The sequence below is a fragment of the Saccopteryx leptura genome, chromosome 10 (genome assembly GCF_036850995.1).
Source record: "Saccopteryx leptura isolate mSacLep1 chromosome 10, mSacLep1_pri_phased_curated, whole genome shotgun sequence".
NCBI lineage: Eukaryota > Metazoa > Chordata > Mammalia > Chiroptera > Emballonuridae > Saccopteryx > Saccopteryx leptura.
In genome coordinates, this window is record NC_089512.1 from 57,649,921 (window position 1) to 57,794,099 (window position 144,179).

Genomic DNA, 144,179 nt, shown 5'->3' on the forward strand with positions numbered 1-144,179 from the left:
AAATCAATAACTAAAATCTTTAAAAACTATATGATAGATGGGATTAACAGCAGATTAGACATTGCAGATAAAAAGATTACTAAACTGGAAGACATAGCAAGAGATAGTATCCAAAATGAAACCCAGCCCTGGCCTGGTAGCTTGCCTGGTGCAAGCATTGTCCTGAAAAGCCGTCGTGGGTTTAATCGCCAATCAGGGCACATATAAGAATCAACCAATGAATACATAAATAAGTGGAAAGACAAACTGATGTTTCTCCCCCTCTCTCCCTGTCTCCCTCTCTCCCTCCCTTTCTCTCTGTCTCGAAAATCAAGAAATAAATAAAATTTAAAAGAAACCTAGAGGGGAAAAAAGATTAAAAGAAAGAAAGAACAGAGCACCAATGAGTTGTAGTACAATTTTAAGTATTCTAATACCTGAGTAGGTGGAATTGATGGTACAGAAATAATACTGGAAGAAATATGGCCGGCAAATTGGCAGATTTGATGAAAACTATAAAATCTATAGTATAGCTCCAAGAAGCTCAATGAATCCTCAACACAATAGACACAAGGAAAACTACACCAAAGTACATCATAATCAAATTGCTAAGAAAAAACAGTTATAAAGAGAAAGTCTTAAAAGAACCAAAGAAAAACATGCTATTGATAGAGGAACAAAAATAAGGATGACAACAGATTTTTTTCTTTCAAAACAATACAAGTGACACAATGAGGGACAATCTTTAAACTACTGAAAGAAAAAACATGCAGAGTAAATTCAGAATTCTACAGCCAGCACGGGCCCCACAGGATTTTTCAGATATCTAAAACTGAGATCATTCATCTCCAGCATCTATAGAAAATGTTAAAGGAAGTCCCTCGGGCAGAAGAAAAATTATTCTAGACATAAATACAGATCTACCCTAAGGAACAACAAAAACCACCAGAAGGTGTAATGACATGGGTGAACTGTAACCTGGAATTGCACAGGCAAGCGGGTAACTTGCAGAGGTCAGGTGACTTGACAGTCCTTTATAAAAGTAAATGTCATGACTGCTGCAGGGGTGACCACAGGCAGGAAAACTGTTTCTGTGTAGATAACGAAATGCAGGAAATCTTCAGCAATGCTTCTGTGCAAGGAACTTTCTCAACCACCAAAATGAAGTGTTCTTGGGTTAACCTGCTATGGCGCTACTCGGTTCTCCACTGCCCACTCTGCATCTGCCCCACACGAAACGCTGCACCTGGCTGTGTGGAGGAAATAAAGACAAACCAGAACATCACTCAGGTTTGAAGGATTTTACAATCTACTTCAGAATGAATCTCCATGAGAGAAGATAATGAATACGGTTGTCTTACACAGGGAAGAAAGACACAGGAGGGAGAGTTCTCTGACTAGAGATCTAAGGAGGGCCGTTTCTTTGATAAGCCTCCCAAACATGAGAATTTGGAAATATTTAGTAAAGAAAGGCTGCATCATATTTGTCATTTGCTGGCAACTTCTGATTAGAATATTAAATTTCTGGCTATAATATTAAAAATTCTGCTCCCCACCCTCAAACCTTCTGTTACTCAACTGTGTTACAAACCAGAGAGAGCCTGACCAGGCAGTGGCGCAGTGGATAGAGCATTGGACTGGGACGCTGTGGACCCAAGTTTGAAACCCCAAGGTTGCCAGCTTGAGCATGGGCTCATCTGGCTTGAATGCGGGTTCACCAGCTTGAGCGCGGGGTCGCTGGCTTGAGCATGGGATCATAAACATGACCCCATGGTTGCTGGCTTGAGCCCAAAGGTTGCTGGCTTGAAGCCCAAGGTCACTGGCTTGAGCAAGGTGTCACTCGCTCTGCTTAGCCCCCCAGTTTCTTTCAGTAGATCTAAGGAGGGCCGTTTCTTTGATAAGCCTCCCAAATTGAGAATTTGGAAATATTTAGTAAAGAAAGGCTGCATCATATTTGTCATTTGCTGGGTTTTTCAGATATCTAAAACTGAGATCATTTTCTATAGATCATTTTCTATAGATCATTTTCTATAGATGCTGGAGATGAATGATCTCAGTTTTAGATATCTGAAAAACCCTGTGGGGCCCGTGCTGGCTGTAGAATTCTGAATTTACTCTGCATGTTTTTTCTTTCAGTAGTTTAAAGGAGGGCCATATGAGTAGTTTCTTTCAGTAGTTTAAAGGCACATATGAGAAAGCAATCAATGAACAACTAAGGAGACCAAGGAGCCACAATGAAGAATTTATGCTTCTCATCTCTCTCCCTTCCTGCTTGTCTGTCCCTAACTGTCCTCTCACTGTCTCTGTCACACACACACAAAAAGAAACTAGAGAGAGAAAGAGAGGGGCACACAGAGCACAGATAGCGGATGTGAAGGGCAGAGTAGAGGAAGATTGTTTTTGGCACCAAAATGTCTAGATGAACTGTCTCCAGAGGTGGCTGGTGAGAGGGTGGCTGGGAAATTCTGACTGCATATTGGGCGCACGTGTGGATTTCTCGGTTGAGAACAGAAAGACGACATTTTTATCTGGGAGGTTTAGGAACCTGTGCAAAGTCTGATTAATATTTTTAAGGCTTAATTTATTGATTTTAGAGAGAGAAGAGAGAATAAAGGGAGAGGGGAGCAACAGGAAGCGTCAAACCCATAGTACCTGTTTCTCGTATGTGCCTTAACTGGGCAAGCCTGGGGTTTTGAACCAGCGACCTCAGCATTCCAGGTCAATGCTCCATCCACTGTGCCACCACAGGTCAGGCAAAGTCTGATTAGTTTTATACGTCAAGTACTCTAGGAGTTTATTTCCTTTGTTTGCCCTTAGCTTTGTAAACCCTTTTTTTTGGAGAATTTTAGCTAGTCTAGACTCTGGCTAAAAGAAAGCCACAGAAAGGTGGTGTTTAGGGCCAGGGACCTGTGAAACTCTCCCACTCTGTTCCTCATCAGGTCTGGGAAAGCTCTGGCTTCCATGACATGAAAAGAGAAGTTCCTTTTCCTGCGAAAGTAAAAATGGAAGTCTTTTTAGGCAGAATGAAGTTAGCATTCGAGGCCGCATCATCCTGAGACAGCCAGTAAGCCAGGACAAGCACAATAGGGAAACTGAGACAGACAGCCAAGCAGTTTACAGCCATCTAGTAAATTGCAAAATCCTGGCTTCCCTAACCGAGGACACTTGAGGGTAAATGGTTTACACTTCTCCCCAACCAGGATCACCCTACTCCGGAGATAGATAATAGAAATCCAATTAGTGTCATCTGTGCCAACCACACTGAAGGACAGACGAAGTCAGGAGAATTAATCTCACTTTGGCCCACCAGCATAAAGCTGATGAATATTCTATTGAGATCCTCCCCTAAACTTCCTGCCTTTAGAAAACATAAGAATTCTCAAGACAGAAGGTCCAGCATGGGCTCTCTCTGGAGCATACGCTTTTCTTCCCTCTCAGGCGTGCACCTTTACTTTTCTCTCCTAAACTCTAAGGGTCCCCATGAGACTTGCATCCAGGGGAGCCACAGGCAGTGGCAGCTCGTCCGGGGCTAACCCCGATCCTGTCTCCAAGGCCCCCTTCTCTCCGACTTTTCAGAAAGCCAAAGCAGCCCCATCGCGGCTCACTTGTTTCCTGTAACCTTCCTAGAGGGCCAGAGCAGAGCCCCGCCAGGCTCTCTCCTGTTGCTTCTCTACCTGAGCCAGTGCTTCTCAACCTTTTTACACGTGGGGGCTGGTGAAAATAGAATTATTTCGGGGACCGCTAAGGCAGAAATCACCCTGAGCATAAGTGAATTTGATTCAGATCACTGGGTCTATAATCTTCATATGACATCAGATGGTTAACTCTTCTTGCACAGACTGGCATGAAATCTGTAGCCAATTGTGATTGAAAAACACCGGCCTAAGCCCTTCCTTTGTTTCATTGTCCCCAGCTTTTTTTTTTAAACAGTATTTTTTGTTCTTTTTTTTAATTCTGTTTTTTTTTTTTTAATTGATTTGAGAGAGAGAGAGAGAACGGAGAGAGAATAAAAAGCATCAACTCATTTCACTTAGTTGTTCCACTTAGTTGTGCACTCATTGATTGCTTCTTGTACGTTCTTTGACCGGGGGTCTAACCCACAACTTCCGTCATGCCTGGTCGACACCTGATCCACTGAGCCACCTGGTCAGAGCTCACTGTTCTCAGCTTTAATAAACGTACCCTCAAAATCACTTGACTTGTGTTGTGAAACCATTCCTGCTCAAAGTCAGGAACCTACACTCTACAGGATGGCCTTAGGCAGAGCTGCTCCGGGCCTGGTCCCTTCCCTGTGACAATGCCACCCACCCCACCGACAGGTGCACTCTAGTCAAACTAGATGTATACTGTTGTCTGAGTAGGCTGTACCCTGCTCCCAGGGCCCCTAGCCCACTGTCCATGCACGTGCAGCTTACCTTCAGGGTACACCTGAAAGCCTGGCCTCGAGACCATGTCCTCCCAGAGTATTTTCTGATCCCCCCTTCCTCCACCAAGCTTTCTCTTCCTTCGTGTTGGTTCCCATTTTCTTCCTATTGCCAAACTGACCTGTGTTTTCCTCTGCCCTAAGCATTCAAGCACTAACCCCTCCTGGGGAGCACTAGGAGGCAGAAGAGGAAGTGGAACAGACCCTAGAGGAACTGAGAAAAGCTGGCCAGGGGACTTGAGTACAAGAGGGAGACAGTCTGAGGCAAGGATGGAGGGACAGGAGGAGGCCATTCAGGGCCTCACCGGAGGCTGGGTTTAATCCAAGAGTCAGGGGAGAGGAAATGTGTTTGAACTGGAGAGTGCTGTGTCAAGTTCTCGAAGGTTCTCTAGGGCGGCTGTGTAGAGAATGAGCTGGGGAAAGGGGCAGAGGTCAAGAGGCAGCTGGAGACCATTAGCAGTTCTTCTGTGCAGAGAGATGATGGGGTCCAGCCCAGGGTGAGGGCAGAAGGTGGCACATTTGGGATCGTTTAGAAAGTAAAATCTACAGGACTGGGGTTATTGGGAGAAAACCCTGTCTGGTTTCTCAGGCATAGTTGCCATTTGTCTCAGTGTTCACCTTGGAATTCCAGTGCTGTGTGACTCTGCAGCCCAGGGTCTCTGGTCCATGAGTCTACCTGTCCCTAGCCCTACAGGTAGGGGTGCAGGTTCCTCCTCCACATGGGCCACTGCCTTCTTCAAAGTGATGCAACTTGGGCCTCTGAGGATGATGGAAAGACTGGCTAATTATTGACGTCTATGTTCCTGAGTTCAGCTGAAATGAAATTATAGGTGGGGTCTAAACTGAAACTGTATACTTATAATTGGTGAAGTATACACTGCTCACAAAAATTAGGAGATATTTCAAAATGAATATGAAGCAATAAAAAAAGAAAAGAAATGATTTTTTTATTAAACAAGAACATCAGAAAAGCAAATGACAAGTCAAAGAAAGTTGTTTGATTATGCAAATGAGATGCAAAACCAATTTTTATTTCACTGGTGAAAATGCACTATACAAAAGGCTGAGGGACCGGAGTATCTGCATGTGCCCTGATCCCCTAATTTTTGTGAGCCGTATATTTATCTCAATAAAGCTGTTATAAAACAGTAGCTGTTACGGGTTCGATTCCCGGCCAGGGCACACAGAAGCGCCCATTTGCTTCTCCACCCCTCCGCCGTGCTTTCCTCTCTGTCTCTCTCTTCCCCTCCCGCAGCCAAGGCTCCATTGGAGCAAAGATGATGGCCCGGGCGCTGGGGATGGCTCTGTGGCCTCTGCCCCAGGCGCTAGAGTGGCTCTGGTCGCAACATGGCGACGCCCAGGATGGGCAGAGCATCGCCCCCTGGTGGGCGTGCCAGGTGGATCCCGGTCAGGCGCATGCGGGAGTCTGTCTGACTGTCTCTTCCCGTTTCCAGCTTCAGAAAAATGAAAAAACAAACAAACAAACAAACAAACAAAAAAACAGTAGCTGTTAAACAGCATCCTGAGCTGCTGTAAGTATTGTAGTCACACAGACCCCGTGATGAATGCCGCCAGCCCTGCCAGGAGTCCTTGCCTGTAACTTGTTAGGCATTGCCACTGTCTTCCGAGCCCTCATCTCCCTGGCACTGGGGTAACATTACTATGTCCCTTATTTTATACTAACAGAAGCATTACAAGGCCCCTGGCATTATTCCCACTTAGCAAGTGAGGAAACTGAGGTGTGGGGAGATGACTCCTCCGATGGCACAGTGGAGAACAGCGAAGCCACAATCAGAACCCAGATCTGTTACTCCATAGCGCTTTGTCTCTGGAGCTTTGTGAGGTGCTTCCAGCCCTGCCTGTTTCCCTTCCTGCCCCTTGTCCGGCTCAGCTGGCTGCAGCCTCACTTGAGAGGCTTGGGGACTGTGAGGAGTGGCCAGGGCACCCGTACGCTCCCACACCTGCGATTGCCATGTCACATGGACGGCTATGAGATGGTGTGAAGAAAAGTGGTCTCTGGCCTCCCCTCGCTGGTGCCAGGAAAGTGTGTCCTGAGGCTGCTTGTTGTGGGGTCCAGCTGACCTCCCTCCCACTCAGCTGCTTCAGGCATGAGGCCGGGCCAGGCCTTTCTGGCTGCAAGGTCAGACCAGGGAGAGCCCTGGGCACTCTGTCCTGGCTTCTCATCCCCCCTGGCCAGAGGCTAAAGAAGTGACAGGTTCCTTGAACTCCCAGGAGGGTCCAGCTGCCTTCTAGCACATTCTGCACCAAGTGTATTCTGTACCGTCTCAACAAAAGAGGCAGTTTTAGGGGCTCATCATAGCCGCTGGATCCCTAAATATCCCCGTTTCCTGTGTACTTGCTGTCCCAGGACTGAGGTGACTGGGTAGGGGCCTTCGGATTATTACCACTCCTGCCTAGCCTGCCTGCCCAGGCTTTATCTTCTCCTTCACAGCTGTGGGCCCATGAGAGGCCAGCAGGCTGGAGTGAGGACAGCTACCTCTCCTGCCCAGGTCCTGTGGGCCCTGGCTGCCCAGTGTACACAGACCCAGCAGGCCCTCCTTAGCCTCCCTGCAGGCCTGGGCCTGTTCAGGGGCCCCTGTCCCACCATTTGCTTCTAGAGACTTTTCTGTGAGGGCCTGTAGGCTCTGGGGACCATAGGCGACTTTGCTGACAAGAGACCTACAGGGTCTGAGCTTCCTCCATACTCGCCCTGGCCATTGTCCTGCAGGACCCAAGGCCCTTCTCCAGGGGCCCCCAGGGCAATAAAGTGAAGAGGCTGGGGTCTCTGGAGTAATAGAGACCCGAGTTTCAGTCCCAGCTCTGTCCCTTACTGTGCTGTGGTAAATGATGGGTCCTCTAAGCCTTAGTTCTAGCTTATATGTGAAATGGGAATAAACCTGTGGTGAGGACTAAATAAGATATGTACACATAAAGCACTGGCTTGCAGGAGGTGTTCAGTCCTGTCACCTTCACCTCCCACTCCAGCTGCTCACCTTGTGTGTGTGTGTGGGGGGGGGGGGGGGGGGAGCTGTTCCAGGCACTGCAGTACCAGAGAAGACCACCAGGTGGCATACATCCTGGTTTCCCCTTCCCAGGACTGCTGCCTACAGACCTTTGTTCATTTCCTTACTCTTCTATGGTTTACTTTTCTTTTCTTTCTTTTTTCATTTTTCTGAAGCTGGAAACGGGGAGGCAGTCAGACTCCTGCATGCACCTGACCGGGATCCACCCAGCATGCCCACCAGGGGGCGATGCTTTGCCCCTCTGGGGCATCGCTCTGTTGCGTCCAGAGCCATTCTAGCGCCTGAGGCAGAGGCCACAGAGCCATCCCCAGCGCCCGGGCCATCTTTGCTCCAATGGAGCCTCGCTGCTGCGGGAGGGGAAGAGAGAGACAAAGAGGAAGGAGAGGGGGAGGGGCGGAGAAGCAAATGGGCGCTTCTCCTGTGTGCCCTGGCCGGGAATCGAACCTGGGACTCCTGCACGCCAGGCCGACGCTCTACCGCTGAGCCAACCGGCCAGGGCCTGGTTTACTTTTCTTATTACAGATTATGGTCATGTGCCCCTTAACCAAGGGATGCCTTCTGAGAAATGCATCCCAAGGTGATTTCATCATGCAAACATCACAGAATGTACGTACAAAACCTAAATGGTGCCCTGGTGGCTCAATGGATATAGCATCATCCCTAAGTTCTGACATCACGGGTTTGATCCCTGGTCAGGACATATAGGAGACCAATCAATGAGTGCACAACTAAATGGAACTACTAAGTGGAACAAGTTAATGCTTCTCTCTCCCTTCCCTTCTCTCAAAATCAACAGGGGAAAAAACCTAAATGGGATGACTACTACTGTAATATATGTGCTAGTTCTATACAACAGGCACTTCTGTAGGTTTGTTTACACCAATGTCACCATAAACATAATTTGTTGTACTATGACCATCACTAGGTGATAGTAATTTTTCAGCTCCATCAATCTTACCAGACCACTGTCACTCATGCATTCCACTGCCAACATGTCATCTACAGCACATGACTGCATCATAACTATGTCAGGGCCCAGAGCTCTGGCTGAGAACTGTCTCCCTCCCTACCTCTGTTGGCGCATGCAGAAAAGAGGGCTTGCCTACTTCCCTCTTCCTCAGACCCCCAAGCCTAGTGCTGAAGTCACTTCCAGTTCGTGTTTGCAGGCCAAGAAGCCCGGGCTCCGAGGTGGAGAATGGCCTCGCCAGCCCAGGCCTCCTCTCCAGCACTGCTTTATCCCCTGCCTCTGGCATTGGTGAGTGGAATGGACACAGCTCCTGGCATAGCCAAACCTGAACCAATCAATAGCTGAGTGGGAGGCAGTTTGCTCTGGGGGTGGGACTGGCTCATCCTGTCCCAACTGTCAGATGAACAAGTGAGCATGTCTGAAATGTGCCTCGTCCTCCCTGAGGGCTCTGAGGGTTTCCGGGGGACCCACCAGGGGCCAGGGGCCTCCAGTCCTGTGTCCCTGGCACTAGTTTGTCCTAGGCTAGTACAAAGGTCTCCACATTGACCACAAGCAGAGCTGACTTCAGCTGAACCCAGGTAGCAGGGGGATAAATAAACTGGTCACAAGAGCGAGGGCAGCAGCAGCCGACGGGCTGAAGCTGAGGCCTACACAACTCTTTAAGTGTGACATCAGTAGCTCCTGGGCCAGCGGTCAGATGCAGAGTCCCAGGCTCTGGAAGTCAGGCCCACGGATCTGCGTTGTAACAAGTTGAGGGGAGTACTTCACACTCGGGATTGAGGATTTCTGGTCTGTGGTCCAGGGTGGGAGCTGAAACTTCTTGTTAACTCACCACCTGCAGCTGATGTTAACTTGAGGGTCACCTTCTTCCTCAGGCTGGGGCTGCCCTCTGCTTTTCTGAGACAACTTGTTAAGAGAATATGGCAAGAAGCAGGGACAATAAGCAAACGTGCCTCCCCCTCCCCAGAGCTCTGGTTGCAGGGTTCCGGGTGCTTGGGGGAGGTGAGGCAGCCCTAAGGCACCCTGGACAGCTCTGGGCCTGAGGTGGCTCCCAGCCTCCCTGCAGCTGCTGGCTGAGGTGAGGAGGGATTGGGGTTGCAGCTTCTAGGCCGGAAGGCAGACTGAAGTCCAGGGTCACCCGTCAGTGCCTGGGAGGCAGCAGCAGTGCTGGCGGCTGCAGAAGGCCCTGGGACACCCAGGCCCTGGCCCAGAGCCAAGGGTGCCAACCTCCCTCCCACTCCCTCCACCCTTCTTCCCCAGAACCAGCACCGGCTGCATCCACTGAGAAAAAACATTTCAGGGGCTGACTGATTTTTCTCAAAACATATATTTACTACTGTTCTCAGTACATCTTTGAGCACCTTTGCCATAATCTCTCAGGAATGTGTTGAGCCCCCTACCCCCTAAGACTTGGTGACAAGGCCCCTCACAGCTTGTGCAATGGCGTCTTTGTCAATGCCAAACATCTTCAGCAGTTCGGCTGGCTTCCCGCTTCTTGGTACTTGGCCAACAGCCAGGCGGGTGACAGTGACTCCAGGCTCGCCCACTACTGCAGAGGACACTGCCTCACCTATGCCACCTGCACAAAGGAAAGGAGATGATTCAGGTGATTTGGTCACAGAGTAAGCAGTGGGTGGGTCCCCTGGCCCACTGTCAGTCTAAGTTTATTCCCTAACCAGTGGTGGGATTCAAATAATTTAATAACTAGTTCTCTGCCCTAATGACCGTTTTAAGTATAAAAAAATGATATACCGAAAGGTAATTTATTATTTCATGCATTTAATACTTAAATAAGAACAATAAAAGAAGTACACAAAAGTAGATTATGTTAAAAGTTTTAAAATATTGCCTGACCAGGCGGTGGCGCAGTGGATAGAGTGTCAGACTGGGATGCGGAAGGACCCAAATTCAAGACCCCAGGGTTGCCAGCTTGAGCACGGGCTCATCTGGCTTGAGCAAAAAGCTCACTAGCATGGACCCAAGGTCACTGGCTCGAGCAAGGGGTTCCTCAGACTGCTGAACCTGAGGTCATGGCACATATGAGAAAGCAATCAATGAACAACTACGATGTCGCAACAAAAAACTGATGATTGACGCTTCTCATCTCTCTCCGTTCCTGTCTGTCTGTCCCTATCTATCCCTCTCTCTGACTCTCTCTCTGTCCCTGTAAAAAAAAAAAGTTTTAAAATATTAACGAAAAAACATTAAATAATACCTGACAAAAAATAATACAAGTTTTCACCACTGGTTGGTTGGCACTTTTTCTCTTTACGTTATTTATTTACTGAAGTAACAAATGCCAGGGAATTAAAATGTAGTATTTCATCAAAGGTATAATGAGTTTTATTAAATGAATAAATACTACAAGCAGAGTTCTGTCAAATTTTTTTCACCTATAGATGGAATGAACATATGGGCACTTAGAATACACTGTTGTGCAGATGAATGTTAAAAAAGAGTAAGGAATGTAAATTTGTGATTTCCACATTGGGCGGCTGCCCAGGCACCCAGAACTCTGATTACAAGTGCCATTTTAACAACCAGTTCACTGAACTCAACAGAAAATCAGGTATTGGTTCTGCCAAACTGGTGCGTGCTGGCTGAATCCCAGCACTGTCCCTAACCCAATGATGACAGAGGGGGCACACACACTACCCTACCCACAACGGTAGCTGGAACAGACATCACTAGTCAATCACCATACTTTTTTTTTTCATAAGCCCAAACAAATGTGGCTTCTGAATCATTTTAACAACATGCTCTAGGCAGCTGTCATCAATGGCCTAGCATCTGCACTTGATCCTAGAGTCTAGGCCCATCTCCTCTCCCTCTAGGGACAAGGTGTTGTGTGGTAATGGAGGACTGCTTTGTGAAGGATTCATGAAACAATTCTGTGTGGCTTTCTAAGTTTGATTCTGTACAACAACTACTTCTGGGGCATAGGCCACCTTTTTTCTATTCTTAGGGGTGAGGTTGGAATCCCCACTGGCTTCCTGGGTGGTGGGGGCTTCATGGAGCAATTCTAGCAGCTGAGAGTTCACTGGGTTCCCAGGCCCAGCCTGAGTGAGGCCTAAGAGGCAAGTGCCAGCTGCTCTGAGGACAGCTCTGGGTTTCTTGGGCCATAGCTGCCCTCCTAGGGCTGGGAAAAGGAGGGATGTCGAGCCCTGTGCCCCCGGGGCCCTCTCCTGACCCATCGGCCCTGGCTCTCTGGCCCAGGCCCCTTTACCTTCATAGTAGTGGTCCTCCACCGTGAGGATCCTCCCCTTTGTAGCACGGGCACTGTCAAGAATGAGTTTCCGGTCCAGGGGCTTGATGGTGAAAGGGTCCAACACGCGAATGTTGATCTTCTCTGTGAGGGAGAAGATTCAGGGGCACAGCTGAGGGGAATGGGCTGGATTCTGTGAGTCTGCCCTTCAATGAGCCCCCAGGAGGGGGGCTGGCTGGGTGTCCTGAAAGCTGTCACACTGCTAAAGCCCAGCCTGTGGCCTGCCCGTCCTGGGGAGGACCAGTTGTCCCCTTGCTCTCACCGCTGAGCTTGTCCTTGTCAAGCCCCAGTGGCCTGCCCTGTTCCTCTGACAAGTGGTGCCCATGAACTCTGGCATTCTGCACCCACTCACCTCTTCCCGGGAGCCTCCCTAGCCTGTGTCAAGAGTATCTGGTCTCTCTTCCCTCACACCCTGGGCCAGGGGGTCTTGGCCGTTGGACAAAGAACTCCAAGTGGCCTGTGTGGGGTCTGCATAGCTCTCCTTCATCCAGCCCAATGCTTTTGAAAATGGAGGGGAAGCCAGAGAGGCAGCTCCAAGAGTCTGATCTAAGGCAGCTCCTGGGATGGGGGGAGGGAAGCTGTGGCCGTGGGCAGGCGCAAGGGTGTAGGTCAGATAATGACCCAGCAGAATGACCTCAGAAGGACAAGTCCAACTCTTCCATGCCTCCCCACGGACTTCCAGCCCTGCTGGGTCAGGCTTCCCCTGGCTTCTCCAGCCCATCTTCCTCCAGCTCCTCAGAGCTCTGTGCACACCATTCCTCCTGCCTCGGCCTCACTGCTCAGCAGGCGCCCTACACTCATCTGAGGTCACTGCCCTAAGGACACCCACATCTGCCCTCTCCTTCATGCTCAGCACAGCTGAGACGTGACGTCTACTGTTTTTCTATTGTAGGGGAGGCTAACAGCTGTCCCCATACTTTACCAGTGGCTAACATTTTCAAACTTGCAACAGAAACAACATCAGGTTATTATTCACTGAATCACTAGGATAGCCCCATGGGAAAGTGACAACATCTCCATTTTGTGGATGAGGAAACTGAGGGATAGTGACGCTAAATAACTTACTTAAGTAGTACCCAGCTGAGTGGTGAGTCAACCCCATTGACAGGCACCAGGGTCTGATATCACCACCGTGCTGGGCACCTCAACTCTAAAACCACAGGGCAAGGACTGTGGCTACTACTGCCCTAGAATTCAGCATCATGCTGGGCACATACTAAGTGCTCAGAGAGGCTATTATCAGCATTTAATTAGATAAAATTACTTCCCACCCTCAAGACCTAATACGCAGTCAGTGCCCAATCTGACTACCTGGGACTCTCCCTCCTCACCTTTCTTCAGCAGGTCAGCAGCAGCCAAGGCCTCATGCAGGGTCACCCCAGCTCCAATCACAGTCACCTGGTCATCCTTGCTCTTCAGGACCACCTGGGGGTGACACGAGGCCAGAGAGGCTCAGGGACTCTTGGCCTGAGGGGGGCCATTCTGTGAGGTCTCACAAGGCAGGAACCACACTGACCTTGGCTTGTCCGATCTGGAAATCCTCGTTGTAGTTGTAGATGATGGCGTTTTCTGGGCGGCTGGTCCGGATGAAGCAGATACCCTGGAGTGACACAGAACAACTGAGGATCACAGGACGCAGCACATCCAACCTGGAATAGCCAAGTCTTTCCAGAAATGCCCTCCACATGGTGTTCCCCAAGAAGGTGTCTGTTAGTCACCTCTTGATGGCTGGAAGAAGGACTTTCCTCTAGCAGGAAAAAGGACTTTCTCACCCTCTGAGGCACACACCTCTCCAAACATTCCCCCTAAGCAACAGGGTCCCAACGGTTTCTCCAGCCCCAAGTCCCAGACGGAAAATGAGTTTTCCATCAGGCAGAGTGGCCTCCAAGTGGGCCTGTTTCCCCAGATAGCACCAGCATGGCCCAGGCCCTCAGAGCACCCTGGTCTATGGCAGCACAGCTCTTGGTCAGGGCCATGTTGCTCATTATGTCTTAGCGAATCCAACTAAGGAGGCCAGATAGGAATCAACTGCCACACTGACAGGAGCTGCCTGGATTCTCAGCGGAGAAAAAGCATGATGATCGATTAGCAATGCCTGCCACATGGCAGGAAGGGTGGTATGCATTTCGTTTTTCCTAGCCTAACTTGTACAAGCTACAAATGCCAGGGGCAAGGTCAGGAGACATCACTCTGGGGCAGTGAATGACCCGCTCTGACCTGCATGCTGACCTCCCCTCCTATCCTTCAAGGAAAAGCCAGCTGCCAGCAGGACCAACCTTTGTATTGGCTGCTAATTCCACCGCCTTCTCTGTAGACACCCCGTCACTTGGGTAAAAGACAGTTGACATGGGGACTGCTCGAAACATGGCCAGGTCTTCTAGGGCCATCTGAGAGGGCCCGTCTTCCCCTAGGATGTGGGAAAGGACATGCTGGAGTGAAACCCCACCCACAGACCCACCTCCCTGCTTACTGCCTGGTCCAAGAGTCCAGGGGAGTTACAGGTTCAACTCACCGATGGACACGCCACAGTGGGAGCCACAGAGGTTGATGTTGCTCTCGGAGATGGCCGCCATGCGGATCTGGTCGAAGGCTCGTGTGAAGAAGGCTGCGAAAGTGCTGCAGAAGGGCACGGTCCTGTTGCGTGTGGCACAGCCCACAGCGATGCTCACCTGGGGGCCGAGGAGGGAGAGGTGGCCGGGGTGCTGTCATACTAGTGCCTGTGAATTCTCCTCCTCCCCCCACGTAAGTGACTCCTGCACATCCATGCACTCCACAGTCTGCTTCCAAATACTGAACTCCATCAACTCGAAATCACTATTTTATGAGTTCTTTCAAAATTAGCGTCCGGGGGGAAATTCCCCCCACCCCCAGCAACAACCAACGCCTTTCACAGAGCAGGCTAGTCAAGTCTGAGCACAGGTGGTCTATCCTTCCCACCCGGTGCAAACCCTCCTCCACCCCATCTCCTTGCCAACCCCAAGGCCTCTGCAGAGACCCATCCTCCCTCACCCTGGATGCCCGTGGAGGCACCAGCCCAGCAGCACTGAGTACGGGTATTGGCTCCAGACTGACTCCACCCCCACAGCTCTGAAACCCACTGCTGACAGGAGCGCTCCTTCCCCAGATCCTGGGGCCTCCCCAGCCTCCACGCCCTGCCAGTATAGTCTGGACCCTCCAGCTGCCAAGGCTGGAAGCCACGAGAGAGAACTTCAGGTTCGGCAGGAAGAACTTTGGACATGTTAGGGCCAGCAGCCTCCAGAGGGAGGAAGCTCTCGGTCCCTAAAAGCCTGCAGGCCAGGCAGGGCTCCTCAGCAAAAAGAAGCAATTATTTCAAAAAACAGAAGAAAATACCCTTGCTTATTTCTCTACCTCAGTTCCTGACAAAGGGCTGCTAACAGTGTGTGTGATGGTGGTGGGGGGCAGGAGACTTGTGCTTAAAAGAGCTCAGCAACCTTCACTGGTGAGCCCATCATGTTCCAGCCTCACTTTCTACCTAGAAGGCCCTTTGCTCCAGACAGTCCATTCACCACAATGCCTCACTTATGTGCAACCCCTCCTGTGTGCACCTGCAGCCCCATTCAGCTCTTCTGTCTGCACACCTGCCCATTGTATTTATTTACGCTGGCATGACACTCCCTCCTAATTGTGGCTACCTGAGATCAAGGGTCAATGCTGGGTCCTAGCTGTTCTGGGGTCTCCCTGGGCACCTGGGAGGTACCTGGCACAGCCAACGTACCTTCCCAAAGGAGCAAGAGGGCTCTAGCCCTGCCCCTGCACCCCTCAAACCTCTCCCTCGAGACGGTGGCTGGCCCTGTGCCCACCTGCCCACTCCAGCACCCACCATATTCTGCTCAGCAATGTAGCACTCGATGAAGCGATCTGGGTGCTCCTTTTTGAAGAGATCGGAGAAGGTGGAATTCTTGGTGTCCCCATCCAGAGCAATGACACGGTCGCTGGCGTGGCCCAGCTTGGCCAAGGCCTGCCCGTAGGCCTTGCGGGTAGCTATCTGTGGAGAGGAGAGTGGGAAGGCTGAGCACTGCTGTGAGGGGGTGTGAGGTGTGGCCTCAAGTCCTGTACAGCCTGTGGAGGACTACACCTTTTAGGGAGCAAAAGAATGAAAACTGCAAAGCCCAACAACACACGACCCTGTACAAAGTTAACTCCTGTAAGGTTGTCAACGAGAACTTCTACAATGAACTTGAGTCCCTGCGGTCCCTTGCCCCAGAGATATCCTAACACCCCCAACTTCCACCCTGTGAGTGAGGTCTGCAAACATACCCCGCTCTATGCAGGAATACACTGCAAGTCTTTGAGTCAGAAAGCCTGATGCCAGTTGCAAAGACATATGTACCCAGAGGAGGGCCCCGGAGCTGGCCAGGCCTCCCTAGCCTTTGCCAGGCCAGATAAAGGCCGGTCCTGAGCTCAAGCCAAGGCCCTGATGGACCAGGGATGGGAAATTCAGGAGCTGTGTTGCTTTGATCAGAGTGCTGCCAGTAGCTTGCTGTGTGACTGTGGGCAAGTCCCTTGCCCTCTGATCCTCTGCAGGTAAATGATTCCAGAGCTGGCTGTTTCCATGAAGGAACTAGCTCAATGACCCCTCCCTTTCCCAGTCCTCCAGAGAACCATGGCCACCCCACCCAGCTGGTCCAGAAAAGCAAGGACCGACTCTACCTTGTCTCCAGCTTTGTAGCTGGGTGGACTGGGCATGCGGATGTTGATGATGTCCACAGATGGGGCGTCCTCCTGAGGGGGAGTTGGCAGGATCTTCTTTTTGCTCTGGATCTGGCTGTGGATTTCCTGGATGACCTGATCAGCCATGTTTTTGGGGAGGGGCTTCCCATGCCAAGACTCCTTATCTTCTACCCCTGCAGGTCCAACACAGGAGGGTAGAGGGCCAGGTGAGGTGGAGGCTCCCAGAGGGCCGGGAAGCTCCTCTGCAGGGCCTGGCCCTCCACTCATAGAGGAAAGGTCAGAGAAAAGGGGGGAATGGTGTCACCGGAGTCAAACAGAGCCCTTTGCTGGGCACCACGGGGGTCAGAAAAGGAGAGTCACGGTGACCAGAACTTCATGTGCCCAGTCCCCACAGACTGGACATCTAGTCCTCTGGCAGCTCACAGCCAGAATGGGGAGGGAGCAGGCACGGGTGGGTCACCCTGTCCCATTCTCTTCTATGTCACCTTCCTAGCCCAAGCCCACAGGCAGGGGCCTGCCATAGAAATCATACTCAGTTTCTTGCCTGGGCTGGGCTCTTGGCCATCAGGAGGGAAAGCTGAGGCCTCGAACTGCCAAGATCACCTGCATATCAGTGGGCTCTAGAGCAGGCCCACCACTACCACCATGGTGCCTTGCTCTGTGGGGACCTCCAAGGCCACCTTGGCTTGAGCAGAGCCAAGCACTGACCCTCCTAGGTAGCCCCAAGGACCCCCAAGAAGCCCCCCCCCCAGAAGCTGCGAGGCTTCCATGTCCCACCCAGTGGTGACAGCTGAGGAATGGGGGTCAGGCCACAGCACTGAGGCTGGGAAATCTCAGAGGCCTCTCCTCAACGTCCACCACCTTCCACACAGGCCCCTGTTCCTAGATAGCAGCGAATGCCCTCAATTACTGAGTCCACAAAGGCAGAGGCAGCTGTGAGCCCCAAGCAGACAGGGACAGCCAGGGCACCTGCCACAGCGGAGCCAGCCCAGAGCCTACAGTTAGGCCCTCTATTGGCACAGACTCCCTGTGTCCTTGGATCACTTCCAGTCCCATTTCCCATCTGACATTACCCACATGCCTGGCATAGCAACCATCTTTCAGATCCTCCCAGGCTCTCCACCCACACAGGCCTCTGCTAAGCCCTTTTCTCCTGCTTGAGGGCTGTCGCGCTCACGCCCCTCCAGGGGAGAAGTCAGTTCTTTCCAGGTTCTCCCAGGGCTCTCTGCCGGACTGTCAGCTCAGGGCAGAGAGCTGGAGCTGTCAAGGATGCTCTGTAAGAGCCAGCCAGGGAGGGGGTATTGGGGTGGTCTCCCCCCAGTGTCTTCTGTCCTTACCCACCAGCCCTCCCCACGTCCCTCCTCTCCTCCTGCCTACACAGGCCGCTTAGCCAAGGCCAGCCTGACTTGGGTTTCAATTCTAGCTCAGCCATGCTGACCAGAGTCACCAGCCACAGTGCACTCACTACATGCTCCCTTCATTGAAATCCTCACCCCTGTTAGCCACAGAACCCAGGGGTGGGGAGGGAGGCTGTGCATACAGACCTGCGATCCCCCGGCCCTTGAAGGTCTTGGCGATGATGGCTGTCGGCTGGTGCTTGGCCTGGCCAAAGGCCTTGCAGAGCTCCTCCACACTGTGTCCGTCCACAATGATGCTGTGCCAGCTGGAGACAGGGTGGGGGAGTGAGGGGCACGGCCAAGTGCCTGAGGACCCTGAGGGGGGACCCCAGGGGAAGGCCCGCCCTTGCCCATGGCACAGCTGCGATCTGGGAAAGGGCTGGAGGAGTCGAGGAGTCTGAACCGCTTGTTTCCAATCTGGATTTTATTTTCTCTTTTCTACTCATTTACTAACAAAAGCTGCTTTGGGGACGATGCACTGGGTTTGGAATCTGCCTATTTGGATTCTTGAATTTTTTGGCCCAATTTTTATTTATCTGATCAGTCCACAGATGCTGGATGTGGTGTTGGATACTTTCAAATGAGCCATGTTGTCAAATATCTAGAGGAGCCTGACCTGTGGTGGCGCAGTGGATAGAGCATTGACTTGGAATGCTGAGGTCGCTGGTTCGAAACCTTGGGCTTGCCCGGTCAAGGCACATACAACAAGCAATCAATGAACAACTACAGTGAAGCAACTATGACTTGATACTTCTTATTCTCTCCCCTCCTCTCTCTGTAAAAATCAATAAATAAAATTTAAAATAATTTAAAAAAAAAAAAAAATATCTAGAGGAAAGCCACAGGGCAACCTTTCTCTTTAGAGCATATTATTAACAATGAAAACAGTAGCTAGTAAGTGCACTCTGTGCAGGTACTGGCCAAGCACTACACACAGGAGCCCACTCAAGTTTCATCACAACCTGGGGGGTGGGGTGTGCCCCTGCCACCCCCATTTTACACACAAGTAAACTGAGACGCTGAAGGTGGGGGTCACAGAGCAAGTTAGTGATGGAACCAGGACTTAAGGAATCTGCCTTCAATCACAGAGTTAGACACAGACCCAGCTGCTGGGTTATACTCTAACACTTGCTGCTTTCACCTTCTCCCTCTAAAAGGTCAGTCATTAGAGGTGACAAACTGTCTCTCCTGTGCAATCCAGTACTGTAACTCCACCTCGACCTTCCTTGGTCACTGACACATCCACAAAGGGTCCTCAGCCCTCAGAGCCCAGGCCGGAGTCCTATACAGTCTGTCTCCTTCTTTTCCCTCAGCCAGACCTGAGCCTGGGGCCCTCAGAGTCCTACTTGCTGAGTAGCTTGTATTTGAGGTGAGAGCCCTGCTGGCTAACACCCACCCAGAATGACGCCCCATCCCTGCTTTGTAACACATGACTCTGAATTCACAACTTTTCAAGGCCCATGGGGGAGTCTGAGAACCCTTTTTCCCATTTCACTAGGAGAGGAGGTTGGTTCTCGTCACTGGCTAGCTGGAGCCAGGCACAGGGGGCAGCCAGCTGACCAGTGTTCAAACCCCTACATGTCCCTTAGCCTACACAAGCAAGCCTGGTTCACACCGTGCACCCCCACAGACCTCAGAACAAAGAGAGGATGCATGAGAGAACACTGTGTGGAATCTCTGAGAACTATCGTGCCACACAACCACTGATAGGGCCTTCCCCCAAATCCATGAGGTGGCCTGGGCTGCAACTTTGAAAAAGGGAGACTCATTAGCCTCTGGCTTCAGCCCCTGCACTTGCAAAGCTTCTACCACTATGGCGCCCATGCTGTGCGGGCACTCCGGCCAGAGCCTCGTACCTACCCGAAGGCCTCGCAGCGCTTCTGGTAGACATCCAACTGGTGCTGCAGGGGGGCGGGGTCACTCTGGCCCAGCCGGTTGATGTCAAGAATGGCAACGAGGTTGTCCAGCTTGTAGATGCCAGCGAAGGCCATGGCCTCCCACACGGAGCCCTCCGACAGCTCCCCATCTCCCAGCAGGCAATAGACACGGTAGCTGCAGACAGGGAGTAGGTCTGAGGCTGGCACGTCGCACCTAGGCCGCCGTGCTTCTGGGCTGTCCCTCCCATGGAGCCTGTACTCTGGGTAAAGGAGCTGCCACCCATGATGTGCAACAGTGCCATCAGCTCCCTGATGCCCACCCCAGGAGGAAATGGCTGTGAGGAAGCTGTCAGGAGCCCCAGAAAGTACAGCAGCAGTAAGAGTTGGAATCAGGGGTTGTTAGGGCACGAGAAAAAAGGAATGTCCTCTGGGGCAAAGGACTTGCACTGAGCAGGAGGGGCTTGAAGTACCTGCTGCAGGAGTGCGCCCACTTCTCTCCGCCCTCCCACAAACGGGAGTGAGGGGGGAGCCCTGGGACTCTCTGGGCGGGCCAGAGGGAAAGAGGACCTTTCTGCTGGAAGGAGCTGGCTGGGGAGGCGGGAAGGTGCACCAAGCAGCACCCTAGAGGGAGAGGCCCTCGGGCGAGGAATGAGCACCCGCTAATGAGGGAACTCAGATGTGACAGGTGCCTCACAGGATGGACTCTCCCTACAGTCCGAGGCTGGTTCCTGCCAAAGATAAGAGGAGCTAGGCCTGGGTTTTCTCCATCCCAGAGGCCCTCTGCCCTCAACACAAGCAACCATGATCTTATTAGGGGCAGCGTGACGTGATAAAAAGAGCACTGAACTTGGGATGTTACCCAGTGAATAGAACCTTCCCTAGACCAGGGAAAGTGTGGAGCCAAGGCGGTGAGGCTAGAGGCAGGGAGACCAGTTCAGGCACTCTGCCTCTACATATTCCCATTCCCAACATCAACCAGATGTGAGGGCATGGCCGAGGGGCAGTGGCCACAGGCATTGAAACAAAAACCTCATGCACAGCTGGCATGTGGCATCTAGGGTCCCTAGGGGCTCCAACAAAGTGCTGGGCCCTATGTTGAGTAACCCTTTAGGGAAGGTTAATTAATGCAGTTGTTATTCCCAAAACACAGACAAGGAAACAGGCTCAAAGGTCAAGAGACTTGTCTGAAGGTCACACCTGAGTGAGCATTCAGTCAAACGCTGGTCTGACGGCCCAGCCCAGACTGTCCATTCCTAGGGAGGCCTAGGAAGGCATGCAGAGGGAGGAGCAGCAGGACTTGGGAGAGCCCGTCCCCCCTATCCAGTGTCCAGCTGCATGGCCCAGGGAGAGGCTGGTGCCTGGATGGACTCAGAGGGGACACAGCTGCCCTGCTGCTGCAGCAGGAAGCGGTTATGGAGCTGGGGCCCTGGAGCTGGCTGCGGCTGAGTGTTTGGGATCCCCAGGCCCCCTTGTGGTAGGGCTGAGCCAAGGGGAGCTAGAGAAAGGGGCGGGGACAGCCTTGGCACTGTCAGCATGACTCAGCACCTCCGCAGGTCAGGTCAAGGAGGAGTCCCCCCTTCTTCCCTTCTGTGGCCTCCAACAGACCATGGCACTAGTTTCCTAGCCAGGAGCAGAAGGCCCCCAGCCCCACACTCCCAGAGGCTTATCTGAAGCTGCGTCCTACAGGGGGTCAGGTCTGGCACAGAAGCCCGATGGGGCTGAGTCAGAGGCCGGTACGGAACTTGAACTCCCCAGAAAGAGACCCAAGGAAGTCAGACTGGTCCTTTGGGGCCTACAGGCTCAGGTCAGCAGGGCACCTTGGAGTCCCGGGGTAGACACTGGAGCCCCACAGAAGCCAGGGCTCACCCCGAAGCTCCGCGTTACCATAAAGAGAAGAAACCCTAAATGAAGGGCCAACATTTGTTGCAGAGGAGTTTAAAAGCTCTGAAATGTCCAACCACGGAGCACTGCCTACACAGGTTACAGCAGACCCATAAAACAGCACACATCAGTAAAAGTAGCCCTTGACAGTTACAATGTGAGAAAACGTTAACAATGTTTAGGTGTTTCTAAAAAGCAGAATGTAAAATTATATAAATACTAAGATTACAAACTTGTAAGTTTCTTCTCAACAATAATATGGAGGAAATATGATACATTAAGTTAGATTTAAAGGGGGAGTAGTTAAGAATAAAGAAAATGTTCATTTCTTTTTAATACCTGTCTGTATTTTTCAAACCAAAAAAACTGAGTTAAAAAAGAAGTAGAAGAATCAATTTGATGCATGCTCACTGTTGGTGGCTGGGTGACCCAGAGGCCAGATCGGCCCTATCAGGGCACACCCAACGGAGCTGGGCCTGGCCTGATGACTCCCTCGACACCCTTGCCACCCTCACTGTCCCAGTGCAGTCTAGGCCCTGAGCCTTAGCCAACCTGCTGCTGGGAACCCAGTTAAAGCTTCTCCCTACACTGGTTCATTGCATTATGTCAGGGTCAGGAAATGACACTTCACAGGGAATTATTTCAAGCAACTATAGGGACTAATTAACTTACATCTCTGGTTCTGTGCCAAATACAGTACTCTTAAACACACATGCCACTGGGGACTGAAGGCAAGTGCTATGCTGCCAGGTGACACTCCCAGCCACTCCCAGGAGCCCTTCCCCTACACCCAGTAGGTGCTCACTGCGGTGTGGCACACAGGTAGGCTCCTCGCAGCCACCTGTCTTTGGTGGGCCTGCAGTCACCACCACGCTTCCACGACCAGCCTGGCTGTACCCCTTCTACCAGGGGTGGACTGTAGGGCACTAGGGAAGCCACCACTGCACAGCGGGGCCCTTCTTGCAGGCCACCTGCAGGCCAGGTTCCATCAGACCCTCTTCTAGGACGCTTCCTACCTACAGGGCTCCCTGAAACTCCTGTGCTTCCCTTGGGCCCCTCAAACAGTGTGGGGACGCTGGATATGGACTCGCAATGCACGTCCTGGGCTCAATTCCTGCCTCTACGACACCTTACCTCAGGTTCCCCATTGGTGAGACGCGTAATTGTATTCATGTCACCGCTTGGCCCATAGGGGGCTTATCAAGGTGAACACCTACAACACTGATCACTATGGCCTGAGAAACCACTGACAAGTGATTTCCTTAAAGCCTAAGCCAACACTCCTCCCCTTCCCCCAACAGAGATCAGTCTGCAGGTCAAACGGGGCCACAGTGAACAGCACTGAGGCAGAAATCCGCCTCTAAACCAAACTACCTGGCGCTGGGGCAGCAAATCTCTATGATCAGGTCACTCTCTCTGATGTCTTTCTACCCTGGCTGATAGGTGAGGATCAGGGATGCCCAGAACCCTCCCAAATACAAAATCTTCTCATTTCCCATGATAAAGGCAAATGGTTCAGCCTGGGCTTGTGGCACTTAGACATACAAAGCACTCGGGACAAAGAGCACGTGGTCAGGAGCATGAACTCTGGGCTCAACCTGGCCCCACCAGTCTCTGACAAGGGACTGTGGGCAGGCCCCTTCACTCCCTTGAGCCTATTTCCTCATCTGAAAAGGGACCTGGTCACAGTACCAGCCTCAGGCCACACATGCACTGTTACTCAGCTCCTACTCGGGCAAAAGGAGGTGCCTAGTGGCAGTGGGTGAGGCAGAACCCCTCCCAAAACTACTGAGGGTGGGTGTGGGGAACGGGAGTTTTACCTGGCTTTGTCGAAGTATTTGCCTGTGTAGGCCATCCCGCAAGCGGCCCCAAGGCCTTGGCCCAGGGAGCCAGTGGCCACATCGGTGAAAGCTTGTTTCTGTCATAACAGAGGGCCACAGTTACTCACAGGGCAGAGTAGGAAGCAGCTCACCTCCCAGGATCCTGGCCTCAGAGCCATGTCCCCACCCAGACTTAGCCACATAGCCTAGGTCTGCAAAGGCTCGGCACAAGGCAGCCTGGTCTTGGCTGCCCTACATTGGGCACCTAGAGTGTTGACTTCCCATTCCCGTACAGCAGTAACTGTGGGTGTGGTCCAAATACCAGCTCTGCCCACCAGGGAGGTGTGTGACCTCAGGCCAGTAACTGTAAAAGGGAGCCTACATCATCTACCTCACACAGTGGCCAGAATTCGTGACAAAACTGACAGAACACTTGGCCCTAGTGGGTGCCCAGATTAGGGGCGGGGGTTCCACGGTAACCCGTGAACTCTAAACACCTGAGGGATTAGACCCTGAGGAGCAAACTAGGTCCCTCCCCTGGGGCATCACCAGTATCCTGCAACCCCCTTACTGACACCGTGAACTTCTTCTCTCTTCTCCCCAGCTGTGTCTACATGGCCAGGGAGGCCCAGCAGGGAAGGGAAGCTGGGTGTTTGGTGCTTGGGGAGAGGGTGTCTCTGCAGCTGACCCAAAGCACCCTGGGCTGGCGCCTCGAAAGGCCTCGCCCTTTGGCATCAGCTTGGGGTCCTCACGTCAATGCCGTTTCCGCCTTGCAACACCTTCAGCTCCTCAGCGGGTGCCCCTGCCCGTCTTCTGACATGTGTTGGGAAACAGGAAGTAGAGACAGAGGCCTGTGTAGCTCCTGGTGGGGTGCACTTACCGGGACAGGGTGCCCGTCCAAATCAGAGCTGATCTTCCTCAGGTTCAGCAGCTCTGCCTCAGGTAGGAAGCCGGCTTCAGCCCAGACGGCGTACAGGATGGGAGCTGCGTGACCCTGCCAGGGACAGTGGAGGGAAGGGTCAGAACACTGGGGGGCTGTTTCTATCACACACTCAAACCCAGGGCCTGGCCCAACCTGGCCCAGCCTGCCAGCCAGGGTATCCATTTTAAGGAAGGAACCAAGTGAAGGCCACATCTCCTCCTTTTCTCCTCTCCAGCCTGAAGTTCCCACAGCCACGGCTGAGCAAGCCCTAGGACAGGACAGGTGCAGGGGGAGCACAGCTGTGAGGCCGGCCGGCTGAAGCCAAAACCCCAGCAGGCAGCCGGCCGCCCTAATCCCTGGTTGCTGGCATAGGAGCAGACTTGGACAGACTTCTAAGCTCTGGTGCCCCGAGAAACAAGAGGCCACAGAGCCAGGCCTGGGTACAAATGAATTTCAGGGGTTTGTGGCATGTCTGCGATTCTTAGGCAGGAGGGGTGGGGCAGGACAGGGTGCCCCATCCCAAACCCTGCTGCAATGCACCTCCTGAGGGAGCACGCTGTGGCCCAGGGGTGCTGGCACAGCACAGAAAAATGTGGGCTGCCCTGGCCAGATAACTCAGTTGGTTAGAGTGTCGTCCCAGTATACAAAGGTTGCTGGTTTGATACCCAGGTCAGGGCACATAAAGAACCAGATCAATGTTTTTGTCTCTCTCTATTGCTTCTTTTCTCTCTAAAAATAAATACATTAATAAAAAGAAAGAATGAACAAATGAAAGAAAGAGGCTGAGCTCCTACCTTGGAGAGCACAAAGCGGTCGTTGTGAGGGTTCCGGGGGTCCTGGGACTTGTAGCGCATGGTATGGAAAAAGAGGACAGCCATGATCTCTGCGGCGCTGCAGCATGACGTGGGGTGGCTGTGGCCCGGGAGAGAGATGGACATGTGCATTATAGTCCTGGACACCTGACAATGCACAAGGGTCTAGGGGTGTATATCCCAAGGAGCCAGAGAGAGTCGTGTGCTCCTAGTTCCTGGGGGGTTACAAAGGGTCTCCAGGAGGGCACTGCTGGCAGCATGGGGGCGCACTTTCCCAGGGCCAACACTTCACACCTCAGACACTACTACAAAATTCTGGGGCTGAACTAGGGTGAGGAAAGAGGGCCCAGGACACTGTGCAGGCCAGCACAGACCCAGTACAAGGCAGCAGCACGGCTGGGGTGTGGCTGGTGCCGGGTGGAGCCCAGTTCGGGCCCTGTCGCTCCTACCAGGAGATAGGACTCAGCAACTGAGGAGTTGTGGCCCCTCTGTGACTAACCAGTAAGCTATATCCCAGTGGGACTGCCCATGACTCTGCCTACTTATAAGGGGTACCCTGCCCTCCCAGGCCCCAGGGGTGCTGGTCCTGAGACCATGAGCAAGGGTTAAGGAACTGAGGCTCATGGAATTACCACAAACCTCCCAGCAGCCTCACGAAGCTGGTAGTCTGAAAACTTGGCTTTAGGCTTTCCAAAAGCATCACTGGGCTACTTGGCAGCTTTTTTAATGGGCATTTTGAGGGCTGGTATAGCCATTAGGAATCATGCTTTTGTGCAGAATTTATAAGGCAAAGCCCAAGATCTCATCTTCAAAGGCTACAATCACAGAAAGATAAAAATCCCTCTGCCTGTGACAAGAGCTGAGGTGAGGCTGACAGAAGCCAGAGCCTGCCCGTGCAGCCCTGCAGCGGTGGCGTCCAGGGGGGCCCCCTTGTCTAGCCTCTTGCATCCTATTAATTGCAGTTATTTGAATGGCTACTGGGCAAAGGAATGAACAATACACAGTGCAAGAATGACATCCTATAGATGAGACTTGTTCAAGTTCAGGTCTCTCAGGACCCACTTCATTAATCCAGCCCTTGGCCCCAGGCATAATGAGGCTAGAGGTTGGGGTTCCTGCTGGAACATGCTAATTGCTCACTAACCCTGCCTGAAGCCCTCTGGCCCAGTTCCGCTGAGGGAATGTGCCTCCACACCACCCCGCCATGCAGCTCAATGCAGTCCTAACAATGCTCTTTGAGGTCCTTCACGCTAAAACACGCCCAATGCCAAACCCAAGGGCACATGCAACATCTGGAGTTCACATACGCCACCCTCCCAGTTGCCCCTCCCCCCACCGGGTTAGGGGTGAGTCACTCCCAGCACAGACACATTAGTAGAGAAATCCAGACTGTCCATGCTGGTTTAGTATCCACATCCCCAGCACACGGTTGGTCATCTCATACTTAACCATGTCTACAGGCTCCTTGGTCGTGAGAAAAGACACTAGACCTGAAAGAGGGAGGTGAGGACATGTAAACGAGATACTTTTCTCTGCCTGGCAAGGATCCAAATTCCCTGTCTCCTGTGCCAAGCGTCAGGGGCAAGAGAGCAGGATGTTGTCCCAGTCAACACCAGTCAGGCTGACCTCTTGCCCTTCCGCCTCCCAGAGCAGCCCCGTCCCTGAGGAATCCCATTTCAAAAGTCCTGACTTTATTGTGAGGAGTAGGGGGAGGATTGGCTGGAGAATGGGCCAAGCAGCTCCCTGGTCCGCGGGGAAAGAAGACAGGCAGGCAAGGGGGCTCCGCTGTCCTGTCCACACTGCGACCGCAGAGTGATGCTTCCCCCCACACTGCGAGGCACTCCCTACACACGGCAGGAGCGTGCCCAACCTGGGCAGGGTGGCCGCAGAGGAAGAAAGAAGGTCAGCCACAAAGAGATGTCAGAAGTTGAAAATCAGCTGACTTTAAAGACCTCTCAGAGCCTCCACCTCCTCATCTGTGGGCTGGGTCTGGGACTCGGCCACACCCCCAACCACTGACCAAGGGGCAGGCAGGAGCAAAGAAATGAGCCAAGGGTTGAGACATGGATCTGTAACACTATAATATAAAGTGCTGAGCACACAGGAGACACCGTTGCCTTTAAACAACCTATCAGAGGGCTTGCAGGGCTGAAAAAACGTATTGAGTCTGTGGCCTCGGGCTGAACTTTTCCTGTAACCCTGTCCTCCCTGGTGGGGCCAACTACAGGTAGAGGCCCCATTCCATGATGCCATGTATGTCACATCCATGGACACATTTACTGGATACAAGGGGGGTAGGTTTGGGGAGGGGGAGGACTGTACAGTATAATACTCAAGATACATAGGAATTATAGATTTGTTCAAAATCTCTGCCTTGGCCTGAACAGTCCGCTTACAGTGCCAGGTAGTTCATTCTATGAAGACGACACTGAGAGCTTAGAGCTAGGCCTAAATAAATTAAAACTTCTCAAAGATGTTCCCCACCTGGAGGAGGACACACATTCTTCCAGATGTTCCCTGGCCAGGAGGGTCTCTCTCATCTCTTTAGCATTCATTCTGCCTACGCACAGGTTTCCTTGCAGCAACTCGACACACAGAAACATGCCCACAGTGAGACGTCTACACGTGCATCACGCAGCTGTAGGAGACACACATGGGAGGGTCCTACACTGTGTGTGATGGTCAGACCTGGAAACCACCCATGCATCCATCAACAGAATTGACAATCACAATATATTCATATAATAAATCCTATGCAGCAGTGAGAATAGTGAACTACGTAGACCCAACTTCAACACTAGCTCACAAATATTTGTGAACAAAGCACACCCCAGAAGGAACTGTACAGCAGAGAAGACACTATTTATGAATATTCACAAATGTTAGAAAACTATAAGGAAAACCATGGAATGATAATGCAAAACTCAGGATGTAGTTCTTTCTGGGGGAGGAGGGTGTCCACAAAGGAGTTCTTCAAGTACTATAACATCCTAGTTTATCAGCCTGTTGATAGATACATATGGATTTATTATTTATAACATATATACAGTATTTATATTACATTCTTTTTTTCCTTTTTTTTTTTTTTTTTTGTATTTTTCTGAAGCTAGAAACCGGGAGAGACAGTCAGACAGCCTCCCGCATGCGCCCGACCGGGATCCACCCGGCATGCCCACCAGGGGGCGACGCTCTGCCCACCAGGGGGCGATGCTCTGCCCCTGCAGGGGGGGGGTCGCTCTGCCGCTACCAAAGCCACTCTAGTGCCTGGGGCAGAGGCCAAGGAGCCATCCCCAGCACCCGGGTCATCTTTGCTCCAATGGAGCCTCGGCTGCGGGAGGGGAAGAGAGAAACAGAGAGGAAGGAGAGGGGGAGGGGTGGAGAAGCAGATGGGTGCTTCTCCTATGTGCCCTGGCCGGGAATCAAACCTGGGACTTCTACATGCCAGGCCGACGCTCTACCACTGAGCCAACTGGCCAGGGCCTATTACATTCTTTTTTAAAAAGAAATTTTTATTGATTTTAGAAAGAGAAAGGGGGGAAAAGAAAGAGAAACATCAATTTCTCATTCCACTTATTCTTGTATTCATTGGTTGATTCTTATATGTGCCCTCATCAGGGATCGAACCCACAACCTTGGTGTATTAGAAGATGTTCTAACCAACTGAGCTACCTGGCCAGGACTATTACATTCTTTTTAATACATATATATATATATTTTTTTTTAATTACTCAGCCTGCCTGACCAGGTGGTGGCGCAGTGGATAGAGCATTGGCCTGAAATGCTGAGGACCCAGGTTCAAAACCCCGAGGCCACCGGCTTGAGCATGGGAACATAGACATGACCCCAAGGTTGCTGGCTTGAGCCCAAAGGTCACTGGCTTGAAGCCCAAGGTTGCTGGCTTGAGTCCAAGGTCGCTGGCTTGAGCCCAAAGGTCACTGGCTTGAAGCCCAAGGTCGCTGGCTTGAGCCCAAGGTCGCTGGCTTGAGCCCAAGGTCACTGGCTTGAGCAAGGGATCACTCGGTCTGCTGTAACCCCGCTTCCCCGTCAAGGCACATATGAGAAAGCAATCAATGAACAACTAAGGTGCCGCATGAAGAATTGATGCTTTTCATCTCTCTCCCTTCCTGTCTGTCTGTTCCTATCTGTCCCTCTCTCTGTCTCTGTCACCAAAAAAAAACCAAAAAACCCACTCAGCCTGACCTGTAGTGGCGCATGGATAAAGCAGTGACCTGTAATGCTAAGGTTGCCAGTTCAAAACCCTGGGCTTGCCTAGAGAAGGCACATAGAACAAGCAATCAATGAACAACTAATGTGAAGTAACTATGAGTTGATACCTCTCCTTCAGACCCCCTCTCTTCTCTCTGTAAAATCAATAAATAAAATCTTTCTTTTTTTTTTTTGAAGTGAGAGGAGGGGAGATAAACTCCTTCATGTGCCCCAACTGGGATTCACCATGCAATCCGTCTGGGGTCAATGCTTAAATCAACTGAACTATCCTCAGCGCTCGGGGCCAATGCTCGAACCAACTGAGGCACTAGCTGTGAGAGAGGAAGAGAGAGAGAAGAGGAGAGGGAGGGGAAGAGAAGCAGATAGCTACTTTTCATGTGAGCCCTGACCAGTGATCGAACCCAGGACTTCGCATGCCAGACCAACGCTCTAGCCACTGAGCCAACCGGCCAGGGCAATAAAATCTTTTTTTTTTTTTAATTTATTCATTTTAGAGAGGAGAGGGAGAGACAGAGAGAGAGAAGGGGGGGAGGAGCTGGAAGCATCAACTCCCATATGTGCCTTGACCAGGCAAGCCCAGGGTTTCAAACCAGCAACCTCAGCATTTCCAGGTCGACGCCCTATCCACTGCGCCACCACAGGTCAGGCCAAACTTATTTTGTTTTTGTTTTTTTTTAGTTTAATATATATTTTTTATTTATTCATTTGGGGGAGGGGGCAGAGCAGAAGGCATCAACTCCCATATGTGCCTTGACCAGGCAAGCCCAGGGTTTTGAACCGGCAACCTCAGCATTTCCAGGTCAATGCTTTATCCACTGCACCACCACAGGTCAGGCAATAAAATCTTAAAAAGAAACTCAGGTGAGAGTCTCAGGATGCCAGGGAGGAAGTGAACCTCAGAGGCAGCCCTTGTTCTTCGAAATGCCCAGCTGACTCCTGCCTGGAAAGACTCTGCCTCTACTCTTCAGGTTTCTTCAGAGTTCTGCCCCATGCCATCTCCTCCAATAAGCCCTCCTTGACCATACTACCTAAAATCCCTTCTTCCTTTCACTCATGCTTGCCACCACCTGACATTATGTGGCTATCTATCCTACTGCAACTCTAGCTCCAAGAAGGCAGGGACATTGCTCAAATGAATAAATGATGTATCCTAGCTCCAAGATCCGAGGAATGTGACCTCTCTGAGCCTTAGTTTCCTCACTGTAAAGTGAAAATATTAATAGAATCTGACTAAATGAGGTCGAGTTTGGCACAATGTATAGGCATATAGCAATTGCTCAGTAAATATTAACTCTTAACATACCAGAGATGAAGTTTAATCTCTTCCTCATTTTGAGGATGAGACCTCTAAGGCCAACAGAAGGGAACTGACTTGCCCAAGGTCACACAGTCTGCCAAAAAGAGCTAGGACAAAAGCAAAATGCTGTAAGAAACTGAGGAATAGATAAGAAGTACTGATTCATTCTATGACATGAATGATCGTTCAAATATTATGCTATTGAAGAAGCCAGACTCCAAAGACCGCAATCTGCCTTATTTCATTTACATGAAATGTCCTGAAGAGTTCATGTATGGATAGAAAGAAGGTAAGGGCGGCCTGGGAACCGGGACTGGAGGTGAGAATGAGGAGTGACAGCAAATGAGCATGAAGGATCTTTCAGGGATGATGCACTGTCTTAAAATTAGATACAGTAAATTCATTAAAACTTACTGTAAATCACTGTTAATTTACTAAAGCCACTGGACCATAAACTTAAAATGTTATGATTTTCAAATTAGACCTTAATAGGGTTGTTAAAGACTTCTTTTTAAAAAGAAGAAAAAAAGGTGCTGAAAAACCAGCAGAGGAAGTTCTTGAGTGTCCACATCCCTCGGTCCAGTTGTGCAGCCTTCAGAGGTTACACCCAGCCCATGAGTGCAGCTGCCTTCTGAGCAGGAAGCCCAAACAGTGCAGGTCAGGTCAGCCAGACCTGCCAGGTCACCCCAGCTCCCACAAGTCCACCCCTCTCAGTGGACTCCACCTCACTACTCACGACAAGAGCACAGAGTCTGCCTGAGGACCTGGTCCTGAGCAGGTCTTACTCAGAGAGCACTCTAGCATCCAGGACAAAGAGCTCTGGTCTGTGGCAATAAGGGAGTTCCTGATTTTGTGGGACTCAGGTCTAGTGACAACAGACTTGCCTAAAGAAGCAAAGTCCAAGGGGTCAGAGCTGCAACAGAGCGACAGTGTGATCAGCTCATGAGGATGTCTCAGCCAGACCCTAACCTGGCTGAGACATCCTTAGCACCTGGTTTCCAGCTTCGAGAAACACTGGTTACCACCCCTGCTGGGTTAGAGTCACTGGAGCAGAGGACCTAGTCATTCCAGGGCCCAAGTGTCTTCATGCCACTGGTTGGGAAATGCTGCTGCTGGGGCAATCTCAACGGGCTTCACTCTTGCCTCAGTCAGGGCCAGGCTTGGGGGCAAGGCAGCCAGAATGGAGAAGCACCCTGAGAGGCCAGAGACCCTAGGGCGCCTGGGCCATGAAGGGGCTATCTGGGCACTCAGCCAAGGTATCCCTGAATGCCAGAGCTGGGTTCAGGGATGCACTTCAAAGTCACATGGCCACCGGGATGTGAAACCTACAACAGCAGAGGATAGGTTCCTGTCTCACTCCCACCGGATCGTTTGCAAACCACCTTTCTATGAACTTCTTTAAAGATGGGGAAATCAAGGCCCTGGATGGGAAGAGCTTTCCTGACAAGGACACAGCCACTCTGAACGGAGCTGGAGCCAGGGTTAGATTACTGTCTCCCTGTGCCCACTAGACAGGCTGAGCCAGACATTAACTCCCAAGTTTCCTCCCCAATGTTATGGGTCAGAACCCTGGGGACATGTTAAAAGCACAGCCTGCACATCCTGGATTCAGGACTGCTTCTGTCCTCAGATGACAGGGAGCACTCTGTGGACAATGCCATACAGTCTAGCCCTGGTCAGTAAGAACTATGAAATCATTACCACTGGTCTCATCAGCCAGGCACCTTCTGATAAAGCCAGTGGGTTTCATTTTTTTAAAGGCTGGATGAGCTGGACCCTTGCCACAGTTCCCTCAGCACGTGGAGGGAGATGACCCCAGAGAAGCACTGGCCACTGTGGGTGCTGCCTCCACAAAGAGTCCTCTGTACCTCAGTTCCCTTGACACAGAAGCCAGTGTCCTCACTCCCTGGGGCCTAGGGAGGTCCACTGACAAGAGGCCAGCGATGGCACAGGAATGGGAAAGCTACCGAGAAATCAGGACCTCACTGAATTCTGAACCCTAGAGCCTGGGTCGTCACTGACAGAATGAGTACAGCCTGTACAAAAAGACTTGATGAGGTGCTGCTTCACCAGGGTTGTAAGCTCCCCCAGAAAGGAGGCATCCTGACAGGATGGTGCCCACACTGGGCGGCCTCAGGACTGAGCCTTCACTGATGGAACCTACTGCAGTAAGGAAAAAGGGGCCTCAAAAAGGACATCTGGTGACCAGAACACTCCTCTAATCTCAAATCTTCCAAAACTAATTTTTATGTTTATGTATAGTTCTTGTTCAACACCTTTCAAAATCTCTCTGTGACAGGAGTTGTACAACAAAGTAACTTCCTTCTAAAAAATAAATTTTCTCTAAGTATTGCCTGCATCTTTTACCACACTTGCAAACATGAAGAAATCACTCTTCTACACACACACACCTTTTTTGCATATGGACACTGAATTCAGTGAGTTCCTCCCTAAGACTGCAATGTAAACCTGGGTGGAAGTCTCAGTTGCCACAGAGTATCTTTTCTCCCCATAGAAATCAGAGTTTAACTAACAAAGACTGAAGAAACACCCATTCTATACTCCCTTCCCTCTGGGAGCCCCCAACAGTTGTAAATGTTTCATTTCTCTCAAAGTGCCTTCAAACTATCAATATTTAGTTGGGTAACTACTATGTTTCTCCAGCTAGACAGCCAAGACCCTGGCTAGATAGTTCCTAGCACACAGTAGGGCTCAACAAGGCCCTGCAGGATGAATCACCCCCTGAAATGGTCAAGGGAAGGGACCCATAGTACCTGGCAAGTAGTAGAGTATGCAGACCTACTGTGTTATAGGCTAGGGAAGGGGTCATGGAGAGTAAGCTGGTCCTGCCTGGGCAGGAGCTCCCACACAATGGGTAGAACTAAGATAAACCCAATGGAGATAATAGGTCCAAAGTGTGCATGGGAGTGGGGTGGAAGGGAAAGGGCCTGCCAACAGAAGTCTAATCCCTTCTGAGGACTGAGTGTCTTAAAGGCACAAAGGGGTGGGGCATAGCCACCCTTAAGATCAAAAAAGGTAGGAAAAAAAAGATCAAAAAGGTATACATAGTAATAATATAGCCTTTATAAAATTAGCCAGAAGCTAGAATCTTGTCCTTGTTCTAAGCACACAGCTTGGTTGAAAAGGTTCTTGGAAATCAACCAGCCTCCAAATTCATTTCATGAACCCAGCATGCCAGGCCCCAAGGGAGGGGCTTGAATCCTTGAAACCACCCAGTGTTTAAGAGGTACTATTGTTCCCATTTCAGAGTAGGAGACAGACTTGATCTTAACCCCACTGCTACTAGCCACCTTCAGTGGAGGTTTCTTGGGATCAGTAACAACCTTTCTCCACCTCCAGAAGGCCTGACCTGGAAAAAAAACTAGGAGATGCCCCAGCCTCTGCCCTGGGGAAAGTGCACTTGGTTTCTGGCCCTGGGACTAGGTCCTCCGTTCTCATAGCCTTAGAAGTCTCTCCTCAAACCCTACCCACGCCTCCAGATCTAAGACCTCCCCTTCACACCGGGTGCCAGGGTTCTGCATCCACGTGGCCGCCTTCCTACCCACTTCCCCCATCCTACTCCCCAGCCCGAGGTCTCAGGAATGTGAGGGGGCATCGGGGAGGGACAGTGTGAGGTGGAGAGAAGGTTAGGCCAGAGTGTCCCTGCAAGATGAGGATTTAAAACGCGCTCTCGAGTTGGGCAGCTTGGGTTCAAGTTCCAGCTCTCGTCATGGGTGACCTTGGGCAACTGACTTAAACTCAGAGCCTCCGTTTCCCCACACAAGGTGTGTAAAGGGTCCAGAGAGCTGTGCGTGGGAGCACGGCACAGGGCCTGGCTCTCCGCGAGAGTGCAAAAATGGTGGCCTTGCTGGCAGGGCGCACAGAGCCGCACGGTTCACGAGTGCGGCCCCCGAGCCACAGCGCAGCTGGTAGCCGGCGTCTTGCGAGGGCAGAGCCAGCCAGAGGCGCGCATGGGGCCGAAGCCCACAGGCGGAAGCCGGGACCTGAGTGGCGGCACAGTGGAAGGGGCCTCCGGCTCCGGCCTGGCGAGGCCTGTGTCTCCGCCACCTGACCTGGCCGCCTCCCTCGTGCGGGCTTCGTGCAGAGAAGTCAGCGTGCCCACGGCTCCCTTACCCCGGCCTGAGCCCCGCCGGGCCCGGCGCCCCCGAGCTGGGCCCGCGCTCACCCGGAGCCGGCCGCCGTGGTGGCCTGGATGGAACTGATGCGCAGGCGGTTGGCCGTGTCCTTCAGGGCCTGCAGCTTCTGCTGGTCAGGCTTATGGTAGCCCTCCATGGCGCGGCCGGTGAGCAGGAGACTGGAGCACGCGGAGACGGGGTCGCGGAGGCAGCGCAGCGAGTCGCGCAGAGACAGGCAGCGGCCGAGGCTGGGCGCCGCGCGGGGGCGCGTTAAGACTCCTAGGCCCGCCCGCGGGGGCGGGGCGCCGGCATCACCCCAGGCCGCCGCGCCGGCCGCAGTCCCGCCCCGCCGGCCCCGCCCCTGGGAGCGGCTGGTGCCCAAGCCCTGCGGCGCTGATCAGGAAATGAAGCCGTCGCTAACTCGGGCAACTGGAGACGCAGCCGGATGCTGTCCACCCGCCTCACTTCTCTTCCCTCGACATTTGATGGGCACCTATGGGCTGCCAGACTGCTGTGAGTCGGATGGCATTGCTTTGCGGTATTGACCAAACACGCAAATAGAAGTAACTCCAGGTTCTAGGTCATTGACTTGCATCTTCGCTGCAGACCACTCTGTGAAGGGAGTAGAGGCTTCCTTGGAATCCCATTTTACAGATGAGCAAATTGAGACTGGCAAAGTCAACAAGGTCACAAGGCTGGTGGGTGTAGGGCTCTGCCCTAGCAGACCAGCCCCATCCTCAAGCACTGGCCCCAAGAGAGAGAGCACATGGTTTTAGGGGCCTGTAAAGGGAATGGGGACTACAAAAATGTGAGTAGTAGTCATAGTAATGATGATACCAGCTAATGTTAACTGAGAAAGTACTAGAGGTAGGCTCTTCACAAGTTATTATTGGATGGGATCTCAAGTCTGTTGGGACAGGAGCACCCACCTCTGCTATTATCAGACTTCCTGGCCACTAGGGGGATAGAAGTCCTCAGAGTGGGGAAAGGAAAGGGACCGTCATCATGGACACTGTCTATGGAATCCACCCACCCCACATGCCCCATGAGGTCAATACTGTTTACCATGTCTTACACAGGAGGAAGCTCCATTTTACAGAAGAGAGATACAGGCAGGCTCCTCAACCCTAGCCAGGTAACTCGGTTGGAGTATTGTCCCAATGCACCAAGGTTGTGGGTTCAATCTCTGAGGGCAAATGCAGGAGTTAACCAATGGAGGCATAAATAAGAGGAACAGCAAATCAATGTTTCTAAAACACACACACAAAAAGGTAGTCTCCTCAAACTGGTGGCTGTGCAGGGGCCTGTACCAGAACTGTTTCATGTTAAGCCCCTGAGAGAGCCATGAGAGGCAACAGTGTCCAGGCCCTGCCTGTGTCCCCTCTGTGTGTCCTTTGCATAGCCCACACTCAGAGCTCTGCATCATGTGGGACAACAGACTGAATGTGAGTGAGCCCCTCTCCCTACCTAGGTGCTCCTCTGCTTCTCCTCTGCTGGCCTGGCTCCCAGAATCCCAGCCAGATCCCCTAGCACTCACTTCCTGATGGCCCAGCCAATCAGCCTGGCCCCCATCCTGGCCAGTGCTGCAGGCTGCATCAGAGTAAGGTGGCCCTGGGGTATGCCACCTCTGCCCTCAAACCACTCACAGATTCATAAGAGGACACACCTTTGAAACCACTTGGAAGCTCTATGCCTTCCAACTCTATAGCCTCAGAGCAATGATTTCCTATTCCAAACCTCAATTTCCACATCTGCCCAATGGGACTAATCCTTGCCACTCTGCACCCACCCTAGTCTCTGAAGGTGGCACAGGATTCATTGTGGCTCTGGGGACCCATTGTGATAGAAAGAAAATGCCTCTCCATTTGCCATACCATGGGGCTCTAGGGACGCTGGGATAGCTTCTTCCCATCTCAGGATTCCAGATGAATGAGACTCAGTTAATCCTGGGCTTTAGCTGTATTTCAGGAGCTCTTGGCTTCCCCAAAGTCAGCTTCAGAACCAGAATGCAAGGCTGGCTGGAAGTGTTGCTAACACCCCGTTTCTCCAAAGTGGTACTCCTGTCCCCAAGTCCTGGGTTTTTATTCAGCCACATGCACCTCATAAATCCTGTGGCACTTTGGAGGGAGACCTTGGGATCTGCTGGTCACAGCTTTCTGCCTATGTTCAAGCTGCCATCTTGCTTCTCTGTCCCCCTCCCCCACCCTTTCAGCCTCCCATTCATACTCCCCATGGCTGCCAGAGAGAGCCCCTGTTCCTTCCCAACTAAACCCACATTGATCTCCCTCCACCTTTAGAATACTAGTGCCCTCATGGTAGTATGCTTTGTCCACCCAGCCCCAACTTCTCTTCCATTTCCTTCCACTCATGTCCCCTTCCCTCACCCTATTCCAGCCACCCTGACTTTCTTGCTTTCCTTAAAAAACACTAAGCATGCTCCACCTAGAGGCTTTTGCACGGGCTGTTTCCTGCTCCGATGACCCTCCTTGAACTCTTCATGTTGCCTGGATCTTGTAGACGAAAAGGGTGTGCTGTAATAAATCATAAATTCCTCACTGGGCATGTCATGGTGGGTAGTCACCCCACAGGCCTATAACTTCTTTTTTTTTTAAACATTTTTTATTGATTGATTTTGAGAGAGAGAAACGTTGATTTGTTGTTCCACTTGTTTATGCATTCATTGGTTGATTCTTGTTTGTGCCCTGACCAGGGGATGGAACCCACAACCCAGGTGTATCTGGACGATGTTCTAACTCACTGAGCAACCTGGCCAGGTGTCCTATAACTTCTTTAGTGAAAGGTTTTAAGCGGGCTCTGTCCATTGTTCTTGTGCCCCTAGGTTAACACACCTTTGAAGTGCCAGAAGTAATATCCCTTGAAGATATTACCACCCCAAGAACACATAATCTTAACTAGGGGTCCCCAAACTATGGCCCGCGGCCGCATGCGGCCCCCTGAGGCCGTTTATCCGGCCCCGCCGCACTTCCGGAAGGGGCACCTCTTTCATTGGTGATCAGTGAGAGGAGCATAGTTCCCATTGAAATACTGGTCAGTTTGTTGATTTAAATTTACTTGTTCTTTATTTTAAATATTGTATTTGTTTCTGTTTTGTTTTTTTACTTTAAAATAAGATATTTGCAGTGCGCATAGGAACTTGTTAGTAGTTTTTTTTATAGTCCGGTCCTCCAACGGTCTGAGGGACAGTGAACTGGCCCCCTGTCTAAAAAGTTTGGGGACCCCTGATCTTAACTATCCTGTAATCCAATCCCAACCTTGCTTTCTCCCATCTTAATGCAATATTCCCTAAATTCCCTCCTTAATTTCAAACACATAAAAGAAATTGCAAACTGTTATTCTCTGAAGCATCTGAGATCTTTGCTTCCCAGCAATTGTCATCAGTTTGGCTCAAATAAAGTCTTATAAAAATTCTCCACAGGTTTGGACATTTCTTTTTTTTTTTTTTTACAGAGACAGAGAGAGAGTCAGAGAGAGGGATAGAAAGGGACAGACAGACAGGAATGGAGAGATGAGAAGCATCAATCATTAGTTTTTCGTTGCGCATTGCAACACCTTAGTTATTCATTGATTGCTTTTTCATATGTGCCTTGACCACGGGCCTATCAGCAGACTGAGTAACCCCTTGCTCGAGCCAGCGACCTTGGGTCCAAGCTGGTGAGCTTTTTGTTCAAACCAGATGAGCCCACGCTCAAGCTGGCCACCTCAGGGTCTCGAGCCTGGGTCCTCGGCACCCCAGTCCGATGCTCTATCCACTGCGCCACCACCTGGTCAGGCAAGTTTGGACATTTCTTAAATTGACAGTGTAGAGCAGTGCCTCCTTCTCCTCACACCACCTCTCTGAGTTTCTACAGTGTGCTCCTCCAATCTGCATTACCCGTCAGCTTCGGAAGAAAGGGTTATGTTCTCTTGTCCCTGGTGGCTTTACCCTGAGGAACTACAACTGTGTCTGATATACAGTCGGCACTCAGTAAATGACTGTGGAATGATATTATGTGATTTGCCCAAGGTCACATAGCTAGCAACTGCCAGAGCTGCACTTAAGGAGAGACAGCATCAGGGAACCTCAGAGGAGGGCATCTGGCAGCTTCAGCCCATGCCCTTCACTCCAGCTGTGGATGAAAAAAATAGAGGGGTTCTATGGAAAGTAACCTGGTTCTGGTCATAAATTTCTAACTGGGTAGGTCACTGTGGGTAGTCATGCTTCTTCTTCTTCTTCTTCTTCTTCTTCTTCTTCTTCTTTTTAAGATTTTATTTATTGCCTGACCTGTGGTGGCGCAGTGGATAAAGCGTCAACCTGGAAACACTGAGGTTGCCGGTTCAAAACCCTGGGCTTGCCTGGTCAAGGCACATATGGGAGTTGATGCTTCCTGCTCCTCCCCCCTTCTCTCTCTCTCTCTCTCCTCTCTATAATGAATAAATAAAATCTAAAAACAAAAACAAAAAAAAAAGATTTTATTTATTGAGTTTTCAGAAAGATGAGAGGAACTGGAAGTGAGAAATATCAACTCATAACTGCTTCACTTTAGTTGTTCATTGATTGATTGATTGTTGTATGTGCCTTGACCAGGCAAGCTCAGGGTTTTAAACCGGTGACCTCAGCATCCTAGATACATGTTCTATTCACTGCACCACCACAGGCCGGGCTATAACTTCTTCTTCTTGTTTTTTTAATTTCAGAGAGAGAGAAAGGGAGAGAGAGAGACATTGATTTGTGTTTCAACCTATTTATGCATTCATTGGTTGCTCCTTATGTGCCCTGAGCAGGAATCAAATCCATTACCTTGGCATGTTGGGATAATACTCTAACCAACTGAGCTACTCAGCCAGGACCTATAGACCTATAACTTCTTTAGTGAAAAGTTTTAAGCAAGCCCAGTTCATTGTTCTTGTGCATCTAGGTTAACACACTTTTTCTTTCTTTCTTTCTTTCTTTCTTTCTTTCTTTCTTTCTTTCTTTCTTTCTTTCTTTCTTTCTTTCTTTCTTTCTTTTAGTGAGAGAGAGACAGAGACAGACAGATAGACAGACAAGAAGGGAGAGAGATGAGAGGCATCAGGTCATAGTTGTGTCACTTTAGTTGTTCATTGTTTGCTTCTCATACATACCTTGGCCAGGGGGCTCCAGCCAAGCCAGTGACCCCTTGCTCAAGCCAGTGACCTTGGGCTCAAGCTGGCAACCTTGGGCTTCAAGCTAGTAACCATGGGGTCATGATTATGATCCCACGCTCAAGCCAGATGAGCCCACGCTCAAGCCAGCAGCCTTGGGGTTTCGAACCTGGATCCTCAGCCTCCCAGATTAATGTTCTATCCACTGTGTCACCACCAGTCAGGCAGGTTAACACACTTTTGAAATACCAGAAGTAATACTTCATCAAAGGGGGATATTAACCCTCAAGAGAGCTCATAATCTTGTTAACTACCCTATAATCCAACCCCTGCCTTGCTTTCTCTAAATGCAGCCCTCTCTGGATCCCCGAGGCGGAGGTGGGAGATGCTTGGACCATGCTGCCAGTCTCCCATACCATTTACCCCGGCCAGCACTGCTGACTGGTCCTGGCATTTCCTTCGAAAATGCAACTAAGAATTCTGCTGCTCCATATTCTGCACTTGGACCAGGCGTGCGGAAGCTTAGATTGCTGGAAACGCACCCACCCACAGGCACACTTTCACATATAGCTGCTTTGTGCAGTTTCCCAAGCGCCTTGCTGTGCCCTGGAGAGTGCAGGCTAGCATCACCGTCACCGCAGTACCTTTTTGGCCTCCAGCAAAGCCTGTGTGACTTAGCCTTAGCACAGGGCAGAGCCAAAGTCTAGCTTCTCCTGTTTCTCAGCTCTCAGCACCCAACCAGACCCTCAGACACGAGGCCCCCACAATGACGTGCCCGGGAGCTGATCCCAAGGGAAGCCCACCTGCAAACATGCCTGTGATGTCAGAGGGCGGGGATGGCGAGGTCCTGAGCAGTCATTTTACCTGATCAGCATGAAGACCTTAACTCCTGAGAAATGGACTTATTCTTGGAGACAGCAATTGGACTGGCCTGTGAGGAAATGTAGATTTTTTTTTTTTTTTGTATTTTTCTGAAGCTGGAAACGGGGATAGACAGCCAGACAGACTCCCGCATGCGCCCGACCGGGATCCACCCGGCACGCCCACCAGCAGCGACACTCTGCCCACCAGGGGGCGATGCTCTGCCCCTCCAGGGCATCGCTCTTTTGCGACCAGAGCCACTCTAGCGCCTGGGGCAGAGGTCAAGGAGCCATCCCCAGCGCCCGGGCCATCTTTGCTCCAATGGAGCCTTGGCTGCGGGAGGGGAAGAGAGAGACAGAGAGGAAGGAGGGGGGGTGGAGAAGCAAATGGGCACTTCTCCTGTGTGCCCTGGCCAGGAATCGAACCCGGGTCCCCCGCACGCCAGGCCGACGCTCTACCGCTGAGCCAACCGGCCAGGGCCTAGATTTTTTTTAAGACTTAGAAACTTTGTTTTTATTTTTAAAATTTTAAAACTGATTTTTAGAGAGAAGAAGAGGGGGCAGTCATTTGTTGTTTCGTTTAGTTGTGAATTCATTGATTGATTCTTGTATTTGCCCTGAGGGGGGACGGACTCCGCACCTTGGTGTTCTGGAACCACGTTCTAACCAGCTGAGCACTCCAGGACAGCACTCTGCATTTCGCAGAAGAAATTCTGTGGCAGGTTTAGAGAACTCTCCAGAGGAAAACACTGAGTAAACGGTTAGGACCTGAGTTCAAAGACTTGCTGGGTACTCAGGGCTGAGTGTGGTATGGTAGGTGCGTGGTGGGAAGGTGTGAAATGTTGTTAATGGAGTAAAAGCAAGGTATGAAACAGCAAGGAACGTGATCCTATTTCTGTCAAAATGTATGTGCCTGTTTCCAAGTTTGTATGGGCAGAGAGGCTGCAAGGACAGGCTCCAAGCTCTGGGGTACTTTGGATGCTGAGACTGAGGGTAACTTTTGGTCTATTTTACACATTTCTCTTTTGTTGGAATTTAGTACCAGCAAACATGACTTTTGCCAGTGAACTTAATCTGAAAAAAGCAAAGCTAAATTTTCATCTTGAAAATAATACTGCCAGGATTGGGGAGGAGGGTGCAGTTTATGAATGCACGCTCTCTCTTGATGTCTCATGGTTATGTAAAGCTACCCTGTGTTTCATAAGCACGCTGCTGCCCTGCATGTTTTTGGGTTGGGAGCAAACCCCCAGGCAGTGGGTGCTCACGGGTGGGGGCTCCTCCTGCCCTTGTTTTGCTATCTGCATGAAACTCAGGGCAGAGCTATCCTGATGTGCTCCTGCACGTCCACAGAGTGGGCACTGATGAGGCATGAACGGGCCCCGAGCAGCTGCGTTCCTGAGTGACAGTGCTGGGCATCGCTTTGGCAGGCCAGTCTATGTGTGTGCTCCTGGGGCACGCTTGGGCTGGGCACTGGGGGTTGCAAGCCAGCACAGGGCTTGCTTTGGAGCCAATATTCCTGTCTGGCTTCTCAGGGCACTTCCCTGGACTCACATCCAGGGCCGCGGCCTGCAGGGCCTGGGACGATTGCTGTGCGAGTGTGTGTCCAGCCTTATGCCCACCAGTGCCTAGTAGATGGCCCACTTGTGATCATTCTATATGGGCTTACAGGTTGACAACTTGAGCTGTAATAAATCCATCTTTCCCTTCAGTGCCCACATTTTCCTTTAGAAGGCTTTTCTGGGAAGTACTTCTTTTGATAATATTGCTCTCAGGAAGATGAGGTCACACACAATTCAACTCATTCCCAGAAACTGATTTTTCTTGAGTTGATTATTATTGCTTAAAAATAAATAAATAAATGCCCCCCCCCCAATATAAAAGTAAAACATGCTCATTATAAACATTTGGAAGGTATATAAAATTTAAAAGTAAACTAAACTCATGCAATATTCCACCCAAAGAGGATCACTATTGAAATCATTTGTGCCTTTGGCAAACATTAATTCATTATAATTGTTATGAAGAAAACAAAACAGGGTCAAGAGTCAGGGACTGGAGAGTGGGAATGGGGCTATAGCTGGATGTCAGGTGATCAGGTGAGGCTGAAGAAAGATAGTCATTGTTCCATATATGTATGGGTTCTTTTCCTTTTTCTACACCTTGTCAGGGTCACGTAAAATTTGCCATCTTTCACTGACATTTTCACATTAGCATTTCAAAATTCTTCAAAGACATTTTTAGTAGGTGTGCATTGTCCCATTATAGAGCACACCTATAATAAATGAGGACATCATTTATTACCCATCCCTTAGTGATGGTTATTTGGACTGTTTCCAGTTTTTCACCATTATATAATTCCCTACAGTTGACACTTTGGCTCCTCAATCCTTGTCCTCCTGGCAAGACCTCTCAAACCTGAGTTCTCAATGGGAAGCTACTGGGTTGGAAGGTGGCAGCCCTTCTAACGCTCTTGAAACATATTTGGCAAAGAGCTCTCCAGAAAGTCTGGTTCTGCAGCTCAGTCACCTTTGCCTCTAACTGGAGAGGCCCCCATTTGTCTCAGAGGAGAGTGGAAAAAGGGAATCTGAGATCCCTGCCCTTTTCTGGGCCTCAGTTTCCTCACCTCTGTCAAATGGACTCATTCTCACAGCACAGAGATTACGTTATCCTGCTGTGTCAGGCCCTGTGTCAGGTCAGAGCCCTGTGAGGTCACTCTGGGGGAAGCAAATCCAACTGAGTTTATTTTTATTTATTTATTGTTTTGAATTTTTGTAAGAGTTTATTTGAGCCAAACTGACAACACATGCTGTAAAGCAAAATCTCAAATGCTCCACCAAATCCAACTGAATTTAGGAGGCTGCTGTCATTGTTACAGGATGGTAAGCTCCTGGCAGTGCTGTGCAGCCTGTGTGAGGTCCTGGGCCTTCACGGTCAGTAAGCAAAGGGGAGATCACTGCGAAGAGAATTCTGAGATGAGTTCTGCAGATGGCTTTCTGTAGATATCTTCAGACTCTGGGTGCTGGGCACTGTGTGACAGCCCCAGGAGAGGGAGGCAAGGGTGGGGACAGGGAACCAGGAGACAGGACATACTCTTCAGCTCCTCAACTTTGCTGGGAGGCAGCTCTCCAGGTACACATGGCTCTCTCTCCTCTTTCCTTTTTCATTTATTGCTTTTTAAAAAATTACAACTTTTTAAAGATATAAGTGTATATTCATTGATTTTTAGTATAGTCATAGAATTGTGCATTCATTACCATGATCTAATTTCAGTCGTTCCCTTATTTTCCCTTCTCTAGGCCTAGGCCACCTCTAATCTCCTTTCTGTCTCTGTGGATTTGCCCATTCTGGAAATGAAATCATATAATATGTAGTCTTTGTAACTGGTTTCCTCCCTCCCTCCCTCCCTCCGTCCCTCCCTCCCTCCCTCCCTCCCTCTCTCCCTCCCTTCTTTCTTCTTTTTTCTTTTTTGGCTTCTTTACTTAGCATATTTTCAAGGGTCATCCATGTTGTATCATGTATCAGTACTGTTGACCTTTAACAGATAGACAGCCAGATATTCCTCCAGCAAAATGGATTTATTTGGGAAAAACATAAAAAATAACAATTCAGGACATGTGGTCCAATGGCAGACCATGTGCAAGTCCAGAGAAACAAAGACGAGAGAACTGCTTTTTTACGGACTTGGGAGGGCTGTTGTAAAGAAAGAGTCCATTGGAGGAAACAGTTTGAAGTACAGTGACTGACTTTTCATTAGCTGAGCTATTGCGACCTCCCATTGGCGAGGAGGAATCGCACTTCCTGTTGGAAATGCAAGGTACCTCTCTTCCTATGGGTGCCAGGAGTGTGTGTGAGAGTTCTCTCTTCAAACCTCCACACTCTGTTTTTCAATTCTTTCTTTTTTTTTTGCCAGACTCTTTTAAGTGAAATTTCTGTTTATTAATTTTCACAGTACTTTCTTCCTTTTATTGATGACTAATTTTCTGTGATATGGATAGACCATATTTTGTTTATCTATTCATGGGTTGATGGACATTTGGATTTCCACTTTTTTTGTGATTATAAATAATGTTGCTTTGAATGTTGGTGTAAAGCTTTGTGCAGATACATGTCTCCAGTTCTCTTGGGCATACACCTGGAAGGGGATTGTTGGACCACATGGCAATTCACGTTTGACTGATTGAGGAACATCGAACTGTTATCCAGAATGGCCACACGGTTTTACATTTCCACTAGCTGTTCTAATTTCTTCATATCCCTGTCAGTACTTGTTATCATTTGTCTTTTTAAAATTTTCACTATCATAGTAGTTGCAAGGTGATGTTTCATGGTGTCTTGTTATTTACTGCTTTTTAAAAATATTGTATAAGGAACACATGTTCCTTGTAGAAAACTGGAAATGTAACAACACTACTGTGATGGTCCATTTTATTTGGCTGAGCTAAAGTCTCCGATTATTTAATGAAACACTAACCTAGGTGTGGAGAGATCTTGTAGATGTGGTTAATGTCTGTAATCAAATTTTCAGTGAAGAAAATTATCCTATTTAAAAATTTAAATTTTTTTTTACTGATTTTAGAGAGAGAGGGAGGTAGGGAGAGACAGACAGACACAGAGAGAGAGAGAGAAAGAGAGAGAGAGGAACAATGATTTATTGTCCCATTTATTTACGCTATCATTGGTTGATTCTTGTTTGTGCCCTCACCAGGGATCAAGGCCACAACCTTGGCCTATAGGGACAATGTTCTAATCTAACCAAGTGAAATAACGTGCCAGAGCCGAGGGATATCATTCTAGATATCCTGGATGCACTTGATTCAGAGGTTAAAAGGCTGAAGAAGAAAAACAGTGTCACAGTGGCAGCCGCTCACTCATGCTGAGAGCCCAGCCTGTCCGGTCTGTGGGCCTGCCCTGGAGGCCTGTGACTTGCTAGCCAGAGTCTACAATGCAGCAAGCCAATTCCTCGCAGCAAATCTCATCAGAGATCTATGGCTCTGCTTGTCTGGGTGGACCCTGGCTGATACACAAAGAAGAAAACTTCAATCCCCCATAACCCCACCATCCAGAGATCACCATGGACAACTTTTTGGTATTTCCTTCCAGTCACTTTTTTCTCCCTTTCTACCCATGAATATAAATATCTTAAATAGGTCATGAACTCTCGCATGTCTTGCTTGTCTTGACATCGTTGTGCCTCTTATATCCTTTCCCACAGAATCTATATGCTTCTCTCCCCCAGGATTCTCCCTGGCACAGAGGAAGGTCAATCACTATCCCCCATGGCTGGACATTTGCATTGCTTCTGCGTTTATTCTGTAACAAACAACACTGTGCTTCCATGCCAGCCAGCACTGTGCTTCCAGGAGAAAGGGCATTTTTCCAGTCGACACTGTGTGTCCTTGGCCAATCCCAGGACCAGAAGGCCTGGAGCTGGATAGCTTTGGTAGTCCTGAAAAGTGAGCACCAGTATTTAGCCCAGCCAAGCCCTGTCAGGCCTGCTTTCCTTGTGTATAAAGAAAAGGTGCCTAGTCATTGTAAGCTTGCAACTTGAGTAGTGGAGCCTGGGCACCTCCCTGGGTGGGGAGCAGGGAGCCGGCCCTGTCAGCTCCTTCCCAGGGGCACTGTGCCAGGCTGGGCTAGGGCAGTGCTGTTGACAGGGCAGTTTCAGGGCAGTTGTGCCCCACCTTGCACGGTGTGCAGGAGGGGGTAGGGAGAGATATTCACCCTTGCCCCTTTTCTCGTAGAGCCTGGATTTCCCTGAGCAAGCCAGGGTGGTAGAGGTGGCCGCTTTGTTCCCGTGGATATTAAAGATGCACGTTTGTTGTATTGTGGGGAAATGACATGGATTTTCTCCTGGGCAGTTGTTAAATAGCTGAGAGGGAACGGTTACTGAGGGTAGGACTAAAGTGCTCTGGAGGAAGGCATGTGGAGGGGCTATTTGTTGCACCATCCTCACCACAGCTTCTCCTGGGAAAAACAAAGCAAAGCCATTAATAGGCAGGAGGATTAGTGAGGAGGTACCTGAAGTCCCAAACCCAGGTTAGTTGCCTTCCAAACACAATGGCTCTTACTGTCTCTCCCCACCTCACCCCCAGGATTAGCCAGGGTATCCACCTTCTGTTCTGGTGACTTAGAGTAGGTGCTACTGTGTGAACCAGAAAGGTGCTGCTGTTGCTGGTCACCCAGTCAGGACAGGGAAATGATTTTGCCATCATTGACCCTTCGATTCACTCATCCATTCATTCTTTGTTGCATTTATCAGAGTTCATGTGCTGAGTTGTACTAAGGGCTTGGGAAGGAGACTCCTGTTAGGGTTCTTGGCTCCGAGGAGGTCACAGGTCACAGGCTGGCAGGAGCTGTCTGTACAAAAGAATTGCCTGCTGAGGCAGTAGGTCAGGGAAGGCTCCAAGGTGGAGGTGATCATGACAGCAAGTTTTGAAATAATAGTATTCCTGCAAAAAAACTATACCTGTGTCAGGCTGGCATGGGTAAGGAGGATTGAGACAATAAACCCATTTCAAATTTTAAAACACTGAATTGGAAAGCAGCAACAGCGTGCTGGGTCTACACCTACCTCCTGCCCTGGGCCGCTGTTTCTCTGCTTGGCCAGTGTCCTGGCAGGGTGCCTCTGAGCCTCCCTTGCCCTCTGCTGGTCTGGGGCTGAGAAAGCCCTCCAAGAGGCACACCTGTGAGGGGTAATTGGGAATCTTTTTTTTTTTTTTTTTTTTTTACAGAGACAGAGAGTCAGAGAGAGGGACAGATAGAGACAGACAGAGAGGAACAGAGAGAGAGAGAGATGAGAAGCATCAATGATCAGTCAGTTTTTCGTTGCAACACCTTAGTTGTTCATTGATTGCTTTCTCATATGTGCCTTGACCATGGGCCTTCAGCAGACCGAGTAACCCCTTGCTCGAGCCAGCGACCTTGGGTCCAAGCTGGTGAGCTTTGCTCAAACCAGACAAGCCCGTGCTCAAGCTGGCGACCTCAGGGTCTCGAACCTGGGTCCTCCGCATCCCAGTCCGATGCTCTATCCACTGCGCCACCGCCTGGTTAGGTGGGAATCTTCACAATAGGTGAAGCAAACCCTTAACCCCTCAATTGCCCTGTCACAGGGAGCAATACTGCTGTCATTTCAAAATGCTCTTCAAAATTCTCCAGGGACCTAGATGCTTTCTCCATATTCCACAAGCCCAGAAGGAGGTGGTCTGAACAAGTCTAGTTCAACTGTTGCCTCTGCTGAGCTCTAGCTGGGTGAACTTGAACTGACTGCCTTTGGGCAAGTTACTCAATTGCCAGTTCCCTCATCTGAACAACGAGGTAACAGTATGTGTTTCCCAGCTGGGCCTGATGGTGAAATTCACTCTATTCCACAAATAGTGACATGCACCTCTACTGTGTGCCACCCTGTGGATACAAAGGGGCTCAAGGGGTCCCGGATCCCCACAGAGGGACCGTCTAATGCGAGCAGCCCATGTGTGTGTGGGTGTGCATGTGTGCACGTGTGTGCAGACTTGATGTCAAGCATAGTGTCTAGGACAGAAGAGCTGCCACCCCCAGCCCCATGGGTCAGATGAGGACTGTGTGAGGCTGGCATGGGTAAGGAGGATTGAGACAATAAACTCATTTCAAAATTTAAAACACTGAATTGGAAAGCAGCAACAGCGTGCTGGGTCTACACCTACCTCCTGCCCTGGGTGTCTCCTTCTGCCACCAGCACCTGTGTGTGTCTCCTTCCGCCCACCAGCCCACCTTGCTTTGCCCTCTCCCTGGGACTCACTTGGGGAGCGCTTGGTGATCAAAGGGGCTAAGCTTCCAGTCAGCGCATGGACTCATCAATTAGGACTCCAAAGTCCTGAGTATTGGGCTGGAATGCAAACAGCCCTGCAGTCTCCTTCTGGATGGGAGCCCCTTGAGTCAGGGTAATGAGTGCTGAGAGCTGGGGTGGGCCATGGAGTGTGGGGGGGGGGGGAAGCTGACTCCCAGGAGCATTGGGCCCTAGATTGGCCCTTTGTGGGACAGAACCATCTTTTGGTTATAGTGAGAACAAGTGTTGGAGTGAAGACCAGGGTTTCTCTACTGGGGTGTTTTGAGAATTTCTGTCATTGTGCCAAGTGTTTATATATTTCATTATTTTTGTTAGGTGTTTATTTAATATGGAGCATTTCATTATAGATTGCTTTAAAATTTCTCCTTTATATTACACTTAGGATGTTATTTTAGAATTGTGTGCTCGCAGGCATAAGTCACATTCTTTATGAAGTCCATGTCGGGATAATAAAGGTGGAATTACAAAATATTTGTTTAAAAAGGGGGTGAGCCTGACCTGTGGTGGCGCACTGGGTAAAGCATCAACCTGGGATGCTGAGGTCGCTGGTTCGAAACCCCAGGCTTGCCTGGTCAAGGCACATATGGGAGTTGGTGCTTCCTGCTCCTCCCTCTGTTCTCTCTCTTCCCCCCCCTCTCTCCTCTCTCTAATAAAAATGAATAAAAAATAAATAAATTAAAAAGGGGGTGAGGTTCATGCTGGAGTGGAGGCCCCAGTGCTGACCACGTGGTAAATGGGGCCACTGCCTGCACACAGTGCTAGAGTCCCCTTTCTAGCAATGGGGTCTGGTGCGGGGTGGGGGTCAAACAGAAGCCAGGGAATCTCTGAGGACAAGGAGAGGATGTCAGCCAGTTCTACTGGGGAAAGAACCCTGCCTGGGAGAAGTCAAGGAGGGGCAATCTCTGGGGGCAGGAACACATGAGATAGAAACAGCAAAATGGGGCTTGGGTAGCAAAATGTGTTTTGTATTTGCTTCAGGGCACTGTTGCCAACACTCCAAGAGACTCCATAGAAAATGGGGGGTTGCTCTGGCTGGCTGCTCAGTTGGTTAGACAGCATTGTCCTAAAGCATGGAGGTTGCTGGTTCGATCACTGGTCAGGGCACATACAGGAACAGATTGATGTTCCTGTATCTCAATCTCTCTCTCAAATCAATAAATTAAAAAAAAAAATTTTTTTAAAGAAAAAAGAAAATGGGGGTGGTGTCTGAGGGTACTCTCTAGAGCTTTGTGGGGACTCAGCACCTGGCCCATCTTTCTGGAGTGATAGGGACCTGGTAAGAAAATAGTCCCTGTGAACTTCCCTGGCTTCATATTCTGGGGCCCTTTTCAGACTGATGGGATGACATCATTCTAACTACAGCCAGTGCCTGAGAGTGTCATCCTGATACACCAAGGTTGTGGGTTCGATCCCCAGTCAGGCCACTACTAAAATCAACCAAGGAATGCATAGATAAGTGGAACAAAAATCAATGCTTCTCTCTCTACCCTTTTCACTTTCTCTAAAAAAGAAGACATTTAAAAAATGAATACAAAGCGTGCAGCACTTGACAAATGTCAGTTATGATTACTTGTATAATTACATTTCAAATTTAAACTCATCTGAAAGAAATGTTTGTTGAACATAATATGACCGTTACATGGACTTTTGTTACCTCCTTTCAAGCCATTCTACTTCTGTTGGTTAAATCCCTTACTAGTCATCTTTACTTTTAGCTAAGTTACCTGGAGAACCTGAAGAGATGTGGGTAAGACTGCCCTGCGGCTCAGAGCCCTACCTTCCTGCCAGCTTGGACAGCCCAGGTTCAGCATGGGTTCTGTGTGAGTGTGGCAGCTGTCTTCTTATCTAATTCCATTTAGCAAATTCTAAGAGGTTTAGAATCTTGACTTGATCTCAGTTTTTTAAGTTTTTTTTTTTAATTTTAGAGAGAGGAGAGAGAGACAGAGACAGAGAGAGAGAGAGAGAGATATGGGGGGTAAGTGGGAAGCATCAACTCTTAGTAGTAGCTTCCCATAAGTGCCTTACCTGGGCAAGTCTGGGGTTTTGAACCGGTGACCTTAGCATTCCAGGTCGACGCTTTATCCACTGCACAACCACAGGTCAGGCGATTTCAGCTCTTTAGAAACCTGTTAGGCCTCATCACTTTGCACACAGTAAGTAACCTGATGTGCACTCTCTGAAAGGTGGAAATGTGGCCGAGCTTCAGGGTTTGAGTGACCACTTCTTTCTTCTCTTCCCTTTTGCCTTCCAGGGACCTGGCTTTGTCTAAAGGTGGGCTTCCCTCCATGACTACCCCATGGTCCAATTTCTAGCTTATTTAGGAGAGACAGGCTGGTTCCCAATAGTTTTCTAAGACAAAACACTTCCCCAAAGCCTCAGTAATTTCTTATTCAGTTTCCTTACTTAAACATCAGGTTTTTAGCAACATTTAATCTATGAGCCAGGATCCATAGTAAGTGAAAATGTCATTAGAAACCCAGAAACCTAAACCCTATCCTCTACAGCTTATTCAGTACCCACTGATCCTAACTTTTCACAAAAATCCAACGAACTTAGTTACCTGGTTTCCTAAATCACGACAGATGAAAAGGTGAGCTGACCATTGTAGCTTTTAATAAATAGTGGTAATGAGTGACCTAAGAAACTATAAAAAGCAATTTAGAATAACCGATCATGGAGGCAACAGAGTCAAGAAAGGAATTCTAGACCAGCTCTCTGGTCTGCTTGGCTTCATTCAGGTCCTTGGCCCACAACTGGCTTAATAAGCAGCCTTTGGCACATACCTCAGTCACTGTTTCAACTTCGTCCTCCTTAAAAGGGGTTATTGTGCAGATCAAGAAAATAATAAGATAGCAATCCTTAACTGTTGAACGAGCATGCAACATTAATGACTGGTGTGTGTGTATATAAATAGTCATAAAGCAAGAGTTAGCATCTCCTCTGCTCTAAGAATGCAGGCAGGTATAACAAACATTTTAGGGAGAATTTTGTTTGGAAATATATTAAGAATGTTAACAATTATTAGGTGGTATGTGATTAACCCACTCTTCTTTTTTTTTTTTTTTGACAGAGACAGAGAGAGTCAGAGAGAGCGATAGACAGACAGGGAGAGATGAGAAGCATCAATTCTTCCTTGCAGCACCTTAGATGTTCACTGATTGCTTTCTCATATGTGCCTTGATCGGGTGGCTACAGCAGACTAAGTGACCCCTTGCTCGAGCCAGTGACCTTGGGCTCCAGCTGGTGAGCTTTGCTCAAACCAGATGAGTCCGCGGTCAAGCCGGTGACCTGGGTCCTCCGCGCCACCGCCTGGTCAGGCAACTCATTCTTTTTTTTCTTCAAATTTTTCTCTATTTCCTGTAATGACCACATTTTACCTTCCTCAGTCCCTTTCCTGCCTTATCATCCCCGGAGTGTGGCACACAATGACAGCTCAGGACACGTGAATGGAATGAATTTGAGCAATGACCCAGACTGTGAAGTCCCCTATTAACTGTGATTTTGGCAGTGACTAGAACTGTGTCCTCCATCTGAGGAAACCTAGAAGAGGTGGTGAGATTCTGTAGATGCCACTCATCTAAGGGTTCAGACCTAAGAATCTGTGTGGCCTGTGACCCAGCTGCCCAGAACTGGCTGGAAACAGGCGGACCAGGGTTTCGTCAGTTCAGTTCTCTCCTCTGACCCCATCTTATGAGGAGTAAGCTCTGGAAAAGTAGAGCAATTCATTCAAGAGAATCTATTTTTATAAGTTAAATAAAAACACAACTAAAACTTATTAGGTGCTAAAACTTGGTTTTGAACTTTTATTAAAAAAATATATTTGCAAACATATAAAATTTAGGATGAAAAATGCTCATTTCAAAACATGTAATAACTTAATATTTGCAAACATACACAGATGGTATAAAATTCATACCATTCAAAATGTTAACGATGCAGTATTGTGCTCACAGAACATAAATCTCGCTGTAATTCCAGAGCTTCCCATCTCCACAGTTCAGGGAGCTGAGACTCTGGGACACTGAAATTCATGACAGCCACATGGCCAAAGCAGTAATACAGAATAAAAACCATCTGGAATACATATTTTAAAAACGCATTTAAGGAATCCCTCAGATAAAAGGGAAACACAATCTTGCATTTTTCCCCACTCTAAGTGAACGATATTGCATCTTAGCTTTTAATGCAGATATCAAATCAAATACAAAACCAAGTGAAACATTGCACACATCTCTCTTGCTGAAAAACAGGCTCCTTGAGGCTGCTGTGCACTCAGGGAAATGTTCTCAAGCACAGCTTTTAAAAAGCCCAGTGTTAGTTGCTTTACTTGGTGCAGTTCTTAACATTTTAGACACCTGAAAACACAGGGCACAAGGTACTTTGAATAGAAGCAAAGAAAACCAAAGATAGGTAAGAAGTAACACACGCCCAGCAGCAAACGCGTGAGAATGCAGGACACATGTCCCTGTGATTCTTTGTCTTCACTCACACAGGTGGGCCACTCGTGCCTATGCCCCCTCATTTCTCTGTTCCTACAGTTTGCCCAGAGTTACAGTATGATGGCGGATTTTGTTCTTTTTTTAAGCAATATAGGCACCTTCAATTTCATGTTGCATTATTAGTAATACAATGGCAGTTATGGCCTCTACTACCAAAATGAAAAAATTTCAAACTACATTCTTTGGGGAGGAAAGCAATAAAGCTGCATTGTTTAAAAAGACTTACCTAGCAGAAGATTTGATGGGGTTTATAATTTTTACAAGAAAAAATAGGCAGGAAAAGAACAAATGATTGACATGCAAAACTGGGTCACACAGATCCTAAACTAAGTCTGTGCATCCTCTGGCAGAGAACTCAGGCCCTTAAAACACCATTCTGCAATAGTGACCCAAAAACCTTAGGAGGAAAGCTGTGGACATTCATGTACAGACAGCATGAAATGCTTCTCCTGACACTGACAGTCATTTGAAAACCTAGGATTCAAAGTCACACCTTACACATCTCAGGAGAGATGCGCAGTGAGAAGGAGCTTCTGCCTTACAAGAACAAGGTCATGTGGGCGGTACTGAGTCCATTCAAAGACATCATATTAACTACAACGGAAGAGTGGCACCCATCCCCCTGGGGTCAGGGTGGGTGGGTGCACAGATAGACTGGGCGGCCAAAAAGCAGGTCACCTGGAGTTCTGCAAAACCTAGCAAGAAGCTTCTTTATATTCATGTCCATTATGATTCAACTAAGGTTCCAGTAAAGACACTGTAGCAATGTAAACATGCAACCCAAGCTAGCATGAGGTTCTGGACAGTGAGCCTGAAAGAGGAATAAGGCAACTGAACTGTGACTTTTGGGCCAGGGTCATCCAACTGCAACTATCCAGGCTTGGCCTGCCTTTTCTGGGAACTTGTTCTGGCCTAAATTTTCTGGTAACCATGATAGTGAATTTCTGGCTTCAGAACTTTAAACAAATGCTTTGAAATATATAAATTTGGGAGTTGAAACAGGCATACCTTTTCAAGTCTCCATGACTTGGGCACTTAAAATTTTACTTTAACATTAAGGAAACCTTATCACAGGTTCTCTTTACCATCTATCATATTTATTCCCTTGGATTAAAGGGTGAAAATGAACAGCTTTGATTACAGACCCTCTTAAGGATATTCTCCCTTAACTCTCCTAATAATGTACATGCTCAAATCATTTCAATTCAAATGTCCATCATAACAAGAATCCTGATTCTTCTGTTACAAAGCCCACTGAGAGTACACTTGGGGTGTAATCCAACCATGGGTGCCACGGTTTTCTGAAAACAGTCACGTGGCTCCCTGGACACCACCTCCTGGTGTCAGTAACTCCCCGTACCTAACTATAACTTTCCCTGTGATACACGAGCAATTCATTTTTGGTTGCTGAATTAACACACTATCACTGAAAACAAATGATTTCTAATTAAGTGTGAAAACTTATGAGGTTTCCTGACTTTTGCACAATTCACAAATAACCAGGTAGATGCAAGAAAAGACACTAAATTGAGAAAAGTTGCCCAGGAAGCATGTTTAGATTAACAAAAGCCAATCAAACCATTTTTTTGTATGCTAAAAGAACTAAGACCAAACTAAAACAAGTAATTCACAAGTAATTTTCTAAAATCTCAGCTAGAAAGAAAAGCATCTATGGACTTATGATTGAGTTACCATTAAAGCTTAATGATTGTTCCCGAGGAACCACATAATCTGTCAGCATTATTCACAGCTAATCCTTACGCTAGCTGGCTGAGCCACTTGGGTTTTTACCCAATCATTAAATAGTGCTCAGAAAAGTAAGCAGTGCATCTTAATTGGTTAAATACTACAAAATGACCTGTATCATAGAAACAAAGACACTTTCATTCAAAGAATATCTTAAAATTACTATTGCTGAAATAAATCAAAACCTACATTAAAATATTACTAATCACCATTACATGCCATAAAAGAATAAATAGAAATCATGGTAGATTAATAGCAGCATAACAAAGCATCTTTACATTATTTTCACTTTGGGCTGCAGAAGTACTCACAGCCTAGGAATACTAGGTAAAGTTCTGAATTTCACTGTTTTAACTGCATATACTACAATAAAGTAAGGGCAGTGTGAGTAACAGCTCCCTTTTCTGCATAGCTTCAAAATTATTCTCAGTAGACTTGAGGAATGGAACCAAAATGGCTTTGTTAGATTGGTCCACTGGTCCTTTGTCAAAGTGTTACGGAAAACAATCAACAATGACACAGAAAAGGAAAATAAGGCTTTGCTTCACACACAAACGCAACATTATAAAACCGCTGGAGAGTTTAACTGAAAGTGATTTCTGATAGAATGAGCTTTACTAGCCCCAGCCTTTGCTTCAAAGGTGTGACATGCCTGCCCCTACACCACCACAAGGCTGACAGGACCCTGGGAGCCTGCTGTGTGTCAGCACTGAGGACACTTAAAAACAAAACACAATCTTCAGAACTTCATATAAAATATACTTCACTTGAATAAATCAGTCCCAACTTGCCAATTTAAACTCTGATCCTTACAAGTCAAAGCTACGCTGCACCGAGCTGACTTCTGCTCTGCTCTGTTGAGAATGTGACTATCAGCCTAATGCTCAAGTTTCTAAGGGGGATGGGAGGGAAGGGGCACGGGCTGGGCTGACTTCTGACTGCCACAAGGCTGGTGACATTTCTTCCTGAAGACCTTCAAAGTGAAAGCAGCTCAAAATCAGACTCCTATTTTACATACTGGCTTACAGCTCATGAAAACACCCACACAACTTAACACAAAGATCACTATTTTTTTTTTGTCAAAACAAAGAACTGCTGGTGATGCTTCACAGTGAAACCTCCATTATCACTGAGAACGTCACTTGAAAAACATTCTTAAGGAATGAGTCTCTTTCTCATCGGCTCAATTTCAGGATTCTCAAAACTCAATATTCTGGTTAGAAGTTCCCATGAGGCCTATTTGTTTCTGAGGTTGACATTCTGTCTTCAGACTGATTTCTGCTCCAGTCATAGGTTGTGGTTGTCTTTGTTCTTGTTCAGAACCTGCAAGTAGACTTCATGAAGTGTACTAAGAAAGCTGGAGTCATTCTGGAATAGAGAGCAATACTGCAGTTACCTCATTAGAACTCACGTCCTTGATATCAGCCTAGGAAAAAAGCTGTATAAATGAGTTGTATAACTAGTTACTCAAAGAATCCCACCACCCAGAAACAACCATGATTAATATTCTGGAATTTGCTCAGGTATTTTTTCAGCAGGAATATAGGCTCAGGAATAGAGAAACATTACTTCCAGCTAGTCCTGAACTTACTTTATGACCTAATTTCTAAGTTATAATAATTTTTAAAATTAAAGAATGAAAACTCAAAGACTAAATCGATATCCTACATACCTTTATTAGGTGTATTAATGTATCCTGGAGCTGAGACTTGCTGAGAATAATGGAAGGCTTTCGCTGATTTTCTGATGCTCCAATAGTTAGAGGAGAAGGGGAGCTGCCTTTCCTCTCTAGGTCTGTGGCCCTTGTAACTGTTTGCTGGAAAACACTTGGGGACAGCAGGACTGAAGACACTGCCGCGGTTGTTGCAGTAACCAGTGGGGGACCTGCAACCTACAGGGGAACAATGGTCATTTTGTACCAAGAGCAGAAGCCAGTAGCCAGGCCCAAAGCAGGAAACACCTGATAAGCTGGTAAGCAGTGGGAGACTAGGTAGAGCCCAACCTGACTATTTGGAGCCAGATACGCATTCAGAAGCACTTGAGCATTTCATGTCTGGTTAGGGAGCTCCTTAGCTAAAGCATGAAGAGCCCATTTTTGTGATAAGAATGCTGTGGAGTTATTATGGAAACCCAAGTCCAACCATCACAGAAGGGGGATGTGATAAATAACCAGCATACTATGCACAACAATAATCCAATGATAAATTAAAATGTAAAGCCTTTATATGGGGGTGGGGGGGCAAGGAAACGACTGGAAGAGGACATAAGGGAACTTTCTGGGTGATGGAAAAGTTACATATTATGAATGTGTGGGCTTACTTAAAAGAGATAAACATTTTGTCAAAACTCATAAAAATCTTCATTTTATTCTATATAAATTTTACTTCAATAAAGAGAATTAAAAGCCTGACCAGGCGGTAGCGCAGTGAATAGAGCATCAGCCTGGGACGCAGAGGACCCAGGTTTGAATCCCAAGGTCGCCAGCTTGAGTGTGGGCTCACAGACATGACTCCGTGGAGGCTGGCTTGAGCCCAAGGTCCCTGGTGTAAGCAAGGGGTCACTTGCTCTACTATAGTCCCCCAGTCAAGGCACATATGAGAAAGCAATCAATGAACAACTAGGGTGATACAACGAAGAACTGATGTTTCTCATCTCTCTTCCTTTCTGTCTGTCCCTATCTGTTCTTCTGTCTCTCTTGTAAAAAAAAGACACAAAAACAACAAAAAAACCCCAGTTACATAAGCATTAATTTCTTCTGTAGTGTTCAATATATTTACTATACATTTGCAGGTACCAAAGGTAAATTTCTTTTTTTTTTTTTTTTGTATTTTTCTGAAGCTGGAAACAGGGATAGACAGCCAGACAGACTCCCGCATGCGCCCGACAGGGATCCACCCGGCACGCCCACCAGGAGGCTACGCTCTGCCCACCAGGGGGCGATGCTCTGCCCTTCTGGGGTGTCGCTCTGTCGCGACCAGAGCCACTCTAGCACCTGGGGCAGAGGCCAAGGAGCCATCCCCAGCACCCAGGCCATCTTTGCTCCAATGGAGCCTCGCTGCGGGAGGGGAAGAGAGAGACAGAGGAAGGAGAGGGGAGGGGTGGAGGGGTGGAGAAGCAGATGGGCGCCTCTCCTGTGTGCCCTGGCTGGGAATCGAACCCGGGACTTCTGCACGCCAGGCCGACACTCTACCACTGAGCAAACCGGCCAGGGCCCCAAAGGTAAATTTCTTAAAATTAAAACTAACATCTACTTCCTTCCTACATTTATATGTGCTTCTAGGCTACCAATGGCTATCTGAACACACTAAATAAGCAATAATGAATATATATATTTTTAATAATCAATATTTTAAATAATTCTCACATTTGATATTATCAACAAGAGATCTACACTTCTCTTTCTCTACCTGTCACCCTCCTCATGTATAGATAGCTAAAAAGCCTGCCAGTTTTGGTGACTGAGCCACTCAGCTTGTTTCCTTTGTGCAGCTCTAAGCTGACAGCTCCCGCCAATCACCATGCGGCAGGACGAGCTACAGAAAAGACCAGTTGACAAGACTAGTTAGAAACTGCCTTCAGTTTAAAATCTGAGACTTGAGGAGAGGTGCAAATGCTCAAAGGCAAAGGGGTATGTAAAATTTTGGGAACTGAAAGAATTTAACTCTGCATTTCAAGGTTGATAGGTGATGGAGAGAGTAAGGACAAATTTAAAAAAAATTTATTGAATGATTTGAGAGAGACAGACACACTGATCTACTTCTGTATGTGTCCTGACTGGGGACCGCAGTGGCAACCTTTGTGCATTGGGACGATGCTCCAGCCAACTGAGCTACTTGGCCAGAACTGGGGACACATTTAAAAAAATGGGGCAGGGGAGGACAAACAAGGGACAGAACATGCAGGCCTGGGAAGCTGTTGTCAGAGCAATGGGAAGCCAATGAGAACACTGTAGCAGGTAGTGATGTTGCCCTCTGTTAACTGGGACATTACAGCTCTTATAGAGCAAAGAATATTTCCTATTTAGAGAACCAGACTGACGTGCTCTCAGCAGTCACCCATTCACAAATACAGAGTGATGTCCATCCTGTGGCTGACCCTATTCTTGTACGTACCCACAGTCAGGGAAGACACATCCATACAGAGAGATGACTCATGGTCTTTAGAGGTCATGATAATGAATTCTGTAGAGGGAGCAGGGAGAGCCTGGCCTAGGAGGGAGAATCTATAACAGGTTCTAGGCTTAAAAGTGAAAACTTGGCCCTGGCCGGTAGGCTCAGTGGTAGAGCGTCGGCCTGGCGTGCGGAAGTCCCGGGTTCAATTCCCGGCCAGGGCACACAGGAGAGGTGCCCATCTGCTTCTCCACCCCTCCCCCTCTCCTTCCTCTCTGTCTCTCTCTTCCCCTCCCGCAGCCGAGGCTCCACTGGAGCAAAGATGGCCCGGGCGCTGGGGATGGCTCCTTGGCCTCTGCCCCAGGTGCTAGAGTGGCTCTGGTCGCAACAGAGCGACGCCCTGGATGGGCAGAGCATCGCCCCCTGGGCGTGCCGGGTGGATCCCGGTCAGGCGCATGTGGGAGTCTGTCTGACTGCCTCCCCGTTTCCAGCTTCAGAAAAAAAAAAAAAAAAAAAAAAAAAAAAAAAAAAAGTGAAAACTTTTCACTCAAGTACAATGTTTTACTTCAACCCAGTAGAACTTGATGAATCATGGTGTGTTGCTCAGAAAATGGGAGTCCTTACCGGGATGGCACTGGATAACACCTTTGGCTGGGCAAAAATTTCTGGATCCTGGTTTTGCTGCATAGACTGCAATGTTTAAAAAAATAAAGATGAACAGATGTAGCATGTTTCAATTAAGATTTCCTAGCTGCTTGGGGAAAATATAAGTTAGCAACAGTTTTGACCAGGGGTCCCCAAACTTTTTACACAGGGGGTCAGTTCACTGTCCCTCAGACCATTGGAGGGCCGGACTATAAAAAAAAACTATGAACACTGCACATATCTTATTTTAAAGTAAAAAAACAAAACGGGAACAAATACAATATTTAAAATAAAGAACAAGTAAATTTAAATCAACAAACTGACCAGTATTTCAGTGGGAACTATGGGCCTGCTTTTGGCTAATGAGATGGTCAATGTCTGGTTCCATATTTGTCACTGCTAGCCATAACAAATGGTATAACGCGCTTCTGGAGCCGTGACGCATGCGTCCCGCGTCACGGGAAGTAGTACTGTATGTGGCGGCGCCGCGAAGCATCCGCATCCTGTGCTCCTCTCACTGACCACCAATGAAAGAGATGCCCCTTCCAGAAGTGTGGCAGGGGCCGTATGCAGCCTGTGGGCCGTAGTTTGGGGACCCCTGGTTTAGACATTAACCATTTCTAGTTCCCTGAGGGAAGAGGCTGACAGGAACTTGAAACAGTGTAAGTGATGATTCAGCTGCAGGATAAGAGCTTCAGGACAGATCCTGGCCCCCTTCGGTTCCCCAAGGAGGTATGCACAAAGCCTTTCCAGTATCTCTAAGGAAAAGCTGAAACCCGTGTTTCTTGTAAGAGCTGGACACAGTCCAAGCCTATTTTTGCCGTTGAGAGTTGCAGAGATACAAGATCCTGACAGCATACTTCTTGATGAGGTAATTTAAACTTTGGACAGGTGGCACTAAACAGCCTTCATTGAAAGTCACACCTACAGGGCAAACACGCTATATTTTGTCCTCATTCACTGGGAGAGAAAGAACTTTTGTAAAGCAAATACAACAGGACTAGATAAAAAGCCCTAGGTCCAGACATTTGATACTGCCATGTAAGTGAAAATGCACACATGTGTAAGCTCCCCTGGAGAGGGGCATGCTGGAAGGTGGGGTGCTCCCCCAGAGGCCAAATCTGGAGGGGAGGCCATCAAGACCGACACTGCACTTCCAGAGCAACAGGAACAGTAGCAGCAGGCGCATTTTAGGACATAAGACCTAACTATTAAATAAGACACTCGTTCTCCTCCTTGTACTGCAGAAAACCTCAACAGAAATGGAGCAGTGACAATTTAATAATGTAACCAAGGCCCTGGCCAGTTGGCTTAGTTAGTAGGACATCGGCCCGGTGTGTGGATATCCTGGATTTGATTCCTGGTCAGGAGAAGTGACCATCTGCTTCTCCACTGCCCTCCCCCCCCATAGCCATGGCTCAACTGGTGCAAGTGAGTTGGCCCCGGGCTCTGAGGATGGCTCTGTGGCCTCCGCCTCAGGCAATAAAAATAGCTTAGTTGCTGAGCAATGGAACAACACCCCAGATGGACAGAGAGCATTGCCCGATAGGGTGCTTGCTGGGTGGATACCAGTCTGGGCGCATATGAGTTAGTCTTTCTGCCTCCCCTGCTCTCAAATAATAAGAATAGTAATAGTAATAGTAATAGTAATAATAATAATAATGTAACCAAGATACTGAATTTCCTCTTTCAAAAAGAGTAAAACGACCCTGGCCAGTTGGCTCAGTGACAGAAGTGTTGGCTGTGTGTGTGAAAGTCCCAGGTTAGATTCCCAGTCAGGGTACACAGGAGAACCAACCATCTGCTTCTCCACTTCTCCCCCTCTCGCTTCTCTCTCTCTTTCTTCTCCTTCCCACCTGCAGTCATGGCTCGGTTAGAGCAAGTTGGCCCCAGGTGCTGAGGATGGCTCCATGGCCTCCACCTCAGGTGCAAAAAAATGGCTCCGGTTACAATGGAGCAAGGGCCCAGATGGGCAGAGCATCACCCACTGGTGGGCTTGATGGGTGGATCCTGGTCAGGGCACACGTGAGAGTCTGTCTCTGCCTCCATTCCTCACTAAAAAAAAAAAACAACCACCAAAAACCAAAACAAACAAAAAAATAAAACTATTAACTAAGAAATAATAGTTATTTATGATGGACTCTTTTACACAATATTACTGGTAAAATGTTAAATTTGGGGGTTATTACTGAAAAGCACATGACTAAAATCTTGAAAAGTAACCAATACAAATTCTACCCCCTTCTAGTTCTATGATCTTGCAACTCACCAATCTTATATTCAGTTCCCAACTCTCAGTCCTTACCAGCATCTGCCTCGTGACAGGCATACTATGTGTCATAAGAGCATCACTGAGGTCTGATCATCACCCCACTCCCAATCTACCATGAAGTCCCACCAATCATACTTTTTAAACAAATCCACTTGTCCACGTTCCCATATTCTGGCCCCCACCAGCTCATGCTGGGGTGACTACCACAGACTCCTCCCTGATGGGTCATCCGACTTGTCTTCTCCTTTTCCAACATTCCACCCTTTCCTCCAAGCCCTTGAAAGAGTCTCCAGGATTCTGAGGACAAACCTCTTACTCTGTAACAATTTACAGTCTTGCTCATCAGCCAATAATACCCATTCCAAGTTTTTTCTACAGTGGATCCAGTCATGCTACAATTGAGGTCAGAAAATGTCTTCTCACCCCCAGACTTCTGCACACGCCTTTCTCCTTGCCTCAAACATGTTCCACACTGCCAGGTAAGGTCGGGTAAACTCTTACTGAGCCTTCAGTCTCACTAGGAAGCTGCACTTGATCTCAGATGTCCAAACCTGGGATGCTCTTAGGGCAGCCGGTGTGCTCGGCACAAGGCACTCGGTGAGTACTGAGGGAACCGGGAATTGGATGAAGCTTGAGATAATTTGGATCTGAGTAGTCCTGAGTCAAACAAGGACTTCTGGAACTATCAGGCACAAATAAAAAACCCTAAAATGCAAAGCCTGGTAGGAAAACACAAATACAGCATCTTAACTTTTTTCAGTTGAAATAATTTTGGGATACAGAATTGTGTTACACCATTTGCCAATTATTTGGTTATTCATTAGAGAGCTTCTGACCTCCCCTTTCTTCAAACCTGACATATTCCATAATTGTCTTTTAAAAAAATTTTTTTCCATTGATTTGAGGGAGAAAGAGAGGTACAGAGTGGGAGAGAAGGAGAAGGGGGAAGGGAGAGGGACAGAGGAAGGGAGAAAGAGAGAAGCATTAACTCATTCCATTTAGCTGTGCACTCACTGATTGCCTCTCATACATGACCTGACTGAGGATCAAACACATGACCTTGGCATGCTGGGACAACACTTTATCCATTGAGCCACCTGGCTAGGGCCAATAGCTGTCTCCTTAAAATGACCATCTGATGTCAGTCAACATCACTGGTCTTCCCAGCTTCATCCCACTCCAGCACAGCACCCACCCTCATGTCAGTACCTGAAGGGGAGCAAGCACCATGTTGCTCAGGGCAGTGGAGGCTCTCGCTCCTGCTGTCTTAGAGGGAGGCTCTATGAAGCTCTCAGGTGTGGCCAGCTGGCCGGATGCTGGAGAAAAGCTGGGTGCCATCACACCCTTCCCAAGCGACTGTGTCTGTATTTGGTCATGCTGTGGGGTCAACCTGAGTTTCTGGAGAAGGTCAACGCCTGGGAGGGGTGTGCCAGTAGTATTTGTCATGCTCAGTGGGGCCCTGAAGGGGCTCTGGCTGGCAGTCAGACTGGCATGGCTCAGCTCAGGGACTGGCTGACTCAGGAGTGGAGACCTCTGTCTAGGTGTGGTCTTCACCGCCTGCATCATGGTGGTGTTTCGAGGTAAGCTGGGGGGAACCTGTGCAGTAGGAGCTTCTGCTGGTAGAGTGGGACTAAGCCCAGGGTGCAATGGGATCACATAGCTTGGGGCCTGCTTTTCACTGGACTGTGAGATGGAGGCAGGAGTGATGAGCACTGGGGCGGTGACTTCAGGCTGGACTGAGTGGTGGACAGCAGGATGGACACCCAGGTTTTCTGACTGCTCAAAGGAAAATGGTAGGAATGAGCTGGGTTCTTTCTGAGAGGCATCTCCGGGAAGCTTCTCTACTTCTTCCGAATCCAGACCCACAACTGTTGGCTGTTCCTTTGGCAAAGAGGTTCCAAATAATTCTTCCACTGTCAGATGCTTGTGGCCAGATGGAGCAGACTGAAAAACAAATCAAACCACCTAATGAAAGGAATCTCTTGCAAACCAGTGTAACTACTCTTTCATCAACCAAAAGCAGTTCGCAGAAGCAAGGATAGATGGAATCTGACAATAAGAAAAAGGAACAAACTGAAGATGTACCAGCAATTAGGCTAAGGTGCATGTAGTCCCCCCAAGCTGATGGGTAGAGAACTGCATTAGTAATATAATTCAAATTTTAGGTACTCCAGATGATAATGTTAGAACTCACTTTTTTTTCTGGGAAAATGATTGATATCAGGTGAAGGGACAATGACCTTATTACAAAGTTAACTGTGCGTACTGCCCATGTCCGTAACACACGTAGAGCAGTAACGCTTGAAGACAGAGGACCAAATGCTGATCAAGAAATCCCACCTTTATTTTCACTGTTCTTCTGCTCCTCCCCACCCACTGATGTGAGAGAGAGGGAGAGAAGGAGGGAAAGACAGAGAGACTAAACCATCACATTAACACGCTGCTCCATTTAGTTGTGCACCCACTGATTGCTTTTCATGTATCCTGATCAGGGTTTGAACCAGTGACCTTGGCACTCTGGGATGATACTTTATCCACTGGGCCACCAGCCAGTGCTTCACTGTTCTTGTTAGAAGCTAGGCATTGGACGTGAGGGCTGGGTCTCAAATACCATAAAATAAATGTAACAGTTTAAAAAAAATAGCAGGCCATTCCTCATCCTATCCCCAAATCACAGAATCCATTAAAAAAGCCAAAGCATTTAAGCCCAAGAATGTTAAACTTACATATATTTTACTGGTCTGGCTTACTGACACCATTGCCAGGATTTAAAGGAGGAGTCATGCCTTCCATTTGTGAACCTTCCTGCACCTGCACACACTGTTGCCTGTTCACTGAACCTTTATTTACTGAGTGCTCACAGGGTGCCAGGTCCTGCTCTGACCTGGGCCCAAGGGACACAGAGAGAGTAACAAAAGTGTCCCACCCTGACAGAGATTATATTCTAGTGGGAGACAAACTTAAGTACTTTGAAAACATAAGCAGCCTTAACTTATGGTTTTATTTCTAAAGTGTGTAGACTACTTAAGTTTAGATATGTTTACGGTATGTAGAAAAAATAATTCGCTGAAACACACAATTTTCAGGGCCTCAGAAAGTCTATAAAGGCCCTAAAGTACATTGCATATGAAGTAAAATCATGATAGTTCTATGGTATGATCACAGTTCCACAGCAAAATGAGCTCAGTTTTTCCCTAGAAAATGACTGTTTCATCCACTTAAAAAATAATTACTGAGTCTGCCAGGTGCCAGGGGCATTGTGCTGTGATGGGTGGGTGTGGGTGTGGGGAGGAGAGGAAGGGGGAGGCGGAGGGAGAGGGAGAGGCAGCTCACTGGCAGCAGGCTTTACAGGGGAGAGGTCTGGGACCAGTGGTGGGATTCAAATAATTTAACAACCAGTTCCCTGCCCTAATGACCGTTTTAAGTATTAAGAAAGATATACCAGAAAGGTAGTTTATCATTTCATGCATTTAATACTTAAATAAGAATAAAAGTGGTACACAAAACTAGATTATAAGAGTTTCAAAATATTAATGAAAAACATTAAATAATACTTGACAAAAAAAATGATAAAACTGTTATTTAAGATACTTCCATACTGTTTCTTGACTGGCATCCTTACTTGCAATTTTTTTTTCACCTATGGACAATAAACATTACTACGGGTGCTTAGAATATGCTGTTAAACAGATGAATGTTAAAAAAAGAGTAAGGAATGGGCCCTGGCCAGTTGGCTCAGCGGTAGAGCATCAGCCCGGCATGTGGAAGTCCCAGGTTCAATTCCAGGTCAGGGCCACAGGAGAGGTGACCATCTGCTTCTCCACCCTTCCCCCTCTCCTTCCTCTCGGTCTCTCTCTTCCCCTCCCGCAGCCAAGGCTCCATTGGAGCAAAGCTGGCCTGGGCGCTGGGGATGCCTCCATGGCCTCTACCTCACCCATGGATCCCGGTTGGGTGCATGCGGGGGAGCCTGTCTGCCTGCTTCCCCCACCACCCTGCCCCTGCTTCTCACTTTGGAAATCAATGATTCCTAGGTTCGATACCCAGGTAATATAAGCAAAAAATTATATAATTTAGTTCCCTCACCTTGAAAACGGGGGCAATTGTGGTAGTCACCTCATAAAGTTGTTATGAAAATTAAAGTCTCAGTATGTCTGGTGCCCAACAAGTGTGCCGTAAATGGAAGTTGACTATTATCATATGAACACCATGTAGTCTTAATATTAATCATGATAAATCTGTGTGGAGATATATTTTAAAGAACATCAAATAAAACGTAGGAATATTAAAAATTCATCAAATCCTCTGGAATATCATAACCCATAATGTAAAATAACAACAAAACTACCTGATGGAATATCAAGACTGCTATTATAAACTACCCTGGCGCCTGACCAGGTGGTAGTGCAGTGGATAGAGCGTCGGACTGGGATGAGGAGGACCCAGGTTCGAGACCCTGAGGCCACCAGCTTGAGCACGGGCTCATCTGGTTTGAGCAAAAGCTCACCAGCTTGGACCCAAGGTCGCTGGCCTGAGCAAGGGGTTACTCGGTCTGCTGAAGGCCCACGGTCAAGGCACATATGAAAAATCAATCAATGAACAACTAAGGTGTCACAACGAAAAACTGATGATTGATGCTTCTCATCTCTCTGTTCCTGACTGTCTGTCCCTATCTATCCCTCTCTCTGACTCTCTCTCTCAGTCTCTGTAAAAATAAATAAATAAACAAACCACCCTGGCACTGGCTGGGTAGTTCAGTTGGTTAGATCATTGTCCCGATATGCCAAGGTTCTGCGTTTGATCCTTGGCACATACAAGATTTAATCAATGAGTGCATAAATAAGTGGAACAACAATGGTGCTCTCTGTAAAAAAAGAAAAAAAAGCCTGGCCTGTGGTGGCACAGGAATGTTGAGGTCTCTGGTTAGAAATCCTGGGGTTTCCTGGACAAGGCAAATTGGACAAGCAAATAATGAACAACTGAATGAGTTGATACTTCTTGTTCCCCTCCACCCCATATCCTTTCTCTGTAAAATCAGTTAAAAAAAAAAAAGACCGGAGTGACGTCACGGAAATGGCGCCGTGAGCAGCGTGTCCGACAGATCTCCCCAAAATCACAACAAATTTATCAACTAGAAACAGGAAAATTTATCCTCGGAGCATTCCGGAGTTCCACACAAACTGAAAGCGAAAGGACTGTTATCATTTGAATCTGAGAGACGAGGGTGTGGAGGAAGCTACCGCAGGGACGTTCATTCAAGCCGCGAGGAAGTGCGCCTGTGGTGAGTCAGCCCACACTCGGGAGCCGCGAGCAGCAGCCGCGAGCAGCAGCCGCTGGCGTGCCCGGTCCGGTTGCAGAGCGAGCACCGAGCACCGCTAACGTTCCCAGCGGCCCACGCACTGTGAGTGAGAGTCGCCAGCCACCGGTGCCCGGAGCACCCCATTCGCGCGTGTACCCTGGGCATTCCACGCGCCCAGAGTGCCCTGCTGGCCCGCACACCCAGGGTGCCCCATCATCCTGCGCCCGGTGCGCCCCAGCCGCCAGCAGCGGGGGGGAGCGGGAGAGGCCCCAGGGCGGTATTCCCTACTTGGGAGATTCTCTCCGTGGGCGGGGCACCTCACCCAGCCATTCAAGCTAACAATCAAGCGTTGGGGAGGGGCGAGCGCAGGCAGCCTGAAATACCTTCGGGAGCACAGCTGCGACCCAATCACTGAAATTAGTTTAACCCGTGAAATCTGCGCACCCTCGGTTCTAATTGATAAGATCTCTCTCAGTTCAGCGACCCAAGACAAGAGGTGTGATATTTTTTAGTGCCTCTCGCTAAAGGGGCGGGGGCAACTTCTGATTGATAGAGCCTCCATATTCAGGGATAAACGCTAACAAGAAGGACTTGGCAGATAAAAAGATCTATACTACACTAGTCGCAAGCAGAGACTAGTGCCTCTTCTTCCCAGCCGAAACAGGCTACAAAGTGTGGAAAGCCTGGGTTGAGAGGTCCAACTGAATGCTAGGCGCTGAACAGTCACCTTGACAACAATTGACTCCCACCCCCGCCTGATTACACTGGAGGCCCTGACTACCAGAGCCTTTCCCAAAGCCTTGCACTGAGTGGGGATAGAGTGGGGATTTCCCAGCTCTTTGAGCCTCTTACTCCCCAGGCAGAAGCAGTTGCAGCCTTATAGCTGGATCACCAGGCTGCTAATTCAGGAAGGGGGGACTACGAGAGAGAATCCAGGAAAGCAAACTCTCTCATCGTTGGACCCTGCAAACGCCAACAAGCCTTGACTACCAGCAAGACTAAAGCCAATTATATGACATTGCCATAGAATCCCATCAACTGCAAATCCCTACCTAAGTGTGACACAGGGGCAGAGCCTGGGGTAGAGTCACCGACCAGGAAGAGGGAGAGAAAAGAAAAAGGAAGAAGTTAACATCTCAAAATCAAGAAAAATCCACAGACCTTACAACTTGTTCCACTAATTTTTTTTTGTTGTTGTTGTTGTTTGTTTCTTCTATCTTATTGCCTTTATTTCCTCCACCTCGGTCCTTCTATTCTCTGCCCATCTTATGCTTCCCTTTTCTTGAACTACACTACCCATAAGTGTTACATTTTATTTCTCTTCTTCATCCTCACCCTCCTTTAAGGTTATACTCCAAAACACTTAACTCTCACTCTCTCCTCTTTTGTTTTATTTTGTTTTGCTTTATCTTGTTTTTTTCTCTTCCTTTTTTATTTCTTCCTTCGTTTTTCTCTTTTTCTTATTTTTTCCTTTCTATTCGTTTTTTCTTTTCTCGTTTTACTTTCATCCCATTTAATCCTCAATCATGAACAAATTAGTTAATTTGGGACTCAAGGCTTTTTTTGGCTTTATTTTTCTTTTTCGCTTTTGTTTTTGTTTTTTTCTTGTTTATTTTTGTGCCATTTTGGGTCCTCCCAACCCAAGGTCTCCATTGTATTTAGTCTTCGCTCCACTTAATACAACAGATTTTTACTTATCATTTTTATTTTTTTCTTCTTTATTATTCTTTTTTTGGTCCTTTTTTCTGGTTCCCTCTTATCCCTCTCATTATATCTCTTAGTTGACCATCACTCACAAGCAAATCATCTTATGCTTGTCTAAGATTTTCTTCCTTTTTTTTTTTTTTTTTTTTTTTTTTTTGCATTTAGTAGGTCCCTACTCCCCTTTTTTTGCCCCTTGAACTCTTCACCCCAAATCAGGCCCTCCATTATAGGCACGATATTTCCCTGGGGAGGGGAGAGGAGGGAAAGAGAAGAAAGAAAAAAAGGGGGAAATAATAAATTATTACTGTTTTTTTTTGTGGGGTGTTTTACCTTTTTTTTTTTTTTTTTACTTTTTACTCTTTATTAATTCTAATTAGTGCTATCAACAAGACCACCCTCAGATGCCAATAAGAAAGAGGAAATCGAATATTATGGATACAAAAGAAAGAGAGGTAACACAAATAGATGTGGAAAAATCTATGGAGAAAAGACTTAACATATTGGAAGCCTTGGAGCTAAATGACAGAGAATTTAAAATAGAAATCTTAAAAATACTCAGAGATATACAAGAAAACACAGAAAGGCAATATAGGGAGATCAGAAAACAACTCAATGAACACAAAGAATATATTACCAAGGAAACTGAAACTATAAAAACAAATCAAACAGAAATGAAAAACTCAATTCACGAGCTGAAAAACGAGGTAACAAGCTTAGCTAGCAGAACAGCCCAGATTGAAGATAGGATTAGTGAAATAGAAGACAAACAACTTGAGGCACAACAGAGAGAAGAAGAAAGAGACTCAAAAATAATAAAAAACGAGAAAGCCCTACAGGAATTGTCTGACTCCATCAGAAAGAATAACATAAGAATAATAGGTATATCAGAGGGAGAAGAGAAAGAAAATGGAATGGAGAATATACTCAAACAAATAATAGACGAGAACTTCCCAAGCCTGTGGAAAGAACTAAAGCCTCAAATTCAAGAAGCAAACAGAACACCGAGTTTTCTTAACCCCAACAAACCCACTCCAAGGCACATCATAATAAAGATGACACAAACCAATGACAAAGAAAAAATTCTCAAGGCAGCCAGGGAAAAGAAGAGTACAACATATAAAGGAAGGCCTATTAGATTATCATCAGATTTCTCAGCAGAAACTCTACAAGCTAGAAGAGAGTGGACCCCAATATTTAAAGCCCTGAAAGAGAGGAACTTTCAGCCACGAATACTATACCCATCAAAGCTATCCTTCAAGTATGAAGGAGATATAAAAACATTCACAAATTCAGAAAAGATGAGAGAATTTATCAACAGAAAGCCCCCACTCCAGGAAATACTAAAGGGGGTTTTCCAACCAGATTCAAAGAACAAAAGAAAACAACACCACAAGTAACAGCTCCACCAAGAACACAATAAAACCAAACTTAAACTGTGACAACAAAGGAAAAAAAGGGGGGAGAGGATGGAGATTAACAGTAGCAAAGGACGATGAAGTGCAGAAATACTTATAAGATAGGGTACTACAATGAATATGGTAGGTACCCTTTTCATGACTTAATGGTAACCACCCTAGAAAAAACCACCACAAAAACACTTGACTTAAAAAAGGTAGCAACAGAGGAAAGAAGTATGGAACACAAACAAACAAAAACAAATGATAGAAAAACAAAAGAGAAGAATCAAACTAGATACAAAACTAACAGAAAGCAATTTATAAAATGGCAGTAGGGAACCTACAAGTGTCAATAATTACACTAAATGCAAATGGATTAAACTTACCAATAAAAAGACACAGAGTAGCAGAATGGATTAAAAAAGAAAATCCAACTATATGCTGCCTACAAGAAACACATCTAAGCAACAAGGATAAAAACAAATTCAAAGTGAAAGGCTGGAAAACAATACTCCAAGCAAACAACACCCAAAAAAAAGCAGGTGTAGCAATACTCGTATCTGATAATGCTGACTACAAGACAGAAAAAGTACTCAGAGACAAAAATGGTCATTTCATAATGATTAAGGGGACACTGAATCAAGAAGACATAACAATCCTTAATATATATGCACCAAACCAAGGAGCACCAAAATATATAAGACAGCTACTTATTGACCTTAAAACAAAAACTAACAAAAATACAATCATACTTGGAGACCTCAATACTCCGCTGACGGCTCTAGATCGGTCATCCAAACAGAGAATCAATAAAGAGATAGTGGCCTTAAACGAAATACTAGAACACCTGGATATGATAGACATCTACAGGACACTTCATCCCAAAGCGACAGAGTATACATTTTTCTCTAGTGTACATGGAATATTCTCAAGAATTGACCATATGTTGGGCCACAAAGACAATATCAGCAAATTTAGAAAAATTGAAATTGTACCAAGCATATTTTCTGATCATAAAGCCTTGAAACTAGAATTCAACTGCAAAAAAGAGGGGGAAAAACCCACAAAAATGTGGAAACTAAACAACATACTTCTAAAAAATGAATGGGTTAAAGAAGAAATAAGCGCAGAGATCAAAAGATATATACAGACAAATGAAAATGAAAATACGACATATCAGAATCTCTGGGATGCAGCAAAAGCAGTAATAAGAGGAAAGTTCATATCACTTCAGGCCTATATGAACAAACAAGAAAGAGCCGAAGTAAACCACTTAACTTCACACCTTAAGGAACTAGAAAAAGAAGAACAAAGACAACCCAAAACCAGCCGAAGAAAGGAGATAATAAAAATCAGAGCAGAAATAAATGAAATAGAGAACAGAAAAACTATAGAAAAAATCAATAAAACAAGGAGCTGGTTCTTTGAAAAGATCAACAAAATTGACAAACCCTTGGCAAGACTCACCAAGGAAAAAAGGCACAGGACTCAAATAAATAAAATCCAAAATGAAAGAGGAGAGATCACCATAGACATCATAGATATACAAAGAATTATTGTAGAATACTATGAAAAATTATATGCCACCAAATACAACAATCTAGAAGAAATGGATAAATTCCTAGAACAATACAACCTTCCTAGACTGAGTCATGAAGAAGCAGAAAGCCTAAACAGACCAATCAGCAGGGAGGAAATAGAAAAAACTATTAAAAACCTCCCCACGCCGGGCGTGGTGGCGCGCGCCTGTAGTCCCAGCTACTCGGGAGGCTGAGGCGGGAGGATCGCTTGAGCCCAGGAGTTCTGGGCTGTAGTGCGCTATGCCGATCGGGTGTCCGCACTAAGTTCGGCATCAATATGGTGACCTCCCGGGAGCGGGGGACCACCAGGTTGCCTAAGGAGGGGTGAACCGGCCCAGGTCGGAAAAACCTCCCCAAAAATAAAAGTCCAGGCCCAGACGGTTATACTAGTGAATTCTATCAAACATTCAAAGAAGACTTGGTTCCTATTCTACTCAAAGTCTTCCAAAAAATTGAAGAAGAAGCAATACTTCCAAACACATTTTATGAGGCCAACATAACCCTCATACCAAAACCTGGCAAGGATGGCACAAAGAAAGAAAACTACAGACCAATATCTCTAATGAATACAGATGCTAAAATTCTAAACAAAATACTGGCAAACCGAATACAACAACATATTAAAAAAATAATACATCATGATCAAGTGGGATTCATCCCAGAATCTCAAGGATGGTTCAACATACGCAAAACGGTTAACGTAATACACCATATCAACAAAACAAAGAACAAAAACCACATGATCTTATCAATAGATGCAGAAAAGGCTTTTGATAAAATACAACACAATTTTATGTTTAAGACTCTCAACAAAATGGGTATAGAAGGAAAATATCTCAACATGATAAAGGCCATATATGATAAACCATCAGCCAACATCATTTTAAACGGCATAAAACTGAGGACTTTCTACCTTAAATCAGGAACAAGACAGGGTTGTCCACTCTCTCCACTCTTATTTAACGTGGTGCTAGAAGTTCTGGCCAGAGCAATCAGACAAGACAAAGAAATAAAAGGCATCCATATCGGAAAAGAAGAAGTAAAGGTATCACTTTTTGCTGATGATATGATCCTATACATCGAAAACCCGAAGGACTCCACAAAAAGATTATTAGAAACAATAAACCAATACAGTAAGGTCGCAGGATACAAAATTAACATACAGAAGTCCATAGCCTTTCTCTATGCCAACAATGAAATATTAGAAAACGAACTCAAAAAAATAATCCCCTTCACGATTGCAACAAAAAAAATAAAATACCTAGGAATAAACATAACAAAGAATGTAAAGGACCTTTATAATGAAAATTACAAAGCATTGTTAAGGGAAATCGAAAAAGATACAATGAGATGGAAAAATATTCCTTGTTCTTGGATAGGAAGAATAAATATAATCAAAATGGCCATATTACCCAAAGCAATATACAAATTTAATGCAATTCCCATCAAAATCCCTATGAGATTTTTTAAAGAAATGGAACAAAAAATCATCAGATTTATATGGAACTATAAAAAACCCCGAATAGCCAAAACAATCCTAAGGAAAAAGAATGAAGCTGGGGGCATTACAATACCTGACTTTAAACTATATTATAGGGCCACGATAATCAAAACAGCATGGTATTGGCAGAAAAATAGACACTCAGACCAATGGAACAGAATAGAAAGCCCAGAAATAAAACCACATATATATGGTCAAATAATCTTTGATAAAGGGGCCAACAACACACAATGGAGAAAAGAAAGCCTCTTCAACAAATGGTGTTGGGAAAACTGGAAAGCCACATGCAAAAGAATGAAACTCGACTACAGCCTGTCCCTGTGTACTAAAATTAATTCAAAATGGATCAAAGACCTAAATATAAGACCTGAAACAATAAAGTACATAGAAGAAGACATAGGTACTAAAATCATGGACCTGGGTTTTAAAGAACATTTTATGAACTTGACTCCAATGGCAAGAGAAGTGAAGGCAAAGATAAATGAATGGGACTACATCAGAATAAAAAGTTTTTGCTCAGCAAGAGAAACTGATATAAAAATAAACAGACAGCCAACTAAATGGGAAATATTTTCAAACAACAGCTCAGATAAGGGCCTAATATCCAAAATTTACAAAGAACTCATAAAACTCAACAACAAACAAACAAACAAACAATCCAATAAAAAAATGGGAAGAGGACATGAATAGACACTTCTCCCAGGAAGAGATACAAATGGCCAACAGATATATGAAAAGATGCTCAGCTTCATTAGTTATTAGGGAAATGCAAATCAAAACTACAATGAGATACCACCTCACCCCTGTTAGATTAGCTATTATCAACAAGACGGGTAATAGCAAATGTTGGAGAGGCTGTGGAGAAAAAGGAACCCTCATTCACTGTTGGTGGGACTGTAAAGTAGTACAACCATTATGGAGGAAAGTATGGTGGTTCCTCAAAAAACTGCAAATAGAACTACCTTATGATCCAGCAATCCCTCTACTGGGTATATACCCCAAAACCTCAGAAACATTGATACGTGAAGACACATGTAGCCCCATCTTCATTGCAGCACTGTTCACAGTGGCCAAGACATGGAAACAACCAAAAAGCCCTTCAATAGAAGACTGGATAAAGAAGATGTGGCACATATACACTATGGAATACTACTCAGCCATAAGAAATGATGACATCAGATCATTTACAGCAAAATGGTGGGATCTTGATAACATTATAAGGAGTGAAATAAGTAAATCAGAAAAAAACAAGAACTACATGATTCCATACATTGGTGGAACATAAAAATGAGACTAAGAGACATGGACAAGAGTGTGGTGGTTACCAGGGGTGGGGGGAGGGAGGACAGGGGGAGAGTTAGGGGGAGGGGGAGGGGCACAGAGAACTAGATAGAGGATGGCGAAGGACAATCTGACTTTGGGCGAGGGGTATGCAACATAATCTAATGACAAAATAACCTAGACATGTTTTCTTTGAATATATGTACCCTGATTTATTAATGTCATCCCATTACCATTAATAAAAATTCATTTAAAAAAAAACCAAAAAAAAAAAAACCACCCTGTTGTTCCATAATACAAGGAGTAATTAAAGACACAACTGTTTGTCTAAAATTCACTGCTAACATTTCAAATTCATTCAATGTGATTAAAAATAGACAATGATTCTCACACGCAGACTTCTCTTTCTGTCCAGGCCACATAACTGTAGTAGAATGCATAGGTCCTGTTTCCTAAGCTGCCACTGTGATTTATTCACTTTGGGATCCCTGGCATCATAACAGTCTACTAATGAGCAGAGAGATACCGTCCCCCAAGTTCTAATTATGAGAAAATATACATAACAAGTTACCATTTTAACCATATTTAAATGAAGATTCAGTGATATTCAGTACATTCACAATGTTGTGTAACTCCTATTATCTAGAACTTTTTTGTCCACTCAAAAAGAAACTGTATGCACCAATAACCTGATTTTCTTCTCCCCTCATATCCCACCCGCAGCCCCTGATAATCTCAAAAATTCTACTGCTTCTATGAATTTGCCTATTTTAGGTACCTCATATAAGCTTGATCATATATTTGTCCTTTTATGAGTAGTTTATTCCCTGTAGCATGTTTTCAATGTTCATCCATGTTGTACATGTCAGAATTTCACTTCTTTTTAAGGTGGAATAACATTCCACTGGTTGCATATACCATGTCTTGTCTACCCATTAATCTGGTGACTGACACTTGGGTTGTTTCTTTCTACCTTTTGGCTATAGTGAATAATGCTGCTATGAACATTAGAATAAAAGTACCAGTTTTAGTTCTGCGGGTAAATGTCCAGGTACAGGATTGCTGGATCATATGGTGACTCTACATTTAACTTTTTGAGGAACTGTCAAATTGTTTTCCACAGCTGCCACACTATTTTACATTACTAACGGCAATGCAAGAAGGTTCAAATTGTTACTTGTTCTTGCCAAAACTTGCTGGTCATTTGTATATCTCATTAGAAGCAATGTCTATTCAAGTCCTCTGCCCATTTTTCAATGGGTTAATTCCTTTTTAGACACCATTATGTTTAAAACAAAATGATCAAGATACTTGGCAAAGAAAGTACTAGAAAACTATGCTTTTTATTCATTAATGTAAATTATGTAGATCTTATGTATATAAATTTATGTATACAGAAACCAACATTTAGATATAACAGCTTTAAAAAGCAGACCATATTGGGGTTATTTTGCAGAAACTTGACTCTTTCCCTAGTAAAAATGCTATTTTTTTAAGAAAAGGAGCAATCAAACAATAGGACATGGAGAAGCCTCCCCATAAAATACACATTAGGTTTCAAGAATGGCATAATACAGGGAGCAATTTTTACCTGTTTGGTGGAACAGCAATCAACTTCTGAACAATTAAAAGAATCTCCATTTACATTTGGGATGTTTTTACACTTACACTTAAAAACAGGTATTTCTAATGGCTTAAAATCTACTCCATCTTAAAGAAATGAAACTGCATGGCGGAACCCTGAACCTGGACTGCAAAGAAGCAGAAAGTTTCCAGATTTCTCAGTGCTGCCTCCCTACAATTTCTGACCAGGCAGACACAGACACCAACACTTTCTCTGGAGTAGGGTGTGTGGGAAAGCTTTAGGGTTTCAGAGGTATCTCACATAAGAAGGAATAAATGAGTTGTGATAGCAATAAGAGTTATCATAGACAGAACACTCACTACATGGGATGACCTGTGCTACTTAACTGTATTACTCTATTTAATTGATGCGGGCAGTACTACTATCACTGCCATTTTATAGATGATGCCCAAGTACAACCACACAATCATTCTACCTGGTTCTAACAATAGTCCACCTTCTTACCTTTATGCCATCATACATCTCTCATCATGTCTGAATATGCTAAAAGTTTGAATTCTGAGTTCTATCCATCCATCCATCCAAAGTGAGAAGAGGGGAGATAGTGAGACAGGCTCCGGCATGCGCCCTGAACAGAATCCACCTAGTAACCTGTGTGGAGCTGATGCTCAAATCAACCTAGCTATTTTTAGCACCTGAGGCCGACACACTTGGACCAACTGAGCTATCCTCAGTGCCCAGGGCCAACACTGGAACCAGCTGAGCCACTGGTTGCAGGAGGGGAAGACAGAGAAGGGGAGAGGGAGAGATGGGGAGCAGAAGGGAGAGAAAAGCGGATGGTCGCTTCTCTAGTGTGTCCTGATTGGGAATTGAACCAAGGATATCCATACGCCAGACTGATGCTCTATCCACTAAGCCAGTGGTCGGCAAACTGCAGCTCACGAGCCACATGCGGCTCTTTGGCCAGCTTAGGAGTACTCTAATTAAGTTAATAACAATGTACCTACCTATATAGTTTAAGTTTAAAAAACTTGGCTCTCAAAAAGAAATTTCAATCATTGTATTGTTGATATTTGGCTCTGTTGACTAATGAGTTTGCCAACCACTGCACTAATCCAACCAGCCAGGGCTGGATTCTGAGTTTTATAATGCCTCACTTATATTGAGTGTTTGTCTATTTCCTTGGGAGATGGAATTCAGTGAACAACAGCATATTTCAATATACAGTATCAGGTTTTACACAGTTCCTTCCTTACCCCACAACTTTCACTGTTTAGAGAATTTCCTACTTGTCTGGCTCTGCGTCCATTTCAGATTTCCTACCTAGGCAGTAAACTAAGCACACAAGAAGGTAGGTGTTTTTATTAACCAAGAGATTTAAAAAAATCCAGCAGGGAAATAATCCCAAGGGAATTTTAATACACGAATTATGAAACTGAAATGGAATACTATTGAAGTTTGAGAGCATTGTTTGCTCCTCAGCACTAGATGGCAGTGTTACTCCACAAGTGTAATATCTGTGTAGGGGCTAATTATGGATTTAAGGTAATTTTAATCAAATGGCTTATGATAATATTCAGGACTCAGTATTTTACAAAATTTTGTCACTTTGGCTGATAAAATAGAATTTTAAATGTGTGTGAGAAATGAAAGAATAGCAGCATCAGCACTACTGGAACTAGAGGGCACAATCTGGAGTGCCCATGGCTTGCATTCTGTAGATCCACAGACCACCTTAGTGCTTCTGTTACAGGATGAGCACCCGTAGCTGATCATACTCATCACTCCTATTTTGATGAACAATGCTTTATGGTTCTTTAGGCATTATTTAGGGTCCAATTCTTCATTTCGGTCTCACAATGACTCTGTTAGACAACGCAGGAATCCTTAACCCCATGACTCAGAAAGGGAAGTGACTGGCCCACCGAACACTTAAGGCTGATAAACCAGACCAAAAGGATTCTAGGGACTCTGATCCTTTTATTCTGTCCCTCTCTTAACATACATTTTCAAAAAATTAAATTTTACACAGAACCACTTTTAATATGTATTTTTGACCTTCAGGATCCTAAGCACAAATACAGTAAAAATGGAGCACAGGAACATAGTATACAAAATCTGGCTTAAATTATCATCTGAACACCTAAAAACAATATAAACACATTGCTGATGGGCATGTAAGATGGTACAGTCTACCTGGCAAACAATATGACAGTTTTGTATTAAACTAAAACATGTCATTACCAAATGACCCAACAGGGGCATTCCTATTTCCCCAAAGAAGTAAAAATTTGTGTATAAACATTTGCACACAAACACACACACACACACACACATTTTTTAGAGAGAAGTAGGGAAAGAGAGGGAGATGGAACATCGAGCTGTTCCTGTGTGTGCCCTGACTGGGGAATGAACCAGCAATCTCTGAGCTGTGGGACAACACTCTGACCAATGAGCCGTCCAGCCAGGGCAAATAAATACTCATAAAATCATTATTTGTAACAGCCCCAAACTAAAAATACAGATGTCCTGCCTGACCAGGTGGTGGCACAGTGGATAGAGTATTGGCAGGGAATGCAGAGGACCCAGGTTTGAAACCCAGAAGTTGCTGGCTTGAGCATAGGCTCAGCTAGCTTGAGCACAGATCACAGACATGACCCCATGGTTGCTGGTTTGAACAAGGGGTCAGTGGCTCTGCTGGAGTCTCCCAGTCAAGGCACATATGAGAAAGCAATCAACGAACAACTAAGGTGCCACAACGAAGAATTGATGTTTCTAAATCTCTCTCCCTTCCAGTCTGTCCCTGTCTCTCTCTCTCTCTCACTAAAAAAATAAATAAAATAAAACACAGATATCCTTCAGTGGGTGAATTGTAATGTGCAATGTACATAATATTCTTGAAATAACATTATAGAACTGGAGACAAATTAGAGGCTGTTAGGAATTAAGAGGGGGGAGTAGAAAGGTTATCAGGGAAGTCAGTGTGATAATAAAAGGACAACACAAAGGATCTTTGGTGATGGAAGTTTTCTGTATCTTAACTGTGGTGGTGGATACACAAGCTGTACATGAGGTAAAATTGCATAGAACTAATAATACACACAAATAAATACAAATAAAATTGAGGAAACGTGAACTAGATGGGAAGATAGTGTCAATATACTGGTTGTGTTACTATATTGTATTTCGCAAGTTGTTGTAATTGGGGAAATGGGTAAAGGCTACGTAAGATCTTTCTGTATTATTTGTTATAATCTATAGTTTAGGGCGATTTAAAATCTATAATTACCTCAAAATAAAATGTTGAATTAAAAAACTATGGGTTTACTTGGTATCTATTTATCAAGCTATCAGTTATACAAAAAACTAATTCAGTCAACAAATATTTACAATGTTAGATTCTGAGAATACAGCCATGAACAAGGTAGACACAACTGTCTGTCCCCATGGAGCTTATATTTTGGTGGGATGGAGACACAATGAATAAATACAAAAACCACAAACCAGGTCCTGGCCGGTTGGCTCAGTGATAGAGCGTCAGCCTGGCGTGCAGGAGTCCTGGGTTCGATTCCTGACCAGGGCACATAGGAGAAGCGCCCATCTGCTTCTCCACCCCCCCTCTCCTTCCTCTCTGTCTCTCTCTTCCCCTCCCGCAGCCAAGTCTCCATTGGAGCAAAGTTGGCCCGGGTGCTGAGGATGGCCTCTGCCTCAGGCGCTAGAATGGCTCTGGTTGCAACAGAGCAACACCCCAGATGGGCAGAGCATTGCCCCCTGGTGGGCGTGCCGGGTGGATCCCAGTCAGGTGCATGCGGGAGTCTGTCTGACTGCCTCCCCGTTTCCAACTTCAGAAAATTACAAAAAAAACCCCACACAAAAACCCCAAAAACCCACAAACCAGGATAGTAGGGTAGAAGTCTTAGGGAGAAAACAAAGCACAGCAGGACAGGGGTAGGGAAGACTTATTACTTAAAATAGGTCAGAGAAGGCCTCACCTACAAGGAGGACACTTGAGACCTCAAGGAAGAAAGAAAGCAGGCTTACACAAGAGGAAAGTATTCCGGGCCAAGGGAACAAGTGCAAAAGCCTGCCATAAGGCACATTTGTGGGAAGGCAAAAGAGCCAGCGAGGCTGGGGCCCAGTGAGCAAGGCAGAGACGGACGATGAGAGCAGGTAGGGGCCAGATAAAGTAGGGCCTCATGGGCCACTGCCATAACCTTGGCTTCTGAGTGAAACGGGACACCACTGCAGTTTTAAGCAGAAGAATGCCAAGATCTAACTTATGTTTTGTCAGGATTACTCTGGTATCTGGGAGTCACAAAAACTGGAAACCAGACAGAGGCTACTGCAAAATCCAGATGAAGAGTTACACGGACAAGGGGAAATGACACGAGTGGATGTCATCATGTTGCTGCCCATACATACCTTGACAGATACATGACAAATCAAACTTGTACTGCATTAAAATTCTTACAAAATGTTACTCTGTTTTGTTATCTTGGACAAAGTTAGGGCTTTAGCTGTACAAACCTTATCTTGTAACCCGGACGGCATCTCTTCTAGAGTCTCAGTGCTTCCCAGATTGGAGAGTTGAGTACTTGGCTGTAACCCAGGGCTGGAGATATTTGAGTCACCCATCTGATTCTTCAATTCAAAAGAAAAGTATATCACAGGGAAAGGTTTGCAATTATTTGGCTCACAAAACAGCAATTGATATTGTTAGCAGTGCTATTTTAAAAAACAAGTAAAAAAATTCAAATACTTTGTTTTGGACTCTCATGTAACTTACACACTAAAATGAAGTTGAGCACTTCATTTTAGACAAAATGCCAGCAACAACAGTTACTTTTATAATCTTTTTTAAAAAAAGCCAATGGTATCACCTTACTACACATTCTTTTCCATTAAAAAAATTGCCCCTTGCCTGGCCTATGGTGGCACAGTGGATAGTGTCGACCTGGAACGCAGAAGTTGCTGGTTTGAAACCCTGGGCTTGTCTGGTCAAGACCACACAAGCAACCAGTGAACAGCTAGAGTGAAGAACTACCTCTCGTCCCCATCTCTCAGTAAAATCAATAAATAAAATCTTAAAAAGAAATTTCCCCTTAATTTTGAGAAAGAATTGACACACATCACTGTGTAAGTTGAAGGCGTACAACATGATGGCTCATTTTCCATATACTGGGAAATGATTACTACAATAGATTCAGCTAACCTGCATCTTCCCATACAGGTACAAGAAAAAGAAGTCTTTTTCATGTTATTTTTAAGTTAACACATGGTAAAATCCAGATTCTTGAAGGGTAGCATGTGAACACTAGTCCTATAGTCAAGTCAATCTGGGAACTGATTATTATGTTTTGTGGGGACCTATCAGAGTCAAGACTTAGCGTCCTACGAAAATGGGGGAAGAGGAGCCATGTTAACAATGTTTTTAACTCATTTAACCAACTGGAACCTTTTCTCAAAATCACACATTAGTAACGTAGAGGCCAGAATTAGAGTACAGCTGTTTGGGCAATACAGTTTTAAACAGTGCTTTTTAACATCCTGTTCCCTGATCTTTTGGTGAGGATTAGAAAAGAGGTAAAGTACTCTTAAAGAGGTAAATGTTAATAAAGAGTAAGGTGAGCACTGTGATTCTGCTGAAACAATGTGCAGCAGTGGAAACCTTCAACTGAATAACCAGGACAGCTCCGAGCCACAGGTCTGAGGGACACTCAGGAAATGACTACTACTCGGCACACTAGGGATTGTTCTCAGATATGTACTGAACAATTAACTCGTGTCCACAGCTTCTACTTCATTCAACTTTGGGGAGAAAGTGTTATCAGTTAACTTTTAAACTAAAATACAAGATGAGCCTGACCAGGTGGTGGCACAGTGGGTGGAGCGTTGGACTGGGACACGGAAGACCCAGGTTCAAAACCCCGAGGTCACCAGCTTAAGCGCAGGCTCATCTGGCTTGAGCATGAGCTCACCGGCTTGAGCAAGGGGTTTCTTACTCTGCTGTAGCCCCTGGGTCAAGGCACATATGAGAAAGCAGTCAATGAACAACTAAGGTGCTGCAACAAAGAATTGATGCTTCTCATCTCTCTCCCTTCCTGTCTGTCTGTCCCTCTGTCACAAACAAACAAACAAAATGAATTCTAGAAAAGTGTCTCAATATATATGTATATGTATATATACATATATATAAAATATATATATACACATAAACACATTTTTTTTAAAGTAAGAGGAGGGGAGATAGACTCCACATGCACCCTAACTGGGGTCCACCTGGCAACCCCATCTGGGATAGATGCTCGAATCAATTGTGCTATCCTCAGAGCCTTGGCTGATGCTCAAATCAATTGAGCCACTGGCTGTAAGAGGGGAAAAGAAAGAGAAGGGAGAGGGAGGGAAAGAGAAGTAGATGGTCGCTTCTCATGTGTGCCTTGACCAGAGATTGGATCTGGGATGTCCACAGACCTGGCCTATACTCTATACATTGAGCAAATTGGCCAGGGCCCAGAATAGTTTTCAAAGACTACATAAATTCCTAAGACCTAGCAGAGACTGCAGGGAGAAGAAGAGGCATGAAGCTTTTTCAAAACTACTTGTCGCAGCTAATTTTTACACTCCAAAACCATTTTCTCCCATAGTAATTTTACCAAAAGGGAAAGAAAATTCATGACAAAGATCCTTAGGTAAGAAAACTTTATAGCTTTTAGGTTTAAAACTAGAAGACATGCTATCTTTTTGAACTCTATTTCTGCTGGCCCTAGGAATGACTGCTCCAGTCCAGGAGCCCCTGCAGATCTCCTCCCCCCACCTCGGTCCTTCAGGTTGGCACGCAGTCTCACCCTCTCATACTCATCCTTGGCTCGGCTGAGCATCTCCAAGATATCGATGGGCCTGTGGTCACTGCAGCCGTTGGCCTGGCTGGGACTCTGCTTGTCCCGGGAAGCTTGCTGGGAGCGCCGTGTTTCCTCTTCTACCACCCTAGAAGAGGAAAACCAGGTTTCAGAAAGATTACACAGACACATCTGACCAAAGAACTCTTCTGGTGTTCATTTTCCAAGCATATAGGGGAAATGTCACAATAACACTGTCCTCACAATATAAAATACAGAGCCTTGGTTACCTTACACCAGAATATATAACTGACCAGTTCACCATTTTATTCACAGCACTGCCAACCAACATATTTTACTGTGAGGACAAAATATATAATTCCATTCTAGAGTTGTTGGAAATAGTACACTAAATACTCTACTAAATTATCGCCATTTTGTTTTTGAAGTATCTCAAAATTAGTCAAATTTACTGGTAATGTAAATTTGAAAATGGACAATCCCACCAAGATAAAGAAAGTCTGTAGAGCTGAACAAGTCACTGTGGAAAGTTTGTAATGAAATCACACTAGCAAGAAGAGAGAAAAATTAGTTTCTTGAAAATAAAGGTTTTGGTGAATTGTCAAAAATGAATGACATTATAAGCAAGCAACAGGTTTGCTTTATTCTCTCCTTAAAAAACACTAAGTCAATACTGAGGTCATGGTGATTGTGGCAATGCTCTTTATTTTGACTGGTGCTGCTTAAACTAATTCTGTACTTGAAAATAATAAAGAGTCAAGGGTCAAGAATATCACTTACAGGGCTGGGGTCTTTAAATCTGTGGGGTTCCATTTCTTAAGAATATTCTTTTTTGCCCTGGCCAGGTAGCTCAGTTAGAGCGTCATCCCAATACATCAAGGTGTGAGTTCGATTCTGGTCAGGGCACATACATAATTCATTGGTTAATTCTTCTATATGCCTTGACTAGGATAGAACCTGCAACCTTGGTATATTGGGAGTGATGCTCTCTAACCAAATGAGCTACCTAGTCTGGGCCTATGCTGGTTATTTCTTAATGGTGGATTATAACCAATTTCACTTTTTTGGGTACTGTTCTTCATCTCCTATAACTAACAGGCACTCTTTTAATTCTTAGAAAAAAGACTATTTAAAATGACATTTAATATTCAGCTATAGGCTACATCTGCCTGAACCTATCCTCATCAAAGACTTGGGTCACACAGTCTGTTTCTACCTACCTCCTATCATGCTGCCTGGCTAGCCCATGCTTGTATTCACCTCTCTCCTGACCTGGACTAAATTTGTGCTGTTGGTTAAAAAGAACCCACTGTCCACCTGTGGAATAGGCACCTTACAAAGCTCATCACGGCTGAAAGCAGAAGCTGTTGGGCAGTGACAAGGAACCCTCACATGCATGAGGCCTGAACTCTAAAACCTCTTCCAATCCAAACTCCGTGAAGAGGCGCCTTGCTTCTCTCCCTTCCTCTCAAATCTTCAAATATGCCCCTAAGACTATTTGTAAGATCAGATAAAGCTGACTTCCATAAGTTCTCCAAATTTTATAGTCTACAAAGGGAAACACTGAAACAGTTTTGTTGTTAAAACAGTTTTTTGGCAGATTGGATATTCTCTTTAGCAGAGTCAACATTTATCAAGTCTAGCAGATTTTCCACTTTGCCACTAAAGAAAAAGAATTTCCAAATTTAGATATAGTATAGCTCTAGAAATTTGCTTGTTCTCCTAAATAATTTCTCAGTTCTTATAAACATCATTTGGAATAAGTCAATTTATTACTTGGAGAATTTTTATTATAGTAAAGCTGTCAAAACAAGTTTAACAGAATGGGCAGCGACAGGTGTATTTATTTATATACATAATATGCCAAAAAGAGCTTTACCTGTATTTCTGGTTAGCAGACATCACATTTTGAAATATGTAGCAAAGAGAGGTTTGTACGCAGGCAAAGAAAGATAAAGTAGCCTTTTCTATCTTTGGTGTCTAGAATGTCATTTATCACAAAGTTAATGTTAACATATAAGGTATTCTCTTCAGCCATAAATAGGCCAGACACTTGAAAACTCACTACTGACAGTTTTAGGAGAGTATTCTCTAATCACTTGCAATGCCTCTTTGCTTCAAGTCAGGCAAGCTGAAAGCTTACGCAAATGTCTCTGTTCAGGGCATTTCTAGTGAAAGAATCCTGAATGGTATTTTTCCCCCTCTCTGCTTCCTCACTCTATTTTTGGATTCAGGACAATATTTTCAGACAGGCCTTTAGTCTTCAGCTTCATTTATCATCTGAAATTTTATAGTAAGGGTACACTTGCCTTAATAGAGAAAATAAGCTCAAAATGGTTTCTTGTGAATAGCTGTTAGAACTAAAAAAGCCGGATTCGCTCACTCAGGAGGCCCCAAAAGCCCTCATTATGCAGGAAAAAATGTATATACAGTTGACCATTAAACAACATGGGGGAAAAGGGTACTGCTTCCCTGCACAGCTGAAAATCAGTGTATAGCTTTTGACTTTTCCAAAAACTTAACTCCTAATAACCTGTTGACTGGAAGCCTTACTGATAACAAAGAGTTGATTAACGTATATTTTCTGTTGTAAGCTAGAGAAAAGAAAATCGTAAGGAGGCCCTGGCTTGGTGGCTCAATGGACAGTGTCATCCTGGTGCACTGAGGTCACATGTTCAATCCTGTCAGGGTAAGTATAAGAAGTAATCAATGAGTACTTAACTAAATGGAACAGCTAAGTGGAATAGTAATTTGGTGCTTCTCTCTTCCCCTCTTGCTCAATCAATGGAAAAGTTTAAAACACACACACACACACACACACACACACACACACACACACACGCCTGACTAGTAGTGACACAGTGAATAGAGCATTGGCCCAATATGCTGAGGACCCTGGTTCAAAACCCCGAGGTCACCAGCTTATAGCTTGAATGCGGGGTCGCTGGCTTAAGCATGGAATCTCGACATGATCCCAAGGTCACTGGCTTAAGCTCAAAGGTCACTGGCTTAAGCAAGGCATCACTGGATCAGCTTGAGCTCTCCAGTCAAGGCAGTATGAGAAGCAGTCAATGCTAAATAAAGTAAAGCAACTATGAGTTGATACTTCTCATCTCTCTCTGCCCTCTTTCTCCCTTCTTGTCTTCTCTCTCTCAAACAAAAACCTCAAGAAAACCAAACCAAAAATAAAACAAAAAATGTAAGGAAAAAGAATACATTTATAGTACTGTATGTATTTATTTTAAAAAATTCACATATAAGTGGACTCCCAAGGTGCAAACCTGTGTTGTTCAAAAGCCAATTGTATTAATAAGAGACAAAATTTAGATATTAAAAAATATTCTGGGCCCTGGCTGGTTGGCTCAGCGGTAGAACATCAGCCTGGCATGTGGAAGTCTCGGGTTTGATTCCTGGTCAAGGCACACAGGAGAAGCACCCAACTGCTTCTCTATCCTTCCCCTTCTCCTTTCTCTTTATCTCTCTCCCCCTCCCGCAGCCAAGGCTCCATTGGAGCAAAGTTGGCCTGGGTGCTGAGGATGGCTCCACGGCCTCCACCTCAGGTACTAGAATGACTCCGGCCGCAATGGAGCAACACCCCAGATGGGCAGAGCATTGCCCCCTGGTGGGCATGCTGGGATGCCGGGTGGATCCCGGTAGGGCACATGAAGGAGTCTATCTGGCTGCCTCCCCACTTCTAACTTCAGAAAAATACAAAAAAATAGAAATAAAAAAATCTGGATTTTAGGATAATTAAGAATCAACAAATCTTTTAGGTAGATAAAAGTAAGCTACTTTTGTAGTTACTTTTGAAACTACAAAAAAGTAGTCATCAAATAAATATTTATCTTTTTTAGAGAAAAGATGCATAAAGAGAAAGTGTGGTTCCAGAGAGCCAACACATTTTCAGTATGAGTGACACAGGTTAAATGGAACAAACCTCAAGGGTGCACACAGAGGTTTACAGCCAGAGCAGGTAAAGCAGGAGGCTGCTAACATCCAATCAGGACACGTTAGCAGACCTGATTTGAAACCTTATAGCCCTGGCCAGTTGGCTTAATGGATAGAGTATTGGCCCGGAATACTGACGCCCTCGATCCAATTCCCAGTCAGGCACCTTAGAGAATTGACCATCTGCTTCTCTCCCCCTTTTCTCCCTCTTCCTCTACCAAAACCAGTGGTTCAACTGGTTAGTGCATTGGCCTCAGACACTGAGGATAGCTCCGCTGATTTGATCATAGGCCCCAGATGGGGGTTGTTGGGTAGACCCCCAGTTGGGGCACATGCGGGAGTCTGTCTAGTTCCTCTCTTCTCACTTAAAAAAAAACAAATAAATAAAACCTTAGCCTCCTGACTAGGTGGTGGCGCAGTGGATAGAGCGTCGGACTGGGATACAGAGGACCCAGGTTCGAGACCCCAAGGTTGCCAGCATAAGCGTGGGCTCATCTGGTTTGAGCAAAGCTCACCAGCTTGAGCCCAAGGTCGCTGGCTCGAGCTTCAAGGGGTTACTGGGTCTGCTGAAGGCCCGTGGTCAAGGCACATATGAGAAAGCAATCAATGAACAATTAAGGTGTTGCAATGTGCAATGAAAAACTAATGATTGATGCTTCTCATCTCTCTCTTCCTGTCTGCCTGTCCCTGTCTATCCCTCTCTCTGACTCTCTCTGTCTCTGTAAAAAAAAGAAAAAAAATTAAGTTCACTGAAAGAGGTAAACATGGATGTGTGTCGTTCGCTATTGGCCATTGAACACAGTACTCATTATAGTGAAAATCTGGATAAAACCTAAAATCAGGTATGGCGGTTAGGCTGTGCACTGTACATAGATATCCTCTGAAGCTAAGCAGTCTGACAGCACCAAACACATCTTTATTTATTTATTTATTTTTTACAGAGACAGAGTGAGTCAGAAAGAGGGATAGACAGGGACAGACAGACAGGAACGGAGAGAGATGAGAAGCATCAATCATTAGTTTTTCATTGCGCATTGCAACACCTTAGTTGTTCATTGATTGCTTTCTCATATGTGCCTTGACCGCGGGCCTTCAGCAGACCGAGCAACCCCTTGCTGGAGCCAGGGACCTTGGGCTCAAGCTGGAGACCTTGGGGTCTCGAACCTGGGTCCTTCGCATCTCAGTTCCGATGCTCTATTCACTGCGCCACCGCCTGGTCAGGCACCAAACACATCTTTAACAGTAAGGTTCTCATTAAATTACAATCTGTCTGCAGGACTGGATACAACACAGTCAGTGAAAATGCTACAGAGGGCTAATTAATGCACTGGGAAAATGCTGTTGATGTGAAGAATAGGATGAACATACATATGATCCTATTTTTCTAAGAAGCAATCTACTACATCAACCTAATGTACAGAGGAAGAAAAAAGACTGGAAGTAAACAGACTAACATGCTAACACCCTCTTGGGGTAATAATAGGATTATACATAATTTTAGATTTGAGGCTTTTCTGTCTTTTCCAAATTTTGACAATAAACAGGAAATTAGGAGGGAAACACATAAGTTAATACATTCTAGTAACAAACAAGTAGGGAGAAAATTAATTTTTCATCTGTCATATTATTAATTAAATCAATCTAATGGAGTAATATAAATACTTACTCGGCCATAAGTTTGGCTATGCGGTGACAGTCATTCTTGTCATAAAACCAGATACTGTATATTGACACTTGAAAAACAAAGAGAAAAAAATGATAAGGGAAAATGAGGTGTCAACACATATGTATGTAATACCGTATTACCATGGAATGCCATAGAATTTATCATCAGACTCTCAAATTGTTAAAGTTTCCTCTAAAGCAGCGGTTCTCAACCTGTGGGCCGTGACCCCGGCGGGGGTCGAATGACCAAAACACAGGGGTTGCCTAAAGCCATCGAAAAAGAAATATTTATTATACAATACATTTTACAAGCCTTACTTAGGCGACCCCTGTGTTTTGGTTGTTCGACCCCCGCCGGGGTCACGGCCCACAGGTTGAGAACCGCTGCTCTAAAGGAAAAAAATGCCTTTCCCCAAAAATGTTTAATAAAATTAGGATAGGTAAAATATTCAGATGAAAATTACAAAAATAGTTGGGTTTTAGATATTGCCATATCTCACTGAACCTAAGATGTCATTAAGTGTAAGATGAACCATTATTTTATGTATTATCAAGAAAGAAAACTGATATCAATTAAACTAAGAATCAACAGGGACTGTAAGATGCATTCCAAACTGATAGTAAAATGTGGAAAAAAGGTCTTAATTATTGAAAACTAAAGTTTACCAGCCAAACACTAGAACCTTTGTGAGTCTATTGAAACTTAAAATATAGACTATTATATGTCACAATAAAAACAAAGCTTTAAAAACAAATACCAGCTCCAGATCCATCCTATGATCAATTTGTCCATCACATCTTTTTCCATCTTTTTTATTCCCAGTGTGGTGATCGGCACTAAGAAAGCCCACAACAAATATTTGATGAATAGATAAATGAACTTAATAAAGATAACACATAAAAACTATTGCTTACACTTTTTGGATATGGCAAAATAGAAATGCTCAATACATATGTCAAAATAAACATATGGGTAGGTACGGCTTATTGCTACCATGTGTACCCACTGTGACAGTTCTGTCCCAGGTTGTACTTCCTTTTATACCTCCAACCATTCCCTGGCACAGGAAAGGGCGGATATCATTATGCTTTCTTTAAAAAACTCAACTTATGGCTCTGAGCCAGGTGGCTCAGAGGTAGAGTGTCGGCTCGGCCTATGGATGGCCCGGGTTCAATTCCCGGTCAGGGCACACAGAAGTGCCCATCTGCTTCTCCACCTTTCCCCCTTCTCCCCACCTTCCCACAGCCAGGGTTTGAGCTAAGTTGGCCCTGGGTGCCGAGGATGGCTCCACAGCCTCGCCTGAGGCATTAAAATATAAAATAGCTCAGATGCCAAGCAATGGAGCAGCAGTAGCAGATGGGTACAGCATTGCCTGGTAGGGGGCCTGTGGGGTGGATTACAGTTGGGCGGGTGCATGTGGAAGTCTGTCTCTCTGCCTTCCTGACTCTCAATAAAAACAAACAAACAAAAACCCACACAAAAAAACCCCCAAAACTCAACTTATAATTTTGATAAAATTGTAGCTTCACATGCATTGTAAAAAAGAGGTTGCGTGTGAGTTTTGTTTCCTCCAATTGTAACATTCTGTAAAATTGTAATTGAATATCTCAACCAGACTACTGACAATGATCCAGTCAAGATACAGAACATTTCTATGGCCACAAGGATCCCTGCTGCTCTTTTATAGCCACACTCACCTCCCATGGTCTCCCACTCCATCTCTGACCACTGGCAAACACTAGATGGTCTCTATTTCTACAACGTGTCATTTAAAGAATGCCATATAAATGAAATGACATAGTATACAACTTTTTGATACTGACTTTTCTGACAACATAATTCCCCTACCATTCATCCAAGTTGTTGCTAACACCAACAGTTCTTCCCCTCTTCCTTTTATTTTCTGAGTAGTATTTCATGGTACAGATGTACCAATTTGTTTAACCATTTACCTGTTGCAGGACATTTGAGGTGTTTTCAGTTTTTGGCTCTTATGAATAAAGCTGTTATGAATGTTTGTGTACAGGTTTTTGTGTGAACCCAAGTACTCATTTCTTTGGGTTAAATGTCTGAAGTACAGTTACTGAGTCACAGCATTTGCGTATATAGTTTAGTAAGAAACTTAAACTGTTTCCCAGTGGCTGTGGTATCTTATACTTCTACCAGCAATGTATGAGATCTGTTTTTTCTGCATTCTTACTAGTGGGTATACTTATGTAAGTCTATTTCTAAACTATTCTTTCGAATTTTTTTTTTTTAATTTTTTTAAAAATTTTTTATTATTCATTTTAGAGAGGAGAGGGAGAGACAGAGAGAGAGAAGGGGGGAGGAGCTGGAAGCATCAACTCCCATATGTGCCTTGACGAGGCAAGCCCAGGGTTTCGAACCGGCGACCTCAGCATTTCCAGGTCGACGCTTTATCCACTGCGCCACCACAGGTCAGGCTAAACTATTCTTTCGAATTTATTTATCACTCCACCAATATTTGGAATAAAGCCCATCTGGGGCATTATTTTCTATTCCTTTTCTATCTATTGTTGGATTTGCTAATATTTGGTTGAAGATTTTTTTCATTTAAGCTCATGAGGGATAATTGTACATAGCTTTTTATTTAAAAAAAAAATTATTTGATTTTAATGAGAGAAAAAGAGACAGGAACATCAGTCTATTCCGGTATGTGCCCTGACCAGGTATCAAAAGGGCAACCTCTGTACTTCAGGACGATGTTCTCTAACCACCAGGGCCATATGGCCAGGGTGGGTATATAGGCTTTAAAATTTTTTTGTACTGTTTGTTTGTTTTTGTTTTTTCTGGATATTACGGTAATACTGGCTTATAAAAATCAGTTGAGATGTGTTCCTTCCTTTTCTGTTTCCTGGAAGGATAAAATTAGTGTAAATCTTCTTTAAATTCTCCATTAAAACTATTTGGGCCTGGAGATTTCCTTTTCCTGAGCTTTTAAATTATGAATTCAATTTCTTTAATGGAATAGGATTATTCATATTATGACTGTCAAGTTGTTTGTTGTTTATAGTGTGCTCTTCTTATTGCTTTAGTCTGGAGGATCTGTTGTAATAGCCACTATTCCACTATTTCAATTTGATACTGGTAATTTGTCTTCTTTTTGTTAGACTTGCTAAAGGCTTATTAATTTTATTGACTTATTTTCAAAGAACCAGCTTTTTGTTTCACTGATTTAGCTGTTCTTTATTTTCAATTTCATTGATTTCTGCCACCGTCTTTATTTTCCTTATTTCTGTATGCTTTGAGTTTATTCTGCTCTTCTATTTCTAATTTCTTTTTTTTTTAATTTTTTTTTTTTTATTTATTCATTTTTAGAGAGGACAGAGAGAGGGAGAGAGAGAGAGACAGAGAGGGAGAGAGGGGAGAGGAGCTGGAAGCATCAACTCCCATATGTGCCTTGACCAGGCAAGCCCAGGGTTTCGAACCGGCGACCTCAGCATTTCCAGGTCGACGCTTTATCCACTGCGCCACCACAGGTCAGGCCTATTTCTAATTTCTTGAGGTGGGAATTTAGCAGGCTCTCAGCCAGTGCTGCCTGAGGGTGGAAAGAGTTTCTCCTGGTTAGGGCTGAAAAAGTACTCTCCTGGTGGACACTACCGTTCCCAGAGCTTCCAATCTTTTCTACCAGTGTTGCTGCGCTCACCTGGTATTGTTGGCAAGATTCCCATTAGGTTTAAGGGAAGAAGGAGCTGACCTGGGCCACATTCTGTTGCACGGCTAGATGGAGGCTGAGAAACACCAGGCCTGAATTCCCTTATTTTATAGGGAGAGAAGGCATATGACTCCCTGCTGTGTCTGTCAGTTTGGGTCCTACATCAGCTAGTCTTCCTCTTCCCACCTTTCAGAATTTTCCTGATTGCCTCTTATGTTATTTCTGAATTTTATACTTTACAGGGAGAAGCAAAGGGAAACAAGTCTACCATTTTTAAAAAATCAAGTCTCATTATGTTCTTTTATGGATGGAAAACTGAGGCTCATGGGAAGACTAAGTGACTTACTAATAAATCAGAGAAAATGAATTTTTCTATTGTCACTATAGAGTGCAGTAAAACATTGATATACAGAGTGAGTGAATGGTGGCTTCATTTTAATAAATGATGAGCACAAACAGGAATTTTTCTTTACCCTGTTTACAAAGGGGCTGAAAGCTTCGCTGGCAGAGAATCCCCCCAATTACTTTAAAACTACCCTAAATTGTCAGACCTCATGTCTGGCCATGTGTCCAGCAGTTGACTGGATGCACTACCATGAGGCAGCTGAGGCTGGCTTTTGTTTTCCAAGTATTTGAACCTCTGTGAATAGCTCTCCATGCTTGAAACTCATTTGCATAGTCCCTATTCTGTTCACAGAACTCCAAAACACTACCAATGTTTCAAACAGGATCAATGTCCAATAAATAACAAGTAATTTGATTTATTTTACGTGATGCAAGTCAACAGATTAAATTTAGTTTTGACAGCCCAACAGAAGAACACAGAAGCAGCCTCATTGCAGAGGAGATAATTACGTATTATCTACAGCTAATGACTTCTCCAACTTACAGTAAATCAGATTGGGCTATGAAAAGAGTCCATATATGGCAATTACACGCACTCGCGTTACTTTAAATATGCTTCTTCCAACCTTGGCTAAAGAAAATCCAAAACACAAAAGTCCTAACACAAATGATTCCAGTCTTCCTTTAATGCACATAGCCACACAACTTATAGTGATGAAAAAATGTTTGTGATAAGCAATATGCCAGGCTCAGAAAGGAAAAGAGAAACACACTTTTTTTTTTTTTTTACTAAACAGAGGTATTTAAGTATGTTTTCATAGGGAGTTGTAAACCAAAATCTTAGGAAAAAATTCCAGATCAACAATCAAAATAAATCCATCAAAGTTGTCAACTTAAGACAAATCTTCACTTAGGTCCACCCTTTCCTTTGAAGAAATACACTATGACTTAGAAACAAGACACATGCCTTCCGTTCTTGCACATTATCAAGTAAACTGCCAAAACGAGCCAAACACTTTCAAAGGCATGTTTGCAGAAGAAATAAAGATAAGGAAGCCATAACGATAGCTTAATGGGTAAGGATAAGAGTCACACTCAATTCTGCCAAAAGCAGACCTGCAGAGGTTCAGATACCATCCAAGAATCAGCCCTGTCTGCCAACATATCAAATGCTCAGTGCATGCAACTGGCAAGAAGACCCAAAGACCTGCCACTGAGCCTGTCACTGTCACTACTGAGGAGAGACAGACAGGTTCGCCAGATAGCTAAGCCTGTGGAGGACTTGTCTCCAAACCAAAGCTCTGCCTTCTTCCCTCAAAACAACATACACGGTAAGGCCCAATACATTCTGTCAACAATTCACTTGCTTAAACAACTTGAAATAATTTTCCTTGATTAACTATACCACAGAGGATATGGGAATATGGAAAGACGGTAGGCGAATAATGATGGCATCCTGTATTGTAAATGGCCTTTCTCAAGGTGAAAGCACACTAATCATTGGATACCCACCATATATCGTGGGTGTTAACTGCTGTCTCAAGTAAGTCATGTTGAACAGGGAAGTCACTGAAGAGACAGGAGGTGTGACAGGGCATTTAATTATCATTAACTTGTATGTTCATGAAAAATATCAAGATGCAGAAAAGGATATCCAAAATTAAATGTTTCTTTTTCTTTTCAAATGACTGCCCTCTTCTTTTGAAAGTGTGAAAAATAAGACTGACAAAGATGAAAGGTATTTGGATTATTTAATATTGGGGAATTTTAAGAAGCTGAGGCAAGAGTTTTCCATTTCCCTAGACAGCCTGGTTGAACACCCAGTGGCCTATTATGATTCAGTGTGATACTTTACTCTGCTTCTCATCTGGAGTGGCACATGGCCTACACAAGGTCAAAGAAATCCAAATTCATTTGGAGTCCTTATAAAATCCCTTAGACTTCTGGAGATCCTGTGAAATGTCACAAAAACAGAGCTGGGAATCACTCATATGAACATGTTGTCTTTTTGATTCATTTATTATTTAGATTTGACCTACTTTCTAACAGGATTTGAAGAGGCCAGAGATTTTCTCAGTATGGTGCCAAGCACAAAAGGGGGTTTGATAAAAGCCTTTGGCTATGGTGTTCAGAGAAACAAAATTTCTAAAGACAACACTGCCAAAGTCCCCTATACTAGGAAAAAAAAACAGGAAAAAGGGCTCTGAACACAGAGAAAAACATTTACTCTAGACACAAGGAAGACCCTTCTGATTATGAGAATCATATAAGAATGGGACAGATTACATAAACATAAGCCTGCCTTGGCAAGTGAGAAAGCAAATGCCTCTGCCTTGACAGATCATTTACGACAAGAATAAGCCTGGTGGTTCCACAGCAACATCACAAGGTTGGGAAAGAGAAGAGAAAGGCTCTGAGGTGGGGTCAGAACACACCATACAGGAGATGTGGCAGGTGGCAACCAGGCAGGTGAGGAAATGCCACGTGTCTATAAGGCTGGTAGATGTGCTTTAATTACCTTAGCACAGAGGTCCCCAAACTGTGGCCCCCTGAGGCCATTTATCCGCCCCCGCTGCACTTCCAGAAGGGGCACCTCTTTCATTGGTGGTCAGTGAGAGGAGTATAGTTCCCACTGAAACACTGGTCAGTTTGTTGATTTAAATTTACCAGGCCCTGGCCGGTTGGCTCAGTGGTAGAGCGTCGGCCTGGCGTGCAGAAGTCCCGGGTTCGATTCCCGGCCAGGGCACACAGGAGAAGTGCCCATCTGCTTCTCCACCCCTCCCCCTCTCCTTCCTTCTCTGTCTCCCTCTTCCCGTCCCGCAGCGAGGCTCCATTGGAGCAAAAATGGCCCAGGCGCTGAGGATGGCTCCTTGGCCTCTGCCCCAGGCGACAGAGCGACACCCTGGAGGGGCAGAGCGTCGCCCCCTGGTGGGCGTGCCAGGTGGATCCCGGTCGGGCGTATGTGGGAGTCTGACTCTCTCTCCCCGTTTCCAGCTTCAGAAAAATACCAAAAAAAAAAAAAAAAAATTGAATTTACTTGTTCTTTATTTTAAATATTGTATTTGTTCCATTTTGTTTTTTTTACTTTAAAATAAGATATGTGCAGTGTGCATAGGGATTTGTTCATAGTTTTTTTTTATAGTCCGGCCCTCCAATGGTCTGAGGGACAGTGAACTGGCCCCCTGTGTAAAAAGTTTGGGGACCCCTGCCTTAGCAGCTTACTCCTTTTGGCCAAAAGACCACACATCTTAAAACACCACTGAACACTAACATTGTAGAGATAGAGCCCACTTTAAAATATTTAAATTGTAGCCTGACCAGGCGGTGGCGCAGTGGATAGAGCGTCAGACTGGGATGCGGAAGACCCAGGTTCAAGACCCCAAGGTCGCCAGCTTGAGCGTGGGCTCATCTGGTTTGAGCAAAAATTCACCAGCTTGGACCCAAGGTCGCTGGCTCAAGCAAGGGGTTACTTAGTCTGCTGAAGGCCTATGGTCAAGGCACATATGAGAAAGCAATCCATGAACAACTAAGGTGTCGCAATGCACAACGAAAAACTAAGGATTGATGCTTCTTATCTCTCCGTTCCTGTCTGTCTGTCCCTGTCTATCCCTCACTCTGACTCTCTCTCTGTCTCTGTTAAAAAAAAAAATAATTTTAAATTGTAAATATCTATATATTGAACACTGATTAAAAGATTTGGGCCAGGTAATTTAAAAATGTTAATCTGCAAGCTCTTTGTTTTTTTTCTTTATTTTTTGTATTTTTCTGAAGTGAGAAGTGGGGAGGCAGAAAAACAGACTCCCGCATCCCGCATGCACCCGACTGGGATCTACCCAGCATGCCCACCAGGGGGCAATGCTCTGCCCCCCTGGGGCGTTGCTCCATTACAATCAGAGCCATTCTAGCGCCTGAGGCGGAGGCCATGGAGCCATCCTTAGCACCAGGCCAACTTGCTCCAGTGGAGCCTTGGCTACGGAGGGGAAGAGAGAGATAGAGAGAAAGGAGAGGGGGAAGAGTGGAGAAGCAGATGGGCACTTCTGTGTGCCCTGGCTGGGAATCAAACTTGAGACTTCCACATGCTAGGCTGACGCTCTACCACTGAGCCAACCAGCCAGGGCTGGTTTGTTATTTTAGAACTTGGTCCCCCTCTAAATTAAATTAAGTCAAAATATTTACCAGCAATATTGCTTCCACAATATCTGTTAACATAATCTCAGTACAGAATCCAGACACATGAAATGACTGCTGAACTTTTTTAGGAATTAAGAAAATAAATCTAAGAATATCACAACTGATCATTTCTACTTATAAATTTTTGTTCTTAAATAACACAGCACATCTCACGAGGGTTTTATCTCTGCTGTTAGGATTTACTGCCATTATTGCTACACAGTATCTGCCACTCCCTAAGTTAGGAGAACGTCCCCTAAGTGTGCGCAGCAAGTGGCCCTGCAAATATCATTTTTATGTATCATCAGGGACAACAAAGGGTGGGAAGCATGGCTCTGGGCCTCCATGGAATTGGGTTCTTGTTTCCTGGGCTTCTAAAAATCTACAGTTAGGGTTTTGGAAAACAGGTCAGATAGCAGTGTAAGAAAGAAGGCAACTTCTCTTCTCTCCTTTCCCTAACCTCTCACCTACATATAATCCTGTCAATTTTCTAAGAGGTCATCCAAACTGGGGCTGTAAGGCAAATGCCCACAGGGTATAAAAACCTAAGGGGTGGAATCCGTGAGGCTGTGGTGAGCCGTCCTTCACAGCTTTGGCCATCAGCATTTGCAGGAACGCAGGTGCTGCGTCATCACATGACATTTTGTCACAAGAAAAGGTAAAATTCCAGGTGTAGGAGTCTGTGTGTAAAATATCCTAACTTTTAAAAATTGGTAGCAAATGCTTATCCTAGTCTTCCTTTTAAAAAAAGAAAAAGCTGAGCATGCCTGTGAGCAGTGCCTGTGTAAGCAGTGCAGCTCTGCCCGGACCGTCCAGGGCACCGGAACCTCAGTGCTCCGTCTGGAGACTCACTCTGCCAGCTCCAGGCTGGCTCCAAATCTTCCTGGACTAGTGTTATTCTGAAGTTCAATCTTTACCTCCACAATGAACTTCATCATGTAAACACAGGTGAAAACCTATACACATATCCATTAAGAACACATTTCTACCCCTTAGCAACAATTGTTGCTTTCTTTGAATTCTCAAAGAGAAAATATTAGAGATAAATGGTGTGGTGTGGCTAACTTTTAAAATCTTAATAACATCATAATATAAAAAAAAATATTGCTTTTTACCTGACAACACTATTGTAGGGGGGAAAAAGCCAGTAATTTACAAGGCATAATGAAGAGAATTTGCTTTGAAAATTCTAAAATGTTTATGGACTCCCAAAGTTAACAAAAGGCACCTGGTAGAGGTTCTACTGGAATACTAAGCAGCAGCCCACAGCAGATAGAAAGCAATTCAGAGTTCTGAAATGTCTGACCTAATAGTGTCTCCCAGGTCAGCCTCGGAGTCTAAGTCACTGTATTTTCATAGTGTTTTTACCTCTTCAATCTACAAATGTGGCAACAGCAAGGCTCTTTCCTTATCATAGTCCAGAAGACCAGACTAATGCAGTTGCCACAGATCCTTTCTCCCTCACTGATTACAGAAACTACCCACCACAGCAGTGCTGCTGCTGATGGGGGAAGACGGACTGCCTTTCCTCAGGCTAAAAAGCCCTGTGCTGAATTCAAAGATCACAAAGAATGAACTGTGGAACTTTAAAAATTGTTTATAAATTCCTCTTTGAGTTAGGAGGTAGAACTCACATTTTTTGACTTGACAAATTATAAACTTCTCTTGCAAGGAAATTGCCAGCACTGTGCTTTAAGTCTGAAGATTCATGCCAAATGCCAACAGCCACCTACCATCTCTACTGTTCTGAGTCTTGCCCTTGAACTGAGAAAGGACAAGCAGAGAGAGAGAGAGAGAGAGAGAGAGAGAGAGAGAGAGAGAGAAAGGGCACATACTACAGTATTTCTTCTAAAACTTTCCATTTGGCAGCTGCACTTTCAACACTATGGAAATGAATCTCCCTGCTTTTTCTAGTGATTTAATTTTAATTAAAAAATCTCAATATCAAGGGACTGATGCCCGATACAAAGGAAAAGTTGTGAGTGAAGCGGAAACAAAGAGGTACTTCTCACAGGCCTCTGGAGGTAAGTTCTTTAAAATGTTCAAAAGTAATAATATTTTTATTTTCAGTTGTTCTTGTTATGGAGATTTTTTTGTTGTTAAGCAGGTTATGGAGCAATATACTTTTGTTCATTTTCCCAGAAGTACTTTTGGATATAGAAAACATTTAAAAATATAAACATGTAGAGTTGTTCTTGTCTCTCTGGTGACAGATTTTCATTATTACTAGCCTAATCATTCAAATTTACAACTGAAAACTCTCAAATTACAGATTTTAAGAAATGAATTTTTACCATTAATTAACAGGGTTGTTTTAGGAATTAGCATAGCACTGGGATTAATACAGTAGCATATTTTATTAAGGGTCTTGACCCTTACCCAGAAAGGCAGAGCTCTGGCACTAGAAGTTCTAACCAATTTTATGACTTCTACTTATAATTTTCTAAAAAAATACAATAGAACCTAAGGACAAATAAAATTCTTTAAAGCATACAATAATTTCAATCGAAATGGTATACAGCACCTGGTAAGTGCTTGGCAAGTGACAGGTATTTAATAAATATCCCCAAATTAAGACATGTGTCTGAGTTAAAGCTTGTCTGTTTAACAACAAAGGAGCCCTGGCTGGGAAACTTGGCTGTTAGTGCATTGTCCTGATACACCAAGGTTGCGGGTCCAAACCCCCAGTCAGGGCACATACAAGAATCAACCAATAAATGCATAAATAAGTGGAATAACAAATCGATGACTCTCTCTCTAAAAATCAATAAACAATAATTTTTTAAAAAACAAAGTAAAAGACAATACTGAAATAGTTTTTGAAAAAGAAAATTATTACATGCCAGATTTGGTTTTGTAGATCTTAATCGTCCACAAACCTTTATCTTACTACTTTCAATTAACCAAGTTATACTGTAAACTGTTTAAATGTAAAAAAAACAGTTTTGCTTGCTTTTAGCATTTTGTTAATTCAAACACCTGATTAAAAAAAAATTGCCCAGCATCTACCTTACAAAATATCCTTGGAGCATTTCATAACAAAGTCATAAGTATATACTATGTACACAAAAATTCCAGGTTACCACTTTCATTCTGAGAGGAGCCCAGAGAATTGGAAATCAAAGGACTCCTGACACATGGTCTTGGGGAAAAGATCCTTCTCAGAGAAACATAGTGAGGTATGCTGCTTATAGCAGGTGCTCGCCAAATGCCTGCCAAAGGAGCAGTGAATAATAGAAATACATATTTCTTCACTGCAGAAAACTGGTCTGTGGAGATAAATATCCTATGATGAGGTCAAATGTACAGATCGTGCATCTGCTTTTTCATAGGCTGGTCTCTATATGGAGAACTAACTGTCCTAGTATCATTTACTGAATAGAACATTCCTCTCAGAATTGTCTCTAGGTAGGATGGGGGTCAGATTTTAAACTACTGACCTAATAATTTTATTGTTTGTGAGTCCATTCAGATCTATTTTATTCCTAAGTTAGTTTTGTTATACTGTTTTTTCCAGGAAACTATATAATTAAGCTTTCAACTTTCAGGAAAAAAGTTCATAGTGGTTTCTGTTTTTTAAAAACTGTGTATTCTCTACCTTTAGTTGCTGTATATATAGGGTTCGTATATATATATCCTGTATATATATATTCCTAATATTGCCTAGTATGCCTTCCCTCACTCTTTTTTTGTGGTTGGATTAAACATGTCATAGGGGAGTTGCGTTTTTTTTAAAAATTTTGTGGATTTGCTCTATTGTCCTATTGTAATGACTACTTTCTCCAATTTATACTCATCTATATTTTCCTTCATCTTAACTCCCAGTATAATTTATAGATTTTTAATATTCTGTATGTATTTCTGATATATACTAGGTACATACCAGTTTGGAATTGCTTTATCTTCTAGGTAATTTACTCCTTTTATCATTATGTGGTAAATTTACCCCTGATGTTTTTACCTTAGAATCTATCATGTCTGATTGATATCACCTTGTTTGGTTGGTTGCCCGACATATCTCATTCTATTCCTTTTAATTTTTAATCTTTTTTTTTTTTTTTTACAGAGACAGAGAATCAGAGAGAGGGATAGATAGGGACAGACAGGAACGGAGAGAGATGAGAAGCATCAATCATTAGTTTTTCGTTGAGCGTTGCAACACCTTAGTTGTTCATTGATTGCTTTCTCATATGTGCCTTGACTGTGGGGCTACAGCAGACTGAGTGACCCCCTGCTTGAGCCAGCGACCTTGGGTCCAAGCTGGTGAGCTTTGCTCAAACCAGATGAGCACGCGCTCAAGCTGGTGACCTCGAGGTCTCGAACCTGGGTCCTCTGCATCCCAGTCCGACGCTCTATCCACTGCACCACCGCCTGGTCAGGCTCTATTCCTGAACTTTCAACATTTCCAGGTATTTGAGTTTTAAGACTTTTGAAAGCAGCACAATTTGCAAATTCTGTATCTTTACTGAATTTCAGAATATATCTTTCAACTGGCAGGTTTAGCTCACTTAACATTTTTTCTAATTACGGATTTATTTCTGACATTTTACTTTGGGCTTTCTATTTGCTGTGGTTTCTATTTATTATATTCCAATCCTGCTTTGTACTGGCTTAAAAGTTAAGACATTCTATTTATTATGCAGTGTTTACCCTGAATCTTTTGAACACACACAGCTGGATTTAAAAGTCTGTGATTAACCAACTTACCTCACCTCCATCTTAGGCTGCTTTAGATTTCAACAGCTTTTATGTTATTGCTGTCTAGTATTATTCTTCACCTTTTTAATACTACTCAAACTAGTAATTTTATTGTTTTATACAGTCAATGATTATTGTGATTTACCTCCTTTTCTTTGTTCATTATTTCTTAAATTTCATTTCCTATTTCTGTGCTCATTTTCTTACTCTTAGACTATATAACCTTTAGAACTGCACCATTAAATTTAAATAAATACAATTAAAAATTCAGTGTCACTAGGCACATTTTAAATGCTCAATAGTGACATGTGGCTAGTGGTTCCCATACTGGACAGTGTTGCTTTAGAACAGGGGTCCCCAAACTGCGGCCCCAAGGCCATTTATCTGCCTCCGCCGCACTTCCGGAAGGGGCACCTCTTTCATCGATGGTCAGTGAGAGGAGCATAGTTCCCATTGAAATACTGGTCAGTTTGTTGATTTAAATTTACTTGTTCTTTATTTTAAATATTGTATTTGTTCCCGTTTTGTTTTCTTACTTTAAAATAAGATATGTGCAGTGTGCATAGGGATTTGTTCATAGTTTTTTTTATAGTCCGGCCCTCCAACGGTCTGAGGGACAGTGAACTGGCCGTGTAAAAAGTTTGGGGACCCCTGCTTTAGAAGTAAGTGCCTTCAGCAACAGTCTACTTGGGATAGCTGTTTTTGTTGAAAAAGTCTTTATTTTGCTCTCTTGAATTACTGAATGTTTTCCCCTCAGTATTCTCAATACATTATTCTATTGTCTTCCAAATTCAGTAGCTGCCACTAAATATTCTGTCTAGTTGTTACTCTTTGTAAATAATCAATTTCAGGCAACCTTTGGCTGCTGCTGTCTCTTTGCCTTTGATGATTCACCTTGTGTTCAGGTTTCTATTTATTACGCTTGGGGATTTATTCCACTGCCTACATCAGAGATTTCTGCGTTTCATAGATTTTGGAAAATTCTCAATCTCTTCAGATACTACCTCTCTAAATTTTATCATTCTGAAATTCTTCTGTCATCTGTTAAGACTTTCCAATTTCATTCTCTCTGTCATACTTTTCATCTCTTTCCCATTCTGGGATGCAGTCTGAATACTTTCTTTAAATGTCTCTTCCAGTTTCCTAATATTCTTTCTAATGTTGAGTCCAGGTACAGATTTTATTTCAATAATTAAAAATTTAATTGCTAGAAATTTTACTTAGTTATTTTTTATACCTGTCATTTTATTTTACAATCTAAACCTGACATTTATATCCATTAAAGTCTCTATCTGGTCATTTCATTAAAATTTTTGGGAAGGGTTGGTTAATCCTGTTGTCTGCTATATCCTACCTCTTATTGACTATAAATTATTTCCTTATATATTTAGTAATTTTGAAGCATGAAACTTATTAATGCAATCCCTGGGCAATTTAAGGATGTGTCCTTCCAGAAGGGTTTTGCATTTGCTTTGGTCAGGTGTCCTAGAGTACTCACCAGTTGAGGATTAATTATACATTAATTTTTTGGCCTAGGTAAGAAATTACACCAAATGCATGATACAACTTAAACTCCAAATATGAATGAGGAAAAGCTCATGGTTACAATTTTTAGGGGAGACATTTGCCCTCTAACTCAGCCCAGACTGAGGTAAATAAGCTTGCCTATCATCTTCCTAGTTGGTGGGCCAATAATTTATTATTATGTAGTTTAGTAGGGGACCTGGATGTATGCTGGTGTGTCTCAGCTCCAACTCTGCACCTCATTAGTACTCAAGATCTTGTCTCCTGATCCCATGTAATTACAATGGAGTATTTGTATTAAGGACAGCTCCCCATCCCCAAGAACCCCTTAACAGCTAGCAGCCAGAGTCAGCTCACAGGCTTTCCAGTTTAGCTTCCAGCCTTTACTTTGATGCCGGCCCATTGCAATATCCACTATTTCCTTTTTGGCTAAGCTTGCATTTAATATTTCATATAGCATTTCTAAGTGTAGGAAGATTTTTCTGTCATCCTGCTGGGCAGGAGTTGAGGGATATTTTCCTTTTTTTTTTTTACAAAGACAGAGAGTCAGAGAGAGGGACAGATAGGGACAGACAGACAGGAACAGAGAGAGATGAAAAGCATCAATCATTAGTTTTTTGTAGTGACACTTTAGTTGTTCATTGATTGTTTTCTCATATGTGCCTTGACCGTGGGCCTTTAGCAGACCGAGTAACCCCTTGCTCAAGCCAGCGACCTTGGGTTCAAGTTGGTGAGCTTTGCTCAAACCAGATGAGCCCACGCTCAAGCTGGCAATCTTGGGGTCTTGAACCTGGGTCCTCTGCTCTATCCACTGCGCCTGGTCAGGCAAAGGATATTTTCTTTGATGTGCCTATGCCCTACAACGCCTAGAAGTTCAGTCTACAAAGAATGATTTTATAATCCAGCTAGTAAAATGGATTGTTTATAAATGAAAACAGAAGATCAGCAGATTGGTAGTAATGCATATGTTTACACAGCAAAGGAACTATTTTTTTCCCCAACTAACCAGAGATAAAATTTAAACTCTCACCAATTTTTTTTTAGGGAGATTAAAACATTATTATATTAATATAAAGTTTTAGCCAGGAGGGTGCTATGTGTTCCACTATTCTGACAAAAATGAATACCAGGCCCTGGCCGGTTGGCTCAGCGGTAGAGCGTCGGCCTGGCGTGCAGGGGACCCGGGTTCGATTCCTGGCCAGGGCACATAGGAGAAGTGCCCATTTGCTTCTCCACCCCCTCCCTCCTTCCTCTCTGTCTCTCTCTTCCCCTCCCGCAGCCAAGGCTCCATTGGAGCAAAGATGGCCCGGGCGCTGGGGATGGCTCCTTGGCCTCTGCCCCAGGCGCTAGAGTGGCTCTGGTCGCAATATGGCGACGCCCAGGATGGGCAGAGCATCGCCCCCTGGTGGGCAGAGCCTCACCCCTGGTGGGCGTGCCGGGTGGATCCCGGTCGGGCGCATGCGGGAGTCTGTCTGACTGTCTCTCCCTGTTTCCAGCTTCAGAAAAATACAAAAAAAAAAAATGAATACCATGCTGTGAGTACTACACTTATTGGGGTGATCATTTCATAAGTCATATAAATATCTAATCACTACATTGTAGAACTGAACCATAATACTGCATGCCAACTGTAACTGAAAAAAAAAAATTATAAAAAATGAACACCATGACTTACTGATCAGAATTGCTCCTGTTGAGCTTTAAAAAATTTGTACCCTCTAAGATTTCCCATTTTAACATATATATACTTTCAACTTGTCATAGCTCAGGCTGTCTACTAATGGCCCCTTCAACATCTAAAAATAATATCTGTAAAGATAAGCAGAGTCCCCCGTTTGTTATGCTAGTCAGAAGGGATGGGAAGTCTAACCTATGGTGGCGTAGTGGATAGAGCGCTGACCTGGAACGCTGAGGTCACCAGTTCGAAACCTCAAACTTGCCTGTTCACAGGTATATTCGAGAAGCAACAACTATGAGTTGATGCTTCCCACTCCTCCCCCACTGCCTTGCTCACTCTCTCTCTCTCTAAAATCAATAAATAAAATCTTAAAAAAAAAAAATCAATGCAACATAATTTAATGACAAGATAACCTAGACATGTTTTCTTTGAATATATGTACCCTGATTTATTAATGTCATCCCATTAACATTAATAAAAATTTATTTAAAAAAAAATTATTTAAAAAAAAAATTAAAAGGAATTTTAGCATCTGTAAAAAAAAAAAATCAAAGGGACCAGAGGGAAAGGGGATGATAGAATGGGATAAACTTGAAGGCAAGGGGGAGGGTGCTGTAGGAAGGGGAGCAAGGGAGATGTTGAGGGGAATATGGGGGGAAGGGGAGATGCATTCAGGGTGACCCTAGAATCTATGTAAACACAATTAATTAAATTTAAAAAAATGAAGTGATAAGAAGAAACCCACTATGGGCCTGGGTCATGAAAGAACCAGAATAATATCAAAGTTTTTACGATCCTTTCACTAATAAGATCATTTTGGACTTCAGTCCAAGATGGAGATGTGGTCTTTAATATGTTATGTTTGTTGCCTGACCAGGCGGTGGCGCAGTGGATAGAGCGTTGGACTGGGATGCGGAAGACCCAGGTTCGAGACCCCGAGGTCGCCAGCTTGAGCGTGGGCTCATCAAACCAGATGAGTCCAAGCTTACCAGCTTGGACCCAAGGTCGCTGGCTCGAGCAAGGGGTTACTCGGTCTGCTGAAGGCCTGTAGTCAAGGCATATATGAGAAAGCAATCAATGAACAACTAAGATGTCACAACGAAAAACTGATGACTGATGCTTCTCCCTCCATTCCTGTCTGTTTGTCCCTATCTATCTCTGTCTCTGTAAAAAAAAAAAAAGAAAAAAAAAGTCATGTTTGTTAAGTGTTTGACAAAATCCCTCCACAAAATGATACCCTTTTAAGAAACATAGGTCAGAACAGTGGTTTAAATGATTTATCCAAGATTATAGTCAGTAAAATGGCAAAGCCGGCCCTGGCCGGTTGGCTTAGTGGTAGAGCATTGGCCTGGCATGCAGGAGTGCCGGGTTCGATTCCCGGCCAGGGCACACAGGAGAAGCACCCATCTGCTTCTTCACCCCTCCCCCTCTCCTTCCTCTCTGTCTCTCTCTTTCCCTCCCGCAGCCAAGGCTCCACTGGAGCAAAGTTGGCCCGGGTGCTGAGGATGGTTCCATGGCCTCTGCCTCAGGCACTAGAATGGCTCTGATTGCAACAGAGTGACGCCCCAGATGGGCAGAGCATTGCCCCCTGGTGGGCGTGCCGGGTGGATCCCGGTCAGGCGCATGCGGGAGTCTGTCTGACTGCCTCCCTGTTTCCAACTTCAGAAAAATACAAAAAATAAAAATAAAAAATGGCAAAGCCTAGAATAGAATTCTTGTCCGCAAATTAAATTCCATGCCAGGAGTGTTCCCATGGCAAAGCCACTGTCAGGGATATCTTCTGGAGCCTTTGTATCTAGAAATCATTTATAAATTTTAAAAGGACTAATTAAGTGGGAGGTGTAAGAATTTAATCCAAGGCTTCTGAAGTGCTTGTTCATTTCAGGTATGGCACAGCAAAAGGATGTGTTTGAACATAATTTCCTTGGTTGCACTAATCACATTTCAGATGCTCTACAGTCACACATGGCTGGTGGCTGCTATATGGGACAGTATTGATGAAGAACACTTGCATCATCACAGAGATCTACTGGACAGCCATGCTGTGGAATGTGGACTGACAATGCAACTGCATTGTTGCAGTGGGATAGAAAGAACTTTGGCTTTGAGGCTCAATAGACCTAGATTTGAATTCTCCCTCTGTCACTTATAACCTCTGTGACTTGAGCAAGTTTCTTAACTTCTCTTGGACTCTTGTTTTCTCATCTGCAAGCTGGGAATCAGAAATAAGGTGCTTGGAATATCATTTTGATTAGCAACTACAGAATCTGCAGTCTCCCCAACCCTCACCGCAGCCCATGGGGTGCTGTGGTTGCCAAAAGACCCTTGCACAATATATAAAAATATACTGCTGCCCAAGCTTCAAGAGTTACCAAGCCTAAACCCTTGATTGGGGTAAGCATTTTCTCTGTAAGATTTCACCTTTTTTGGGGGGCGGGGATGTATAAATAAATAAAAATAAAAAACAAAAGAAAACAATTTAGAACTCTAAAAACTGCTTTCAGTGAAAGAAGCTGGATCTGAAGGTATAGCTTGAGTAAAATGGGTCAGGTGTCCTGGTGGTATTTCCCACAAGAAAATGACAGAAGAGCAGCTACAGAATCAGGTATAATTACCTGTATACACAACCAGACACTAATTAACCTTTTATTTAAAGAACAAATCCCTGAACAGCTCAACAACTTGCTGATCTGACAACTTTCTACTTTTAAGATGAGACAGACAAGACGTACACTACTCAAGAGAGGCCGTAACACTCCCAGATCACCTTATGCTGTCCTGTCACTTCTCCCTGATACAGCTATTCCCTTAAATATTTCCCCAAGCTCCCCTTCTAGACTTTCTATTATACCCACAGCAGTGTACTAGACCTTTTCGGGCTGAAAACAAGCTGACATGTTCTTGAATTTCTAATTAGCAATATCAGAAACTGTAAGGCCCATAGAAGATGATTCAGAGCCTCTATTAGCCAGGAAATGAAACAACCTGCTTAAGTTTTCTGTTTAACTAAAAGAAACCTTTGTTTCAACATCCTGTTGAAAATCTCTGTAAAATAAAATGCACTAAAAAAGAAACAGAAAAATTAATTAAATGTATTAGTGCACTTTCTGCTCAAGAATAAGACAATAAACATTTCTGATGACTTAAAATCTTAACATGACAACAAATTAATCTATAATACTAAGACTACACTTGGGTTAAAGTTATAGAATATTGATAATTTTATGCTGACTTTAGGTTACACAAGTTATTTGCTAGATATTCACAAAAAACCCCTCTAGCATTAGCATTTCTTCCACAAATGAACTGTAGAAATTTTCCAGATAACTAAAGTTCTGATTATCTAATTTTGGTTAATCATGGTTTCATTATATTTGGGTTATGTTGCACTTTCAACTTTAAGAGAACCTTTACTTGTGAAAGAAATACAATATAACTCACTTCAGGCTTATACTAAATGATAATTAAGTTCATGGGTCTCTGATAATTTTCCCTATTTTTTTTCTTTTTTTAGTGAGACAGAGAGAAGGACAGATAGGGACAGACAGGAAGGAGAGAGATGCAAAGCATCAATTCTTTGTTGCGGTACCTTAGTTGTTCATCAATTACTTTCTCATATGTGCCTTGACTGGGGGTTACAGCCAAGCTAGTGACCTCTTGCTCAAGCCAGCGACCTCTGGGCTCAAGCTAGTGACCATGGGGTCATGTCTATGATCTCATGCTCAAGCCAGCGACTCCACCCTCAAGCTGGCGACCTTGGGTTTTTGAACCTGAGTCCTCTGTGTCCTAGTCTGACGCTCTATCCACTGCACCACTGTCTGGTCAGGCTTTCCATACTATTTTAATGATCAAAATTTCCTTAGGAGCAATAGCTTAATTAAGGTAGTTAAGATAAAAATCAAGACAATTCCTCTAAAAAAAACAAAATACAAACAAACAAAAAAAAACAATGGATGTGTTCTTTTGAAGAATTTCTGCTCTAACAGAATATTCAGCAGAAAAAAAAATAGCTATCTGAAATAATTCTACTGTTAACATTAGTTTAAATAAGTCCATCTGAACTTACAGGTATTAAAAGACATTCCCAGTATGTCCACAGAAATAAAAAATCTTAGAGATAATTCAATTACTTATCAAATAGTTTATTGAAAAGAGACAGATTTCATTTCACTTACACACTAAGAGCAAGTTAGGGAGAATTTGGGGCTTCTAGCTTCAAAACCGAACTCACTATATCTCATTCAGGGAATTAAAAGATGCATAATTTCTAGTAGTTTATTTTACTTTATACTGAAGACATTCCCCCAATACCAGTAACCTCCTAGTCAAGTAGAATTCAAATACAGTAACTTTTACTTTTTGAGTCCTCACTCATATAATCATTACCAATACTGAACGACAGGAACCAAGCACCACATACTTTTCAATACGTTACATCTTGAAAGGACCACTCTAGCTTTGCCGACTATATCTAACCATTCTTAAGAGTCTATAAAATACCTGAAAGGATCCTGGACTATGAAGGGATAAAAAAGTTATGATCCTCACTTTCTAACTGAATAGCTGTCACTCACCCGAGTGTCAGCTGATTTAACAGCCTGCCTACCCCACACAGGTTACTGTATGATTAACGCTAAAGTACACTACTTTAACATATTGAAAAACACTGTTATCAGGGAAAAGACAGTATCTTCTCTGTGGATAAAAACACCAGTGTCTGCTCCCATCCTCTATCTCTCAAACTAAGTCCCATTGCTCAGGGGCATGGGCAGTCAATAATTCAGTGTCACAAGAAAAACAAAGGGTGAAACTTAGTTTCATAAAGCCAGTAACAAGAATACAATGTACCGCTATTATATGAAATAGTTAACTAAAACACATGATTTATTATACACAAAAGTGTTTCAATTTTAGAAGCCCAATTTAAAAGATCTGATCTTACAGAGACTAATTTATAATATAAATGGACCAAAAAAAATTTTTGTAACTTAAAACTCCAAAAAATAATGTATTGATAGATGCTAAAGTCACTCAATTTTAATTGTAAATATACGAACTGCAGTAAAACAAATATACTTACAGCTTGCATTTCTATATAGAAGAAAAGGTTCATGGAGCTGAAATTCCAAATCTTTATTCACTGGTTCAACAAGATTGTGCATATTCAATCGATTCACAATGGTAAAACCATGGTAAGGTGAAGCTGACCTTAGATTTAATAGAAGAAAAAAAATCTGTAGTCATTGTTAATTTGCAGAAATGTTATCTACTTCTTTACTTCCATTTCTAACAATGAATATATTGTTGCATTATACAACATTAACATTTAAAATTGTAAACAAAAATATTTAAGTCACATCACAACCCTCTTCCTCTCAGAATCTCCAAAGACTCAGTCTCTTAGAGCAGGGGTCCCTAAACTTTTTACACAGGGGGCCAGTTCACTGTCCCTCAGACCGTTGGAGGGCTGGAATATAAAAAAAAAACTATGAACAAATCCCTATGCACACTGCACATATCTTATTTTAAAGTAAAAAAACAAAACGGGAACAAATACAATATTTAAAATAAAGAACAAATAAATTTAAATCAACAAACTGACCAGTATTTCAATGGGAACTATGCTCCTCTCACTGACCACCAATGAAAGAGGTGCCCCTTCCGAAAGTGCGGCGGGGGCGGATAAATGGCCACAAGGGGCTGCATGCGGCCCACGGGCCGTAGTTTGGGGATCCCTGACTTAGAGTAAAGGGCAGTCCTTATCAATAGTAGCTCCCCCTAAAAAAGCCAAAAAACAAACATATAAATATACAAAAACAAAAACCAAATGTTGGTCATAACTCCCGCTGAATCCCCAAGCTTTAGAAACCACAGGAAAGAACCAGAGCAAGATCTAACAGGGATTCAGGAAAACAAGAACCTCCACAACTATCTTAAGGATATAATTACTGCCTGGCTTGTGGTGGCACAGTGGTTAAAGTGTTGACATGCCATGCTGAGGTCGCCTGTTCGAAACCCTAGGCTTGCCCAGTCAAGGCACATATGAAAGGACATGATTACTTAGGTGGTCAGTTACTTTTAGACCACAAAACTTGCAGTTTCAAACCAATCAAATTTTATGATAATTCTCAGAAAAGTTGAAAATAAAAAATATGCAAACACACTGTATACAACCCAGAACTTTTATGGATGGGTTAGAAAGGGGACAGAAGCAGAGTCATAGAAGATAGCCTCTCATTTAGTAACCACAGAACAGCAGGACTGACCCTTCAACTACATTATTTTGTAAAGCTACTCCGTATATTTTTCTCAACTATGTATCTTTCTCAATAAAAGGGAAAGAAGAGAGGAAGGCACCTGTTTTAGACTCATTCATTACTAAAAAAATGTTTTCTATTTTGAGATGGTTTTGCTAATTTCCTAAAAAAAGTTCTAGTTCTGTTTACTCTGAATCACAGAAAGACTCAAAGAGGAGACACAACTTGGTTAGGATCTTACAACTAGAGATGAATGAATACTTGAAGGGTCAAGGAGGAAGGAAGGTCCCCAAATCAAATGTATGACAGGGTTGAACCACTTCACATGACATTGTTCACCATGAGATTAAAAAAAAATATTTTTTAAAAGCTTACCTTCGATATACAAATAAGGTCCCTTCTATATCAGTCTTCTCCTATAACAGACAATGAATCATTTAGTTTTCCACCCATAATTCAACCCCAAATATTGCAAAGAAATATTTCATGTCTAAGAAAAACTTTTTTATTTTAAAATTAATCACTTTTGAACGGGTCAAGTAAGTCTCTCATTCCACAAACCACTGTTACCAGTTTCTTTTGTATCTTTTCTATACTACTGTTGCATATTAATGTACATGCAATGTTCAATCAAGCAACATGACTGTGTCGGCAGCATTTCCATTATTCTTTCTTAAATTTTAAAGAAGAAAATCCTGGAATTAGCTTATATTTTATTTAATTATTTTATTTTTTAAGTGAAAGGAAAGGAGATAAGAGAGACAGACTCTCACATGTGCCCCAACTGGGATAACCTGGTTACCCCTGTCTGAGGCTGATGCTCTGCTCATCTGGGGCCAATGCTTGCAAAAAAGCTATTTTTAGCACCTGAGGCAGGGGCTCCACGGAGCCATCCTCAGTGCCCAGGGCCAACATGCTTGAATCAATCAAGCCATAGCTGCAGAAGGGAGAGAGAAAAAGAGAGAGAGAGAGAGAGAAAGAGAGAGAAGGGGAAGGGGAAAGGAGGGAGAAGCAGATGGTCGCTTGTGTGCCCTGACCAGAAATTGAACATGGGACTTCCACATGCTGGGCCGACACTCTACCACTGAGCCAACCAGCCAGGGCCAGCTTTTATTTTTTAAGCTATGTTTTAGCCAGATTTCTAAATTTTAAAGACAATTACTGTCAAGCCAAAGCATTTGAAATCTTGCTTCCTGGTATATGTCATCAGTTTGGCTCAAATAAAATCTTATAAAAGTTAAAAAGTATTACTATCAAACAAATTAGTTATTTTTAGAATTTTCTTGAAGAATCAGAAATACAGAAACTATCCTCTAACTTAATGTAATTGTCATACATCTTAACAACGACAAAATTAGCTTAAAGTGAAATGTTTTGATTAAGAAAGTACAAGTCGGCCTGACCAGTGGTGGCACAGTGGATAGAGTATCGATCTGGGATGCTGAAGTCTCAGGTTTGAAACCCTGAAGTTGCCGGATTGAGCACAGGCACATCCACCTTGAGCACAGGCTCATCCAACTTGACCACGGCTCAGCCAGCTTGAGCAAGGGGTTGCTGGCATGAGTAAGGGGTCAATGGTTCAGCTGGAGCCTCATACCCCCAAGGCACGTATAAGAAGCAATCAGTGAATAGCTAAAGTGCCAGAGCTATGAGTTGATGCTTCTCACCTCTCTATAGAGCGTTGGCCTGGCGGGCAGGAGTCCCAGGTTCGATTCCTGGCCAGGGCACACAGGAGAAGTGTCCATCTGCTTCTCCACCCCTCCCCCTCTCCTTCCTCTCTGTCTCTTTCTTCCCCTCCCACAGCCAAGGCTCCATTGGAGCAAAGGTGGCCCGGGCGCTGGGGATGGCTCTACGGTCTCTGCCTCAGGCGCTAGAATGGCTCAGGTTGCAACAGAGCAATGCCCCAGATGAGCAGAGCATCACCCCCTGGTGGGCATGCCGGGTGGATCCCGGTTGGGCGCATGTGGGAGTCTGTCTGACTGCCTCCCCGTTTCCAACTTCAGAAAAATACAAAAAAAAAAAAAAAAATTGTTTTTAAAAACACTAATAGCCATATTAACCTGCAGTTTGCAGGTAAGATAGAACCTAAACATTTAAATGTAATCAACAAACTGTTAGAAAACTTTAAATGTTAGTCATATCAAATTTCATTTGAGAGAAAAAAAAATGATTAAAATATTTATCATCTTGATTTCTTCGAATATTGCCCTACCTTAAATATCACCAAGGAACTTCTCCTTATTAAGGATTCAGAGGCTTTTTCCTGCCTTTCATATGTGACTAGTATAAGAAATTGGTAATCAATATCTCACAGTGAAAGCAAACTTGTTCCAAACAAAACATTGTGCAAGGTCACAACTCAGTGTAAAACAAAGAGGGAATATTTTGGTTACATGTGCAATAATCCAAATGAACAAACAACAGCAAACTATTTTTTTTAACTCAGGTTACTACAGTTTGTATTTCATATTTAAAGCAGAACTCCACAATTAAAATGTCACAATATTGAAAGTCTGTGAAAAATTAGAAATAAGTTTGTTGGTAAATAAGTCTCTGCCAAGTGTTTAACATTTGTCTGCAATCCATCTCACAAATTTATATGTACACCAAGAAAAAAAAATTATTCAGAACAGCTGAAACTAAGCCAACGTCTAAAATAATTTCACTTCATCTTAACTTTTAAATGCCAAATAATTTTCACAAAATTACTGGTTAAATAGAACATATCTGCATTATATAGTAAAGGACATGCTAGCCTGACCAGGCGGTGGCGCAGTGAGTGGATAGAGCGTTGGACTGGGATGCAGAGGATCCAGGTTTGAGACCCCGAGGTCACCCTGAGGTCGCCAGCTTGAGCGCGGGGTCAACTGGTTTGAGCAAAAGCCTACCAGCTTGAACCCAAGGTCGCTGGGTCCAACAAGGGGTTACTCGGTCTGCTGAAGGCCCGAGGTCAAGGCACATAAGAGAAAGCAATCAATGAACAACTAAGGTGTTGCAAAGCGCAATGAAAAACTAATGATTGATGCTTCTCATCTCTCTCCGTTCCTGTCTGTCTGTCCCTGTCTATCCCTCTCTCTGACTCACTCTCTGTCTCTGTAAAAAATAAATAAATTAAAAAAAAGTAAAGGACATGCTATAACAATAATCATTCAAAGTTTTGTTAGTATAGTAATATTTCTTAACTGAAATGTGAACGTCAATAATTATGAATTCAATTCATCAAATATTTACAGATTATTTCTAAGAAGGACCAATTACTAGAAAACAGGAAATTATGCTCTCATAGCAATGAACAAAACTTCAAATAGGGGGCCAACAAGTCAGTGAAAACAGACTGAAGGTAACTTTTTCGGACTCCCTCTGTTGCAAAAAAGACAAAGTATTTCGTCTGATGGGAACACGCAGGGGTGACATCACCAGCAGCGTAGCTGGAACGGGGCACATTTACAGGGTCTCTTTTCCAAAGGTTTCAAGGGAATCCAATTAACATGGATGCTTTAAGTGCCTTGAAATCTTTCCCAAAACTCTGGAAATATACTGCATAGTTCGATAAAACCTGGACTTATCCCCACCTCCTCTCAACCAAGAATTGAAACTAACTGGATTTCAAGCTTTACATCCAAATGACCTACCTCTGCGAAGGGGACTCTTATTTATGTGTATTTAGGGGGCGGGGTGAAGGAGGGGCATTTACTTTACAGATCATGTATATGCAATCTAATAACTCTCACCTTTTCAGGAATCTTTCTGTCCTCACCGGCCTCATATTCTCTAACACATCTGCAGAGAAGGCAAACCGCCCACATCCCCGGACCCGACCCCAAGGGACTGATCCTCCTCTAACTCGACCCTCTGTAGGCTTTCCCACTGGATGTCTTGGGCCTGCTTCTCCAGCTCCTCTTTCCCAATCCCTGGGTCCCCAACACCCCTCAGGCGTCGGCCATGTCTCTCGGTCCCTGGCCTTCGGCATCACCCCCAACCCAGAAGGTGCGCGCGGCCCCTTTAAGAGGCGGCGGCCGGGCGGGCGACCTCAGTGGCCTGGCGGCACTCACCCACTGGTTGGCCTTGGGACAGAAGGTGTATAGAGCCACCTGGCCCGTGAGGTCTGCGATGCTGGTGATGTAGGGGTCGTGCTGCTTCAGGGCCGCTAAGCTCATCTCCTGCCCAGCTCTACTCAGCGACTCCATCTTGAATTCTCGAGCCGAGCCCCTCCGGAGGGGGCGGTGCCGCGGACAGGAAGGTGCCATCAAAGCAAAGTTCCCCTAGCTGCGTCAGCGCCCTCACTTCCGCCTCTCGGCTGGGCCTCGCGGCAAGACGGTACGGTAGCTGTGATGCTCCGCTGCTGCGAAGCCAGCACGGCTTCCGGCGCCGTTAGGACCCAGCGGGCTTGGCTGCGCGGCCGTCCTGTGGAGCTGGCTGGCGCGTCCTTCCGCGGACTGAACGTCCCACCTCAGGATCCGGGCTGCCCGCCTTCTCTCGCGGAGCTCCTGCCCGACGAGGCTGAGACGGACGCGGCCCTGCTTCGGCCGGCGGCTGGCGGACAGGGAAGGGCTCCGCGCGGTAGACCGAAAAACCTCGCTGTGGCAATCACTCAGCGCTTAGAAAGCACAGTTAGCAATTTGGTATTTTCCTGAAGGAAATTTTTGAAAAAGCCGAAGTAATCGGCATGTAACCAACCAGAAGTATCGGAGTTCGTGTCGCCTGTCTCCAGTGCAGCCAAATACTAAGTAGAGGCAGGGATTGAGTCCTGCGGGCGCTTGATTGAGACGGCGGGCACACCGCAGCCTCCGGCCCCAGCCGGCCTTTTATAAGCCTTGTAGTGTAAGGGGAAGGAGGGGAGGGGAGGGGTTTTGGAATTTCAAGGGATCATAGTAGGGGTGTCTTGTCCTGGGAGCTCAAAGGCTTTGCTTGCAGTTTCTTGGGACACAAAGGTGGTTCACTCGCAGGTCTGGTTAATTGGTGTAGGCCTGTTCAGGTATCCCAGGTCCTGGAACAAAGCATTTACTTCTATTAACCATTATGCCCAACGACCATAACCAAATCCATCATACTCAAGCGAAAATTTTAACTACCTTGACCACACAGGAATGTCTTTTGCTATTTGCTTTTGCTCCTTATTTTCCTTGTCTGAGTCCCGGATAAATCTACATCCAATCTTGGGAAGAGCCTGTGAAGGCTAGTTGGCCGTGCATCGTTTAAAGCAGGGGTCAATATTTTGAACTTCGTGGATTAGTCTGCGGGCCGCACAAAATTGTTCGGCGGGCCGCATGCCGCCCGCGGGCCGCGAGTTTGAGACCCCTGGTTTAAAGCTTTACAGAGATTTCTCATTCTTTTAGCAAACTTCTGTTGAGCATTTTAAGGTATTTTAAAGAGCCAGGTACTAGCTAGAGTAAAATAAGGCATGGAGACCATAGGGACTTGTGCTCCCTCCCCAGTTTTTCTTACATTGAAAAGATACCCCAAAGGAATTTAAATTAAATTTTTTTATTTTTTTATTTTTTTATTTTTATTTTTTTACAGAGACAGAGAGAGGGCTAGGTAGGGGCAGACAGACAGGAACAGAGAGAGATGAGAAGCATCAATTATTAGTGTTGTTTTTTTAAATTTAATTTTATTTATTTTTTACAGGAACAGAGAGAGTCAGAGAGAGGGATAGATAGGGACAGACAGACAGGAACGGAGAGAGATGAGAAGCATCAACCATCAGTTTTTCGTTGCGACACCTTAGTTGTTCATTGATTACTTTCTCATATGTGCCTTGACCGTGGGACCTTCAGCAGACCGAGTAACCCCTTGCTTGAGTCAGCGACCTTGGGTCCAAGCTGGTGAGCTTTGCTCAAGCCAGATGAACCCACGCTCAAGCTGGCAACCCTGGGGTCTCGAACCTGGGTCTTCTGCATCCCAGTCCAATCCTCTATCCACTGCGCCGCCTGGTCAGGCAATCACTAGTTTTTCTTAGTGCGTTGCAGCACCTTAGTTGTTCATTGATTGCTTTCTAATATGTGCCCTTGACTGTGGGCCTTCAGCAGACCAAGTAACACCTTGCTCAAGCCAGCGACCTTGGGTCCAAGCTGGTGAGCTTTTTGCTCAAACCAGATGAGCCCGCGCTCAAGCTGGCGACCTTGAGGTCTCGAACCTGGGTCTTCTGCATCCCAGTCCAATCCTCTATTCACTGCGCTACTGCCTGGTCAGGCAATTTAAATTTTTGAAAGGAATGAAACCTTATAATATTTGTATTGTTTATGATTTTACATCCCAGGACGATTTTTTTAAGGCAAAGAGATGTCTTACATTCTTTTCAGAATCACGTAAGAAGCATGTATAAATGCAAACGAGTGCAGGTATCATTCATTAAGCAGGTATATATTGAACTAATTGTAAACTGGTAGCCCCTTGGGAGCTTCAAAGAGTATTTAAGACAGCTATTTGGTTCTGGGAGAAAACAAAAGCAGTGGGACAGTGCAAAAACAAAACAAAACAAAAAACTGGGACAATGCTAGAGATGGTTCTCTTGAAACCCTGGGGATGGAACCACTAACTCCATCTGGTCAGGAAAGGCTAAAAAGGCTTCATGGAGGAGGTGATGTTTGAATTAGTGCTTCAAGGATGAGTAGGAATTTAGAGGAGAAAAGCAAGAGTTCCTTTCATTTCACAGTCTAATGGTGAGGTAGAGAAGATGTGATCATCTGCATTTGACAGATGATTTAATGAAGCTGGGTGGAGAAATCACTGGTTTAAAGTTCCACACAAGTCAGGGGGAATCTGGTTTTAGAATTCAAGGACTCTTGCCTTCTACCTCAGGCTTTCTCCACAGCATGGCTGCCTTTCTTCCTCCTGAACACAGAGCTGTACTTTCTTCCATATACTTTCAGTTGAATATTTAAACAATCTGTACCCTAATTAAAAATATATACAGTGTATGTATTTTTTGAAAAGGCAATACAGCCTGACCAGGCGGTGGCGCAGTGGAGAGAACGTCAGACTGGGATGCGGAAGACCCAGGTTCGAGACCCCGAGGTCGCCAGCTTGAGCACGAGCTCATCTGGGTTGAGCAAATAATAAAACTCACCAGCTCGGACCTAAGGTCCCTGAGCAAGGGGTCACTCGGTCTGCTGAAGGCCCACGGTCAAGGCACATATGAGAAAGCAATCAATAAACAACTAAGATGTCGCAACGAGAAACTGATGATTGATGTTTCTCAGCTCCGTTCCTGTCTGACTGTCCCTATCTATCCCTCTCTCTGACTCTCTCTGTCCCTGTAAAAAAAAATAATAATAAAATAAAAAAAAATAAAAAATTAAGAAAAATAAAAAAGGCAATACATTCCTGTGGGTCAAATAAGTTTGCAAATATGATCTATATGTTTGCTCACTTATAGTTTGCATTGGGTGTGGGAGACAGGCTATAAGCAGGCAGAGTCCTTATAGCCTAAGGCTTAGTTTTAAGACTAAGCTTTTCCCCACACCCTTGACTGTTGCATGATAGGAGGTGGTGCACTCTTATGAGAAATCCCATTTATGCCTCAGATAAGTGACTTTGTATCAGAGACTTCCTTATTTGTAGATTTGGCTTAAAGGTTTGGATTTTTACACTATAAAATGCGGCAGACTGGGGGCTTGCTTTCTCTCAGTTCCTGAAATTAGCATTGTGGCAAGGTGCCAGAGAACTGTAAAACTTAATATTGGCAACTCCATTTTAAAGAGGAAAAGTCAGGCTTTCTGTCCTGTCCTTTCTTTGGAAAATGGAGGGAAAAGGATATAGAAATCTGACTTATAAGGACGACTAGGGTCATTTGGTTTTAAGTTCTCTGAAAAGATTAAGGTTATCTGAAGAACTCCCTTTCCCTTTCAATAAGAGGCAAAATTTACATACTGCTCTACACTGATTTTAGCTCTCCCTCTCTTCTTGGAATCCTGAGATTAATGTGTACCTCTAGGCAAAGGAGGAGAGATAGATACTAAAAGGTTTATGAATATCTTTGATTGTATTACCTTGAAAGTTTTAACTTTTTGTAAATCCCCTAGACCAGGGCTAGTCAAACTTTCTATACCTACTGCCCACTTTTGTATCTCTGTTAGTAGTAAAATTTTCTAACTGCCCACGGGTTCCACAGTAATGGTGATTTATAAAGTAGGGAAGTAACTTTACTTTATAAAGTTTATAAAGCAGAGTTACAGCAAGTTAAAGCATATAATAATAATTACTTACTAAGTATTTTATGTCAGATTTTTGCAGAATAAATCTTTATAAAACAACTTACTATAGTTAAATTATCTTTTTATTTATACTTTGGTTGCTCCACTACCGCCCACCATGAAAGCTGGAACGCCCACTAGTGGGCGGTAGGGACCAGGTTGACTACCACTGCCCTAGACAAATGTTATAATCTTGTTAATGATTGTGTCATACTGTCATGTCCCCCTCCCCCAACCTGTATGTAGTCAGAGGGTATATAACCAACCTCTGAGATGTATTTGGCGCGCACGATTTGGGTCTGCAAACGCCCTGTGTCAGCCATATGCGGCCAGCATATTTAATAAATCTCCTTTAATAAAACCTTTCAAAATTCATCTGGACTTGGTGTCTCTATGTAAACCTGCTGAAGTGAGGTATGGTACTTTTCAGAGTCTGGGGTATAGTATGTTGGGCAGATAAAATATATTATGCTCACTTTGTTAAAGATGGCGCTGCCCACATGGAAGCCCATCGCCTAGGTGATGGTATTGGTTGCCCTTCTTGCTTGGGATGGATGTGATTATATTGTGTGTTGGGGGAGGGCTGTGGGTAGGCAGGATCCTTGTAGCCTGGAGCTTGGTTTTGCAACTAAGCCTTTCCCACCCTTTTTGATGTGTGGTAGTGCACTCTCATGAGGAATCCCATTATGCCTCAGATAAGTGACTTTGTATCAGAGACTTCCTTGTTTGTATACTGGATTAATGTGGGGCAGACCGGGAGCTTGCTCTCTCTTGGTTCCTGAGATTAGCATTAGAGGAGAGAGCAGAGAGGAGAGCAGAGAGAGGCCATGTGGAGGAGGCCAGGAGAAGCAGCCAAGATGGTGGCGTGCTAAAGGAGAAGCCAGTTTGTGATGAGAAGTTTCATGATTCACTCTGCCAGCTACATACAAATATGCAATACAGTATTATTAATTATAGTCACCATGCTGTACAGTACATCTCCATAACTTATTTGTTTCTTTAACAGATTTCCTAAGAAATCTAAGAAACTTTATTTATTATTTTTGATTGAGTAGGGCTAACCTTGTAAAGAGCACCAAGCTATTTTAGAGAGTTTTCACATTCAGAATAGAAAATATTCAAAATACATATTTGCATGGCCCAGAACATGTTAATGTTAACTTTATGCCCTATCCAGGTTTTAAGATAAGAGAATGTGATTGTTTTTTACTTTTTTTAAATTGATTTTAATTTGTGTTTACATAGATTCTAGTGTTGCCCCGAATGCATCCTCACTCCCTTGTATTCCCCTCAACATCTCCCTTGCCCCCCTCCCCACCACGCCCTCCCCCCTTCCCTTCAGGTTTATCCCATGCTATCATTCCCTTTCCCTCTGTTCTCTTTTCCTCTGGTCCCTTTGATCTCTCCTCTGTCTCAATTCTGTTCCTCAGTTCACATTGTTCATTGGATTCCTCAAATGAGTGAGGTCATATGATATTTTTCTTTTTCTGCCTGGCTTATTTCACTTAACATAATTGTTCCCATGTCATCCACGTTGTCGCAAAAGGTAAGATTTCCTTCTTTTTCATGGCCCCATAGTATTCCATTGTATATATGTACCAAAGCTTTTTAATTCACTCATCCACTGATGGACACGGGCTGTTTCCAGATCTTCACTATTATGAACAATGCTGCCATAAACATGGGGGTACATTTCTCCTTTTGAAACAGTGCTATGGTGTTCTTGGGGTATATTCCTAAAAGTGGGATAGCTGGGTCAAAAAGCAGTTCGATTTTTAATTTTTTGAGGAATCTCCATACTGTTTTCCACAGTGGCTGCACCAGTCTGCAATCCCACCAGCAGTGCAGGAGGGTTCCCTTTTCTCCATATCCTCTTCAGCACTTATTCTGTGTTGTTTTGTTGATGAGCGCCATTCTGACTGGTGTGAGGTGATATCTCATTGTGGTTTTAATTTGCATTTCTCTAATGATTAGTGATGTTGAGCATTTTGTATGTCCATCTGTATGTCCTCTTTGGAGAAGTGTTTATTCATTTCTTTTGCCCATTTTTTGCTTGGATTGTTTATCTTCCTGGTGTTGAGTTTTTCAAATTCTTTATAAATTTTGGTTATTAACCCCTTATCAGATGTATTGTCGAATATGTTCTCCCAAGAGAATGTGATTGTTTCTGAATTGAAAATCTTCCTCATTCATTAGTTTATCCCTCTATTGCTAGGCAAGATTGCATTTAACTAGGGTTCTTGATAATGCTTTTTGGTAGAAAGTTTTGTTTGTTTTGTTTTTAAGTGAGAGGAGGGGATATAGTGAGACCGACTCCCGCATGTGCCTCCAGCTGGGATCTACCTGGCAACCCATCTGGGGCCAATGTTCATATCAACCGAGCTATCCTCAGTACCTGAAGCCAACACCTGGACTAACCAGCTATACTCGGCACCTGGGGCTGATGCTCGAACCAGTCGAGCCACTGCTGTGAGAGAGGAAGAGAAGTAGATGGTTGCTTCTCATGTGTACCCTGACTAGGTATCAAAGCTTGGATGTCCACATGCCGGGCTGATGCTCTATCCATTGACCCAACTGGCCAGGGCTGAAAGTCCTGTTTTTTACTGTTACTAACCCAATGTAATGTTTCAAATTCACAATAGCATAGCAAAGCATACACAATAGTGGTATATTCAAACTAACACTGCTTATCTATGAAATTCTAAGTACTTCATCATTATACTTATTTACAACCTCTCAAGATTGGTGGATGGACATAGATAATTGTTATCCATTTGTAAAGAAGGAGCACAGAGGCACAAGATTAGCTGACTTGCCTGTAGCAGAGATTGGTTGCTTTTTTACAGACAATGCTTTTATGTTTTTCTTTTTTCTTTTTTTTTTTTTTTTGTATTTTTCTGAAGCTAGAAACGGGGAGAGACAGACTCCCGCATGCGCCCGACCAGGATCCACCCGGCATGCCCACCAGGGGGCGACGCCCTGCCCCTCCGGGGCGTCGCTCTGTCGCGACCAGAGCCACTCCAGCGCCTGGGGCAGAGGCCAAGGAGCCATCCCCAGCGCCCGGGCCATCTTTGCTCCAATGGAGCCTCGGCTGCAGGAGGGGAAGAGAGAGACAGAGAGGAAGGAGAGGGGGAGGGGTGGAGAAGCAGATGGGCGCCTCTCCTGTGTGCCCTGGCCGGGAATCGAACCTGGGACTTCTGCACACCAGGCCGACGCTCTACCACTGAGCCAACCGGCCAGGGCCTATGTTTTTCAATATTAGGCACACAGCTAGACTTCATAAGCTCCTTTGGGTTATTTTACCAAACTGAACAAGAGTTCATGCACCTGCACACACAAGCCCCATTTATAGTGGAGAAAATAATTAGTTTATTAGGATTGGCACCAATCTGGAGAACAGGTGAGCTTGTGCTCCAAAATACCCTACTCCCTGATGTCTTAGATAAGAGGCTTTATAGAGCAAAAATTGTGTCATTTTGAATAAGAGGTTTGGGGCAGTAAATTAGGATTTCAGGTCTTTAGGTCAGTTTTAGAGTAGTCTGTTAGTCAGGTTTCATTGAGATGTGGCCAGAGGGTCATTCTGCTTTAGATCTCAGAGCTGAAATACAATTTAGGACATGATGTTATCTTTAGCTTAGGGAAACCCATATCTTGTGACCATTAGTCAGGGCCTGGCCATATTTCTTGCTGCCTCAGGGAGTTAATAAATGTAAGGGAAAGAGCAGGGGCATGCTGGGAAGAAACTGAATTGAGTGCTAGGGCTATATGTTAAATCAAAATCATACATTAAATCAGGGCCCTTGGTTTTATTTAGGTATGGCTCTATATTCCAATGCTGGCCAATGAAATGTTATCAGAAATGCTGTGTACCTTCTCCAGGCCAAGATTTAAAGGAGCCCTTTACCACCACCCCACCCCACACACACACACACAGACACTTCCCCCCCTCTTCTGCTGAGTGGGTGCAGGCAGTGGTGAGGCCATGAAAACGGCAGAGTCACAGGATGGAAAGTGCTGGGATCCTGAATCACCACATAGAAGAGAGCTGCCTGCTGATCAGGGCATCTTTCTCAGACTATTGTGTAAGTCTGTTGAGTTTGAAGGATTATGTTCTTTGAAGTCTATCTGTTACCTCAGTCCAGTCTATCCCTACTTATTGCACTGCTCCACATTGTATAAAAAGTCAGCAATAAAACTCCAGTCTTCTGAAGTAGAATTAAAATTAGGCATATGATTTACCAGAACACTGCTTAGCGCTTTGACAATAAGTCAAGATTTTAAAAGAACTCCAGCCAGAGCTCTGCATTTACAATCCTTTTTAGGCACATATTTGCAGAGTCACAAAATGGCTAAAGACCAAAAATATTTTTGCCTATACCATTAGGTGATTGATTTTGTAATTGCATCATGAAGTAACCTGCTGAGCCAAAGAGGGAGGTTGTGATTTGTCAATGTACTTCTCCATGAGCTTTTCCACAGATACTCTCAGGCTTCTTTGAATCTACCTGTTTCTTTTTTACCCTTTGGCATATTTTAATACAAGTATTTCTTTTTTTTTTTTTTTTTTTTTTTTAACAGAGGCAGAGATAGACAGGGACAGATAGACAGCAACGGAGAGAGATGAGAAGCATCAATCATTAGTTTTTCGTTGCGACTTCTTAGTTGTTCATTGATTGCTTTCTCATATGTGCCTTGACCGCGGGCCTTCAGCAGACTGAGTAACCCCTTGCTGGAGCCAGCGACCTTGGGTCCAAGCTGGTGAGCTTTTTGCTCAAACCAGATGAGCCTGCGCTCAAGCTGGCGACCTCGGGGTCTCGAACCTGGGTCCTTCCACATCCCAGTCTGACACTCTATCCACTGTGCCACCACCTGGTCAGGCTTAATACAAGTATTTCTTAAGCTAACACAATAACAAGAGTTTCAGAAAAGGCATCTACCTGCTGTGTCAACTCTGAAAACTGAAAGCTTTGTTGAATCTCCAGATAAATATGAAAAAAGTAAGAAGTACTGATAACCTATAGACTCTCTCTGTTCGTGGATTCATTTGTTTCCAGTTTTGGTTCTGGGTTGCCTTCTAATTTTTATTATCATTCCTCATCCAATATTTATATAGCAAAATTAACAATCATTTTTTAAAATAATGCATTTAATGAATTTTAGCTTTCTTGAATCTGAAATTTTATTGTTCACTGGCTAGGGCATATTAATAAATTGTTGATGTCCCATGGATTGAATTTGCACAGAAGTATCCTTATGAATTACTTATTGTATTGTACCCTTCCACTGTGAGGTAAAACTAGTATTATGTACTTAAATGGTTTAATGCTTTTGTTGTTTTGTTTACATACTGTCTTAGTTTGGGTCTTCAACATGTGGTCTACTTGAGGCAAAACTGACATAAAATTCATAGGGAATCTTTCTGTGTTCACCATTCATTATATGATTTGTAGAATAATAAACATGGTCCAGATACAGTTTATGTTATTTCAGTAAACTTGAATTCATTTATCTTGAAGTCTTATGTATTAGGAAATTCTGTTTTTCCCCACTTAATTATACATATATAACACAGAAATTGATATAAAACAGGACACATTAAAAATCACTCTGAATTACTAAAAAGCTATAATTTAACGGAGATTAACTGTCACAATATGAAAACTCAATCACTCATCTGTACATTGCCTGCAGCCTTGAATTTAAGGAATATTACCTGTTCTAGACCTTGAAGGAGAAGCTTAATATTAATTATATAAAGAGAGGAGTATAAATTAAACTTTGCCATTCAAAAAAACATTAACCCAAAAGATAATATAATAAACAATTTCACAATAAAATTATTGCCACTGCTGTGATAAAAGAGGTGGAACTAGGTCAAGAGCGGTCCTTTTTACATTGCTCAAGAACACTAGAATGATTAAAAATTTATGGGTTACCTCATAGAAACAATGATCTGGTACAGAAATGTAATAAAACACCCATTCTCCTGTGTCTTCCTAAGCTGCTCTCTCTGTGCCATTTTATTTTGTGATTGTATTAGCGTGACAACTTTCCAAAGCTCTAGAAACCTTCTGGTGAAGATGAAGATTTTCAAACCAAAGGATTTTTCATTGAAAATTCAGAGGCAGATTGTGTAGAAAGGTAATGTTAAAATGTGAACTGAATAGAATCTCATTTTGTATATTTATAATTTTATTTTACTTAGATTGCTGGTAAGTTCAGGCAAAAACTAGTAAAAACAATAGGGTACTAAAAATGTCATGCAACATAAATATCTGGGTAAAATTGTATGAAAAATATGGTAGTTATTTTTATGTGAAATCTTCCAGCAGCAAAAGCTGGAAAGTTATCTCTTAAAAAAGCTACATCTAGTTTTGAAAAGTTATTTTTCTTTGACTTTTCAGAAACTTCTAAGTCTTTATTATTGTTTATACAGAGTATTTTAAAGCACGTGTATCTGTATAATAATTAATGCTAGAAAGTAAGCTAAGGGGGACTGTTGGCAACAGATATAACTTACTTCTAAGGAATTTTGGGGGAAATAGGGGCTTTTTATTTATAAATGTCTAAAAAGCATGTATTTCCTAAGTATTGATGGATGCTTTCATATAGAAAGGTTTTTTTGTTGTTTTTGTTTTTGTTTTTATTTTTCCGAAGCTGGAAACAGGGAGGCAGTCAGACAGACTCCCGCAACCGCCCGACCGGGATCCACCCGGCATGCCCACCAGGGGGCGATGCTCTGCCCATCTGGGGTGTTGCTCTGTTGTATCCAGAGCCATTCTAGCGCCTGAGGCAGAGGCCACAGAGCCATCCTCAGTGCCCAGGCCATCTTTGCTCCAATGGAGCTTCGGCTGTGGGAGGGGAAGAGAGAGACAGAGATGAAGGAGAGGGGGAGGGGTGGAGAAGCAGATGGGCGCTTCTCCTGTGTGCCCTGGCTGGGAATCAAACCTGGGACTTCTGCACGCCAGGCCGACGCTCTACTGCTGAGCCAACCGGCCAGGGCCTAGAAAGGTTTTTGTTTTCTTATTTAGCAACCTCTTTCCTATCTTTGTTTTCCATTGATGGCCTTTTATTCTTTAATAATGAAACACCTGAGAAAATATACACAGTTTCAAACTTTCCATTTATCTGTTTTTGAGCTAAATTGCCTTGTGGTTTAGTAAAGGTAATGGAAATATTACCCAGGTGAAACATTACCGTTTGGGCACTTTCTACTTTCTACAGTTTCCTGCACTTAAAGTAATGTACTGAAAACTGAGGCTTGGGAGGAAAGAATGCCCATCCACAGTCTATATAATAGAATATATGTGAATAAAAATCTCAAATTCGTTAGTCAGTGAATCCCTAAGAATTTCAGTACAGCTTCTATAGGAAGCAGTCAGGAGATCTGTTGAAGGGCAGATCACACCAAAGAAAGCTGTGTAGCTTGCAATTCCTGGAAATACTTCAGCTGAACCAAACTAACAAGTAATCTTAATGTAGTATTTTGGTTTGCCTTTACAGAATAAGCAAGGAGTCTTTTCTTTCCCTCAAAGAAGTTGACTGATTTTAAAGATTTGAATAGCATAGATATTTTTTGATATGAGATAGAAAGGTCTTTTTAAAAGGTATTACTGATCATAGAAAAGGAGCAGTTTTTTTATTTTTGTCTTGGTGACTTGTAGTGCAAAATAGGTTTCAGAGGCAAAGCCAATGAATTCGTCATTCTTTTAAAGTCTGGCAGAGGGTAAATGTATGAAAATTGGGAAACAAAAGAGAACTGACCTTTTATGAAAATATGTATTAGGCCCTCATCTATTAGACATGTCAGTATTTCATTAGACCTATTAGTATTCGGTCTATTAGTAGTTCACAGGACCGAGCAGAGCAAGGCAAACTGCTGACTGCGCAGTCTCTTGGTGTGGCCATCCTTCTGCTTTACAGTCACCTATTCTCCAAGATGCAGGTGGGGAGAAAAGAGCATTTGAAAAGCTGAGGAAAAACACAGATCCAGCTTTTGAATCAGATTTTATTTAAAACCATCACCATCAGATGTATATGTACTAGAATAGTTTTAACTTTAAACCAAAAACATAAACAACAATCCTTCGAGGATCCAATAGTATTTCTTCCAATAACTATTTAGGCAGTTAAATTTTGTGTAGAATTAATGAAACAAATGATCTTGACTGGACAGTTCCAGGATGAGAACACTGATAAAATACATTGAAACTCAGCTCTGACAAAGCACGGTGCTTCTGGCACTTTGAGTTTTTACTGTGCTCTTAGCTGTAGATTTTGTGGCTGGTCTGAAAACTAAACTGACAGAGATTAACAAGAGAAAAACATATAGAGAGAGCCAGCACCCATCTCCACAGTGCTCATTCCACAAGACAGCCCTGCCTCGCTATCCTGGGACTCATCTGGGATCTCAGCTCTTTGGCATGCAAGGGATCACATAGCAAAACTAATGAACAGATGCTAATGTACCACTGGTAGTCCCAGGTAACACACATTTTACCTGAGCAATATCACTGGCAGCTTTCATGGTGGATGTTTCAGGAAGTATGAAAAATGGTTTTATGGTAGTAAGATAATGGATCTGGGTTGTGAACCAAAGAAGGAAAAAAAAATTTTTGGTGACCATAAATTTAAAAATATATATAGATTGATATTAGAGAAAGGAAGGGGGAGAGGGAAGAGAGAGAGAGAAACATCCTTTTGTTTTTCCACTTACTTATGCATTTGTTGGTTGATTTCAATATGTACCCTGATGAGGAATAGGACCCGCAACCTTGGCATATCGAGATGATGCTAACCAACTGAGCTACCTGGCCAGGGCTATAAAATATTGTTTGACAGCATAAAACTTTGGGAACTATTTTTGGAACTCACTCATGATTGACTTGACTTGTAATTTTGTGACTAAACTTTCTCTGGCTGGAGCTGGCCACAGCTTCCATGTCTCTTGCTTCTTCACTGCCACACAACTCAGTACATTCACTCCTGCAGATTGAAAGATCTGTTTCTGGCTTCTCCTCCTTTTCTGCAGCTGGGCAAATAAGGCACCCAGGAGAAGCGCCCATCTGCTTCTCCACTCCTACCCCTCTCCTTCCATTCTGTCTCTCTCTTCCCCTCCCGCAGCGGAGGCTCCATTGAAGAAAAGTTGGCCCAGGCGCTGAGGATGGCTCCATAGCCTTTGCCTCAGGCACTAGAATCGCTCTGGTCACAACAGAGCAACGTGCCACATGCGCAGAGCATCACCCCCTTGTGTGCATTCCAGGTGGATCCCGGTGAAGCACATGGGGGAGTATGTGTGACTGCCTTCCCGTTTCCAACTTCAAAAAAAAAAAAAGAAGAAGCAATCAATGAGCAACTGAAGTTAAGCAAGTGGGAGTTGATTATTCTCATCTCCCTCCAAAAATCAATAAATAAAGTATATTTTTTTTTAAAAAAGAATCTTCTATAGAAGAGAAACTACCGAACTTTGGTTAGAAAGTGGGTCTGGACCCTGCCCGGTTGCTCAGTGGAAAAGCGCTGGCCTGGCGTGCAGGAGTCCCGGGTTCGATTCCTGGCCAGGACACACAGGAGAATCGCCCATCTGCTTCTCCACACCTCCCCATTTCCTTCCTCTCTGTCTCTCTCTTGTCCTCCCGCAGCCAAGGCTCCATTGAAGAAAAATTTGCCTGGGCGCTGAGGATGGCTCCATGGCCTCTGCCTCAGGTGCTAGAATGTCTCTGGTCGAAACAGAGCAATGCCCATGATGTACAGAGCATCGCCCTCTTGTGGGCATGCCAGGTGGATCCTGGTCAAGCCCATGGGGGAGTATTTCTGACTATCTCACCGTTTCCAACTTCAAAAAAAAAAAAAGAAGCAATCAATAAAAATCTGAAGTAGTGAAGCAACTGGGAGTTGATCCTTCTCATTACCCTCCTAAAATAAAAAAATTAAGTACAGTTTTAAAACAAAAATGAATCTTCTATAGAAAAAAACTACCGAAATTTGTTTAGAAAGTGGGTCTGGACCCTGGATGGTTGGCTCAGTGGAACAGCATTGCCTGGCGTGCAGGAATCCCGGTTTCAATTCCCGGCAAGGACACACAGGAGAACCGCCCATCAGCTTCTCCACCCCTTCCCCTCTCCATACTCTCTGTCTTTCTCTTCCTCTTCCGCAGCCGAGGTTCCATTGAAAACAATTTGGCCTGGGCGCTGAGGATGGCTCCATGGCCTCTGCCTCAGGTGCTAGAATGGCTCTAGTCATAACAGAGCAACTCACCAGATGCGCAGAGCATCGCCCTTTTGTGGGCATGCCAGGTGGATCCCGATTAAGCGCATGGGAAAGTATGTCTGACTGCTTCCTCGTTTCCAACTTCAGAAAAAAATAAAATAAAGCAATCATTGAACAACTTAAGTGAAGCAACTGGGAGTTGATCCTTCTCATCCCCCTCCAAAAATCAAGAAATAAAGTATATTTAGAAAAAGAAAAATTAATCTTCTATAGAAGAGAAACTACCGAACTTTGGTTAGAAAGTTGGTCTGGGCCCTGGCCGGTTGGCTCAGTGGAAGAGCATTGGCTGGGCATACAGGAGTCCCAGGTTTGATTTCCGGCCAGGGAAAACAGGAGAAGCACCCATCTTCTCCACCTATCCCCCTCTTTTTCCTCTCTGTCTCTCGCTTCCCCTCCCGTAGCTGACGCTCCATTGAAGTAAAGTTGGCCCGGGCGCTGAGGATGGCTAAATGGCCTCTGCCTCAGGCGCTAGAATGGCTCTGGTTGCGACAGAGCAATGCCCCAAATGCGCAGAGCATCGCCCCCTTGTGGGCATGGCAGTTGGATCCCGGTCAAGTGCATGGGGATGTATGTCTGACTGTCTCCTTGTTTCCAACTTCAGAAAAAAAAAGAAAGAAAGTAATCAATGAACAACTGAAGTGAAACAACTGAAAGTTGATCCTTCTCATCCTCATCCTAAAATCAAAAAATAAATTATATTAAAAAAAAAAAAAAGAATCTTCTGTAGAAGGGAAACTACCAAACGTTGGGTCTGGGCTGTGGCCGGATGGCTCAGTGGAAGAGCGACGGACTGGCGTGCAGGAGTCTGGGTTTGATTCCCGGACAGGGCACACAGGAAAAGCGCCCATCTGCTTCTCCACCCTTCCCCCTCTCCTTCTTCTCTGTCTCTCACTTCTCCTCCCGCAGCCGATGCTCCATTGAAGAAAAGTTTTCCCGGGCGCTGAAAATGGTTCCATGGCTTCTTCTGCCTTAGGCGCTAGAATTGCTCTGGTCACAACAGCCTTGTGGGCAAGCCAGGTGAATCCCGGTCAAGCGCATGAGGGAGTATGTCAGATCCCTCTCCATTTCCAACTTAAAAAAAAAAAAGAAAAAAAAGCAATCAATAAAAAACTGAAGTAGTGAAGCAACTGGGAGTTGATCCTTCTCATCCCCCTTCTAAAAGCAAGAACTAAAGTATATTTAGAAAAAAAAAATCTTCTAAAGAAAGAAACTACCGAACTTTGGCTAGAAAGTGGGTCTGGGTCCTGGCCGTTTGGCTCAGTGGCAGAGTGTCGGCATGCGTGCAGGAGTCCTGGGTTTGATTCCCAACGAGGGCACACAAGAGAAGCGCCCATCTGCTTCTCCACCCCTCCCACTCTCCTTCCTCTCAGTCTCTCTCTTCCTTTCCTGCTGCCGAGGCTCCATTGAAGAAAAGTTGACCCCGGCGCTTAGGATGGCTCCATGGCCTCTGCCTCAGGCGCTAGAATGGCTCTGGTCGCAACAGAGCAATGCGCCAGATGCTCAGTGCAACGCCCCCTTGTGGGCATACCAGGTAGATCCCGGTCAATTGCGTGGGGGAGTATGTCTGACTGCCTTGCCGTTTCCAACTTCAAAAAAAAAAAAGAAAAATAGCAATCAATGAACAACTAAAGTTAAGCACCTGAGAGTTGATCCTTCTCATCCCCCTCCAAAAATCAATAAATAAAGTATATTTAAAAAAAATTTTTTTTTCTATAGAAGAGAAACTACCGAACTTTGGTTAGAAAGTGGGACTGGGCCCTGGACGGTTGGCTCAGTGGCAGAGTGTCAGCCTGCGTGCTAAAGTCTTGGGTTCGATTCCCGACCAGGGCTCACAGTAGAAGCACCCATCTCCCTCTCCACCCCTCCCACTCTCCTTCCTCTCTGTCTCTCTCTTCCTCTCCTGCAGCTGAGGCTCCATTGAAAAAAGTTGGCCTGGGCGCTGAGGATGGCTCCATGGCCTCTTCCTCAGGCGCTAGAATGGCTCTGGTTGTAACACATCAATGTGCAAGATGCGCAGATCATCGCCCCCTTGTGGGCATGCCAGGTGGATCCCGATTAAGCACAAGGCAAAGTATGTCTGACTGCTTCCTTGTTCCAACTTCAGAAGAAAAAAAAAGCAATCAATTAACAACTGAAGTCAAACAACTGGGAGTTGATCCTTCTCATCCTCCTCCTAAAATCAAGAAATAAATTATATTAAAAAAAAAAAAGAATCTTCTAAAGAAGGGAAACTACCAAATGTTGGTTACAAAGTGGGTCTGAGCCGGGGCCAGATGGCTCAGTGGAAGAGCAACGGACTGGCGTTCAAGAGTCCGGGTTCGATTCCTGGCCAGTGCACACAGGAGAAGTGCCCATCTGCTTCTCCACCCCTCCCCCTCTCTTTCCTCTCTATCTCTCTCTTCCCCTCCCGCAGCTAGCTCCATTGAAAAAAAGTTAGCCCGGGTGCTGAAAATGGTTCCATGGCCTCTGCCTTAGGTGCTAAAATGGCTCTAGTCGCAACAGAGCAACGCACCAGATGAGCAGAACATTGCCCCCTTGTGCGCATGCCTAATGGATCCCGGTTAAGTGCATGGGGAGTATATCTGACTGCCTCCCCATTTCTAACTTCAAGAAAAAGGAAAAAAATGCAATCAATTAAAAACTGAAGTAGAGAAGCAGCTGGGAGTTGATCCTTCTCATCCCTCTCCTAAAATCAAGAAATAAAGTATATTAAAAAATAAAGAATCTTCTATAAAAAGAAACTACCGAACTTTGGTTAGAAAGTGGGTCTGTGTCCTGGCCGGTTTACTCAGTCTCAGTGGAAGAGCGTCGGCCTGGTGTGCAGGAGTCCTGGTTTCGATTCCCGGCCAGGGCACACAGGAGAAGCACCCATCTGCTTCTCCACTCCTTCCCATCTCCTTCCTCTTTGTCTCTCACTTCCCCTCCCACAGCTGAGGCTCCATTGAAGAAAAGTTGGCTTGGGCGCTGAGGATGGCTCTATAGCCTCTGCCTCAGGTGCTACAATGGCTCTGGTCATAACACAGCAACGCGCCAGATGCGCAGATCATCGCCCCCTTGTGGGCATACCAGGTGGATCCCGATTAAGCGCATGGGGAAGTATGTCTGACTGCCTCCCCGTTTCCAACCTCAGAAAAAAAAAATGAAGCAATCAATGAACAACTGAAGTGAAGCAACTGGGAGTTGATCCTTCTCATTCCCTTCCTAAAATCAAGAAATAAAGTATATTTAATAAAAGAAAAATTAATCTTCTATAGAAGAGAAACTACTGAACTTTGGTTATAAAGTGGGTCTGGGCCCTGCCCGGTTGCACATTGGAAGAGCGCTGGCCGGCCTGGCGTGCAGAAGTCCCAGGTTCAATTCCCGGCCAGGGCACACAAAAGATGCGCCCATCTGCTTCTCCACCCCTTACCCTCTCCTTCCTTCTCTTCTTTCTCTTCCCCTCCTGAAGACGAGGCTCTATTGAAAAAAAGTTGGCCTGGGCGCTGAGGATGGCTCCAAGGCCTCGGCCTCAGGCACTAGATTGTCTCTGGTCTCAACAGAGCAATGTCCCAGATGCCCAAAGCATCGCCCCCTTGAAGGCATACCAGGTGGATCTCGGTCAAGTGCATGGGGGAGTATGTCTGACTGCCTCTCAGTTTCCAACTTCAAAAAAAAAAAAAAAAGAAGCAATCAATAAAAAACTGAAGTTGTGAAACAACTGGGAGTTGATCCTTTTCATCACCCTCCTAAAATCAAGAAATAAAGTATATTTAAAAAAAAAAAAGAATCTTCTATAGAAAGAAACTACCAAACTTTGGTTAGAAAGTGGGTCTTGGCCCTGGCCGGTTGGCTCAGCGGTAGAGCGTCGGCCTGGCGTGTGGGGGACCCGGGTTCGATTCCCAGCCAGGGCACATAGGAGAAGCGCCCATTTGCTTCTCCACCCCCCTCCTTCCTCTCTGTCTCTCTCTTCCCCTCCCGCAGCCAAGGCTCCATTGGAGCAAAGATGGCCCAGGCACTGGGGATGGCTCCTTGGCCTCTGCCCCAGGCGCTAGAGTGGCTCTGGTCATGGCAGAGCGACGCCCTGGAGGGGCAGAGCATCGCCCCCTGGTGGGCAGAGCATCGCCCCTGGTGGGCGTGCCGGGTGGATCCCGGTCGGGCGCATGCGGGAGTCTGTCTGTCTCTCCCCATTTCCACCTTCAGAAAAATGCAAAAAAAAAAAAAAAAAAGAAAGAAAGTGGGTCTGGGTCCTGGCCGGTTCTCTCAGTGGAAGAGCGTCGGCCTGGCGTGCAGGAGTCCTGCTTTCGATTCCCGGCCAGGGCACACAGGAGAAGCGCCCATCTGCTTCTCCACTCCTTCCACACTCCCTCCTCTCTGTCTCTCTCTTCCCCTCCCGCAGCTGAGGCTCCATTGAAGGAAAGTTGGCCCGGGCGCTGAGGATGGCTCCATGGCCTCTGCCTCAGGCGCTAGAATGTCTCTAGTCGCAACAGAGTAACGTCCCAAAAGAGCAGAGCATCGCTCCCTCATCGGCATGGCAGGTGGATCCCGGTCAAGCGCATGGGGAAGTATGTCTGACTGCCTCCCCGTTTCCAACCTCAGAAAAAAAAAAATGAAGCAATCAATGAACAACTGAAGGGAAGCAACTGGGAGTTCATCCTTCTCATCCTCCTCCAAAAATCAATAAATAAAGTATATTAAAAAAAAAGAAAAGAATCTCCTATAGAAGAGAAACTACTGAACTTTGGTTAGAAAGTGGGTCTGGGCCCTGGCCAGTTGGCTCAGTGGTAGAGCGTCGGCCTGGCGTGCAGGAGTCCCGGGTTCGATTCCCGGCCAAGGCACACAGGAGAGGCGCCCATCTGCTTCTCCACCCCACCCCCTCTCCTTCCTCTCTGTCTCTCTCTTTCTCTGGCTGGAGCTGGCCACAGCTTCCATGTCTCTTGCTTCTTCACTGCCACACAACTCAGTACATTCACTCTTGCAGATTGAAAGATCTGTTTCTGGCTTCTCCTCCTTTTCTGCAGCTGAGCAAATAAGGCCAAGGTGCAATGATGCTATGATGCTTCTGCTGTAATAGAGTCAACTCTGCCTATTAGGGGCTGGTGATAGAATCTGTGGAATGTTCAGAATCTTTACTCTTTTTTTTTAACTTAAAAAAAGATATAATTGACATACAATAATATATTAGTTTTAGGTGTATGACATAATAATTTGATGTTTGTATAGTGAAATGGTTACCACAATGTTAACATCTCTCATGTGCAATTACAATTTTTTCTTATGGTGAGAACTTTTAAGATTTATTCTCTTAGCAACTTGCAAATATTACTAACTATAATAAAGTATTAACTATAGTCAAAGTATATTTTAAGTATTATTAACTGTACTGTGCATGCTGTACATTATATTTCTGTGAGCTATTTACTTTATACCTGGAAGTGTGTACTCTTTGACTGCCTTTACCTGTTTCACCTACCTCCCACCCTTACCTCTGGCAATCACCAATCTGTTCTCTGTATATATCTATGAGTTCATTTTTTTCACTTGTGAGATCATACAGTATTTGTCTTTCTGTCTTATTTCACTTAGCATAACACCCCCACGGTCCACCTATATTGTTGCAAACAGAGAGACTTTCTTCTTTTTATGGCTGAATGATATTTCATTTATATACCACATTTTACTTATCCATTCATCTATTAATAGATACATAGGTTGCTTCCTTTACTTTTTTTTCTTAGCATTTCTCTGCTTATTAGAATTTCTATCAGGTAATTAAGAGTTGAGCATGGAAGTTAGAAGAGGGGAAACTAGCAGCATAAAGCTGCTGAGATACTGTTAGCCAGGGCTAACAAAATTCCAGTCGAAGGGCAGTCAGAGAAGCCATTGTGAATAGACAGGACTGGATTGATCCTTGGGAGTGGATGGTGTTAGAATAGGCTGAGAGGATAGGAGAAGATGCCAACTTCTTTCATTTTCTATATGTTTTTTCTTTGGGGTTACATTCTTGAGTAGTGTTTCTTGAAACATTCTTGGAAGGAATGCTCTTCTTTCCTACCACTTCCTGTGGTATGCTAAAGCTGTGTGCCACTAGCAGCATTAAGAAGCCCAGCACCTGAGCATTCTAAATCAGAAAGCCAAACAAGAACTTCAATCTTGGCTCCCCCACCTGATAGCTGGTACTTTGGGAGAAGCCATTCAACTTCTCTGGATCTGTTTTCTCATCTGAAAAAAATAGGATTAATAATACCTACCTTGAGAAACAATGAGTCAATTAACTAACAGTACTTTACATGTAACAAAGGCCCAATCAATAACAAGGTTCTATTTCCTCCTCATAGGCTGTAAATAATTTATCAGCCTGGCTCCTGGAAGCCTGTGAAGAACATGCTTGTGTCTGGTTTTGGGCCAGCCCTCTTGGAAAACCAAGACTGACCTTTAACTGGTAGCCACCCAAAGACCCTCATTCTGCCTGGGAAACGGATGGTGGTACTGCGGTTCACACTGCCCAGTACATTGCCATCTACAACCCTCAAGAGCCCTAGGACACATGCTAGCCATCAAGGGGATTAAACGACAGCAGCATTTAGGATTGAAAAGTGCTGAGGCCAGGCATATATGTTGAAAAGTGAGGACATCTGTTAACCAAGGACAAGTACATACTGCGAGGTAATCATAAGTTTCCCTGTGAGCTAATCTAGCACAGAGCTACAGTAATAGCACATATTTCTTACACGTATTTCCCAGGGTGTCCTATATAATCCTCTAGTAGTGCATTCCAATGGGGCAGACCTGCTGGGTCAACCTGCTCTCTACTGGCAGGGAGAGATGGAGAAGTGACCTTTGTGCCCTATTTTTTTTTAATTTTATTTATTTTTTTTATAAATAAATTTTTATTAATTTTAATGGGATGATATCAATAAATCAGGGTACATATATTCAAAGAAAACATGTCCAGGTTATCTTGTTATTCAATTATGTTGCATACCCATCACCCAAAGTCAGATTGTCCTCCGTCACCTTCTATCTATATAGTTTTCTTTCTGCCCCTCTCCCTGCCCCTCCCTCTCCTCCTCCTTCCCTCCCCCCCACACCCCGTAACCACCACACTCTTGTCCATGTCTCTTAGTCTCGTTTTTATGTCCCACTGCTCTATTAATTAAAGCATTATATTGGGAAAGTGGAGTATAAGGGGGAGAATCTGATTCTGGAGATTGTTATAAGCAAAGAAATGGAAGAAAGGGGAGGTTGCATGATCACAAGCCTCTAACAAGCTAAATAACATCCCTTTAAGAGCTAAATGTAATTTCAGAGTGTATCAGGTACACACCTATGGGTCCTTATTCTCCAGGTTTTTTTTTTTAAGTTTATTTTAATTAATTAATTAATTATTTTACAGGGACAGAGAGAGAGTCAGAGAGAGAGGGATAGATAGGGACAGACAGACAGGAACGAAGAGAGATAAGAAGCATCAATCATCAGTTTTTCATTGTGACTCCTTAGTTGTTCATTGATTGCTTACTCATATGTGTCTTGACCGTGGGCCTTCAGCAGACCGAGTAACCCCTTGCTCGAGCCAGCGACCTTGGGTCCAAGCTGGTGAGCTTTGCTCAAATCAGATGAGCCCGCGCTCAAGCTGGCGACCTCGGGGTCTTGAACCTGGGTCTTCCTCGTCCTAGTCCGACGCTCTATCCACGGCACCATTGCCTGGTCAGGCAGCTTTTAGTGTTTTGCACAGCTGACTAAACTCTTGTTCAGAATAGACTTTGAACTGAAATGTTGGATGGTTACCTAATTGGTGGAAAAGGAAAATTAAAGGTAGTTTTAACTATCTGAAGAAAAAATTGACAGTTCGTTACTGTTCCTTAGTGCTGGTGTTATATGCAGACTCCATTTTAATTGGGTCCTGAGCCTGTGTAAGGTGAAGTCCTAAGATAGCTCAGAAAAAGATACCCAATTAGAGTAGAGGGTTGCAAAGGTGGAATAAGAAAGGACTTCCTTTAGGGAGTCTTTTTTTGCCCACCCAAAAGCCAAAGGTTAAACTTTCTGTGCCCCTGAGGTTCATTATATTTCTGAGGATAACGGTTAATTGATGTTGTGATGAATCCTTTATCCCCTTGACCTCTCTCCTCCATATCCAAAGCTTGGCTTTTTGTTAGGGTTGGTTTTGTTTTCAGTGTAGATAAAGACCGAGAATCAAGTTATCACTGCATACTCTAGGTTAATTTCAATATCATTTTTTGTGAAAACTTGTTTTCAGTGGAAATTTAAATATAATTATTTTCTTTTAAAAACATTTGAGGCAAAATATTTCAGGCTTTTCAGATTGCCTGTGTTAGGGCTTATTCTGAGTTACCCTTAAATAACCAGCCAGGCTGAGAAGACTTGGCAAACATCTGTTCAAAGTTAGAGTGAATTAAAGGCATGTTGTGACGCTGATTAACATGTTGTTGGTATACCTGGGCAAAGCAAAATTAGGAGACGAAATAGTCATGGCTGTGGTTTTTACCTGGGGCCTGGGGATGGTGTTTCGAAATTCTGTGAAGGCCCTGGGGTTAAAAGCAAGATTTTGCATGTCTGTGCTGTCTCAGGAGAGGATTTGTGGCTTTCACCAGATTCTCACAAGGGTTCGTGTCCCCCCTCCAAAAGACTAAGAACCACAAACATTTGAAAATGCTCAATACATTGGACTACATTTAAAAGGAACTTCTTTGAGTATCTATACTTCTCTTTCCAAATGAAAGGCTTAGAATGTTATAAATATTATATAGGATATACAAGTTAACATTCTATTAAGAATTTTAAATTCCAAATCATGGTTATAAAAAATAATAGAGAAGTTATTTAAAAAGAGACACTTTGTTTTAGGGTGTGGAATGGTCTTAATAATTCAAAAGAAAAATTTACTGAGAACTGGTGGGCTATATACCAGTAGGCAGGATAGAAGCTGTGGTGTGGTGGGTGGAAAATGTTACTTGAATGACACTGGGGGGCGCTGTGGCACAGGGAGTGATAGGAATCCAGCACCTAATATTCCTCAACTTTCAATTTCTTGAGACCTTGGACAGGTCATTTAATCCCACTCCCTGGATAGTTTTGTTATCTGCAAAATGAGATCTGTTCTCAATGAGTTTCAATGAGATAGTATAAAACTTTTTTTAAAGCGTTTTTTATTTAAAAAGTGCACTATTGCTATTAAAATAAATATGTTGGTAAAGATTGCCAAGATATATTATTAAGTATAAAAAGGTGCAGAATAGTAATTATAGTATGGTACTTCTTTGGTATAAATTTTTATTCAAACATGTATATGCTAATTATTATTATTATTATTATTTTTTTTTTTTTTACTAGAAAAATAAACAAGACACTGGTTAGGGAACTCAGTCAGAGAAGGGAGGCAGGCTTCTACATTTTATTACTTACATTAAAAATATTAACAGGGATATCTGGGAAGTGGAATTATAGGCTGTTTTTGTTTTTATTATTTTCTTTTTACAAACTAAACATAATTGTTTAAATTAAAATGAAAAGCCCTTGGGAAAGGACGCTGTGTCAATGTTAGGTAGAATTATTACGAATGGAGACTAATCCTGGCTGATTTCAGTCCTGGTTATAGAAATGAGGGTATTTCAGGAAGATACTTCCCAAGGATGAGGAAGAATCCCAGATTTACTTCTGCAGGTCCCTTAAAATAGAACCAACTCAGAGATGGTTTTTCTATCTAAGAACCCATGGTTCCGGCATAATGTGTCTGTGAGAATTGTGCTGGACTTATTTGCAGGTATCTTCCTAATGTCGGCACTAGAGCATCTCTCCAGCAACTGTCCCCCCTCCCAAATGTTTTTCTTTCCTATTGGATCAGTCTCTCATCAGAACACAAACCTTCACTAATGTCTGTCATTTTCAGAAGGCCTTCCACGGACCCGACATTCTTTTCTGCTTCCATTTCTCTGCTTCCCTTTACTGGCTTCTCTAAAGAGTAGTCTGTACTTGCTCTCTCGAGGTCCTCCCCTCCTGTTCTTTTTTCAACCTTTTTTGTTTGTTTGTTTGTTTCTATTTATTTTTCAACCTTTTTAAAAATTTTTTTATTTATCTATTCATTTTTAGAGAGTACAGAGAAAGAGAGAGAGAGAAGGGGGGGGGGAGGAGCAGAAAGCATCAACTCCTGTATGTGCCTTGACCAGGGAAGCCCAGGATTTTGAACCGGTGACCTCAGCGTTCCAAGTTGACGCTTTATCCACTGCGCCACCACAGGTCGGGCGTCAACTTTTTTTTTTTTTTTTTTTTTATGATGAGTTTTAAGCTGATATAACAGCTCAGAGAGAATATTAGACTGAACCATCAGATACTTTTCACCCAGCTTTAACAGTGATCAGTCACGGCTAATTTTGTTTCACCTATATCCTATTCACATCTCCTGTTTTGTATTTAGAAGTAAATTTCATATACCATATCACTGTATCTATAAATATTTCAGTGTGTATTCTGAAAGATAAAGACCCTTGTACCATAACCAATACCTTAAAAAAATTAGGATTTAAAAATATCATTAAATGTCCAGTCTTAAAATTTCTAATTGTCTCAACTATGTCATACCTTTTTTGTGACAGTTTTTGAAACAAAATTAATGTCCATTTATTGCATTTATGCTCTGTCCTTTTTCTCTCTCTCAATCTTTCCATCTTTCCATCTTCCCATTACTTGTAATTTGTGCATTGAGGAAGTCAGGAGGCTTGTCCCTTAATTTTTCATAATCTGGATTTTGTCGGTTGTCACTCTGTGGTGTAGTATAACACCTTTCTTTATCCTCTGTGTTTCCTAAAAATTGGTAGCTGAATCCAGAGGGTTGATCAGATACAGGTTTGATTTGGAGGATGTGGGGCCAGGACTATTTCAAAGGTGGTGGTGGGTTCTTCCCTGAGGACACACAAAGTCTGCTTGCTTGTCTTTTTGAGATGCTAGTAGCTGTTGATGCTCAGTGCTTTCTGTTCATTCCTTAGGGGTTCCAACGTGGCAATATTTGAATTTTATTCTCTTTTCACTTATTAGCTGGAATACCTTATTAAAAGTGAAATTTACCTGCATCTACTATTTGGATACCCAATAATACAATTTATACAGAAAAAGCAGGATAAATTCTTGATTCTTTTATTTACTAGTCTCAAAATAATGAGTTGATTCCCTGTCATCTCCTAATCTGATTTTGGATTCTTTTTTGTGATTTTTTAAAAAGTATCATTATGAACTAATGTATTTAAACATATTAGATGTGTTTCAATCCATTACCATTGTTACCCACATTGATGCTCAGATTTTCCCATTCCCACTTTGTCTTAAACTCACTTCAGGAATCTCTACCACTCTTGTCACTATTGGCTTCCATGTTACAAAATCCCACAGTCAATTCTGACTGCTCATTTAAAAATATTAAAAAATTGAGATATAGTTCATATACCATAACATTTACTCTTTTAAAGTATACAATTCAGTGGGTTTTTTAGTTTATTTACAAACTTGTGCAGTTATTGCCACCCTATAATTCCAGAACATTTTCATCATCTCCCCCCCCCAAAAATCCTCATGCTCATTAGCAATTACTCCCCATTTCTCCCTCCTGCAGCTTCTCATCACCACTAATCTACTTTCTGTCTCTGTGGATTTGTATATTCTGGACATTTTATATAAATAGAATTATACAAGATTTGGTCTTTTGTGACTGGCTTCGTTTACTTGCCATTATGTTTTCAAGGTTTATCAGTGTTGTAGCATGAATCATGAGTCCTCATCCTGACCATTAGGAGCATCTGATATGGTGGACCTCTTTGTTTTTTTGACTTCTGGAGCACCCTCTCCTTATGTTCCTCTTACTCCACTGGCTACAGCTCTCATTTTCTCAGGTGTTTCCTCCCTTCCTTTCCATCCTCTTAATGTTGGTGAGTCCCAGGGCTCCGACATCATACTTCTTCTGTACACTTATCCCCAAGAGCCCCTTATCCAAGATCTTGGGTTTCCATCCCATATTTATACCATTGACTCCTAAATTTGTATCCCCAGCCCAGATCTTTATTCTTCATCTCTTTTTGGATGTCACTATGCCTTGCAAAGCAACATGTCCAAATGAACTCCTGAGTCACCACACCTTCCTGCTTTCCTTTGTTCCTCCACAGCTGTCTTTCTAGTTGCTCAGATCAAAAACTTTGCTGTCATGCTTGACTTGATTTTTGTCATCCCCACATTGCATCTATCAGCAAATCCTGTTGGACTGTCCTTAAAAATACATCCAGAATCCAGCTCCTTCTCATTACCTTCTTAGCTAAGCACCCTTGACTAAGCTCCCATCACTTCTTGTTGGATCATTGCAACAAACTCCTGACTGGAGTTCTTGCTACCATTCCTCTGCAGAATACTCTCAGCAGCTCGAGAGATCACTTTAAAATAGAAATTACGTCTCTTCTGCTCCAAACTGTTCACTGGATTCTCATATTGGTCAGAATAAGAGCCAACATTCTTACAGTGTCCTACAGTTCTTATAAGCCCTATGGGATGAGCTTTCCCCTCACCCCATCACACTCACCTCCCGCTTCTCTCTTCCTTGATTTCCACACTGGCTTCCTTGCTATTTCTCATCCACAACACCCATCGTTCTCACCTCAAGGCCCTTTTCACTCTATTCTTTCTGCCCAGAATACTCTCATCAATCCTCCATCTTTCAGTTCTGTGCTTATATGTCATCTAATCAAGGAAGCCCACTCGGACCACACTGTTTAAAATAGCAACCAACCCCTTCCCCATATTCCTATGCCACTTTCTCAGCTTTTCTTTCTTTCTTTCTTTCTTTCTTTTTTTTTTTTTTTGTATTTTTCTGAAGTTGGAAACGGGGAGGCAGTCAGACAGACTCCCGCATGCGCCCGACCAGGATCCTCCCGGCATGCCCACCAGGGGGCAAGGCTCTGCCCATCTGGAGCGTTGCTCTGGTGCAACCAGAGCCATTCTAGCGCCTGAGGCAGAGGCCATGGAGCCATCCTCAGTGCCCGGGCCATCTTTGCTCCAATGGAGCCTCGGCTGCAGGAGGGGAAGAGAGAGACAGAGAGGAAGGAAAGGGGGAGGGGTGGAGAAGCAGACGGGCGCTTCTCCTGTGTGCCCTGGCCGGGAATCGAACCCAGGACTCTTGCATGCCAGGCTGACGCTCTACCACTGAGCAAACCGGCCAGGGCCTGCTTTTCTTATTTTCAAAGCACTAACCCACTGACACATGCATCTATACACAAGTACATCCATCCACATGTGCACACATTTATGCCTCTGCATACACATACACACACACTTTCCACCTGTGCCTATATATGCCCACACGGGCACACATTTTCACCTATGCATACACATATGCACACATGCACACAGTTTCTACCTGTGCATGCATGTACACATGTACACCTACTTATTTATTTGCCTATTGCCTTTCTTCCCTACTAGAATGTAAGTGTTGTGGAGGCAGGAACATAATTTTGTTCCCTGCTGTATCCCCAGTGCCTAGAATTGTGCCTGGTGCATTGTGGGCTCTCAATATATTTACAGTGAATGAGTGATTGAATTGTCTACATACTTTCCCCTCCAACCTTCCCTCTCCTGGAAACAAGTGGCAAGAGCAGAAATTTTAAAGCATTATTTTGGTTGCCTTCTGGTTGTTGTAAAATGGTAGGGGTCTTCTATTTTCTTTCCAAAACTTAGTCTGGTCAGGGATGACACAGTGCTTCTGAGCTGTGATTCCTACGGGATGTTTGGTCAGCACAGCACATCTTTTCCCCTTTGATCTCCCACAATGTCCTTGGGGAGTCAACATCTATGCCTATCTGTGAGCCTGGCACAGAGCCTTCCCTCCATATGTATGGATGCTTGGCTTTTGTGGAGATGCCAAACAAAGAAAGGAAGATTATTTTTTGGTCTGGGGATTACTTCCAAAAGCCAAATGCAATAGAAATGTTATCATAAAGGTTAGCATACCCAAATAGCCTGAAAACTGGCTTGAACAATTCTGCTTGCTACAGTGATGAAAACAAATTCTAAATGTAGTCCCCAAAATCAGATTTTCAGAATCAGAAGGGCATCTCTCCTCTCCTTCCCTCCCTCCTGCCCTCCCTTTCTTCCTTCCTTCTTCCCTCAAGTAGGACATCAAGGGCCAGGTAAATGAGCAGATCTACTGGGTTACACAGGTAACAGCAGAGTCAGAGCCCAAATTCAGGTTTCCTAATTCTTATTCTTTGAAATACATTATACTGCCTTCCTGGTAAACAAGAAAATACTCAGAAAAATGCTCAGTAAAGATCATGAAGCTAACTGTTTAGCTCTCAAAAATCTCAGGGCCAGTGGACGAGTAGCTAGAGGATCACCTGAGAGACGACAAATAAACATCTCTTTGCCTTTACCTGCTCTGCAGTTTCCTGATTGTCCCTCGGGTCCTGTAGCTTTCTCCCGAGGTTGTTTATCTTCAGCTCAAATCATTATGTGCTCATTTGCTTGCACAGACTTTATATCCTCCTGTGGGCAGGAGGGAACAGAGAGGGTCCCAAGGAAAACGTGTTATTTTAAAAATTACTACAAAATGATTTTAATGTGTATTAACATGATAAAATAACAGCTAACATTTGTTGAACTTTATTATGGGAGATAGATGCTATTATTACGTTTCATACATTATCATATCTAATCTTCATAACCTATGAGGTAAACACTATTATTATTTCCATATTACATAGGCAAAACTGAGGCTTGGAAATATTAGGTAATTGG

The 144,179-nt window shown here is 44.6% G+C and overlaps 2 protein-coding genes across 5 annotated transcripts; both read right to left on the bottom strand.

The window, feature by feature from the left end:
• Positions 1 to 9,700: 9,700 nt before the first annotated feature.
• Positions 9,701 to 34,980, bottom strand: TKT (transketolase). The gene is made up of 14 exons (XM_066352112.1): positions 34,769 to 34,980; positions 25,041 to 25,158; positions 24,205 to 24,318; positions 23,325 to 23,422; positions 19,607 to 19,798; positions 17,894 to 18,012; positions 16,329 to 16,522; positions 15,499 to 15,663; positions 14,170 to 14,326; positions 13,934 to 14,064; positions 13,174 to 13,257; positions 12,989 to 13,082; positions 11,619 to 11,741; positions 9,701 to 9,971 (listed from the first exon to the last, which is right to left on the bottom strand). Exons 1-14 carry the CDS (start codon positions 34,873 to 34,875, stop codon positions 9,796 to 9,798), a joined length of 1,872 nt encoding a protein of 623 aa, XP_066208209.1. The 5' UTR covers positions 34,876 to 34,980; the 3' UTR covers positions 9,701 to 9,795.
• Positions 34,981 to 52,303: 17,323 nt separating this feature from the next.
• DCP1A (decapping mRNA 1A) lies at positions 52,304 to 115,189 on the bottom strand. Of its 4 annotated transcripts, XM_066350904.1 has the most exons (10): positions 115,008 to 115,189; positions 111,331 to 111,371; positions 109,779 to 109,906; positions 88,608 to 88,674; positions 82,982 to 83,120; positions 80,664 to 80,777; positions 63,002 to 63,736; positions 59,500 to 59,565; positions 56,439 to 56,657; positions 52,304 to 56,134 (listed from the first exon to the last, which is right to left on the bottom strand). In XM_066350904.1, the coding sequence occupies exons 1-10, from the start codon at positions 115,140 to 115,142 to the stop codon at positions 56,054 to 56,056; spliced, it is 1,725 nt and encodes a 574-aa protein (XP_066207001.1). In that variant the 5' UTR covers positions 115,143 to 115,189; the 3' UTR covers positions 52,304 to 56,053. The 4 variants fall into 4 exon arrangements, with proteins under 4 accessions (XP_066207001.1, XP_066207003.1, XP_066207002.1 ...); XM_066350906.1 differs by lacking the exon at positions 80,664 to 80,777 and having other exon boundaries at positions 115,008 to 115,171; XM_066350905.1 differs by lacking the exon at positions 59,500 to 59,565 and having other exon boundaries at positions 115,008 to 115,171.
• Between the last annotated feature and the right edge of the window lie 28,990 nt (positions 115,190 to 144,179).

Bases quoted from the DNA above. Each gene is read 5' to 3' on its own strand.
- TKT (XM_066352112.1), bottom strand. From the start codon at position 34,875: ATGGAGGGCTACCATAAGCCTGACCAGCAGAAGCTGCAGGCCCTGAAG. The intron at 18,013-19,606 runs GTAGGTACGAGG...CCCTGTCTCCAG, and splicing joins AAGCGCTGCGAGGCCTTCGG to CTGGCACAGCATCATTGTGG. The intron at 13,083-13,173 runs GTCAGTGTGGTT...TGTCACCCCCAG, and splicing joins TCCAGATCGGACAAGCCAAG to GTGGTCCTGAAGAGCAAGGA.
- DCP1A (XM_066350904.1), bottom strand. From the start codon at position 115,142: ATGGAGTCGCTGAGTAGAGCTGGGCAGGAGATGAGCTTAGCGGCCCTG. The intron at 83,121-88,607 runs GTAAGTATTTAT...TTCCTCTTCTAG, and splicing joins ATAGCCAAACTTATGGCCGA to GGTGGTAGAAGAGGAAACAC. The intron at 59,566-63,001 runs GTACTGACATGA...TAAACATTGCAG, and splicing joins TGGTGCTTGCTCCCCTTCAG to TCTATGCAGCAAAACCAGGA.